The following is a 120162-nucleotide window of genomic DNA, read 5'->3' as shown; positions in this document are numbered from 1 at the left end:
ATAAGATGAAAGATATATAATTTTTACACTACTGATCTTTTTACATAGCACATAAATTCAAGTTAATGTAACTTTATTGTTAAACGGTGTTGGGACTAACGCGTTATTAAGTAACGCGTTACAGTAACTACGTTATTATTGTGGTAACGAGCACGGTAACTAGTTATTATGCCAAAACCAGGAACGCGTTACTCGTTACTGGGATTTAGATAGGCTCGTTACTCGTTACTTCGTGTGGTGGATATCGCGGAGCTTCCACAGATTCAGTAACATTAGCAAGTGGTGGAGGCCAGCAGGTGGATGAAGGAAAAGGGAGGCAAGAGGAGAGACCCGAAGCGGCCGCCGGTCCGCGTGTCAGGTGAACTGAACTTCAGGTAAGAAGTTATGACCTGCAGTCTATCTGAGTCAGATATAAACCAAGTTTAGGTGGAGTTTATTTTCGTTATGCTGACATTTTCGTACTGCGTGCTAGCTAGCATGACGGAGTTTCTATACAGCTGGGTGGGTGCTATGTTACTGATGTTGAACTTTATTTTGTTCATATGGTTAATTATTAGAGTTGCCAACCGTCCAGTAAAAAACAGAATCGTCTCGTATTCAGTGAAAATATTACGCTTTTCGTACTGAGGTGAAAAGGAACACAGTTTGTCCCGGACTTCAGCTACAATGAAAAAGACACAAAGCTGAAGCTGCACAGCTGCCTCTTCTTCTCTCATTCTCTCCTGTTTCTACTTCAATCACGAAACTGATCAGTGATCAGCTGATCGGCTTTTCTCTCTTGTTTATTTATCGCCCACTTTGCGCCAGAAAGAGGAAACCAGCGGATGTCGCGTTAAACAACAGCAACACGTTTAAGCTTGATCAGCTGTTGTTAGAATTTATTTAATATTAATTTCTAGTATCAGCTGATGTTTGCTGGAGCCACAGCTGTAAAGCTGCTGGTCATGATATCAGTTTGGTTATCTGGTGAGAGGGAAACATGCAGATGAAACCAGGAGATGTCCTTACTGAATCATCAGAGCTGAACAGGTGATGGAGAAACAGGTTTACCTTTTAGGTGACATGAATGAGTTGAAGGGAAGTTATGAACTGTTTCTGAGAGACAAATAACACCAGGATCCTTTTCTAAGTAGCTGACAGCTGGTAACTGTGCAGGGGCGGGTCTAGCAAAGTGTTGCTAGGGGGCCAGGTAGAGCATTAACAGGGAAAGGGGGGCACAAAGAAATACTTTTCTTTATTATTCTCATTTAAAATGTCTCGCTTTTAAAAAAATAATTATCTGAGTCTTACAACAAACAATTGATAGATTGATACATATATACCATCAGAACAGTGTACATCACTGTCACAACAGTGTTTATTTTCATTCAAAGGCTTTATGATTTTTCCTATAATGGTGGGCCGGTCTCTAGTCAAAATGCCCGGGACGATTTTTTTGTCCCAGTCCAGCTCTGTATGCAGCTCATCTGCAGTCTGGTGTTACCTACATCTTCCTATTCAGAAGGCAGAATTTCCAAGTTCTGAGTACAATCAAAAGCACCACGACTGCAGTTTTTGTGTTGGATGTAAAAAGCAGGCTAGAATCATGGCGGCGGTCAACGACGGTCCAGGCGTGGGATTTCTCTCGTGGAAATGTGCACATTATTTTTTCCTTTCTATTGGTGGGTGGCACAGTGCACTTGTGGCAAGCAAGCAAGCTAGAAGACTGGCAATCTTGCTGGGTATCCAGTTACGGAAGCAACACATTAACAAGAGAATTCTGAGTAAAACCAAAGTTACTTTCCCTAGTAACTAGTTACTCTGAAAGTAACGAGTAACTTGAAGTAACTGAGTTACTTTTTTAGAGAAGTAACTAGTAATGTAACTAAGTTACTAATTTAAAGTAACTTACCCAACACTGTTGTTAAATAAAAACATATCCTGTCAGAAACATGTCACAGCTCTTTAAGTGTTGTTACAAGATATATATGGCACACACACACACACACACACACACACACACACACACACACACACATATATATATATATTCTAAATGCTTATTTTCTGATTATATTGTTTTATGTATTTTAATAACAGAGGCCTTTAGAAACCAAGACGAGACAAAAACTAGGTCAGAGGGTGACAGGTCGCCCTGGCAACAGATTTTAGAAAGGGGAAGTAAAGAAAGAGGAAGTTTAGTGCAGAGCTGCACAGAAAACCAGACGCAAAAAAAGAGGAACTAAGTAAACTGTGTGTCGGTGTGACATAGTGCAGAAATATATATATGGATTTAGCTGCAGAGAATTCAGACCTGAGCTTGTGTGTTCATGTGGCGGGTCTCCATTTCCGGAAATGTAAAAATAAAGATTATTTTTCGAGCTTGACATCTCTGATTCCAGTCTTTCTCTGTCGCCAAAAGAATTCAAAAGAACGGAATTTAATACTGTGTATAATTAAAAATCAGTAATCATGTATCATTTTTGCTTCAGGCTGAATTTCTGTGCAATTTATTGCTTACAGTAGCACAGCACGTGAGATTTTTAGGGTAAAAAAAAAACAGTCACACTGATGATTTGGAGGTCTCAAAAACATCAAACATGATACACTTGGTGTTACAGAGTGAAGTTATGAACTTAAAGAGTTAAAATGTCTGGTTTATTAAAGAAAATGTTTTTGTTTTCAGATTATAAGATAAAATCAGTGTTATTGTGGACACAAAATACAACCTTCAAATAATCTCATAAAAGTTATATTATCACTTATCTCACAACTTGACTCAACAGATGTCAGGAACACACTGTGTGGAGGCAGATGAGGACCCAAACGCAAAACTCACAGAGACAGAAGTGGAACTCAAAAACGCTGCTTTATTGCAGGACTTACAAAGTAACAAAACTAAAGTGGGTAAACTAAACTGAGGACCGAGGGAACACAGAGAGACACACAGGTTCGGAAGGAGACATTGACGAAGCGACACTGAACTGAGAAAGACATGCACATAAATACACAGAGGGTTAACGAGGGAAGTGGGGACACACGGGGAACACAGCTGACACAGATAATCGTAACAAGACGTGGCAGGAGAAACACGACACTGACGGGAGACTGTCAAAATAAAACAGGAAGTACAGAGGTGCAGACAGGAGGGGAGAGAGAGACAGGAGAGCATGGGCACAGCGGGCTGGGGAAACATGGAATGAAACACAAGGAGGAGAGACGAGGGTTCACAGATACAGAAGGGCACACAGATACACAGAGGGGCACACAGGGGGTAAGAGTCACCAGGGGGAAAACACATAAGGAGCAACGTAACAGGGCAGGAACCATGGCCTAAATACAGAACAACATACCAAAAATACAAGAGAACCAAGAATGCTGGGCCATGTTGGCCCAGCATCATGACAACAGAATGAAATGTACATTATTTAAACTTTTGGCTGTTGTTTGTTTGTTTCCTAAACACAATATTAGTCTTGATTTTTTTTTAAAGGATTTGTGGTTGTTGTGGATCTCATGGAATACTGTTCCTCTTCTAATTTTTGTATGCACAGAATTTGGGTTGGAGTTAAAGAGTCAAATTTTATAAAATGCTCATTTGGAAAAGGAACCTACCTAAGTCTTGCGTGTCCTGTGTTGCAATCAGATCAAGATTCCTGTAACCAGAGACTTGCAAAAGCTCTGTCCACATATTAAAATACTGTCATTTTAAGCATCATAATTATACGTATTTTAAGTATTTTTATTTGCTGTATTCATATTTTTAGAGAAATAAAACTAATTGCATCTGGTCCAACTTCTCATCAAAAAATTGAGTGAATTTTATTAACTCTCTTATAGATAGAGTTCACCTATTGCCAAAATTTGATGATTTTAATTGTTTATTTGGCTTGACCTTGGAGCGTGTGTGTTAATGTCGGATGGGGGGTGGGAGTGAAGATGGTGTGATTTCAGAGAATCTTACTTTTAAAATGTATGATTTAATGAAGAAATTGTATCAAGTATATTGTGATCAGCAAGCACAGAGGTTTGAAGAGAAAAGGTAAAAGAAAGTATAATTCCGAATTAAAAATGAATTATACTAAAATTCACCTTATAGTACCATATCACCCTATTAGAGCACTCCGCTCTCACACTGCAGGCCTACTTGTTGTTCCTAGAGTATTTAAAAGTAGAATGGGAGGCAGAGCCTTCAGTTTTCAGGCCCCTCTTCTGTGGAACCAGCTTCCAGTTTGGATTCAGGAGACAGACACTATCTCTACTTTCAAGATTAGGCTTAAAACTTTCCTTTTTGCTAAAGCATATAGTTAGGGCTGGACCAGGTGACCCTGAATCCTCCCTTAGTTATGCTGCAATAGACGTGAGGCTGCCGGGATTCCCATGATGCATTGAGTTTTTCCTTTCCAGTCACCTTTCTCACTCACTATGTGTTAATAGACCTCTCTGCATTGAATCATATCTGTTATTAATCTCTGTCTCTCTTCCACAGCATGTCTTTATCCTGTTTTCCTTCTCTCACCCCAACCGGTCACAGCAGATGGCCCCGCCCCTCCCTGAGCCTGGTTCTGCCGGAGGTTTCTTCCTGTTAAAAGGGAGTTTTTCCTTCCCACTGTCACCAAAGTGCTCGCTCATAGGGGGTCATATGATTGTTGGGTTTTTCTCTGTATCTACTGTACAATATAAGGTGCCTTGAGGCGACTTTTGTTGTGATTTGGCGCTATAGAAATAAAATTGAATTGAATTGAATAAAAATGAAAAATCACCATGACCAGTCTTGCTAAGCTGACCTAACCCCACCTACTGGGCACCTGAAACACAAAACACACAGTTAAAAACAACCTGCCAGTTTAGCGGCCAACAGATGTCATCACATTTTACAATGTGGGATCATGCAAAGTCCATCGTTAGTTTGAGCGATGCCCATCATTATACCACATTTAGTAATACACGTGCACATAGACTTACACACTGCTGGCTGGTTACCAGTGAAGAGCAGCATGTGAATGTGGATCTGAAGGAAAATGACTTAAAATGAGAGCTACAATTGGTAAGGTGGACATCATTAGTATTTTTAACTGTATATTTTTTTATTTTTTTTTATCAGTACCTAACATCACCTCTACGTTTCATGTCTTGTATTTTTTCTTTAGTTAGTACCAGTTACACCTCACTCAGATCACCATACAAAGTATAGAAACATTTTTTGACATATTTCTCAGAGACATTAGTTATGTTGGTAAATATCTTTGCAGTTTCTAATATTTTTGGTAATAGTGACTTGTGTCAAAATTAAAAATATTCAAAATATAACTATTAGTATTATTATTGCTTTTAAGACGTATTGTGTCTAAAAATAAATAAGAAATCAATGTTAAATTGCAAAGGTAATATTATATATTTGATGTTCATAAGTCAAATATCATGAAGTAATGTGTTGTTTCCTGACCAACCTTTTTCCCTCTTTTTCTCCACACGAGCACCAAACAGCACGTTAAGCAGCATGTCAGATAACTCGTCTTCCTCTGCCTTTGACTGCTTGACCTCAAGCATTGGGATTTCAGTCACCATTTCTTTTCTCATCATCAAGATGTCTGTTATCCTTTTTCTCTCCATCCTCATCCTCTGCGTGGCTTACCAACGATGGCAGCGACAGTCCTTCTTGTCAACAACAAGTCACTCTGACATTTTCACCTATCATGTGACTGCCATTGAACTGACAAATGTACTGGGGGTCATTGCTTACTTATGTGGCACATACACTAATAACTCGCTGTTGCTTCTAATGGGGATATATTCAGCTTCTTTTGTCTATCCTGCAGGGATATTCTTTAACATTGTGACATGTGTCGAGCGCTACCTGGCTGTTGTTCACCCCATCACCTATATGGGGCTGAGACAGTCGGGTGGGGTCAGGATCAGAAACATCTGCATTGGGTGTGTGTGGTTGATGTGCTTTGGATTGCTTGGAGTAACAGCTCTATATTACCCTGATGTTCCCTATGTTCCATATTTCTGTCTCATGATGGCATCGTTAATTATCATCTCTTTTTGTAGCCTCTCTGTTCTCTGTGTTCTGATTCGTCCAGGTCCAGGAGAAATGGGAGCAAACAGGGAGAAGATTGAACATTCAAAACAGAAAGCTTTCTACACCATCACAGCAATAATGATAGTCCTGTTGGTGTGTTTTCTAGGAATGCTTGTTACAATGAGTCTGTATAATTCAAATCTGTTCCATAACACAGACAGATGTGTCATTTTCTTGTCTGTTGATTGGTTCACTCTGCCCATCAGTCTGATTTTACCTCTATTGCTTCTACAAAGAGCAGGAAAACAGTCCTGCAGCTGTTTCACCAAAAAGTAAAAAATAATTATTATTTAAAAACAAGGACAATTTAAACAGATTTGTAAAGTGTGCCTCTCAATTGTATGAACTTCAGCATTTCGTGCTGCTCTTCCTAAATGCTGTGTTATGTACTGGGATTCAGTTTGAATCAAAAATCTGTTTTACATTGTTCACAAACATTTGTACCAACAGATTTTAGTTAAAGTAGGGACATGGTGGAAAATTAAATGAAATAAAAGCAGACATAGACAAAAAGATTTGGAAAGAGCAGGTACTGAAGTCGGTGGAAAAAGATGAAAAAGCTCTGATGACAAAGCTGATGCTACTTAGCTCTGTGTATTTGTTTTCACTTAAATTATCCCATCACATGTCAAAATGAAAGATATATATTTTTTACACTACTGATCTTTTTACATAGCACATAAATTAAAGTTAGTGTAAGTTTTTCATTAAATAAAAACATATCCCGGGATGTGTCACCAACATGTCACTTTGATAGATTGAATGATTGAATGGGTCAGATGTACTGTGTAACCCCTGAGCTGGGAAAAAATTGCAATAAACTTAAGTCTTCATTGAACCTTTTATTGAACCAAATATGTATCATTTTTACCTTATCATGCATTTTTTAACAGTTTATCGCTCACACTAGCACTGCTTGTGTCTGACTGTATATATTAGGTTTTTAGGGTAAAAAAAAGTCACACTGATGATTTAGAGGTCTCAAAAACATGAAGTATGATACACTTAGAGTTACAGAGTGAAGTTACAGTTTGTCTTGATTGCTTTGACCTACCTAAAGAATCTGGCATCCACTCAGTTTTCAACATCACTATCTCAGCAGAGCAGAAAACACCTGTTGACATATTTTCTCCACCCTTTTGCAAAACAGTTAACATGGATGTCATTCAAGCAGTTCAAACCCCACTGTTTTAGCTATAGTAACCAAACAGAAATAACCTATTATAGAAACTTCCTAGACCAGTATGTAATCAATGAAGCACCTGTTTGACACTCCTTCACGCAAATCTTCACTTAGAAATCAGTCTGGTGACCTTCAAAGGTGCCACATCTGTGTTGTTCTTTACCAGCATGTATCGAGGAGGTCTAAGGCAGATGAGAGTGAGTATCACAAGTGGCAATTTCTTCTACTGTAATAGATTTTATTTTGGTTTACATGTATTTTCTCTCATATTTCCAGTCTTTCAGTTTTCAGTCACAGTTTTTAAAAAATCATGCAATCAATATTATTAACATCAAAGCATTTCTGAATTTGGATCCATCTCATTGCAAGAAGACAAATATGACACACTCTATATAGAAAGATCATATGAAATGGCACCATGAAGGGTGTGTAATAGTGTACACTGACAAGCAGTGGTTCACTGATTCACACTGACTGTGTTGTGTATTTTGTTGAGCATTGTGCAATGATTGGAAGAGGTCATACACTTTTTGCAAGTTGTTGTTTGAAGGCAAAATTGGCTTTTGTTTCATATTTTAAATGATTTGACAGAGTTAGAGCCTTTTACAGAAAAATGTGTCACTCTGACCACAAGTGTGTCTGTTTAGGCTTGTGTGCTGAAGTTTGTCATTTTCAGATTTCAATATAAAATCAGCGTAACTGTGTACACAAAACACAACAGTTTCAGTTATCACTTATCTCACAACTTGACTCAACAGATCACTACATCATTATGTCATTCATCTCGTTTTCTGTTCATTCTTTATTTTATTTGGATAAAAACCCTGTCTTTAAGTTAGTATGAAACTTTTCAGGTGCATCTTATCTGAAATAAGTTCCATAATATTCTTTATTATAATCATTTTGTTGCATTAAAAGTGGAAAAAATGATATCTTGTTGATGGTGTGAAACATGCTGCATATCTACAGCAGGAACAAAAATAATATCTCTACAGCAACTCTATGTACTCCTTCAGTTGTTTATAAAGGTTTTTGATGAAATTGAAGTTGGTGACCATTTGATTGTTAGTAACGCTTCATTTGCCTACAAAAGCAAAACCGTCACACCTTTCTGGGAAAGCACTTGAAGAAGATTTGCTTAATTCAGAGAACACTTTTATTTTCATACGTCCAGAGCCGAGAGAGAACACACATTATGGAAACATAGTCAAATTCTCCTATTGCTCGGTTTGATTCTGTCTGAACACCATTCACTGTTTAGAGGTCAATCTGCCAAACAGTAAGTCTGTTTAGATGGTGAAGAGTAGAGAGTTTGTCACGTTAGTAAAATCATTATGAAATTTACATTATATAAACTTTTACTTCATGTTTTCTTTCAAATTTGTGATACTTTGTTATTTAAATTATGTCAGACAAAAACATGTAAGACAGGTACAACTTAAAGTAAACAGTATTAATGACTATCAGCCATGTGTTTGATCAAACATTTGTTTCTTTGTTAGATTTAAAACATATAAATAAATAAGACCTTGAAGTAAAGAAAAATCATTGCAGAGCAGTCAGGGAATTTGGAGAAAGGGGGAAAAGTCAAAATGAAACACAGAGGAAGAGGACTGTCAATAAGTTATAAAGTGTTTCCCATTAATTAATGTATTTATTTTAACTCTTTGTTTAGGAAGAAAGATGCAATTTTATACATTTTTGTAAGTTTAAAGTCAACAATAGTCTTGATTAGAGTAAGAAAAAAAAAGAGGATTTATGGTTGTTGCGGATTTAATGGATTACTGTTTCTCTTGTTCTCCTGTCAGTTTTCAGGCCCCTCTTCTGTGGAACCAGCTTCCAGTTTGGATTTGGGAGACAGACACTATCTCTACTTTCAAGATTAGGCTTAAAACTTTCCTTTTTGCTAAAGCATATAGTTAGGGCTGGACCAGGTGACCCTGAATCCTCCCTTAGTTATGCTGCAATAGACGTAGGCTGCCGGGGATTCCCATGATGCATTGAGTTTTTCCTTTCCAGTCACCTTTCTCACTCACTATGTGTTAATAGACCTCTCTGCATCGAATCATATCTGTTATAAATCTCTGTCTCTCTTCCACAGCATGTCTTTCATCCTGTTTTCCTTCTCTCACCCCAACCAGTCGCAGCAGATGGCCCCACTCCTCCCTGAGCCTGGTTCTGCCGGAGGTTTCTTCCTGTTAAAAGGGAGTTAATTGTAAAATTAAGCACAAGTTTTGCAAACAACAAAGTTATATGGTACTATTCACCTAAAAATGCAGCCAAGGCCTCAGGCGTTTTTTATATAACCATTTAAATCTATTTACAGAACAATCAGGTGTTCTGAATCAAAAAAGAAGGCACACGAATTATTTATGCCACTCCAAAAAAATAAAGAATTTGTGTTCAGTATAAGACAGAGGAGAACACCAAAGGCCTCAACCCTGCAGGTCTGACAGCAGGAGGTGTATCAGTCCTGTTTTCCAGGTGGAGACAGCGTTTATGACAATAATAATAATAATAATAATAATAATAACAATAATAATAATAATAATAATAATAATAATAATATTAATAATAATAATAATAATGGATTCCATTTATATAGCACTTTTCGAGACCCTCACAGTGCTTTACAATTCCACTATTCATTCACTCTCACATTCACACACTGGTGGAGGCAAGCTACAGTTGTAGCCACTGCTGCCCTGGGGCAGACTGACAGAAGCGAGGCTGCCATATTGCGCCATCGGCCCCTCTGGCCAACACCAGTAGGCAGTAGGTGAAGTGTCTGGCCCAAGGACACAATGACCGAGACTGTCCTTCCGATTACAACTATAATCTCCAAACACGCTAAACATTGGTAATGTCTCACATGTGATAACTCTCTCTCTCTCTTTCTTTCGCTCGCCCGCTTTATGTCACAGGGGTCACTCCTAAAACTGCCCTTTAACCAAGTGCCACATGTTGCCACATTTTTTTTTTGATTGGTTGACATGGTAAACTTTAACACCAATAGGGAAGGGGTGTTTTTTCTTTTTCTTTTTTCACTCGCAAGCGGAGAGTGTTTGCTAGCGCTGTCTGTAGAAAAAGCCGTTTTTTTCTGTTCTTCCCGCTGCAAGGTTATTATCGTTAACTAAAACTAACGAAATAACGAAAACTAGAAGTGAAAAAACATTTTCGTTAACGGAAATAAAAATGAAAACAAAAAAAGGAAAACTAACTAAAACTGTAATGAGTGTTCACAAAACTAACTAAAATTAACTGAATTTATAGCAAAAATGCGTTTAGTTTTCGTTGATGTGTGCGTGTCATACAATAGTCAAGGGTAAAAAAGAAGTTTAGTTTCCAGGTTTTTTTCTTGCTGTGTCTCATTATGCCAGCAGGTGGCAGTACGTTAGTCGAGTCGTCTGTGTCGCTGCTCCGTCCCACGCAGCAGAATCATGTCAGGAAAAGTCTGGAGAAAGCGCCAGCTTCCAATTTGGGATTACTTTGAATATGACTGTGTTTTGGATAAAGCAAATGTCTTGTAGTGGAACGAGACAAATTATGAGGGACATTTCTAAAGGGAAAAAAAAGCCCACAAACCTTAAAGTGCACTTGAAAAGCTCACACAAGAAGGCTAACCTAGCTTACCTTGAGAAGGTAAGGGAGCACACTCAACCCTCATCCCCAGAAACAGACGCTAACCCCAGGCAAGGCAGCGTGATGCATCCCGAGACAACAGGACTGGGATATCTACATAACTGTGTGAGTCAATTGCCTTCAAAAGGTTTATCAATTCACTTGAACCAAAATTACGAACACCCGGTGCTGCAAGAGTTAATAGTCTCATTGCGGCCAAGATATACGTTTTATAGTTGCCTGGTATCAGTGGTTTTTCATCTCTCCTAATTTATTTATTTATTTATTTATTTATTTAAAGAACCCATAGGTGGGAATGTGAGTTGTCTGTCTCTGCATGTTAACCCTGTGACAGACAGGCGACATGTCCAGGGTGCAGGGTGTGGTAGCTGGAATAGCAACATACCCAAGGATAAGCAGAAGAGAATGACTGATATGATGAAACTGGGATTTTGTTACACTTAATTATTGCAAACACAACTAAAACTATAACTGAAACTAATCAAAACTAAACTGAAACTAAGGATTTTCAAAAAACTAAAAACTAAACTAAACTAGCAAACAATTGGTAAAAACTAATTAAAACTAATATAAAATTGAAAATCTGAAGTCAAAACTAAATAAAAATAAAAACTAATGAAAACTGCAAAACTATTAAAACCTTGTCCCGCTGTAAACACCACTGTTTTGTTCAGGAGAAAACATCACGTGTATTTTTTTTAATCATAACTCTGGTTTTATGTGGCATATGACACAATTTAAAAACTGGTATACAGTCTGAAATCTCATATCACTTTCAACACAAGTTGAAATGGAGACTATGGGATGCTGCATCTTGTTGCTGTGCCGTCCTAAATTGGCCAAATGATTCTGACGCGCTGGCGGGTCTGTCGACCCCAGAGAGTTGAAGGATTTTAAGTGCCCCTTATAGTGTTGAAAATACAGTTTTTCCTTTTAAGCATAATACCTGTAAGTATTTTTATTTGTTTTATTAATATTTTCAGACAAAAAATACAGTAATTACACCTGGTCCAAGTTCTCATCCAAAAGTTACCTGAATTTTGGGCTTGAAGTTATTCAACCACAGCTATTTAAAAATATGAATTAGTTAACTTTTAAGCTGTTACCTGTTAAAAGAAGTGTTCAAGAGAAAATGTATAATCTCTAAGTCTCTTATAGGTAAAGTTCACCTCTTGGCTTAAGTTTAGATGGCTTGACCTTGGAGTGTGTGTGTGTGTGTGTGTGTGTGTGTGTGTGTAGGATGGGGGGGTAATATGACACAAAAGAGTCACTGAACTCAGAGAATCTTACTCTTAAAATGTATGGTTTTATAAAAGAAATGGCATCAAGTATACTGTGATCAGCAAACAGAGTTTTGAAGAGAAAAAAAATCTAACAAAGTTTAATTCTGAATTAAAAGTGAATTATGTAGAAATGGATGTCCTCGTAAAAATGACCTGATGAGAAGTTTGATTGAAGATAAATAGCATAAAATGAATGAAATATTAAATAAAAGATATTCATATGTGACTGAAAATTCATATGTAATGGAACCTTTTATGTAATTTTTGTAATGTAATTTTTTTAGATTAAACTTTCTTTTAAATCATCTTTGTGGAAAAGCAACATACTGTAGCTAGAAAGAGGATAATAAGGTGTGGCTGGACATCGGTGATTTGTTGACAACATGGATGGATGGACAACATGGATGTCACAATGGGTGAGGCCAGCTTGTCATCTCTATCCCTATCCCTTTGTCTTTTTTTTTTTTTAATTAAGAGAATTAGACTTTTCCTGCTACATTAAAACTTCCAAGATTTTCCACTGTTTCCATGTGGTTTGTAATGTTGAGTAGCTTTGGATTTCCACATTCCTGGGGGAAGTTCCAAAGGATGCTGTGCTCCTAATGGATCGTTTTCATCAACATGGAACACCAAGATAAGTGCATCTTCAGGCCTGGATGTGCCTGTCTCTTTACAACATCTCTCCTCCCAAAGACAGAACAAAATCACTATTAGCTCAGAGTAGCTTAAGTAATAGTAATAGCTGCTGGGAACTTGTGTAGCTGGTAGAAATGGTTACTCGGGCCTGCTGTCTTTTCAGCAGATTATGTGGGGAAGACACCCGAAGAGAGGTAGTTACTGTAGAACTTGTGGAGTCCCCTCACCCACTGACATGCCTCATCCACCTGAACTCTGCATTGCCCACTGTGTAATACCCATATGATCAGCGATTAGGACTTTTTAAACAGATAGCCAATCCAGACATCCTCTATCCGGGCTTTAAGTCTGTCAACATTAGCCATGTCTGGGTCCAAACTCTGCTGCAGGTCCCAAAGTCAAACGATCACTGCAGCATTACTGAGAGTTGAAAAACTGTCTAAATTCTTTCATCTGTAATAAAATGATCAGTGTTGCTGCTCTACCAGGTGTAAAAGGTTTAACATCCAGGCATCCATGAAAACAGAATTTATAAAATTCAACAAAGCTAGAAGTTAGTAAGTATTTAGCAAGAAGTTAGTTCGCTAGATTCCACCTAAACATGATATAGCATGTTCTGACTGAGAGATTTCTGAAACAAATTAAGACGTACAGCTCTGTTATCACTTCCAACATAAATGAAGACAGGAAACTAAACAGCAGTGATGTTTGTAGGGTTACTGAAGTTTGGCTAGCTGGAATATAATGATGTGCTACATGATCGCTAGCAGCATAGTTATCTGAGCATAATATAAACAGTGAAGCTGGAGGATGAACCCTAACTTTTTTCCACTCGATAAAAGTTAACGTGAGGGTTTCTGATGGTTAGGGACAAATGCTATCGTATGGCAGGATGCTGTAAATGGACCAAATTTCAGTCAGGAGAACAACTGAGATAATACGAGGTTAGTCATTGCCGCATGGGCTGAGCTGTAGTTGCATAATAAGGTTTTAAAAACTGAGCTTTAAAATGAATAGCGACAATAAAAGCAGAGCGAGGCCGACAGTGATCACTGACTGTTTTTATGGGCTTGTTGAGATTAAATAGAACAAGATACAAAGCATTAAAATGTGTTAAAAATACAACAGCCTTATTAAACGCAGGGTAGTTCGGGCTCGGAAGCAGAGTTCATCACGTCATCACTTAAAGATGAAGAAGATTGGTAGGTGCTGGTTCCACAGATGGACAGCACAAAAGTGACGTTAGTCTTACTGAACTATGCAAGGCCTTCACAGAACTAATCATGACCAGAGTTTATCATCAGTGTTCCCTTTGCTGGGAAAACCGGGCCCAGGTCTTTTCTAATGACCTAAGTGCACCTACTGGGCACCTGAAACACAAAACACACAATCAAAAACAACCTGCCAGTCCAGCTGCCAAAGAGGTCGTCACATTTTAGTGTGTGGGATCATGCAAAGTCCATTATTAGTTTGACTGATGCCCATCATTTAACCAGTAATGCACTTGCACATAGACGTAAACGCTGCTGGCTGGATACCAGTGAAGAGCAGTGTGTGAATGTAGATCTAAGGAAAAAGTAATCAAGAGAGAAGAATGGTAAGGTGGAGAATATTTACGTGTGTATCACTTAATATTTTTTTGATTGTGTCTTCTATTAACTATTTATTTTTCACTTCTCATTAACCGAATTTGGTGGCAATAAATGTTTCAGGTATTATTGACCCGTTCTCCTTCAATTAATACAATTTTTGTCTTGTGCAGGTCATGCGATGTATAGACTCTCTTAAGTATTGACATGTTTAAGAGACATTGGTTGCTTTATTATATTTCCTAACTAGTCACTGTATATTGTAAAGTATTTGGTCATGCTGATTCTTTTTTTTTAATTTAATATTTTAAATTAAATTAAAATATTATTGCGAATATGAATATCATAGTGCCACAAGACTTTATAGAAGTCCACTGAAGTAAAATTGGATACCAGTAGAGTATTTTGTTATTATTATTATTATTGCTACTTGTAAAATTCCTTGTCTAAAATAATCCAATGAGACATTAAAAAAGTTTTAATTAGCTTTTTATCTGATATCTGATGAGCTTTATTTTATTTTATGTTTTACTTTTTATATCTATTGTAACACCGTAGTGTGGGCAGTATACTCTAAACTGTAATTGGTCCAGTAAAAATAAACATTAAACAACAGTTTATTGAAATATTGTTTCCTAACTTTTCCCCCTCTTTTTCTCCAAACTAGCTCACAATGAACAACATGTCAAATAACCCGGCTTCCTCTGCCTTTGACTGCTTTACCTCAAGCATCACTGGGATTTCAATAATGAGTTCTCTGCTCACCACCAAGACGTTCGCCATCCTTTTTCTTTCTATCCGCATCCTCTACATTGGTTACCAACGATGGCAGCGACAGTCCTTCTTGGGAACAACAAGTCACTCTGACATTTTCACCTATCATGTGACTGCCATTGAACTGATATATGTACTGGGGGCTACTTCTTACTTATCTGGCACATACACTAATACCCTAGGACTAATTATTATAGGGATGTATTTATTTTATTTCGTCTACCCTGGAGAGGTATTCTTTAACACTGTGACATGTGTTGAGCGTTACCTGGCTGTTGTTCACCCCATCACCTATATGGGGCTGAGACAGTCGGGTGGGGTCAGGATCAGAAACATCTGCATTGGGTGTGTGTGGTTGATGTGCTTTGGATGGATTGGTGTAGCAGTTCGGTCTCAGCCTGATTTTCCCTATGCTCTATACTTCTGTTGGATGGTGGTCTCCTTAATTATCGTCTCTTTTTGTAGCCTCTCTGTTCTCTGTGTTCTGATTCGTCCAGGTCCAGGAGAAATGGGAGCAAACAGGGAGAAGATTGATCATTCAAAACAGAAAGCTTTCTACACCATCACAGCAATAATGATAGTCCTGTTTGTGTCTTTTCTAGGAATGCTTGTTACAGTTGGGCTAAATAACTCATATCTGCTACGTAACACAGACAGGTGTGTCATTTTCTTGTCTGGAAGCTGGTTCACTCTTCCCAACAGTCTGGTTTTACCACTACTGTTTCTACACAGAGCAGGAAAACTGCCCTTGAGCTGTTTCAACAAAAAGTAAAAAATGAGAGAAAAAAAATCAGAATTCTGTCATATTTGTGAAAAGTATTCTTCTTCACAGATAAATCAGAATTCAGTCTCACAGTTTTTTGTGAGTCTGATTAGATATGATTAGATATTATTCCACACATTTCTTAAAGTGGTCATTTGCATAAAATCAAATCCTTCCAGCAGATTATGCTGTTCTTTTTAAATGCTATGTTGAGTCGTGAGATTCAATTTAAACAAACTTTAAAATGTGTGTTACATTGTTCACAAAGATTAGTACCAACCAGATGCTGACAAAAATATTTGGAAATAGTAGATATTGAAGTCCATGGAAAACAGTGATGTACAAAATAACAACAGCAGTTGTAATAGAGCTGTTGTTTTTCTTTCATTTCATGTCCAACTAAATTTAATGGATTTACCTTACATAAGATGCAACAATCAGCTAAAATCATAAAAGTTCAGTTATCAGTAATCTCATAGCTTGAGTCAACAGATGAAGGCATCATTATGTAATTCATTTTCATTTCAATCTTTATTCTGTGTTTGTTAGAGGGCCAGGCTGTGGGTGTGGACTCAAATGCAGACAGAGGGAGGCAAAACGGGCATGAACACAGTGCTTTATTTACAGTGCCTAGTTAATTTACAAAGCAGGAAACTATGAGTGCTATGACCGGAGAATGCTATGAACTGTGGAAGCTATGAACTGAGAACTATGAGGTCAAACTAACAACATGAAACTGAGTGCTATGACTAGGTCCTAGATTTCATGGACGGATCCCGGGAATGGAAAAAGGGGCAGCGGCTTGGATGGAGGTACGCAGTCAGTGTTGCAGGTTAAAGTGTCATGCGAGGAGGGGGTGTCCAAGGGGTTCCGGGTGAGGAGTGTCCAGAGACGGTCCAGAATATACTTGGAGCGAGGGACTTGGCAGGGAGGCAGGCAGGTGTAGTCCAATGATGGAAAGGAAGCAACCAGATGACAGAACCAGTGTCCAGGCGGAGATGTGAGTAGCTTAGCTTGGGAAGTGTGACTGCCAGGTGGGTCGTGAGTTAGCAGAAGACCTGGCAGAGGTCTGTTGTGAATGCTGGTCTGATATGCTGGTGACTTGATTGGAACCAGGTGTGGAGGCTGATTGGAGTCTCTGCCTGAAGGTGGAGCCCAGTGGAGTGGAAAAACCCCGCACTCACCCAGACCATGACAGTTTGGATGTAAAACAAACAAAAATATTCTGTTAAACCTTTCAGTTGTATTTTTAATTATTTTAAATCTCATGTTTGTGCACAACATTGTGTTTTATAATATCTGTGTTTGCATTGACCTCTTCTGTTAAGCAAACATATGTGGACCTTTAATCCATTTACTGTATACATACAGTGTACTGTATTTTCTGCAATATAAGGTGCACTTAAAATCCTTTAAATTTCTTAAAAAATCGACAGTGCGCTTTCTGGTTGTGCTTACTGACCTCGAATAGATTTTATTTAGTACACAGTGCTCAAAAGTCTGTCAAAAATGTTTTAGTACGACTTTGGTAAGCTACGAAGCCGCACTGCTTGATGGATTGTAGAAGCATTATAGCTACTGTAATCAGGAGTCTCGCTGAGTAATCCGGGACCAAATTCCATCTGCTTCAAGTCCCAAAAGTCAAACAAACACTGCGGCACACTGAGAGTTAAAAAACTGTCTAATTGCTTTCATCTGTAATAAAATTATCCACGTAAGTAAGTAAGTAAGTAAAGTAAAACAAAAAGAGACAAAAGTTAACAAAATTCAATTCTAAAAAGATGTGATTTTAGCTGTAAATAGAAATTGTACCTGCTCTATCAGGTAACAATTAAGCTTAACATCCAGGCATCCATGTAAACAGAAATTATTAAATTTAATGTAAGTAAGTAAGAAGTTAGCAGGAATTACACATTTAAATGGAAGACACAAATTTATCATTATGGACACAGAAGTTAGCTCACTAGTTTTCATGTAACACTTCTAACATAGATGAAGACAGAAAACTAAACAGCAGTGACTTTTGTAGGTTTACTGAAGTTGGACTAGCTGGTATATAATGATGCGTTACATGATTGCTAGCGGCACAGCTATCTTAGCATAACATAAACACAGTGTAGCTCAAGGATTAACTTTTTTCCACTCGATATAAGTTAACGTCAGGCTCCTTACGTGTTAACCTCTTCGACATGTCAATGGCTGTGAAACTTGTAAAACACTCATGAAAGAATAAAATTACGTTGAAACCAAGCACACCATTGTTTTTCTTGTGACATTACCAATAAGTTTGATGTGTCACATGGCCCTCTTCACAGCAAAACAAAAGTTGTGTCCAAGATGGCCGACTTCTAAATGGCCACCATGGTCACCACCCATCTTGAGGAGTTTGCCCCCTCACGTATATTAATGTGCCACAAACAGGACTTTAATATCACCAACCATTCCCATGTTATTACGGTGTATCCATATAAATGGCCCACCCTGTGGTCATGCTGGGCTCCTATGGGGGGACAGCATGAGAACAGAAATCAAGCAAACAAAAAAAAAACTACTCTGCACAAAGATCACATAAATGTCCACATCACAACATTATGAAGCATGTGGCAAGCAACAGGGGTAGGGGGTAAGGGGTGAGAAGTAAGCCGATCCAGACACAGCCATCCTACCCTGCAGCTATTCATCCAGCGCTGGGCCCAGACCCGCCATCCGACTCAACCTTGGAGATAAGCGTACGAGGGAGTTTGGAACGAAGAGTCTAAACACAGTTTGGTATCAGGAGAGAAATTGTTTGTTATGTTCAGCTCCAGCCTTAAGACCACAGCTGGCACCGAAATGGTAGCCGCATGAACTAATGTTGGTAATCTTGCTTTAGTGTGAACCACTGCATGTCAATTTTTACAGTTGATCTAATGTCCATCACTGGTTCCTCACCATTCCCACTGGAGAGCCCTGAGCCTCTCCACGATGTTATAAAGCTACACCGAGATGTTATCCAGTTTGCTCATAGAGTATGAGTGTTCACGACAGCTGTGAGCCTCTCCGAGATGTTGTCAGATGTTGTCAGAGTCTCAGCACTCACAGCAGCTGCAAGCTTCTCCAAGATCTTATCCGTGCTGCGTCTAATGAGCCCATTCTGAGAAGCCACGGCTCGCTCCATCGTTCCAATCAACATAGCGGGCAGCCTTGTGGGGATTTGAAAAGCCGTTTCTGCTTTCTTTATTCTTCGACAAGCCAGAGCCAAGCCAGCGCTGATCAGCAAGAACCCTGTTATCATGGTTCCAAAAAGATAGATGTCCTCAATGGGCTCTCCTGAACCCAGGCTTCTTGTTGAGAAGAGGGTGTCAATTGCATTCAGGGACCAGTTGATCAAATCCCTAATTCCTCTTTTAGGTTTTAGAGAACAGACTGTGAGTCTCTTCCAGGGTAGAGGGAGAGAAGCAGACAAGACAAGACAGAGACATGAGAAAGCCAAGCAGGAAAGATAAGGGAAGGGAAAGGGAGAAAGTGCGACCGCCTTTGTCAAGAGCCAAAAAATATTTTGGCTCTTGACGAGAGCTATCGTCAGAAAATGTGAAAAAACTGCCAATCAGACATTTGTGGAGTTTGCCTGTGAAAAGAGTGGTTTGTTTTAACGTTGGTTGCAAGCCAGTAAAGGATCTTGAAGGGCTGAAGGAGCTTATCCTGTTAGAGGAATTCAAGAAATGTTTGCCAGATCAAGTAATTATATATGTACATGAGCAAAAGGTGACATCACTTCCACATATAGCTTTGCAAAAACGGCATAAAAAGCACTTGCAGCAACAATAACATAATAATCCAGAAACACGCTTTGCCGATCCGATCAGCTGTTCGTAACACTTCCTTCTCCATCAGCGTGAACTATAGCATGTCCGCCGTGACCTGCCCGAAACCAGAGGTGACGTCATTTTGCGGAAATGTAGTTTTTTACGATCAGGGCTTATGAGCCTATACTTGTGTTTTTAAAAGTTATGTTTGACTTTATGACTTTCTGTGTTGTTTCTGGGATGCTTAGGAGTCATATTGCACTGCTGGAAATTGTTTATTTTGATGCATATGCTGATTTTTTGCAAATTTGCATTATAATATTTATTTTAGTTTTTCCTGCAGTATATGAAAATTGGTGTATTTCAAAAATAAAACTATGAAGACACTCAAAATAAATTTCCTGTGATGGGAAACTATTTTGTGCAACTTTTTTGTATTTACAGTTTTGAGGGATAAGCCTCTTAAATTTCTCTAACTAGAAATATATATTAAAAAAAACAAAAACAATTTTAATTTTTTTTGTAGTTTATTGCACTTTTTTGCAATTTATGTACTTACTATGCACTTAATGCATACATATTATTACAATTTGGGTTATAATGGTTGTATTGATGTATAGCAACTTGAAATGCTCCCAAAAATGGCACTACAACATGTAAAAATATAAGATAAGCTCTGGCGGACTTGGTTCTATGGTAGGTCTTAAAGGGTTAAAAGGCGGCTGGAGTGATGCCGCAGGAGAGGTTCTCCCATTTCTCCTCACGACCCAGTAGTATATCTGTGACAGCCACTGGCTGCAGTGTTTTTTGACAGTTGTGGAAGTGGAGTGGGTTGGGGTGAGCTGCTGTTTCTTTTGATCACCAGGTTTCTCCTGTTTTGAGTTAGTTAAGGAGGTCAGACTCTGTCTTTATGTTTGGCTTTGTTTTGGTAAGGTCAGGGGTGTGGGAATCAATTTAGATTTGTTTTGTTTATTATTTTGGCCTTGGCTCACCCTGAAGTGTTGACACTTCCCTTTTGTTGTCCCTCTTTTTAGCACATTGTAAATAAATCACATTATGAAGAACAAATTTGTTTCCTGTCACTGCATGGGTCTTGGGGGGAGCGAGTGCATCTTTCATGTTATTGCCCGGCCGTAGATGGGTCGTAACACTGGATAAAAATGTCACACCACAAAAAATCACAGGCTGGTTTCTTAAACATGATAACGAGTTCACCGTACTCAAACGTGCTCCACAGTCACAACAGAAGCACATTAATACAATATATGGACAGCATAGGATAATACAAAAAATGCACAATCAAAAACAACCTGCCAGTCCAGCAGCCAAAAGAGGTCATCATGTTGTTTAGTGTGGTATCATGCAAAGTCCATCATTTGCTTGACTGATGGGCGTCATCATAACCACATTCAGTAATACACTTTCACACAGACTTACAAACTATTGGGTGGATTAAAATAAGGACTACAAATAATAAAATGGGATTATTACTTTTATTATTTTATTAACTGTAACTGTTAATTTTAACTGATCATTAACAGAGGCTGTTGACACCTCTGGTTTTCATGTCACTTTTTTCTTCATTTAGCACCAGTTACAGCTCACGCAGGTCACTATGCAAAGAACAGACTGAATCTTTTAATGTTTTGTCAGCAACATTAGTTGCTTTGGTAAATATCTTAATGAATCATCTTTGTAGATAATATCATTATAATTTTATTATATTTCGTATCTATTTTGAAAAATTACTTAATAGCAAGTTTCTCATTGTGCTTTTGGTAGCTTCACTAAAACACTTTACAGAACTCCACCAAAGAAGAAACATTTTCTTTGAAAATTTTAAATGGACATATGTTGCCGGCTGCTTATCAGCCAATCATGTGTTAATGCCCTTTTTCATGTAGACATGGCCAAAATAACCCGTTGAAAGTTAAACTGAGCATCAGGATGGAGATGAATGCTGATTTAAGGGGCTTTGAACATGGCATGGTTGTTGGTGCCAGAGAGCAAGGTCTGAGTTTTCTCAGAAACTGCTGAGTTGATGGGATTTTCCCACACAAATATCTCTAGGCTTTGCTGAATCTGGGGTGAAAAAGTGAAAATGTTGAGTGAGTCACTGGATAGTTTGAGGTTAGTTTATGATCAGTTGTCCCTATTCTGGAAAAACTGGGCCCAGGTGTTTCCAGTCACTGATGATCTAACATGACATCTAACTAGCATGAACACAAAAACAGTCATAAATAACCTGCCAGTCTAGCAGCAAGTAGAGTTCATCACATTGTTCAGTGTGGGATCATGCAAAGCCCATCATTTGTTTGGCTGATGGCCGTCATTATAACCACATTCAGTAATACACTTTCACACAGACTTACAAACTGCAGGCTGAACACCAGTGAAGAGCAGTGTGTGCATTTGGATAAAAAAGGATTAGTAAATTAAAACGAGAGCCATACATGGTAGAGTGGAGACTTTTATTCTTATTCTTATTCTTATTCTTCTTCTTATTATTATTGTTGTTGTTGTTAGTATGTTAGTTTTCACTGGTCAGAGACACCTCTACATTTCATGCACATTTTTACTTTAGTTTACACCTCATGCAGGTCACCAAAGAAAAAGTAAAGACAGTATTTAACAATAAATTAATTAAAGTAATGGCAAATCTAATATATTTTAAATGTATTTTAACATGTATTTGCTATCACATTTATTATTATGTTTTCAATAGTTTCACTGCAACACTTTACCTCACCAAAGAAAGATAAAATCTGAATCCAATACCTGAGTGAAAGACTTTTACTTATTTATAGTTTTACTTATTTCAATACTTAACATGTCAAAAATATAATCAATGAAGACATTAAATTAGTAGTTATTGGATAAGCAATCAACCTTTAATATACCTTGTCTTTCAATATCATATGTATTTTCTATTCATATATCAAATATCATATCATCATCAGTATACTGTAAACTCTAATTGGTGCTGCAAAAATAAACATGACTAACTTGTTTCCCTTTTTGTTTCCAGACAAGCCCCAAACAGCACATTAAGCAGCATGTCAGATAACCTGTCTTCCTCTTCCTTTGACTGCTTGACCTCAAGCATTGGGATTTTAATCACCATGACTTTTCTCATCACCAAGATGTTTGTTACCCTTAGTCTCTCCATCCTCATCCTCTATGTGGCTTACCAACGATGGCAGCGGGAGTCTTTGGCAACAACAAGTAACTCTGACATTTTCACCTATAATGTGACTGTCTTTGAACTGATATTTGTATTGGGGGTCATTGCTTCCTTATTTGGCATATACACTAATAACTCAGTGTTAATTATTATGGGGATGTATTCAGCTTCTTTTGGATTGCTTGGAGTAATGGCTCTATATTACCCTGATGTTCCCTATGTTCTATATTTCTGTGTGATGATGGTATCGTTAATTATCATCTCTTTTTGTAGCCTCTCTGTTCTCTGTGTTCTGATTCGTCCAGGTCCAGGAGAAATGCGAGCACACAAGGAGAAGGTTGATCATTCAAAACAGAAAGCCTTCTACACCATCACAGCAATAATGATAGTGCTGTTGCTGTGTTTTCTAGGAATGCTTGTACCAGTTGGTCTGCATAACTCATACCTGCTAAGTAACACAGACAGATGTTTCCTTTTGTTCTCTGTTGACTGGTTCACTCTGCCCATGAGTCTGATTTTGCCTCTATTGTTTCTACACAGAGCAGGAAAACTGTCCTGCAGAAGTTTCATCAAAAAGTAAAAATAATTATTATTTAATAATACGGACAATTTAGGAGGAACTCAAATTTGTGATGTGTGCTTCTCCATTGCATGAACCTCGATCACTTCAGCATTTTGTACTGCTCTTCCTAAATGCTGTGTCATGTACTGGGATTCAGTTTAATCAAAAATGTGTTTAACATTATTCACAAACATTTGTACCAACCTAATTCAATTAAAGTAAGGACATGGTGGAAAATGAGAGTAAATGAAAACATATCCTGTGATATGTCAGCAACATGTCACTTTAAATGAGTCAGCTCTATAACTGTGTAATGCATGAACTGTGAAAAAAATTGCAATAAACTGAAGTCTTCATTGAACCTTTTTGTGGTTAAAAAAAACAATAAATTTCATTTTGCATCTGTGAGTTTTAATATGCATCAGTTTTGCTTCATCCTGCATTCTTGTGCAGTTTATCGCTCACAGTGCACTGTGCACTGTCGGAATGTATACATCAGTTTTTTAGGGTAAACAAAAACATACACTGATGATTTAGAGGTCTCAAAAACATCAAATATGATACACTTGGCGTTACATACTGAAGTAACAGTTAGTCCTGATTGCTTTGACCTGCGTTAATAATATGGGATCTACTCAGTTTTCAACATCACTATCTTAGCAGAGCAAAAGACACCTCTTGACCCATTTTCTCCATCCTTTTGCAAAACAGTTAACATGAATGTCATTCAACCAATCCCAACCCCACTTTTTAAAGCTATGGTAACCAAACAGAAATCCCCTATTTCTAACTATTACTGCCTAGATCAGTATGAAGTCAGTGAAGCACCTGTTTGACACTCCTTCACGCAAATCTTCACTTAGAAATCAGTCTGGTGATCTTCAAAGGTGCAACATCTGTATTGCTTTTTTTACCAGCATGTATGGAGAAGGTCTAAGGCAGATGAGAATGAGTGTCACAAGTGGCAATTTCGTACACTCTATTTTGGTTTACGTGTATTTTCTGTCATATTTCCAGTATTTTAGTTTTCAGTAACAGTTTTATAAAGCCATGAAGTCAATAACATTTGCATCAAAGCATTTCTGATTCTGGATCCATCTCATTGCAAGAAGACAAATATGACACTTTATATAGAAAGATAATAACTGGCACTGCCATGAAGGCTATGTGATGGGCTATGGTGACAAGCAATGGTGCACTGATTGCAAGTACAAGTTCTTTGAGTTGTACTTTGTTTAGCATTGTGTTATGATTGTTTAAAGGCAAAATTAGCTTTTTTTCATATTTTAAATGTTTTGGCATGGTTAGAGCTTTAGCAAATAAAATGTGTCACTTTGACCATGAGTGCCTTTGTTTAGGCCTGTGTGTTAAAGTTTGTCATATTCAAAATATGAAAATATGAAATATATGAAAAATCTGAAAATTGGTGATGTTAAATTCGATTCTTTTTGATCAATTTGAATGAGTCACTCACCAAAATGAATCGGGTTTTTAGTCATTTAGTCACCTAGTCAGTCAGAGAGTGCAAAAAATGTAAATTTTTACTTAAACTTAATTTTTTTTCTATTTTCATGTATATCCTACTGCTAAGATGAGTGATTGAAAAAGAAAAGCAACTATTTTTATAGAGCAAAAAATAGCAAAAAGATTAAGATTTTTAAAGGGAATATTTATTTTTTTATTTTATTTTATTTTATTTTATTTTACTCAAATGTGTCAAATATATATTTTCTCATCTAAATGTCCACTGAGCTGTAAGCCAGGGGGCGGTAATGCGCCTTAACATTAGTTGCCAACCAAGAAGAAGAAGAAGAAGAAGCTGTGAGCCAGGGGGGAGGGGGTGAGTGAGTGATTTGTTCGTGCATGTTTTTTCCTCCAGTTCATAGCAGAAATGTTTTTGTTAAGAAACTGGCTGTTGTTTTTTTCACCATAATTTTAATTATAAGCTAGATATATTTCTACTAATGAAATTAGTTTGCTAACAGCAACAGGGATGAGTCAGTGAGACAGTTGGGCTTGTGAATGATTCACGAGTCAGTAAAGGGATTCTCGAGTATTGAACGATTCGTTCATGAATCGCACATTACTAGTGCAAATGGCACCAAAGACTCAGTGATCTCAGAGAATCTTACTTTTAAAATGTATGATTTTATATAAAGGTATAAACGTTTTGTGAAGATGAGATAAGTTCTTCACCCCTTTTCTCATGCGAAATGAGGAGTTCAAAAGACTGCACCTATAGGGCAACAAAACTGTGGGAAATAAACTGGGCTCTGCCTGTGAATCACTCTTTGTCTCTCTTCCTCCTTCATCTCCTCATCTCATCTATCACTTTCCACTTGCTGTCCATCTGAGAACAAGGCACAATTTGCTATTGCATTGAGCTATTATTTAATTATCCACACTTAAAAAGTTAAACCCAAAGCAATATGAACATCATTTCATTTGAAATATGGTTTTTTAGGGTTTTTATTTCCTAAACTGTTTCTTGGCACTTAAACAGATGTTGAAGAGTTTGTTAAGGGGTTTATTGGTTGAAGCTCATTTAACTCATCTTGATAGAAAGTTCATCCTCCAGAAGGTGTCCTGCTACTGTTATTGGCTGTCTCTCTGAGGTATTCAACATAAGGTTGTGTATCATCAGGAGAGCTGCTGATAATCCCAGTACTAATCCAACAACAGAGGCCTGTCTGCACTTCATCAAAACAATCTGTAAAAGTCAATAAATTAATTAATAAATAAGATTTTAAAAAAGAACAGTCGACACAGTCGGTGTAACAGAAAAAAAAAAACTCAACTTACTAGTGATACAAAATTTATAGCTGGCAGAGGTGAAGCCATAATCAGTGTTCACCTCACACAGGTACAGACCTGAGTCATCAGTCCTGAGTCTGGACAGCTGGAGTCTGATTCGTCCTTCTCTGAGGGCATCTTTGTCACTCTGGACTCGTCCTGAAAACTCTTCATCCTGAGACTCTGACACTTCAACACCTTCATGAACATGATACAGGACTGAGGATTTATCACTGATGAAGAGTTCACAGAGGATGTTGAGAGTTTTGGTGGATCTGTCAGGGTTGGTGGTGAACGTCCACTCCAGTGTGATGTTGTGGTTCTCCTCTGCCTGATAGGAGGTCTGTGTCACATTGACTACAAATGATCCTGTTGAGGAGACAGAGAGGGAAAGAGAGGAGCAGACACACTGAGAACTGGAACAAATCTGTTGTTGAGCTTTATTTGGAGTTCATAAAGTGAAGCTGTAAACTAACCAGAGACACATGAGGTGAGGATGATGAGCAGCAGGATCCTGCAGATCATCTTCTCCCTGTGAGAGTAGACAGAGGTGAAGAGTCATCAACACATGAGGTCAAAGGTCAGTCAGTACAGCTAGAAGAAGGAAAATCTACAGATCAGTCAGATAATAACATTGACTGATAAAAACTACAAGAACTACAACCACAGCAATAGAAACAACCAGAAGAAAAACCTGCACTTTGATTTATTCTGAAAATAGTTCACATTTGAAAGTCTTCATAGCTGCAGAAATGATTGTTATCCACAAGGTGGCGCAATGTTTCACCTAATGAAGCAAATGAAACTATAAAAGTCTTTTTCTCTGGCTTTCAGTCCTTCACTGACTCATGATTAAGTACAGAAAAGTTGATCACTTTCACTGATATTAGTCGATATTATCTGAAAATGTTTCATTTTGACCTAAACAGTGTAACAGCAGTATAGAGGGCACCTGATAATTAGAAGCAAGACTGTGGCTACACATAAAATATGAGTAGTTTGATAATAATCACTTTCAGACATGTATGTAGACTATTTATCCTTTAAAAAACTGTTTTAATGCAAGGTATTTTTGTTAAATACATTTTTCTCCAAGCGCTTCTTAAACTGTCTGAATGTGTCAGTGTGGCTCTTATCTGCGCAAAGGTACAATACGCTATCAAAGCTGACAGCAACCACACTCACACCTCAATATTGTCATTATTCACACAATGTATTTATTTTTCATTGGTACAATGTGTGGCTAGCACAAATGATAACCATGAACTGAACGTAATAGGGAAAGCAGCTGCTTTGTTATAGTTCTTACAGTTTTAATACTACCTCAACTTTAAAGTTTAAGTTTTTGTACTGAAAGAGTTGAAAATATGCTGCTAATTAACTCTGGTGCTCATTGGAGCTCCTTCAGTTTTTTGTGAAGCTCTCTCGGTGCTCTTTCAGTGTTTTTTGTAGCAATAGCCAAACCCATCTGTTCTCTGATTGGATAGTTACATTTGTGATTGACATGACATTGGCCAATCAGATGAAAGGAACAATAGGGTCAAAATTCTTACTTGTGACTTGAAACTTGAGTGCAGTTTCACATGTATTTTTTGGCTAAGTCCACACACAAATTCTTTTTACACATACAAATGTTTTTTACACACACACAAATTGTTTTTACACAAACAAATCCTGATTTATAAGTACAAAATATTTATGACCACAATTTGAGCTCATACTCACCACCTTTGTTGGAATTTGGACACTGTGAGGGTGCACTGCAAAGTGGGCAGACTCTGAGGGCACTGACTTTTTGGCAGTATTTATGCTGATGTAGTCTTTTTCCCACATAGAGTGTTGGGATTTAGAGATTCTTTTATTGCTGCCATATAACCTGCCTTATGATGAATGCATTAATAACATGGTTTACAGTATTATTTTATCAGTAATATTTCTTATAGGGTTCATATTGCATTGAATATGTTTGTCATCACATTCATTCTATTCACAGGTTGAGTTCATTTTATACACAATGCATATCTGTGCTTGTTTAGAGTTGATGTTCCATCCAAGAGGGTTTTAAGCTTCACTGGTGAGAGTGTCCAGGTGATACATGTTGAGGGAAGATGAGAACATAGCAGGTTAATTGCATGCATGCTTACAATACACATATTAATCTAGTAGCAGGCCTGAGCAAAGGCCCAAGTGTCTTCTGCTTTTCTTTGAGACCTGCGCCAATTCTGTCTACTTAGTGATTGATGACGAGGGTCAATTATTAGCCCTTAGAGACCCTGAAGCTTGAAGTTTATTACCTTAAAAGGCAAGTGTTATAGAAAAGAGAAGTTACATGTCTGTTTATAGTTATTAGAGATGTACAAGATCTACCCTTGTCTGTAAACAATGACTGTACACAATGTATTTTTGACCTGTATTGACGTGTATGTGTGGGCGTTAATTTTCTATGCTATAAAACCAGAACCCAGTGTATTTTTGTCAGAGCAAAACAGGGCATATGCTGATGGTTGTTCTCGTGTGTTAATAAACTCATTGTTTGATTGCACTTTTCTGGAGCCTCCGTCGTTTGTTGTTCTGGTCTCCAATTGATTGATCTCGCACGATAATGGCAAGAATATCATGAGCATAGAGGAGGAGTTTGTGTTCCTGCTGCCCACTTATGACGCCTTTAATCTCCTTGTTTGATCTAATACTCACTGCCAATGTTTCTATAAAAATTAAGAACAAAAGGGGGCTTAAAGAACAACCCTGACGAGCTCCACGTGACAAACTAAAAAAAGGTGAAACCAGACCATTTGACATTACGACAGCCTTTGGTTCTTTGTATAGCACTTTAACCCAGTTTAAAAAGTGTGGACCAAACCCGAACCGCAACAAGGTTGAAAAAAGAAAGCTCCATTCAACTTTGTCAAAAGCCTTCTCCGCATCTAAGAAGAAAGCTGCTATTGGAGTATCTTTAGACTGGCTCAACCACATCAAATGGAGTAGCTTTCGAATGTTATCTGAGGAAGAGCGTGTTTTCATAAATCCAGTCTGGTTTGGATGTATGATAACACCCAAAACTTGCTGAAACCTTAAGGCTAGAACTTTTGTAAGTATTTTGCAGTCCAAATTCAATAGGCTTATTGGTCTGTAATTTGATGGATCTGTATTATCTTTATCTTTTTTTGGTATTAGTGAAATCAGTGCCTCATTAAATGTAGCTGGGATCTGCCCATTTTCAAAAGCTTCTTTATACACTTTTTGTAGCACCGGAGCAAGAATGTCAATAAATGTTTTATAATACTCAGCTGGTAGGCCGTCGTTACCCGGTGATTTCCCCGTTTTCATCAAAGTTATTGCCTTTCTGATTTCCGCCTCAGTAATCGGACCCTCGAGCCCTTCCATTTGATCCTGTTGCAGTGTGGGCAGGTCCAGTTTAGACAGAAAAAGGTCTTCACCTGTTTGATTTCCTAAAACAGTAGATGTATATAAACTTTTGTAGTAATTCATGAATATCCTATTTATTTCTCTAATTGATGTAACCAAATTATTTTCATGTTTAATAGCTGGAATGAAGTTTGAGAAATCCTGTTTTTTAACCTGTCTTGCTAATACTTTACCTGTCTTTTCACCACCTTCATAAAATGTAGTATTCAGGCGAAGCATAGAATATGCAACTTTTTTGTTGTATATCTCATTCAATTGAAATTTTAATCCACATATATCCCTATATAGTTGCTCTGTATAAACCCCTGAAAGCAGGTTTTCTTTATATTTGATTTCTTATTCCAATATTTGGATTTTATTCAAACTTTCTTTCTTCTTTTTAGAAGCATATGCTATTAGCTTCCCCCGAATGTATGCCTTAGAAGCTTCCCACACTGTTCCTATGTGTTTGGTGCTTCCAATATTGATTTGGAAGAAATATTTGAGGTCTTCCTCAAGTAAGGTCTGAAAAGACTTATCCAATAAAAGAGAGACATTCATTCTCCATCTAGATCCTACTCTGTTCTCTGTGCCTAATTTAATACACAATTCCACTGCTGCATGATCAGTTAGCCCAATACTCTTAATATCACAACTTTTTAGACAATTAAGCAGAGTATTTGAGATCAGAAAAAAATCCAATCTAGATTTGTGAGAATGGGAGTAGAAGTTGTATTCCCTTTTAGTTGGATTACTTAACCGCCATACATCTGTCAACCCCATGTTGTCTTTTAACATGTGGACTGCTTCTCTAGTTTTATTACCAACAGAACTCCCGAAACTACTCCTGTCAAGGGCACCATCCATTACTTCATTAAAATCTCCAGCTAAGATTATTTGTCCTTCCATCTCCCCCACGATTTTATTAACATTGTGATAAAAAAGTGGGTCTCCCTTATTTGGGCCATAGATATTGCAAAGAATCATCATCACACCTTCAATCTGTGCCTGGACACATATTATTCTTCCCTCTGCATCTTTCAGTTCCTTTACCAGTATAAAGTTAATATTTCTTCTGATGAGGATGATAACCCCATTGCGAGCACTTGAGAAGGAGCTGTAGAAAATATAATAATTTGTTGTTTTCTGTGTTTAGCATGATCGGGAACAAGATTGAGTCTCAGCATTTATTCAGTTTCATAGCAGAGGCGTTACGTACAGTGGCAATTTTCATTAATCATTTCTGCCCGGGAAGCGGTGTGTAGGGACGGTGCCTTGCTCAGGGGTACCTCAGGGTAGCAGTTCAGTGGATTCGATCTTCCGATTATGGGGCCACCACTCTACCTACTGAGGTACCTTTGCCCTACTTTCAACAGTGAAAAACTTGCACTGCACTGCAAATAGTCACACCTTGTTTCAGAAGTAAACAGTCAGTTCACATGTGTGCCACACACTGTAAATAAACCAGGTGTCAGTACCAGTAATTTGAGTCAGTCGAAGATTTAAACAGAGAAATAAAATAAAATAAAATAAAATAAAATAGGAGTCCCCTTCACATGATGCCCTCCTGGTTGTGTACATCTATTAGCCTGAAAGAATGGGCGAACTCAGAAAACTGCAACTACATGAAAAAAGAACAGCAGGAGAAAATTGTTTTTCACAACAGCACCCAATTTCATGAATTTCTTTAAACAGAATATTTTTTTACATTTACAATTATTTTAAAATGGTTTGTTAAAATGGATGTTTTTGTTGTGTGATGCACTTTTTGTTTATTCTTTGATCATTCTGTTTGTGTTTTGCAGCTATCTAAAACCTGCTTTTCTATAACTAATGAGCACTGTGGTGCAAACTCTGTCACTTCTGCTTGCATGACATGTTTCATCAAATAGAACAAATCAGCTGTTCCTCACATTACATATTGTCAAGAAGACTGAGATCCCTCGGCTCAGACAAAAGCTTGTATGTGTGTATCAGGATTTAGCCTAAACAGCAGGCACAGATATGCAGAAATGGAAAGGTTTTTGATTTTGATTATGTATATTAATTATTAACTGATTGAGCTGTTCCCTTTGCTGTTGCTAAATTGCTTATTAAAGTATCTTTTCTGCAAATAAAGTTAATTTTGTGCACATTCCCTTTTTTGGCGTAAAGGTTGAACTTGGGCATGAGTATTAACATCTACATTTTTAAGGTTCTTACAGGTTATTCTAGTGTTTGAAAACTAACAGATCCCTGGGGTCTGTTTTCCAGGCCACCTCTGGTAAATCTTAGCAAATTTCCAAGTGCCAAAGATCATTAGAGAGGAGCTACAGTTAATGAATGTGACTGTTGATCATACTTTACTCAGGGTTGCTAGTAAAGTATGCAGTTCGCTAAATGATTCTGAACTGTGGGGAGGCATTCAGACAGAGGTAGTGAGTGCTGACAGATAAATAAAATCTGTTAACCTATCGTGGTAATACCCCTGAGATCAGAGACTCTGATCCTTTCAACTAGTGATGGGCAGATGAAGCTTCATGAAGCACTGAAGCTTTTCATCCAATTGGTTCACCCCAGCGCAAAGCTTCTTGAAGCTTCATTTGCTCTAGTAGGACATCTACTGGACGTAAAAATATTAGTTGGCATGAATTTGAAGAGTGTGGCATTTTGCACACAGTCTGTAAATGTCAACAACAAAAGGAGTGTGTAAAACATGTATATTGTAGTGATGGCAGTATACTGTGTATATTTATACTGGCAGTATGGAAAATGATTATTTGGAAATGCTTAAAATGGAAATGATCATTTACTGTGAGGTGAGGTGTGGTTGGGGTGTGGACAGTGGTTGTGCTTTTGTAACGTTGAGGTATGGACAGCTACACACTGAGGATTTGAGCCTCAGTCCTGCCTGTTCACATTTTATTCTGTAAAAACTAAAGTTTCACTGCTTTTATGACCTTTTTAGTGGGGAGAACATAGCTAGGATTTAATGATTTAACAAATCTTTTAAATCCTTTGTCCTCCACAATGCTAAATGTCTGGGAGTCCTCAATCACCATGCTAACCAGGTCTTCATCTATTGGAGATTGTTCTCCTGAGGAAAGACAATAAAAACAAAGCACAAATATAAATATCACACACGTAATTTATTACAGTTGTATAATATTGTTATATCATTTAGTAACATTACAGCATGCTATATTATCATGGCATTTGATGGCTCACCTGGTCTTGCTCCACAATCGGTGTTCCCCTTTATTCTCATGCAAACCTCTGTAGTGCCTGAGCATGGATGAGGTGTTGTTGTTATATCCCAGCTCCCTGGCACATAGCAAACACTTCACCTCGTACAAAGGTAAAGACAGCTTAACATAAATTGTATTGCACCATCAGTATTATGAAAATACATCTTCTGTAGAAATTTACATACCTTGTTGGGAGGAATAAGATAAGATAAGTGTATAAGTGAATAAGATAAGTGTTCCCACACAGGGGAGGACGTCCTCCTCTTCTTAGCTGGCTCCATTCTTTCCTGACTTTCTCTCCTCACTCTCCTAAACCTCCAAACTTTCTCCAAACTGTCTCCAAACTCTCACTAACCGCAACTCTCCATCAAACACCCACATTTTGAATGAAGTCTGAGGGGTTTATATCGCTGTCATAGCTCGCGGCAAAGTTCGAACCACTTCCTGAACCAGTCACGTGGTACAGCCGGGCAGCGAAGCTTTGGACGTCATCATTTTCAGCTCCTCCCATAAATGAAGCAAGCCTCGTTACGCGCATCGCAGAAACGCCCCCTCAACTACTCGACACAAGCTTTGACGCCTCGATACAGAACGTCACATCACTACTTTCAACTAGAAAGCCAATTTTATGACTATGCTGCAGTTTCTTTTGGCTAGAACTGAACAATGAACCACCAGGTGGTGCAGTTGTACATTTTTATATTTGTGTTACATTTTGGGATATTTAGGCAGCATCTAGGAGAGTTTAATCTTTGGTTTCACCACATCTCAAATAAACATGATTTTTGGAGGCCAATGAAGTCTTTGGAAAGAAACCAGTTTGAGATAATCTGAGCTTGGTGAAATGACCCTTCTGAAAACAGCTGATAGAAATAATGCAAACTGTAATCATGAATGCACAGAAATGCTGTGGTATATAAATAATCCTCAGATGCCAACAAAGGGAGGAAAGTGTGCCAGACAACATTCTTCATACTATCACACCATCTACTTGAGTTGTTAGAACAAGGTAGAAGTGACAGTCGTTTACCACGTCTTGAAGATATCCTCAGTTGAGGTCAGAAGCGCTCCGTCTTCACTGGACTCAGTGCAAAACGAGATACAAACTATTAAAATAAGAGAAAACAAAGAAACATTTCACAAAGAGTGAAAATAATATCACCACCAAAACCTTCATCTTGTGAATGTTGCTACCTGTAAACTTCATGTATCCAGTGGTTTATACAGTATGAACATCACATTTCATTTTACTTTGTGTATGTTCATTTTTACTGCCATATTTAGAATAACCTTATATATTTTTAGATGATTTGTTATGTCTCCTACAGAAGTAAAGATTAAAAGATGGATTTATTCATTATTTCAATACATACAGTGATAAGTAGGATGTATTCCAGATGTTGTGGTAAAAACTACAATTACAGAAAAACAATTCTACATGCAGGGGCCACTTGATTAAGTACAACTGCACATTAAACTCATTGAAATGACCACATGAGAGATGATATTGCAAGTTAACTTCACACAATGGCAGTTATTTTAGTCGTGCAATATCTCCAATCACTGCTTGCCTTTAGTTTCTCTAGTGTGCATACAGATGTATTGTAGAATAATTTGGGGTTTAGATTCTTCCACTCAGACACTAACAGACATTAACAGGGAAAGTGTCATGGTCTGGGTGAATGCTGTTTTTTGTTTTTTTTTTCCACAGAGCTGGTGGTTACACCTCTGAGTGGAGTTGCTGCATTCCTGCCTGTTGGCAATTAAGGTGCTGGTAGTTAATACCAGTGCTCACCACTACTCATTGCCAGATCTTCAGCTAACCTCAGTTAGTGCAGATTATCATGCATATTGAAACCTGTCATAGTGATATTCTCTGCTTACCTTATGTTTCTTTGCTCACAGTCATCCAGCCGACCTTTAAGATCAAATTCCGACATCACTCACCTTCATTCTGATGCTGGTTGTTGTGGCTTTTCCACCTCAGCTCATGCTAGCTTCATCATCACTACCTGGAACCCTCATCCTCTCACCCGAGCCACTTACCCCTCCTATGCCAATAAGTAAGACATTTATAGTTCATGATTCATTCAAACCTGGTCTTCACTGAAACACATTATGAACTTTGTCTCCTCTCATTGCAGTGATTCAGAAACTTCTGGTTTTGTTCCCCGGCCTGAAAACTCCTTTTTCCCTCACGTCACAGAATCCCTGTGTTCATAGTTATTCTAGTGCCTTATGTTATTTTTTACAGTTCATGTTTTCTACTTGCATTCAAGTAAATCACACATCTCTCACAGGTCACGTCACACCATGGTTCACAGTTCACGGTCAAGCCATCTCTATTACACTCTGTAAATAAAGTCTTGTAAATCCCATTCACCAGTGCCTCTGTGTGTGATCTGCATTTGAGTCCTTTTGTCTGGTTCAGCTTTTGGACGTGACCGAAAACCGAAGGTAGCCAGTATGTAGTGATAGGCCGAGTGGAATGTGTAGCGCTCGTTGTTATCATAAATGGTCAATCACATAATTTGTATTCTATGCCATTTTTTTCATATCACTGTTATAATGAAGTACTTTGTCATGTAGTTTTCATCAATCATACATTTTTTTTGGTTTTTTATTATTGCTTTGTTGTGTAGTGTCATCATGCTTTTGTGAGAGTTTGCCCTTTTTGTAGGGCGGCTACAGTCCGGCTTTCCCCTACAACCGACTCAGATGAAATTCTCTTCATGTGCACCAGTGACTGTAAAAAAAAAAAACATGGACGACCTAATAGCTCCCAAAGATTGAAGCCAATCTATATCGTCACCCGGTGTCTCGCTGCAGCAAAGGTTAAAAACCCGCCTTCTTCATGATAGCAGATGGGACTGGGGCCAGACTAAAGTAAAAAATTCTCCTCAGATAAATTTTCCTAAAGATGTTTTCATTCATTATCAGCAGTTCTCATGATGCTGATTTGTCCTCAAGGGCTCTCCTTTATCATATGTTTGATTCTAATTACTACCATAATGCTGTTAAATTGGGCTGTGACGCCAGCTTTAACTGGCAGCTGCAGTCACAGAGAAACTTGAGTCTCTCTGTTTGGGAATAGCAGATCGAGCGGGGACGCTGAGAGGAGGTCCAGTGTTTATGTTACAAAACCACGACCGACTGTTTCAACCTGACAGCCTGAGGTGTTCTTCAGTAAACTGGACTGAATATGTGCAAACAGCAGCATCTTTTCTGTCTCTTGCCACATCTGTAAGGACAGTAACACCAATTTGTTTGTTGTTTTTTAAAAGCCTGCAGCAGTAACCCCTCATTAATCATTAACTATGGATTCAAATAGCAAAGCCCAATATTTATGTGCTGAAACCAATTACAGCCATTTGGCAGCTTAAATTAAAAGTTATGTTTAATTTTTCCACTGATGATTGTTTTTCGAACTGACTCTGTGTTTATTTATTTATTTATTTATTTTACTGAGTCTTTATTAAATACTCAGGTTAAAAAAAAAGGTCTATGAACAATACCTCATTAAGAATCATTCAAAGTTACATGTGCAGTACTCTGTACAGCTTACAGCCTTAGAGAGGAATGACTTCAAGGATTAACCCTTTGAGGTTCACACCAAGAAAACTGCAATTTAAGAAATATTTCTTTGCATTGTTTATTCCTTTAGAACAACAGCAACAAAGTTGGGTTTTTCCTTTAATAAGCACAGGTGCAGGTAATCACTCTATCTCTTGTGTGAACCTGGAGCTGTGCGAATGCCTCATACAGGGAGTGCAGAATTATTAGGCAAATGAGTATTTTGTCCACATCATCCTCTTCATGCATGTTGTCTTACTCCAAGCTGTATAGGCTTGAAAGCCTACTACCAATTAAGCATATTAGGTGATGTGCATCTCTGTAATGAGAAGGGGTGTGGTCTAATGACATCAACACCCTATATCAGGTGTGCATAATTATTAGGCAACTTCCTTTCCTTTGGCAAAATGGGTCAAAAGAAGGACTTGACAGGCTCAGAAAAGTCAAAAATAGTGAGATATCTTGCAGAGGGATGCAGCAGTCTTAAAATTGCAAAGCTTCTGAAGCGTGATCATCGAACAATCAAGCGTTTCATTCAAAATAGTCAACAGGGTCGCAAGAAGCGTGTGGAAAAACCAAGGCGCAAAATAACTGCCCATGAACTGAGAAAAGTCAAGCGTGCAGCTGCCAAGATGCCACTTGCCACCAGTTTGGCCATATTTCAGAGCTGCAACATCACTGGAGTGCCCAAAAGCACAAGGTGTGCAATACTCAGAGACATGGCCAAGGTAAGAAAGGCTGAAAGACGACCACCACTGAACAAGACACACAAGCTGAAACGTCAAGACTGGGCCAAGAAATATCTCAAGACTGATTTTTCTAAGGTTTTATGGACTGATGAAATGAGAGTGAGTCTTGATGGGCCAGATGGATGGGCCCGTGGCTGGATTGGTAAAGGGCAGAGAGCTCCAGTCCGACTCAGGCGCCAGCAAGGTGGAGGTGGAGTACTGGTTTGGGCTGGTATCATCAAAGATGAGCTTGTGGGGCCTTTTTCGGGTTGAGGATGGAGTCAAGCTCAACTCCCAGTCCTACTGCCAGTTTCTGGAGGACACCTTCTTCAAGCAGTGGTACAGGAAGAAGTCTGCATCCTTCAAGAAAAACATGATTTTCATGCAGGACAATGCTCCATCACACGCGTCCAAGTACTCCACAGCGTGGCTGGCAAGAAAGGGTATAAAAAGAAGAAAAACTAATGACATGGCCTCCTTGTTCACCTGATCTGAACCCCATTGAGAACCTGTGGTCCATCATCAAATGTGAGATTTACAAGGAGGAAAACAGTACACCTCTCTGAACAGTGTCTGGGAGGCTGTGGTTGCTGCTGCACGCAATGTTGATGGTGAACAGATCAAAACACTGACAGAATCCATGGATGGCAGGCTTTTGAGTGTCCTTGCAAAGAAAGGTGGCTATATTGGTCGCTGATTTGTTTTTGTTTTGTTTTTGAATGTCAGAAATGTATATTTGTGAATGTGGAGATGTTATATTGGTTTCACTGGTAAAAATAAATAATTGAAATGGGTATATATTTGTTTTTTGTTACGTTGCCTAATAATTATGCACAGTAATAGTCACCTGCACACACAGATATCCCCCTAAAATAGCTAAAACTAAAAACAAACTGAAAACTACTTCCAAAAACATTCAGCTTTGATATTAATGAGTTTTTTGGGTTCATTGAGAACATGGTTGTTGTTCAATAATAAAATTACTCCTCAAAAATACAACTTGCCTAATAATTCTGCACTCCCTGTATAAGCTGTGCTATTTGGCATCTTTTACTTTTCTATGACAGCTGTATGTGGGTCCCATAGCCTTCTATTGGAGCCGTAGGTCACAGAAAATGTTTCGCTTGCGTTTTGGTAATTTGGTAGAGGTTTAAATTTATTTGTACCCATGAAGGAAGAAAATCTTGCTTTATTCCTGCGGAGAAACTTGTAGTGGACTCCGCCTCCACTTGCCGATATTTATTAGGGTGTGACCCTAACCCTAGATATGAAGCAAGGTGGGAGGGATATTCCTGCTGAGGTCAGCTGTTCAGTGTAAGTGATGTCCTGCTTTAATTTAGAGATTGCCGAGCTGCTGCTTTGCCTGGGTGGATTTCTGGCTGCTGGGCCGAGGTCCTTATACACTGGTGGCTATTTTCATTTGTTTTTAAATTGGTTTAACTTGACAGGAGCTGAAGGCTATTATGGAGTAGATGACCTGCTCCACCTCCTGAGCTATAGTCACCTCAGTAGTGTTGCTAGCAGAAGTTGAAGTAAATTATGTAGAAATATTCATATTCATTCATTTTCTTTTCTACTCACAAAAAGCATGAATTCAGTCTCCTTGTTATTAAGGGTCAATTTATTGATATCAAACCACATCTTAAAAATTTCCAGTTCATTTTCAGTTGCATACAAGAGATTCTTTACATTTTATGTCCAGAACACAATAAATTTGTATCTTCTGTATAAACAACACAGTTTTCCATTTTCCAACCAGGAATAGGCCACACATCTTATTCCATATCTCTCTAGTTTCCTGAATAACTGATATGATCTACTGTATGAAAAGCTTTCTGTAGGTCAAGATAAAACCATCAGAGAATTCATCATTTTATTGATTTTAAAAGACTATGAAACTTAGATTGACTCTCATCAACACAGCGTCAAAGCAGTTTGAGAATTATTCACAACGTTAAATCTATCAGTTAATTTCTGCCACAAACTCCCATCGATCTTACTGAGTTCACGAGACATCACACACTGGACTGACTGAGAGACATGAACTACTTTTTGTGCAGGTTTTCTTGTATTAAAACAATATTTTCTTCTCTGTAAAGGAAGTAAATAAAGAACAGAAAGGAAGAGAAATCCTGTCAATTCAGAAAATAGAACAAACTACATAATATGGAGTTTGTTCTATTTAAACTACATGAGACTGGCCCCCAATAAAATCCAAATCTTTAAGAAATAAAAATAAATAAAGTTCCAGTGTTATTGTTGTTTAAGCAATGAAAAACTTGAGGCCCTAAAACTGTTGAATTATTGCTTGATTATGTTTATGATCATTACTTCTTTACTTACTTTGGGGTCCAGTGGAAACTGTTTTGAAATAAATTTCTCACATGTCACTCTGATCTGTTCACAAAGACTCAACAGAGAAAAAGTGTTGCATTGATTTGAATACAATTTCAGGTAAATTTACAGGTAACTACAGACAATCAATCAGAAGATGTCAAACTCGCAGCCATAAAGTGATCTCTGTGCAGAGAAGAAACAGCACAACAGTGAGCTCTCAACAGCAAAGATAGAGAAGAACAAAAAACTGGAAGCCAAAATTTCTATTTGACTTTAATCAACTCTGCAGTGACTCCATCTCCAGAAAGATAAAGTCCAGCATAGAGCGGCTGAGTGAATGTGGTCTGGACTCTGTGGAGGAGAGTCATGGTTTCAGAGACGCTGTAGAAAGACAGAATACCTGCTCTGTGATCCAGGTACACTCCTACTCTGGAGGACAGAGGACCTGAGAGGACAGTTTGGACTTTGTTGTGCCAAAATAAGTAACTGTTTGTGTCACAATGTAATGTCCAAGATTTGTCATTCCATCCAAATACACATTCATCTGACCACCCTGCTCTGCTGATATTCTTGTATGTGACTGCTACTAAAACTGCTCCCCCTCTCCACTCCACCTCCCAGTAACAACGTCCAGTCAGACTCTCTCTACTCAGGACCTGATAACACCATCCAGTGAATCTGTCTGGATGATCAGAATAAGACTGTTGTTGTTTCATAAATGTTGCTTTTCTGTTCCCCTCAGATAATAACAGACGTGTGTTTGCTGTGTTTGGATCCAGTGTGATTTCATGTGAATATTTTAAGAATCCAGCTCTGGTCTTTGGCTCTGGTGGTGACAGTAAAACATCCTCTTCAGTGACTGTCAGTGAGATGTTTGTCCATTCCTCTCTCAGAATGTCCTGTAGTTTATCTCTGGTCTCTGACACAGCTGCTGTCACATCCTCAAAGTAGCTCAGAGGACGAATATTGATGCTGGATGAGTGTGTAGACTCACTGAGTGCTGACAGTGAGGGGTAGTTGTGTAGAAACTGGTTGTGATCCTCTGTGTGTGAGAGCTGCTCCAGCTCGCCGTCTTTCCTCTTCAGCTCAGCGATCTCCTGCTCCAGCTTCTCCTGAAGCTCTTTGACTCGACTCACTTCAGTTTCCTGCTGGGATCTGACCTGCTGCTTCACATCAGAGCTTCTTTTCTGGATGAGACGGATCAGCTCAGTGAACATCTTCTCACTGTCCTCCACTGCTTTATCAGCAGAGCCATTGATGGCCTCCACCTCCTGTTGAAGCAGCTTCACATCTTTCTCTCGCTCCTGGATTCTCTGCTGGATGTTTAGTCGTCTCACCTCGAGCTCCTTCTGCTTCTCAGTCCTTTCTGCTGCAGCTGGGACTGTTTCATGGCCTTTATGTTCATCCACTGTGCAGAGATAACAGATACTCTGCTGATCAGTACGACAGAAAATCTTCATCACCTCATCATGACAAGAGCAGATGTTCTCCTGGAGCTTCTTGGAGGGGGCCACCAGCTTGTGTTTTGCAAAGGCAGGAGACTCAAAATGAAGCTGAATGTGTTTCTCACAGTAAGAGATCACACACACCAGACAGGACTTGATGGCTTTCAGCTTCCTCCCAGTGCAGACATCACAGGCCACATCTTCAGGTCCAGCATAGCAGTGATCAGCTGGAGCAGCTTGGAGTCCAGTCTTCTTCAGCTGCTCCACTAAAGCTGCTAACATGATGTTTTTCTCCAGGACAGGCCTCGGTGTGAAAGTCTTCCTGCACTGAGGGCAGCTGTGGATTCCCTTCCTGTCCTCTTCATCCCAGAAACTTTTAATACAGTTCATGCAGTAGCTGTGTCCACAGGGAATAGTCACCGGATCCTTCAGTAGATCCAAACAGATGGAACAAGAAATAGTTTCTCGGTCCAGCTGAACTCCTTTCTGTGCCATTTCTCCTCTCAGTTTCTCTTTGGCAGAAACGAAAGCATTCTGACCTCTGATGTCATAACATACTTTTCTGTAGTGAATGGAGCCTGTCGGCTCTGAAACGTTACAACATGTTTGTTATACCCATCTTCAAACTGCAGATCTAAAGGGGAGGGAACAAGGAAATACATTCACAGTGTTTCAGGAAGAAGAGGGAGGAGTTATCAGGCTTTGACACAGTCCAGGAAGTGGAGCAGTTTGACGTAGACGCTGTTTGTTTAACACTTTGAACATGAACAAAGGAGGCGGATCAGTTTTTACATTTATAATATATGAATGACAAGTAAATAAAAAGCTGTCACACTGTCACACCATGGCACATATTATACCATGAATTGTTTTTTATTTCAAAAATGTTCACATTCAGACACAAAAATTATTAAATATTACACAGTTATTAATCCTTCAAATATGAGACATTTGGCTTTCAGACACAGAGCCAGTGTCTTTATCTTTACTGCAAGTATTTTTGTGTTTTACATGGTTGAATATCAAGTTAAATATGCTGCAAAATGTGAACATTTACAGAATAAAAGGTCAGAATGTGTAGAACAGGTTTTTTTTTCACTTATATTGATATTGATATTTTCACAAATATATTGAGAGCTGCAGATTTCCAATTCAAATTTTACTCTTATTTATTATTTTTACTACTTGGAACCACAACTCTGTGACTCCAGCCTCAGATCAGTGAATACAAGTGCTCGTGTCATGATTCGGGGTGTCGGTGGTGTTTTGGGGAATGTTTTCTTACTCAAAGCTCAGGTCCTGCCTCCAGGTGAAGTTCTGGGTCTACATCTGCCTCCACATGCGGCTCATTGTCTGCAATCAGCAATGAAGTTTTATGGTCCACCTCAGAGCTCCAGTATTTTTCAGATTGTCATCTAAACAGTAGTTTTAAATCAGCCTCCATGTTCTGCTTGCTCCAAGTGTTCCTCTGTTTAATTTCACCTTCTGTGTGTCTCCAGTTTCCTGCACCTCCAGATCATTATCCACTCACCTCCACTCTTATCTGGATTCCTTCTGTCACTGGTCCTTCCCTCCAACCAGCTTCCTGCCTGAATCTTACCTGCCAGGAGCCGTCGCTCTGTTTCACCCAACTTCCTGTGGAGAATCTGGAAACCTGCCTGCCTGCTTTCCTGCTCACTGTAACCATCCATCAGTCCAGAAAAGAAGGTCTCCCTCCCTCCAAAACCCAGATTCACCAGCCTGCCAAGGAAGCAACCTTCTTTACTCTCCTTGCAGTACAACTCACCTGCACTGGAAATAATACCGCTCTCCTCTGTTACAGTGGATCCAGCCTCTCAGAAGTTTCCACCTTGTAACACTTTACAGCTCTCTATCTCTCTATTTAATGAAATCAGTTTGAGGTTGAAACAGCCGTGACTTGAGTCTGCTTGTGGGTCCACTTTCACGCTGGCCTCTTGGCCCTGAAAGCTTGACTGCTCCCTCTCAAGTCACAAATTCACACATTGTGAGCACTTCTTAAGAGAGATCTGGTACAAAACTTGTACTTGTAGCTGAAGGGGGACAGGGGGTGGTGAGGGGGTTTGTGTGACTGAATGCAGAGACAATAGGAATGGAGGTCAGCCAATCAGAATATTGATAACTGGTACGTATTGCGGCTCTTTGTGTTCTGTCTTTCTGGGGGTGTCGATCAGAACAAGCAGCAGCCAATCAAATGCAGTCCAGTCATTTATTTAGTTGTCTCAGATATTTACACAGCACAGTAATGAAGGGCACAGTACAGGTTTTACAGTCTTTGTAATCTGTGAGTGTGCACAGGTTTGCTCTGAAGAGGAAATAAACAACAAGAAATAACATTTAGATTCATGTCACGTCTGTAGGTTTATATAACAGTTATAATTACTTAAACTAAAACTCGTACACATATTTCTGTGTTAAACTAAGTAGATCCTAACTCTGACGTTACAGCGTTCACAAAGACAAACACAGTCCAACAGCACCATCTACTGACTACACAGGTTTACAGCAGCGTGATCATGTGACTCTACATTTGCACAAACATGAGTATCAAGCTAGCTGCAAATTGTCTGTATCAGTGTTTCCATTCTGAAAGACGTGGAGAGGTTGTACAAAATAAAACACATATGAAATAAAATAAACTAATAAATCACAACACTTTTAGATTCAAATATTTAATGAATTAAGCAATTCCAGATTCCCAACTTATGAGGACAACATAAAGTCTATTCATCTATTTTAATGACACAGTAAGTATGTTATATTACTGTGAACATTTAGAATCATCAATACTTAAAGACATGATTAAAAACATCATCAAGAAATCACTATTGAACCTCTTATAAATGTAAAAATGCTGCAGATGTTTGCTAAAAATAGATCCACAACGGCTGCATCTGTTTCCTTCCTGGTAATAATTAAAGTAAAAATAATGATGATACAGTTAACAATAAATAAATAACAATAAATGAAACAATAAAAACAAAACAAAAAAACAATAAAAACAGAAGTGCTACTCAAAACATAAACCCGCTTAACAGATGCTGATCAGTACGACAGAAAATCTTCATCACCTCATCATGACGAGAGCAGATGTTCTCTGTGATCCAGGTTCACTCCTACTCTGGAGGACCGAGGACCTGACACATTAGTGTGACTTTTGTTGGAGAAAAAGTGTAATTATTTGTGTCACAACATAGTGACCAAGATTTGTCATTGTATCCAAACACGCATTCATCACGGCTCCCTGCTCTGCTGACAATCTTTTATGCAACTGCTACTTCAACCTCTCTCCACTCCACCTCCCAGTAACAACGTCCAGTCAGACTCTCTCTACTCAGGACCTGATGAAATCCAGTGAATCTGTTTGGATGATCAGAATAAGACTGTTGTTGTTCCATAAATGTTGCTTTTCTGTTCCCCTCAGATAATAACAGATGTCTGTTTGCTGTGTTTGGATCCAGTGTGATTTCACATGAATATTTTAAGAATCCAGCTCTGGTCTTTGGCTCTGGTGGTGACAGTAAAAAATCCACTTCAGTGACTTTCAGCTTCATGGCTTTCAGCTTCCTCCCAGTGCAGACATCACAGGCCACATCTTCAGGTCCAGCATAGCAGTGATCAGCTGGAGCAGCTTGGAGTCCAGTCTTCTTCAGCTGCTCCACTAAAGCTGCTAACATGATGTTTTAAGGACAGGCCTCGGTGTGAAAGTCTTCCTGTGCTGTGGATTCCCTTCCTGTCCCCTGCATCAAAATATATTTTAATACAATTCATGCAGTAGGTGCGTCCACAGCAAATAATCACCGGATGATTCAGTAGATCCAAACAGATCAAACAAGAGAAGATTTCTTCTTCCAGCTGAGCTACTTTTTCTGCCTTTTGTCCTGGCAGTAACAAATGAATGTGTTACTCGGTGTGTGTCTGTGAGTTTCTCTTTTGTCGAAGTGAAACTAAACTTAACAACCTGTGTCTGTGCAGTGAGTGGGGGCTGCCAGCTGTCAGATATATGTGTACAGAGTGTATCTGGTGTGTTTATAGAAGAGTAGGGAAGCGATATCAAGCTTTGACTTATTCCGGGATGTTCTGACTATTGTCAAATTTGTACATGTTTGTTTGGTTAGTGCACTGGCCCTTTAAGAGAAAGGCATTGTCTGTGTGCGGACAGGGGAAGTGTAAAAGACTCAGACAATCGACTGATTAATGTGATCTATGCTGTGAAAGGCTGATAAAAAGGCATTCCCTGTGAGTATGCATTATTGTTTGGCACTTTATGTTGATTAATAGCAGTTACTTAGATGCTGTATTATGTGTGCTAATTTATGGTTGTAGACAGTTGTTTGGTGTTAGCATTAGCACTTGGTCACGCAGCTCCTCAAGTAATTATTTTAATTTGATACTCATATTCACTGTATTTGTTGTTACAGTTTCACACCTGCCATATAAAGCAAAGTCTAAACCCACTCTGGCGTCAGTGGCTTTTGTGTGGAGGTGTTTAACTCCTGGATAGTAGAAAGTGGTTCTACGAGGCCAGTACACGGGAAGAGAAGTGGTTTGAAGACCCTTTAACGTTTTTTAAAAGAACATCCCATCTTTAAAATGTTTGTAGGCTCAGTTTTAGGTGATAAATTTCAATCAGTTCCAATCAGAAAAATAAAAAATCAGTAAAATCATGTGCTTAAAGAAGAGACTGTCTATGAATCAGTCACTGCAGTACCTGAAAATAAATGAGTTCTGCAACCAAAAAAACAATGCAACTAAACACTCAACATAATAACTACTACACTAACACTTATAACTAAACATAACTCCCACTTCTAAATCAACCATCAACATCTACAACTAAGCTAACCAGTGAAACTAACGCAATAGCTTCAAGTGCTCACATTGCACCTGCACTAAACAGCTACAGCAAACCAAACTCAGCGGCATAAAAGAAACATATCACTTCTTTAGCCAAACAACTGGCTTTCTTCTGATTCTTTGTAGCTCTGATGTGTGCGTTAGTGTAATCGGTATAACAGGAAATCGTGCATTGAGAAAGGTTCCCCTTTGCTTGGAGTGCAAAGTGCATTCTGTCCCTTTTCTTCTCCTTCTTCTTCTGTGTTTTGCTAAACAAGAAAGTGAGTCGCTACCTTGTTGTCCCCTGTTAGGGTCTCCCATGGCAAATTGATACCGGGTGAGGGAGCAGAGAAAGAGTGGCTGAAATGGTTCACCGTGTCCATTTCAATTGCTCAAAACGTGAAATTGACACGTATGCAGAAATTACATTACCAGAAAGGTCATGTAAAAGCAAGAAGACGATAGTGAGCAAAACAAAACAAGTAAGCTAGCTGGATAATTTACATGTAAATGTGTTAATAATGACTGTTTAAACGCTTTCTCATGAATATTAAAATGCTGGCTTGAAATCAAATATCTGTCATGATCCTGGGTCTTATGACCCGGTGTTTTGGAGTTTTAGTTCATTTTGATGTTTATAGTGTATGTTTAAGCTCATTAGGTTTCCTTTGTTCATTTGCTTGTTAGTTCCACCTTGTGTTTTCAACCCCTGTGAAGTCTCCGTTGCCCTTCATGTTGTCATGTCTGCGTCTCATTATGTTTCCTGTTTTATTTTGAAGGGGTCCTGTGTTCCTATGTTCAGTGTTTTTAGTTTTACTCTCCCCTTGTGACGTTGTTATGTTCATGTGTTTCAGCTGTTTTCCATGTGTTTTCCATTTCCCTCATATTATCCTCCTGTGTGTATTTAGTCCGTGTGCTTTCAGTCATTCCTTGTCAGGTCGTCTGCTCTTCCACGTCATGACTTCAGGTATCCATGTCAGTTCACCATGTTTAAGGTTTTTTCATGTTTTAGTTTCAGTTCACCCAGTTTAGGTTATTGTTTAGTTTCACCCATGCCCTTTGTTTGTACCTTGTTTCCTAGCCTTAATAAACGGCTTGTTTTTTGTTAATCCACGTCACGTTCTGTTTTTGGTCTGCGTTTGAGTCCTCTATTGCAAACACATACAGTCTGCCTCAGCCAGACTGTGACAATATCTCCCTCTGTTGTTACTGCAGATTACTGTAACTTCTGTCCAGTCCACGGCGGACTGGCATGTCTATTATACATTTTGCCATGATATCGTATTGGTTGAAGTAAACAGTCAAGCCTGATTGGTTTAGTTTTATCACTGTTTTTCTAATGCCCTTTATTTTATCCATTTTTTTTAATTTACTATTATAATAAAGTTAACAACAAAGTTCTTTTTTTATAGAAGTTTCATCCATCATACATTTATGATATTGTTGCTTTGTTGTGCAGGTGTTAGTGACCAAGAAATTAATTTCTTTTTTACTTTTTAACATCAGTTCAGTCAGTGCTCTCAACTGCTTTTGATTAGTTAAAAAGGGCTGTTTGAATAAAGCTTGACTGACAACTGATTATTGTGTGCAACAGACCAAACACAGGAAGAGATGGACTACTTTTTGTAAATCTTGTGTGTGTGTGTGTGTGTGTGTGTGTGTGTGTGTGTGTGTGTGTGTGTGTGTGTGTGTGTGTGTGTGTGTGTGTGTGTGTGTGTCAAAAATGAAAGCACATGATGAGTTTTCAGTTGAGCACAAAAATGGTTTGGAAGCTGAAGATGAACCTGTTTGTTCCTGATTAATGGTTCAGGATTTAGATTGAGGTCATTGTTCCCTCTACATCAACCAGAAGGTTTTTTGGGTCATTTACCCTTTATCTTAATATGTTCTTTTAGTATATGCTACATAAATAAAAGTGACATAGATTCCTTTAGATCTACCATATAAAATAATATTTCTGTAATCAATAAAACATCTATAAACACATATCTAAATGAACATGTTTAACTCTATTAATGTTTTGCTTTCATTTGTAGTGCTGTTGCTCCATTAATGCTGCTGCTGTGGTTCCTCTCTCCTACAGTTTCGGTGCCCATGTAAACTCCACCTCCCAGAGTTTGATTTCATTACACTGATATTTGCAGTTTCAGTAATGAAATGTGCAATAAAATATGCACTTTTTAAAATAATTATTATTATTTTTTAATAGTACATTTTTAAAAAGATAAATATGTTAATGTATTTAAAAATCAAAGATTTATTGCTGATATTTAAAATGGTGATGATGGAAGGGTAATGCATTTTCCTTTCCTTTTAGCTCACAGATTAGCTATTATATTGACAAATGAATTATCTTTGGAATTAACTATGGGATTAGCTCCTATATTAGCTAACAGAGCATGGATATATCATGGATATATTAAGAATATGAAGGGACTCTGCAAGGAAATGTAGAGCTGAACGTCCGAGTGTGTGCCTGTGGGCAGCCTGACCACCTGTTGAAGCTAACATGCTAACATGACTGTCTGATCATCTTTGCTTAAAAATTATTACGTCCCAACAGTATTAGCTAGCTACTGTTTTTAGTAAGCTAATGTGCTCTTCAGAAATAAAGCTTGAAGCAGCTCAAACTGTAAGAAGCAGCACTGAGCCCTGTTATATGCATACATAGTGTTAGAGCAATGACTGCAATCTACAGCCATTAATTTGTGATTAAAATGCTGACAGTAAACATATCAGCGTGATCCCCATCAGGACCAGCTCCTTCATTCAATCATCCTTTTCTGGAAGAACTTCAACATTTCAAGGCCTGAAGTGTCAGACATGACATTTTAAATCGTTATGCATTTGCCATTTTCATTAGTTCAAGTCGAAGGAACTTGGAAGCGTCTGGATGACTGAGAACCTTCACAGACATACATATGTTCAACAACTCATTAAAATAAATATTTGTAGACATGGCAAAGACAACCTGTTGAAAGTCAGACTGAGAATCAGGGGGAAGATTAAATCTGATTTAAGTGACTTTGGACACTGCTGGTCTGCCCTGCTGATGTCAGAGGAGTGGACACTCTTTCAATGATGAGGATCTACAAATGCTGACCAGGGAGGAACGCTGAGTGTTGAGTCAAGGAGGACATTTATGTGAAAAGGGAAAGACGATCGCTGAATCAAGGAGGGGGCCTCTTTCACCTGTGTGAACGCTGAGACTGCAATGATCAAATAATATTGACAATTTATCAATACTGCTAAATCTAGAATTGAATTAATAACTGCTCATAGAGGGTCATCGGATTGTTGGGGTTTCTTTGTATTATCTCAGCGTCTTTACCTTATAATATAAAGCGTGTTGAGGCAACTGTTAAGCTGCATTGATTCATTCACAGACACTCACAATTTTATACTCTTCGTACTGTCTGATATTCATTTGTGTGTGCATATATGATTTAATAAATGCATTTATTTCAAACAGACACACTTTAAAATGAGGAAGAAGGTCCTGAGAATTGTGAAGGTTAGAAAATAGTTGGCACAAGCAATGTTGGGATACCACATTAAACTGAATATTGTCTTACTTTATATACATTTTTTAAATATATTTTTATAATTAGGCAAAATAAAAACAGTAATTGCAAGTTTTATTTATTCAAATAATTATTGAGGAAAATATCCTTGTTGTAAACCAGGGGTGTCAAACTCATTTTAGTTCAGGGGCCACATGGAGAAAAGTCTATTCTCATGTGGGCCGGACTGGTAAAATCATTGTATATATAACTTAAAAACAACTACTTCAGATTATTTTCTTTGTTTTAATAGGATCAACACAAAAAACAAAGCTAGAGCCTGAGGACTGTATGTTCAAAATAGTACAAGCACAACATAGCTATTACTTACAAACCACCTCAGGTTATTTGAAAATTCTGAGGACAACGAACACACAACCACACAGTACCTCAGTGATTTACAGAAGTATATCACAGATCACAGAACTCTATCAGTGTCTCATGCAGCACGTTCAGTGGGGTTGCGGAGTTTATTTGACTCCTGATACTTGGGATCTTTTAACTTTCACCAGCTCATCAATATCAGGCTTCACATCCTGAGTGGCAGCCAACTTCAGGATGTGATTCAAGTGCTTGTGCGTGAGCCTTGAGCGCAGTTTTGTTTTATTTATGCTCATTACAGAGAAAACTTGCTCACAAAGATATGTGGTTCCTAACATGCACAACAGTTTTGCAGCAAGGGCTGTCAAGTTGGGGCAACCTGGCAAGAGATTCTGAGAAAATGTGTTCAAGCCAGCTGCGGCAAATTTGCTCTTCAAATCCGAGTCACACTGCAAGTCTATTATTTCAAGTTGATTGCTGACGGGCAGATCAGAGGGATTCACGGTGAACGGCGAGCAAAAAACTTTGAAGTCTTTCTCCAGTTCACCAAAAATCTGAAATCGTTGCTCAAACTCTAGTAACAGTCCCGTTATTTTATCTTTGAACTGCTTCATGTCTGTCACACTTTGGGTCGTGCACACATTTTCAGACAGGGGAAGTGAGCTGCATCACCACCAGCCAGCTGTGTCTCCACAATGACGGCTTCAACTTGAAAGACCGTATGCTGTCATAATACTGCGTGACAACTTTATTGTGTCCTTGAAGTAAAATGGTAAATGGCCTGTATTTGTAAAGCGCTTTTCTAGTCCCTAAGGACCCCAAAGCGCTTTACACGTTCAGTCATCCACCCATTCACACACTGGTGATGGCAAGCTACATTGTAGCCACAGCCACCCTGGGGCGCACTGACAGAAGCTGTTTGTTCACGTTATTCAGGTGCTCTGTAACATCCACCATAAATGCAAGTTCCTACATCAATTCTGCGGAATGAAATTCTAACACAGGTTTGCCCTTTTCTTCCATGAACTGTTCAATTTCTTCTCGTAAATCAAAGAAACGCCTCAGCACAGCACCTCGGCTCAACCATCTTACCTCAGTGTGGTATGGCAGGCCACAGATGTGGTCTTTCTCTCTGAGAAGATTATCAAACCGACGGTGAGGCTTCTGGATCGGATGAAATGAACAGTTTGGATGACCACCTTCATGACGTTATCCATTTTTAATGACTTGCAACACAAAGCCTCCTGGTGCAAAATACAGTGAAAAGTCCAAAAATCACGTCATGGTGCACCTCACTAAATGGTTTTGATGCTAGTGCAATTTCGTTAGCAATGAGGTAGCTAGCTTTCACTGCAGCGTCACTGATGCCTCGGCTGTGAGTAAACACAGTGCTGTTTTTTCAGACCCGCCAACAGTTCATTCACCTTCTCTCTTCTCCGCTGTCCTTGAAAGTTGTCATATTTGTCAGCATGAAGACTCACATAGCGGCGACAGAGGTTTTATTGTTTCAGCACTGCAACATGCTGGGAACACACCAAACATACAGCTTTCCCATTCACTTCCGTGACCATTTTTCTTGGAACACTCTGCACTCTGCGTCCACTTTTCTCTTTTTTGACAGAGACATATTGGGGCAGTGAGGGTGCCAAAGCACATCAGGTTTAAATTTTGTGGGCAAAACAAAGTAGCTCACAATTGCTATTGCGCCATCCAATGGACGCAAATGGAACAGCAGCTTCTTTTTTGAAAATTTGCAGCTCATTTTTAGACTTTACAAAATCATCTTGTGGGCCGGATTAAACCCGTTTGCGAGCCTGATCCGACCTGCGGGCCGTAAGTTTGACACCCCTGTTATAAACTGAATGTATTCCAGTAAAGTAAATATATTTAAACAGAAACCACAAATATATATTTATATATATTTCATTTTATCTGATTCCATGAAGTATTATTTTGTGATCATTATAAGGTAACTAATAAAAAGTATTCAAATGTGCTAACCTGCAACGCAGTGAGTGTGTTACTTCACTGCGTTGGCTGTAGCTCAGGTGGTAGAGCGGGTCACCTACCTCCAGTCTACATGCCAAATATCCTTGGGCAAGATACTAACCCCATGTTTGCCTACTGGTGGTGGTCAGAGGGCCCGGTGGCACCAGTGTCGGGCAGTCTCGCCTCTGTCAGTGCGCCCCAGGGCAGCTGTGACTACAATGTAACTTGACGTCAACAGTGTGTGAATGAGTGGATGATTGAATGTAGTGTAAAGCTCTTTGGGGTCCTTAAGGACTAAGTAAAGCGCTATACAAATACAGGCCATTTAGCATTAAAACGAGTACAAACTAAAATGTATCGTCTTCCTTGTTGTTGTAAGGTAATATTGAGCTTTTGGCTCAATGATATTTTTAGCTTTTCAGGTTAATTTCTCATATTTAATCGTGCCATAAATGATTATGTTTAAGTTTTCTGTTCATTCAAAATAACAAACTACTGTCCTCTACTGTTCTCAGAGAGTCACCTATAAACTGTCCATGCATAACTTTTGACACACCGTGTGTGTGTGTGTGTGTGTGTGTCTTTCTGTCTGTTTGGAAAGAAAAGCCTTCAAACACTGTTATTATTATAACATGAACACATACAAATAAAAAAAACCTTTTCCTCTGGTGGACAAACTCTGTAACTACAACATGTTTCTAAAAGGCTTCAAGCCTACTTTGATATTTTTGCAGTTCCTCATTATGTCTGTTTGGAGATGTTGTGATGAGTGAATGAAGTCAGACTGTAGATTTTCTTTCTTCTAGCTGTACTGACTGACCTTTGACCTCATGTGTTGATGACTCTTCACCTCTGTCTCCTCTCACAGGGAGAAGATGATCTGCAGGATCCTGCTGCTCATCATCCTCACCTCATGTGTCTCTGGTTAGTTTACAGCTTCACTTTATGAACTCCAAATAAAACTCAACAACAGATTTGTTCCAGTTCTCAGTGTGTCTGCTCCTCTCTTTCCCTCTCTGTCTCCTCAACAGGATCATTTGTAGTCAATGTGACACAGACCTGCTATCAGGCAGAGGAGAACCACAACAAAAGGAAGAATATTAATGTATTTCTTTATAAATCACCATATTCTTTTGATGTTGCATTTTGAAATTATATATTAAATACTTATAATAAATGGCACAGTTGGCCAAATGGTGCCAAGTGTAAAATGGATTTAAAGAATTTCTTGAATGCGAACCAGTTTGTAATGTCTGACAAGGAAAACACATATCATGTCTGTCAGCGAGGGCAGCAGTCTAAACACAGATACCCAGAGATAATGTTTTTCTCTACATGATACCATATAAAATATAAAATTAAAAATATCTGATCAAATCATTTCATGCAGGAATCTTACAAAATGAATTTATAAGCAACAACAACCTCTCACCAGCTTGGAAGATCAAATAAATTACATTGAAGGTAAAAATAAACAGTTCTGTTGTCTCCTTCCTGGTGGTTTGGGAGTTGTTTTTGTCACGGACCCGGTTCCAGGGACTCAGGGTTATTATTATTATTATTGTTATGGTTGTTGTTTGAGGGTTGTGTCTTCTGCACTGCTGCTGTCCTGTGTTTGTGTACTGTCAGGTGTGTATGGGTGTGTGCGTGTGTGAGGGTGTGGTAGTGGCAGGCACCTTCAGGCCTGGTGGGTGTGGCCCTGCCAGCTGACCGGTCACACCCAGGAATCTCCACACACACCTGGTGCCGATGAAGCCTCGTCAGAGGAGCTTCAAAACAGTGTGGCTGAGAGCTCCTCGACGCTGGATCGTTGAGTGACTTCCCGTCAGTCTCAGTTTAATGTGCAAGGTTCGTGCAAGTCTGCCGTTGGGTTTTGTACTCATGGCTGCCTTTTGTATGCGTGTTTCCCCAGGAGGAATTGTGGCGACCAGGAGGCAGCACACGGACAGTACACAGGGAACGGAGACAGAGCATAGAGCACGGGATAAGGGAGAAGACACGGAACGGGAGTTGGGATCGCACTGGGGATTTATTGTTGTTTGGATTTACACCACTGTAAATAAACGCACTGCCTTCGTCATCAAGTCCTGCATTTTGGGTACTTATTCCTCTCATCCCCACGGTCTGCAGACCGTGACAGTTTTGGACTTCTGAAATGTACCAGTTATTAAAGTAGGTACAAGCTGCCAGTTATGTTCGCTCTTAGACTGTTTGTGAACTCAAGAAAAGCGTTCACAAAACCTCTCTTTAGGCTGGAGTGAGTTTGTCTTACTGTCACTAACTCTCACTAACTCACTGTCAGACTGAGTTTGAAAACAACTTTTTCCAAAATGATGGACATATAAGAGAGTTTAGAAGTTGGCCTGTAGTTAGAAATCACATTTGGATCAAGATTTTTCTTTTTATTAATTGGTTGCACAACAGTATGTTTGAAAGCAGCTAGTACACAATCTGATGACAAGGAAGCGTTTAATAAAAGTAGAATACTAGGTCCAATGACAAGAAGAGATTCCTTGAAAAGGCAAGAAGGAAGAATACACTGAGCAGAATTAGGAGGTCCTAAGTGATAGTTTACTTCCTTTAACGGTGCGTTCACACCGAACGCGATAGAGGCGGCCAGAGCGTCAGGTTTACATGTAAAGTCAATGGAAAAGCGCGATGACACGCGATTGCGCGTCCGGCGAAAATTCGGAAGCAGATTTGCGTCGCGAAAACGCCAAAACGCCTGAAACGCGCGTCAGTGTAGCGCGTGGGGCGCGTTTGACTCGCGAAGAAAACCACGCGCGTGAGTTTCTGTGTTGCATTTTGTGCATACACGTGTTTCGCCTCTACCGCTCGAGTTGGAAAATCTGAACTCCGGCGTCAATTCGCGCCGCGACAACCAATCAGGAGGCTGGTGACGTGGCTCTGACCTAGGTACTGACGCGTACTGTCCCGCTATTTTCCCACTGATGTACAAATACCTTTCCGCTAACAAGATAATGTGTTTATTCAGAGGACATCTGCAGGAGAAAGTGGAAGAGCCTCAGGGACACATATAATAAGGAGAAGAGGACAGAGAAGGAGAAGAGGAGTGGGTCTGCAGCGGGATCGGGGAAGAGATGGAAGTTCTTCGCGGTCATGGGGTTTCTGGACCCCTTCCTCACCCCGCGGGAGACTAGTGGCAATATGGTGCGGACCGTGGAGAACTTCCCCCCCGAGGACCAGGGACAGCCCGGAGAGGCAGGAGGGGAGTGTCAGTCAGAAGGACAAGGTTTACAGTGAATTAATGTAGGCAGTTAATTTATGCGTGTTGTCATATAGGAATATATTTTGGTTATTAATAAAACAGTATACAGTGGTCCCGCTGTTCACCCGTCACATTTCGCTGATTTTTGTTATTGCACCGTACAGCTTTCAACAATGCGCACTGCATTCTGCAGCCTGATTGACAAATCTGCTCCGTGTCGTGTCTCCTGCGCTTGCCAAACTTATCATGTTTGGTTTTGATAACCATCACGTCCAATAGAAAAAACAGCACAAAAACACTCATAACTATGACCCTCATTCGAGATACACACCTGCACCGCGAGGGAAAAAGGCGCCGCGAAAGTGGCGCGCAGAGCGGAGAAAAAGCACGCATAATAAAACTTCCTCCCACATTCCTCCCACATTTCCGGTTCACGCGCGTCAAAATATGCAATTTTGACGCGCGATGGATTTTTCTTGGACACGCGTTGAGGTGCGAATGTGCACGCGTCAAATTAGGGGCGTTTGGGGTGTTTTCGCGCGCGCCTTTCGCGTTCGGTGTGAACACACCGTAAGACAGAAAAAGTCACAGGCTCAAACTGCTGAAAAACAGTAGAGCACTTACGTCTAACACTCCCTGTGAATGTTGAGACCTTAAAGCTGAGATTTTTTCAATTAAGTGTTTCAAAAAGTTTTCACAAAGTGCAAAGGAAGCCTCCATAGCAACAGTGGCACAGGGGTTAATCACAGAGTTAAAAATATTAAAAAGAACTCGGCACCTTGTGTGCCAACCACATTATAACACACCCATAATGCAACTTATTGCACAATACTCTTGTATGTATGAGATCCCCAAGTTGGTTATTTTACACACGGTTCCATACAATCTGAATATAAGAGAGAAACCATACAAAGAACCAATAAGCTCCATTATTATTATCATTATCATTATTATAGAAGCCTCTGTCTGTGGACATGGATCAGTTGACTCTAATTAAAAGTTGTGGACAAAGTAATTGAAACAGACCAATCAGCAGACACAGACTGATAACCGGCTGAAGGCTGTTTGTGGGTCTCATTTTGATTCTGAGTGAAGCTAAAACATTGATTTGACTGTGGAATTAATTTTTAATGTTGCTCAAAGTATTATTATAGCTCAGACAAATATAAGGTGTAAAAAATATAAACACTGTGACGTGATGACAGTATGAGGACTTTCATCTAGTACAGACCATCATACTGTCTCTCTCCAGGTACATATTATATGCATTTAGTGACAGCAGTAAAAGAAAGAGGTAATCGTAAAAGCGCTCCTACCTTGTGACTGAAAACCTTTCTGCAACACTTTCATGATATGAGGTAATAAGACACAGTTTCTTCAGCACCAACAGCCACTCTGATGCCACTCGGGAACATATCGGCCACTCTGCCTGCTGTGTAAAGTCAAACGGCTCCGGAGGTCCAAATTTAGCCATCTCTTCCTCAGCGTGAAGTTCTTAATTCTGACACCATGTATTGAACTGTAGCAGCAGTGTACGTGGCTACATCAATGCTCAGTAACAAACACACATAGGTGAAAATTTAGAGACTGCATCCTCCTCAGGCCACAAATGGCAGAAAAATGCGTCTCTTTTTTCCCAGAAATTGAAGGATGGGTTGAGTGTATCCTTCGTGAATAAATGAATTCTTAATTTGTATAATTTAATGAAGTTTACTGAAGGCAAAGCCGGAGCTAAGGCTAAGACCCGCTCATCCCATGCAGGGCTTCAGTTCCCCAAGGAAAAAAAAAGCAGGATAAGTGTTGACAAGAAGCTATCAGCTCTCTCAGTTAACTCAGGGTTTTTCCAGAGCGTTCTTGTGAAAGTGTTGGCAGCATCAAACTAATCTAACTGTCATCTATGAATCTAATTCACGGGTCATATCTGTTCTCCCACAGAAAATGAACCTTATTACTGCCAACTCTTCCAGAGATGTGAAAATCGACAATACAGAGATCATTAAAATCTACCAGTCAAACACAACACTGTTGTAAAAAGGAAGATGAGAGACGGGCGCTTGAGTTTGTGCAAATCAAAGTGGAATGAATGTGATTGGCTGAACAGGTGTTCTTGCTGTGTGTTCTGTGTTATCCATCAGCATCAAAGAGACTCAGCAGCAGATTAAAATGAAACAGAACAGCATTTATATATTAGAATAAATCACCAAATGAATACTTTTGCCCATGTTCCTGTGGAAATGCAGCACACTGTTTGCTCTCCCTCTCTCTTTCTCTCTTCAGTCTAAGTTCAGTCTAATATGTGCGCTCCAGTGAGACATATTAGACTTCAGTAAAACTATGCAGTTACCTAATTATGCCTAGTGTTTAATCTCCACTCAGAGCTAAAACTCAGCGAAGTTTTAAAGCTGTGTGCTGGTGACGGTAAACTGTGACTATCACCAGGTTACATGGGCGCTACAGAAACACAGAGACACGAAACCAGGTGGAATTGTTATTCAAATGATTTCATTGTTGGCTGAAGATAATACTGATACTAACACATCCATATCTGCCACACAGAGCTCTACATTTACTGCTCATTTAGAACAAATGACAGTCTCAGCAAACGAGGACACAATCACACAGTCCACTGTCTTTGTTAGATGCGCGCCTGTTTCAGCAAAATTCATAAATTCCCTCCAACACAACGTCCGGCCCACTGTGCGGCTCCACCAATGAGCTCCGAGGGCCTGCGCAGTGGTATTAGCATACAGCCTGTATAAAAAGCGCTGCTCGCAGTCACGGAGCTCATTCGTCGAGTATCGAGGAGAGAAAATGCCTGAACCCGCAAAGTCCGCGCCCAAGAAGGGCTCCAAGAAAGCCGTGACCAAGACCGCCGGCAAGGGCGGCAAGAAGAAGAGAAAGACCAGGAAGGAGAGCTACGCCATCTACGTGTACAAGGTGCTGAAGCAGGTGCACCCCGACACCGGGATCTCCTCCAAAGCCATGAGCATCATGAACTCGTTTGTCAACGACATCTTCGAGCGCATCGCTGCTGAGGCATCTCGCCTGGCCCACTACAACAAACGCTCCACCATCACCTCCAGGGAGATCCAGACCGCAGTGCGCCTGCTCCTCCCCGGTGAGTTGGCCAAGCACGCCGTGTCTGAGGGCACCAAGGCCGTCACAAAGTACACCAGCTCCAAATAAACGGACTGGCCGTCAGACGTCAACATAACGGCTCTTTTCAGAGCCACACACTAAACTAACGAGCATAATTCCTACAGTCAATCATCCTACTTACTGTGTCGTCAGCTACTAGAATCGCGGATGTGCACCTTGGTGTCACTGGGTGATATTAATCCGCTGTACTGAACCCAGCCTACAGAAATGTGTTCCTGCTTTTTACGTTGTGCAAAGACAAACTCACTACAAACATACAATTAATGTGACTTTGTATTTGACACTTGGTTTTAGTTCCAAGTAGAATTGTTCTTTAATTCCTGATATGCAAAGTTCAGTTAGTCATTAGATTAAAATGCTTTGGTGCAGAAAACTAGTATCAACATTCATGTTGCAGCTTTTTATTGCACAGTCGTGTCTGTATAGTTTTAGTAGTCTGTATTGTTGCAGTTTCTCCATACATACATTCATGTGGTCCTGTCTGTTATATGCAGCACTATGCTCTTGCTTCACTGTGTACTGTACTGCATCGGTCCCCAACCTTTTTTGCATCACGGACCGGTTTATGCCCGACAATATTTTCACGGACCGGCCTTTAAGGTGTCGCAGATAAATACAAACTAGTACTGAAAAAGATTTATTCATAACACACGTGAAAAGACCCAGGAAATCCGAGTTAACGATAAAAACGATAACACGCTGAAAACCGATTTAAAAACCCTGAAAAACATACATTTCACATCTGAGCCTCAACTCTCGCGGCCCGGTACCGGTCTGAGGCCCGGGGGTTGGGGACCGCTGCTGTACTGCACATAGTTGAAATGACAAACCCACCTGACTTGATGTGCACTTTAACACACAACTAGACTAACTAGGATACAAAGGGCTCGTTTGTTGGACTATTAGAGGGCAAAAATTGGCAAATTAGATGCCAAAATGTATATAAAGAAAAATATGAATTGGTATCTTTTTTTTTGTGTTTTTTCCTCACTTGTGGTGCCCCTGGATGGATGACACTGTAGGAATTTGCCTATACTGCCTATGCCACAGGCAGGCCCTGCTGTGTCCTTCACATCCAGCTTTCCTAGCAATGCCCAGAGGAATTTCCATCAAAGCTTTCTTCAATCTAATTTGGTGGCTCCGTGGCCACCTTTCTATCTGCCTTTATATAATGCAACTATTGTAGTAAGTGCTGTACAGGAGGCAGGAATGATTTCCTGTGGTGGTCAGAGGGGAATTTTGGTTCTCAGTCTCTCACTAAACCCACTCCTGTGACTGGTCAGCACGTGATGGAGTGGGTCAGAGCTGTTGTGCAGCATTTTACTTATCTTGCACAAAAAATTGTGGTCACATATTTTTCAGTAGGTGGGAGAATTACAGAATCCTCCAGAAAGAGGAGCAGAGACATACTGGGCATAATTAAAAATACTATACTAGATTAAACTGAGGTCACTATCCAGGACACGAGATAAGCTTTATTAGTGCCAGAGCTGGGAAATGCACCGACATGGGCAGAGCAGGATAAAATAAATAGCAAATAATAACAACAAAAATATTATATTACAATAATAATGATGAAATTTCCCCTTGTGGGATTAAAGGTATATCAAATCAAATCAAATCAAATAATAAATCAAATAGATACAAGGATAAAATGTTCGACTAGTAGTGACAAAAAGAGTGATTAACAGTGAGATGGTGGATGTTTTTAGCAGGTATTGAGTATTACACATTGAGATACTTAGTGATCAGTTTGTGGATGTGTGTATTCACGTGTTCATTGACTGCTGTTGTTTATTGTAGAGTCAGTAACTGTAGAAGGAAACAGAGTCAATGCAGACTAAGAGATCAGAGCCAAAGTGTGGAAGCGAGCTGCTGTGAGGTCACTAATGAAGCTTCTGATGTGCAACAATGTGAGTGAAACTGTGCTTTGGTTAGAAGTGAGCAGCTGTCACAGAAGTGTCGCTGCTCCGTGGGCCTCCAGCAGCATCGGTGTGTTTGCTGGGAGCTCGCGGCGTCACTTTGTCCCACAGCTGCGCTCACCAGATGCTGCTTTTAACTCGGAGTGCGTGAACAAACATGTGTATCACCTGGAAAAGGCTTTTTACGGAGCTCTGCTGCGGCTCCATCGGTTTTAGCAGAGAAAAGAGTGCAAGAAGCCGCCGAGCAGCGCTGAGCTCCGCACAGAGTCGCTGAGCTTTGGGAGCTCCACGAACCGAGAGCAGGGAGCACGAGAGCCCGACACGAGGCCTGCACGACGAGACACAAGCCCGCTGTGGACTGCTCCACTGTCGGCCTGCAGTGCTGCTCACACACTCACTTTGAGCTCTTTGATCCCGAGACACGAAACACAAAATGAAGCATTGCGGGGCACACGCGAGAGCTGCGCGCGCTGCCTTCACTCTCCACGGTTCTCATGGTGCGTTTAAGTGCAGCGTGGCGCTTCCGACTTGCCATCACTGTACCGTGAATCTCGCTGAATCTCGATCAGACTCGAAAGAAGAAAAATGTCCGAGGAAGCTCCCGCACCTGCTCCCGCCCCGGCCAAGGCGGCCAAGAAGAAGAAGACGACGGCTTCCAAGCCCAAGAAGGTCGGCCCCAGCGTGGGCGAGCTGATTGTGAAAGCCGTGGCCGCTTCCAAGGAGCGCAGCGGCGTGTCCGCAGCCGCTCTCAAGAAGGCTCTGGCTGCCGGAGGCTACGATGTGGACAAGAACAAGGCCCGCGTCAAGACCGCCATCAAGAGCCTGGTGGCGAAGGGCACACTGGTGCAGACCAAGGGCACCGGGGCCTCCGGATCCTTCAAGATGAACAAGAAGGCTACTGACAGCAAAGCCAAGAAGCCCGCAAAGAAAGCAGCTCCTAAAGCCAAGAAGCCCGCCGCTGCCAAAGCCAAGAAACCGGCAGCAGCCGCTAAGAAGTCGCCCAAAAAGGCAGCAGCAGCCAAGAAGCCCGCCCAAGAAGGCCAAGAAGCCCGCGGCGACGGCCAAGAAAGCGCCCAAAAGCCCCAAGAAGGCGGCCAAGAGCCCCAAGAAGGTGCTGAAGAAGGTTCCCGCAGCAAAGAAGTCCCCCGCCAAGAAGGCCGCCAAGCCCAAAGTCAAGAAGGCAGCCACAGCAGCCAAGAAGAAGTGAGCTGCCACCACTCTCACACTCAACAACGGCTCTTCTCAGAGCCACCACAGCAACACACAAGAGCTCCTTCCTCACACTCACTCACCACTCTGTTATTCACAATAGTGTCATTATTGTTAAAGCACACTTTTCCTCATTACATTTACAACTTTTATTAGTATCATGATGCACATTAGTGCTGTCTGCAGAAGTCAAAAACAACACAAATAGTAACAATTCATTCTTTACAATCATACCTTTATAGTACAAGACATCACACCACTTCTTGTCTTTCTATGAAACACTATCATACAAGAAATACACTGTTAAAAGTTATCACCTACGTTTTTAAATATTCTATTAAAATAACGTGACAGAAAATATTACATTTATAGTTGCATGTTATTATTTTTGAAAAGCCTACACTGGCTGTTGTAGTGGAAGTACACTGTATATTTTAATGATACTTAGCCAAAATATAACACTTGAAATGCTCTACTCTACAACCTTACCTGACTAAATCTAGGCCAGCTGAATTGATATTGGGTGATTTCAGGGACACACATTTTACTCCAGGCTGAACCCATGCAGCTATTTATTTTAGCATGTATTTATTTCATTACTCATTTCATAACCATTTTGATTCATGTACATTTGAACTAATGGAGTTCTGTAGCGTTAAGAATGCGGGCAATTCTTTTATTTCAAAATATAGTCTTGAGGTTTACTTCTATTGTTCAGTCTGGGGGCCTGTCCTCTCCCCAGGGTAGTAACTGTGTAACTCTCATTTTATTGAGTAAATTCTTCCCACTATACAGTTACACACCAAAGTTTATAGCTAAACCAACTGATTTGGCACATCAGAGGTCAGGGTTCAGCAACTTAATCTCAGTCTTGAGAGCTTTAAGGTCGCATGAAATGCTTTCAGAACTCAAATCCTCTATTGTCCTTAGAATGACTTTGTCAACCCCTGTTTTAACAAAACCCAGACTTATCAATAATTTCCTGTTCTTCTGATCTCCAGCTGCCCCCTATTACATAAGCACATTCTATTGTAATCGTTGTTTTATTCTACTCACAATAGACACAAAAACCTAAGTGTAGATGTAAGTGACTTTGCAAAATGTCCTAAATTCAGCAGCAGTGCTGAACATGTTGCTAACAGCTCCACATTTTCCTCCCTCTGTACCTGGATAGTTCCTGCAGCACCAAAGAACTCCACCTGTCCCTCTCCTCCTCTTCATCTTCTGTGTTATGATTTGCTATTGCGTTTGACAAGATTTGTGGTCTTACCACACGTGTCATGAACCATGTGGTCTGTTTCCATGAGCTTAGGATCTGCTTTTATTATCAAGCGAGTGAACCATGATGCCATGATTTTTGGATGTAATGTTAAAATTTTTGAGTTAGAATTTCTACTCTTGCCTGATGACAAAATAAAGTAATGCTAGTAATTTCTTTAAGGTGCATTTGAATCCCCTACTATGAAAAATGACATGAATGAATGTACATTTTAAAATAAATTTAAGATGCATCCCCACTAAATTTCCTAGTACACAAGTTGTTAAAGTCACATTAATGTCAAGAAGGATGTTTGCTCAGAGAGAAGTGTGTGGCTCTTAAAAGAGCCTTTGTTGTTGGTGAAGCCGAGCGCTTTGCATTTACTTGGCCTTGACGGGCTTCTCGGTCTTCTTGGGCAGCAGCACAGCCTGGATGTTGGGCAGCACACCACCCTGAGCGATAGTGACTCCCCCAAGGAGCTTGTTGAGCTCCTCGTCGTTGCGCACAGCCAGCTGCAGGTGACGTGGGATGATGCGAGTCTTCTTGTTGTCGCGGGCTGCGTTGCCAGCCAGCTCCAGAATCTCAGCGGTCAGGTACTCGAGCACAGCTGCCAGGTAAACGGGGGCGCCGGCTCCCACACGCTCCGCATAGTTGCCTTTGCGCAGCAGTCTGTGGACACGACCCACGGGGAACTGAAGCCCGGCACGGGATGAGCGAGTCTTAGCCTTTGCTCTGGCTTTGCCTCCGGTCTTGCCACGCCCACTCATTTTGACAGGTTCTTTTCTTCGTAGTATCGACACTAAGAGAAAATGTGGCCCGATCTGCTCAAAGCCTCGCTTATATTTCCGCAGAGCGCGCGCAGCTTCGTCACGCACCAATCGCAGAGAGGCTTGCGGCAGCGCGCAAATTCAATGCACTTTTCTTCAATGAGCAGCACACACCGAGGCGGGGCGGTGCTCCTCTGAACGGTGCTGCGCACCACGTGCAGCCCCTCACCAATCACGAGCCGGAGCGGCACCGCGTCACAGCCAGTCACAGACTTTAAGAGCAGCGAGTCTCCTCTGTTTGCTACATTTTATGCTGTTAGCAGTAAAAAGCAAAGAGAGAAAGAATGGCAAGAACCAAGCAGACCGCTCGCAAGTCTACTGGCGGCAAAGCCCCCAGGAAGCAGCTGGCCACCAAGGCCGCTCGTAAGAGCGCCCCGGCCACCGGAGGCGTCAAGAAGCCCCATCGTTATAGGCCCGGTACCGTGGCTCTGCGCGAGATCCGCCGTTACCAGAAATCCACCGAGCTGCTCATCCGCAAGCTGCCCTTCCAGCGCCTGGTCCGCGAGATCGCTCAGGACTTCAAGACCGACCTGCGTTTCCAGAGCTCTGCCGTCATGGCTCTGCAGGAGGCCAGCGAGGCTTACCTGGTCGGACTCTTCGAGGACACCAACCTGTGCGCCATCCACGCCAAGAGGGTCACCATCATGCCCAAAGACATCCAGCTGGCTCGCCGCATCCGCGGAGAGAGAGCTTAAGCTACACGCTCTCCTACAAACAACGGCTCTTTTCAGAGCCACCTCACTCCCACCAAGAGCTCGCTCCATTCTTACAGTTAGATCAATATTATACTCAAACTCCAATTTTCATGCTTTCTATAGTAGAAACTACAGTCGGCATGAAGGTGGAATTCACTGACTTCAGTTACAAAAATTCTAAATTAATGTTTAGCATGAATTGTTGTATGCTAAAATTTCCTTTACTTATTGACTTATTATTTTTTTTTTTTTTCCCAAGCTCATCACATTGGAGTGCTTTATGCTAGGCAGCATGATAAACCCTGTGCTCTCAAGTACCTTTGGTAAATTCCTGTTGTTTTAATGTGATATGAAATACTATAGACATGACAGTAAGCTTAACATGAATCTGATTTTTTTTTTTTTTTTTTCCTTCCCCAAAAATATATTACTTAAAATATTTACACAATTCTTTAAAGTAACTGTAAGGGTGGAAACACAGTATCAGTCCTGCTCTGCTGGTAATGATCCAGTACATATAACAGTGCTGCTGTCTATACTGTCGATAGCTGGATTGACCTTCTCACCTCTACCACTAAGAACCCCATGTGACAAATATGGCCAATGTGATTGGCTGTGCCTTTCAGGGAGCTCTGTTTAGTTTTAGCAGCAGCAAGCCTGCGCTGCGAGGACCTGCAAGGAGGAGAGGAGGATGGCAGCAAAAAGGAAGAACCTGGATATAAGAAAGTATTTTTCAAAGGAACCTGTAAGTCAATTAAAGCCAAATTAACTCATGAAATGCGTCCGTCTTAATAACTTTACAGGCTATGCTAGGCTTTGGCCCACATCAGTCTAAAATTGTATGTAACCATGAATAACGTGTTAGTTAGCACTATTACTTATCTCAGTCTCCCAGAGTAGCATTTCTAATTTTGATTGAAACTGTCAGAGAAAACGGAGCCTCGAGCAAGCCAGGATATTAGTTTACAGAGGCTGTTAAAATTATGTCTACAATAAAATGTTGGTGACACAATAATTTCATTCTTTTAAAAATGCACTCACCCTACAAACATTACTGATGAGTCAAGATCTGCACAGACTGACAGAAACACTGAAACAGCTACACATTTTATTCTTATTGTCCTATGTTCGTATGTCCTATTTGTCAGGTGACAGAAGAACCAACACAAAGCTCAGAAAGTAATGGTGACACAAGATCACAGGTGAATCCAGTTCCAATCCAATCCAGTTTTATTTATAAAGCACTTTAAAATACCCAGCACAGGAACAAAGTGCTGTACAGAAAATACATTAGAACAACAGAAAACAGCAAAGATAAATGACTTGATGGTTCATGAGTGTATTTGAAGCACATGTGTGACTGCATGTATTTGGAATGTCTCACTGTTATTATCAGGTGACAGAGGCAGCTCTGCCATGTTGTAGCTCAGAGGTGAAGAGGCGAGGTCACAGGTGACTGACTGATGATTTGGTGCTGTAGATTAACTAGTAATTATTATCATGACAATTGTCAGGCTACTTTTAGTCATCCCAGTATCCTCAGCTGAGGCTGAAAGAAGCTTCAGTGCTCTCACAAGACTAAAAACATGGCTCAGCTCAACAATGACACAATGAGATTAAACAATGTTGCTGTGTGCCATGTCCACCAGGAGAGACTGGACAGTATGGATTTAAAACAAATATGCCAGCAGTTTACCTCAGTTAACAAGAGAAGGCATGTGATTGACTTAAATTGTAAAGTTATTACCCAGACTTTTTGTTATAAACTTGCTGTAAAAACAGAAATCTGTGTAGTAAGAGCATAAACATTGTTTGTTCCTTAAAGTACTTGCACTAAAAGTTAAAAAAAAGACAGCTGAGTAGATTAAAGAGGTTCACACTTACAATAAGTATAAATCACTGCAAACTCATTTAGGTCTGAGATTCATTTAGACCGACAGCGAGCCACAGCTGTGTGCTACATGCAAACACGCTTTGTGTATGGTGTATTTTCTGTAATTCTGATCTGCTCCCTCAAAGGAGCTTTTTTATTTTTTTTTTTTTACCTGGAAGCATGTCAATTAAACGTAGACAACCTGACGAAACTTCTTGTTTGCGATGTGCGTCGTTTCATCAGAGCATTTACAGTTGCCGTTGATACTTTGTTTGCAGTTTAAACAGACATGTTGCATTTCAAGTGCATAAAATCTGGGTACTAAAAACATCTTTAATAATGTTCCTTGTATGAAGGTTATGTCGGGATTGTAAGACTGAGTAAGCCTGTCAGAAGGAAGATCACACATCAAAACTGTTACATTGATATGATTGGTGAAAATGATATTTCAGGCACACATCAGGAAGAGGTTTCAAAAGCTTCTCAGGGCTTCATCTACTCATGTCCACTCTCTACTAGATCAAAGGTGGGTTGGTTATCTTAAAAAATAAATAAGCACTGCTGCTTCAAGCGGATTTCTCAAGAAGGCATTTACAAATAAACTGATAGATCAGTGAAATCTGTCTTTCAGTGTATGACTGTTCACACTCCTGCTATAGGTGAGTTTTAATAAACAGTGGTATTGAATAGGTCTGTAACCTCAGAAGTTCAGTTTGTTATTGTAATTTTGTTAAGAAAAGCACACGTTACAAACACCTTAATTTTATAGCGAAACGAAGAGTCATATGTTGGGAATCTCAGTCTGTAATTGTTTGTGAAGTTATAACGCACTAGTACTTCAAAAGTCGGTGGGGATACACGGGCAGGTATTTTACTTACATTTCCAAGACTTTCCTCCAAAACATGACCAAATCAACAAGACCGCAGAACAAAGCTCTTATAGTGAAGTGTGTGGCTCTTAAAAGAGCCGTTTGATGGATTAGAGTGAATAAGTTTAACCGCCGAAGCCGTACAGAGTGCGGCCCTGCCTCTTCAGAGCGTACACCACATCCATGGCGGTCACAGTCTTCCTCTTGGCGTGCTCAGTGTAGGTGACGGCGTCACGGATGACGTTCTCCAGGAACACCTTCAGCACTCCGCGAGTCTCCTCATAGATCAGACCGGAGATACGCTTCACTCCGCCACGGCGAGCCAGACGGCGGATGGCGGGTTTGGTGATGCCCTGGATGTTATCACGGAGAACTTTACGGTGACGTTTGGCGCCTCCTTTGCCGAGTCCCTTGCCACCTTTGCCCCTTCCACTCATGGTTATAGTTTCTTCCTTGAACGAACAAAGTCGAATAAACCTCAAGCCCACGGAGCCGTGTTATTATGTGTGCTCGGCGGACGTAAAAGAAAACAGACGGTTCACTAGACTGCTCGAAGCTCAGTGGCTCCGCCCACTCTTCTATTCTCTGAATGTGGAAATATTGTCTTTTGTTAATGACAAAGTCTAACCGAAGGGTATGGGCTCAAAATGTGGTCATAAATATTTTGTACTTGTAAATCAGGAAAAATTATTTTTACACATACAAATCCTGATTTACAAGTACAAAATATTTATGACCACATTTTGAGCCCATAAATGAAGTCTTTGGAAAGAAACCAGTTTGACATAATCTGAGCTTAGTGAAATGACCCTTCTGAAAACAGCTGATAGAAACAATGCAAACTGTAATCATGAATGCACAGAAATGATGTGGTATATAAATAATCCTCAGATGCCAACAAAGGGAGGAAAGTGTGCCAGACAACATTCTTCGTACTATCACACCATCTACTTGAGTTGTTAAAACATGGTAGAAGTGACAGTCGTTTACCACGTCTTGAAGATATCCTCAGTTGAGGTCAGAAGCTTCACTGGACTCAGTGCAAAAAGAGATACAAACTATTAAAATAATAGAAAACAAAGAAACATTTCACAAAGAGTGAAAATAATATCACAACCAAAACCTTCATCTTGTGAATGTTGCTACCTGTAAACTTCATGTATCCAGTGGTTTATACAGTATGAACATCACATTTAATTTTACTTTGTGTATGTTCATTTTTATTGCCATATTGAAATTAACCTTGTGTTTTTTTAGATGAATCGTTATGTCTCCAGATCAGAAGTAAAGATTAAAAGATGAATTTATTCATAATTTCAACACATGCAGTGATAAGTAGGATGTATTCTAGATGTCGTGGTAAAAACTACAATTATAGAAAAACAATTCTAAATGCAGCATGCATTTCTAATGCATTATTTTTGATTGATTTGTATCTCACTGTTATCTGGATTCACTTAATGTAACATCAGCAATCAGGACATGAGGTTACATGAAGATGGTTATAAACTCGATCAATAACCCAGGGTTTCCCAACTAGTTAGTAGCACATTCATGTGAAGGGGATGGAGCTGGTAGCACCTGACCAATGACAAACAGTGAGGCCTCTGGGTGACATGGACAAGCTAACCTGCTGAAGGTCAAACCAATCATCAAGATCAAGATTAAAACTGATTTAATTAACTGTTGGAGTGATTTTGATAAAAAGTTTTCATTGTTGTGCTTAAAATTGTAAACCTTGTCTTAAACTCCAGGTACACTTGCATGTAAGATTCTGGTTTCCTTATTTGGTAAGGAATGTTCACTTCCTGGCCTTTATGGGCTCACCTGTGCTTGTATATGATGGACCATTAAAGGGGTTAAGCCATATACGGGGTGAGGGGAGATGACCCTTTTATGACTAGAGATGTTGTTAAAACGGTTGTAATCATATGACTAGCAGGAAGTCACGTATACAGAGACACACACACACACATTCACTCACGTGCTCACACATGCATGCACACACACGCACACACACACACGCGCACACACACACACACACACACACACACACAGACACACACACAGTGCCTTAGCTTTTATGACACACCATATGGGTTTTACAATGGGGTGCTTATGTTTTCACTAAATAAAAAGCTGCGAGGAAGGCTGGAGTTGAAGTTGACTGAGATCAGGTGAGGAGCTTGGAGCTCTGGATCCTGACCAGACCGGCTTCCCTGCAAGTTAAAATGGACTGAGCTCTGAGTGTCTTGCTTCGTTCACAGGATAAGTCTCTGAGTTAGCGAGGCCTGCAAGTGCAGACCTAACAGTGACTTTGGACATGGCATGGCTGTTAGTCTGAGTATTTCATAAACTGCTGATGTGCTGAGATTTTACCCCACAAACATCTGTAGCTCCTAAAGTAAGGAAATCCCAAAAAGTTGATTCTGTTCTCTGTGTGAAAATGCTTTGCTGATGTCAGAGGTCAGAGGGGAATTGCCAGACTGCTTCCAGCTGATAGGAAGGCAATATAAATTCAGATGACTACATGTTACAATCGAGGTATCCAGAAGAGCATCTCTGAACTCACAGTACCTAAAACGTTGAGGCAAATGCACCACAGCAGCAGAAGACCACACTCCTATCAGTTTAGAACTGGAAAGTGAGGCTACAATTTGAACAAACTCATGAAAACTGAACAACAGAAGAGACATTGTCTGGTCTCATTAGTGTCAGCTTTTACTGCAACGTTCAGATGGTATAGTCTGAATTTAGTCTAAATCATGAATCCATTCTGATTTGCATCCATGGTACAGGCTGCTGGTGTCATGGTGTGGGGGCATTTTTCTCGCCACACTTTGGGCTTCTTAGTACAAACTGAGCACCATTCAAACACCACATAACACTACAATATTGTTGCTGACCATGTCAGCAAAAATGTTACAGCTTGCATTAAAACGATGGGCAAAAAATTATTAAGCAAATGATTCAAATTGAGATTTGATTGGTAAAATGTCAGATTAGGTTCCATAATGAAAAAAATATGTGTGTGTATAATTGATTGACTTTCAGTTATAATAAATAAAAGTCAAAGTTAGTCAAATCATGAAGCACCAAAGTGATAATGACTGTACCACCTAATTTTCTTTATTTATTTATAAAAAAAACACTGAAAAAAGAATCGCGAGTGCCTCTCGGAGATTGCATTTTGTTTTTTCTTTGTCTTTCTGTCTTCTCATCACTTAGGCTACATTCACACCGCAGGCGAAAGCACATCAATCGTCTCTCTTTCGTCTCTCTTTCGTCTCTCTTTGTTACTGTTTGTTTATACTGGAGCACTGTAACCAAAAATAATTTCCCCTAGGGATCAATAAGGTATTCTGATTCTGATCAAATCTAACTTTTTTGACCCCATATCCAATCTAGGTATGACAATTTGAACAGCACAAATCTGATATTTTCAAATCTGATCTGGGTCACTTTCGTATGTGGTACTGAATCCGATACATATCTGATGTTTTAGAAAGCGACTGCTGTTTGAACGGTCATGTCGCATTAAATCCATCTTTTACGTCACTGACACAAGACAGACGCCAATTATAAGCACCAGAGAAGACAAACCTCTGCACGGAGGTAGCAACCACTGCTCGAAACAAGGACATTGTTAAAGCACGGGCTCTCTTTTTTTCAGTGTCCTTTTTTCTCTAATTAATTTGTCAAAATTCTGTCGGTTACGACTGTGCAGAAGTTGATAGACAGCTGCAACAACACCTACTAGCTCTGTAGCCGCCATTTTTACTTCCGTAAACAGAGCGCGTTGTTTGTGACGTCTTCTTTTGCGCATGCAGGCCGCTTTGATTGCCGTGAACCGTTCACACTAGAGCGCATTTGCTGTCACATTTTATCTGTAGTGTGAACAACCACACAAAAAAATTGGATTTGATCAAAAAATTGTAATTAAGCATTAAGACCTGCAGTATGAATGTAGCCTCAGTCTCTTTGCTTTCTCACTTATCACAACAGGACGTTATCCCATTTTAAAGTGTGGGATCATGCAAAGTCCATCATTAGCTTGAGTGGTGCCGATCATTTAACGACAGTAATACACTTGCCCATAGACTTGCACACTGCTGGCTTGATACCAGTGAAGAGCAGTGTGTGCGTTTGGATCTGAAATAAAAGGACATTAAAATGAGCTCCACAACTGGTAAGGTTGAGATCGTTAATTTTTTTAATTGCATGTTAATTTTTTACTGGTCATTAGCAGCGCATCTACATTTCACGTCAGTTTTTGCTTCAATTCGTACCAGTTACACCTCACGCAGGTATTTTTTCATGTATTTGTATGAGACATTGACTACTTGGGTAAATATATTTGTACTTTCCAAAGTTTTTGTGATGCTAAATTGTTTCAAATGTAATATTATTTAAAATGTGTCTAATATTATTATTAATATTATTATTACTTTTAAGATTATTGTCTCAAAAACAAAAAGACATTAAATCAACTTGTTTTCTGATAAAACTAATTGCATCATCAGTACACTGTAAACTTTAATTGCTCCAGCAAAAATAGACATGATGGTGGATTTTAATGAAATGTTGTTTCCAGTCTAACTTTTGTCCCCCTCAAACAACACTTTAAGCAGCATGTCAGATAACTCTTCATCCTCTGCCTTTGACTGCGTTATGTCAAGCATTGGGATTTCCATAATCATTGCTTTTCTCATCACCAAGATATTTGTTACCCTTTGTCTCTCCATCCTCATCCTCTACGTGGCTTACCAAAGATGGCAGTGGGAGTCTTTGGCAACAACAAGTCACTCTGACATTTTCACCTATAATGTGACTGCCATTGAACTGATATTTGTGTTGGGGGCTGCTGCTTTCTTATGTGGCACATACACTAATAGCTCAGTGTTGCTTCAGTTTGGGATGTATTCAATTTCTATTGTCTTCCCAGGAGAGATATTCTTTAACACTGTTACATGTGTGGAGCGCTACCTGGCTGTTGTTCACCCCATCACCTATATGGGGCTGAGACAGTCGGGTGGGGTCAGGATCAGAAACATCTGCACTGGGTGTGTGTGGTTGATGTGCTTTACTTGGATTGGAGTAACAGCTCTATATTACCCTAATGTTCCCTATGTTCTATATTTCTCTGTGATGGCGGCCTCATTAATTATCATCTCTTTTTGTAGCCTCTCTGTTCTCTTTGTTCTGATTCGTCCAGGTCCAGGAGAAATGCGAGCACACAAGGAGAAGGTTGATCATTCAAAACAGAAAGCCTTCTACACCATCACAGCAATAATGATAGTCCTGTTGGTGTGTTTTCTAGGAATGCTTGTTACAGTTGGCCTGAATAACTCAAATCTGTTACATAACACAGACCGATATGTCATTTTCTTGTCTTATAACTGGTTCAATTTGCCCATGAGTCTGATTTTACCTCTATTATTTCTACACAGAGCAGGAAAACTGTCCTGTAGCTGTTTCAGCAAGAATTAAAAATAAACAAAATAGGCAATGACAAAAATAATAATAGGTGGAATTTAAGTAGAAGTGTTGGATTTGTGAAAAGTGTGCTTTTCCTGTGTCAGTTTGTGCGGCTCTTCCTAAATACTGTGTTATGTAGCAGGATTCAATTTGAATCAAACTTTGGAATCTGTTTTACATTGTTCACAAAAATGTGCACCAACCTAATTCAATTAAAGTATGGACAGCACTGAAATGAAATGAAATAAAAGCAGGTATAGAAAAAAAAACTGTAATGCCTGGACTGTGAAATAATTGTAGGAAACTGAAGTGTTCACTGAACCTTCTGACAAAAAAATAAATGTATTAAATTAAATTAAGTTAAATTAAATATCAACTGCATATGACTTTTAATTTGTATGATTTTTGCCACATTTGGCATTTTGTGCAGTTTCTTGCTCATGGCAGTACTGCATGTGTCTGATTGTATACAACAGGTTTTTCGGGAAAAAGTCACACCAGTGATCTGGAGATCTCAAAACTTGATGTATCACACATGATACACTTGGCTTTACAGTGAAGTTATAAGTTAAATAACGAGTAGCACATCTGTTTAATTAAAGGATAAGTTTTTAACTTTCAGATTTCAATATAAATTCAGAGTTACTGTGTGCACAGAAAAACAAATACAACAATCAGAAAATCTCATAAAAATCATTATTGAATTAATCTCTTTTTGTGGTCAGTCTTTATTTCATGTTTATTTGAAAAAAACATTGTCTTTAAGCTTGTATGAAACCTTTCAGTTGCATTTGATCTATTATCTATTTTGCATGTCTTGTCATCACAGCATATTCTGTATAATAATTGTGTTGCATTAAACTTGAGAAGTAAACTTATAACGCATTAACTTCTTCTGTCAAATGCATAAATGCAGACTTTTAATCCAACATCCATAAACTGTATATATAATGAATCTGTATATATGATCATAAATGTGAGAAAGAAATGTCCAAAACGATAATATTGTGTCTTTAATATATATGTGGCTTGTATCCTATTGATGGTGTAAGACATACTGTATTCCTAGTGACAAAAAAAACCTCTCTATGGCAACTGTATGCAGCCCCTCAGTTGTTTTTAATGTCAGGTTTTTGATTAGCAGTAGCACTGCAGGTTGAAGTCGAAGTAGTGGCCATTTGATTCACAGTAACCTTTATTTGCTTAAACAAACAAAACCATCACACCTGGCTGGGAATGAACGTGGAGAAAATTTGCTTAATTCAGAGAACACTTGATTTTACACGTTCACAGTCAGCAAAGAGCACACATTATGGAAACATAGTCAAATTCTGTAAATGCTTGGTTTAAGTCAATATGAACAAACACCAGGCTTTATTTAGAGGTCATTTAGAGGGGATCCTGCCAAACAGCAAGTCTGTTTAGATAGTCTAGAATTGGCTTTCCAGTAACGATGACTGTTCATGTTCATTATCAAATGTACATTATGTAAACTCCATTTATGTTTGCCATGTTTTCATTCAAATTTGCCAGTCTTTGGTATTTAAATTACGCCAGACAAAATAAATGTAAGACAGGTACAACCTAATGTAAAATAGGAAACACTGTAACACCATTAGTAATGTTCACACTGATCACACTTTGTTCGTTTGTGTAAAATAATTACAAAAATAAAAGCATAAAATAAAGAAAAGAATCACTGCAGAGCAGTAAGGGAATTTGGAGAAGGGGCAAAGGTCAAACTGAAACAGAGGAAGACATGAGTATCATTAAGTTATTAAGTGTTTCCCATTCATTTAGTTATTCAAAGGTAATTATCCAACTCTGTGTTTAGGGGAAAAGATGCATTAAGAAATAGTAAACCTATTCCTGTAACCAGTCAGACTGTACAGTCCTACGACCTGCAAAACTCCTTAGTTAGGCACTAACATAGGAGACTACAAAATAAGTGTCCTATAGATATACAATCTGATATTATTACATCGAAAAATAAGCAGGTAGTGGGGGTATCTTTAGCTCAGAGGCTAAAACCTATAACTACTAAACTTCATAGAAGGTGCAAAATTATGTCACAAAACACACTATTATTAATTGCTAGATATAAAAGGAACTGACAGAACTTACATCTATTGTTTTCTGAAGGACTCCTCTGAAGGAGTGTTTTCAGATTCAACACAAATGATCTCAAAGACGTAGGTCATTGTCCAAATTCATGGACTGCATCTTCCTGAGGCCACATTTGAAGGCCGATTACGTCACAGCGACGCGACGAAGGCTGTCCAAATTCATAGACTCCTCCGAATGCAGCCAACAAATGCGTCCTCCTTTTCCCCAAATTTGAAGGATGGGTTGAGTGTGTCCTTCGTGGCCCACCATATCTCAGAATTCATAGCGCCACCCAGCCAATTCAAGTTTTTAACAATGGCCGCTACTAAGTTTTGATATTACTCTTATTACTCTTTCTGGGTCACAAAATAAACTTTTAACATATTTTCAGGCGAGAATGTAGCTGTGTACACTTCAAATGTCTGCTTGGTTTATCAAGACATCGCATATTTGCAAAAGTGCTTCGACGTTTTCGGAGACGTCTGTTATCCACCCGCTCTATAGCTAGCCGGGAGCTTGAGGGTCACTGGAGACACTGAGAACGGCACAACTCCGGGCACATCATTTTCAGATCACCGCGGACTTTCGCTACTCAGGTTAAACGTATTATACTTAGATAACCTAAAAATGTTATTGTTTGGCTTTTTTCAGTGTTTTATTTGTTCGTGAGAAAATCAGTTTGGCTGAGATTAAAGTTATTAGATTAGATTAGATAAAATAAAACTTTATTAATCCCCCGGGTGGGTTCCTTGGGGGTTTTCACACAGCTGAATAAACGTGAAACAGAAAACTGATAAAACAGAAGTGTGAGATGGTCGAGAATTTACACCAGTGTCCTGTTATATTTTAGATAGCAAGGAGCAGACGGCTGAGTTTATTAAACTCCACCGATACAGCGGTGACGCTAATCTGAAGGCTAGACCGTCCAATTTCACAGCCGTTTACTTCCAGCCTACCCGACCTTCTAAGGACCCGGCCCATGTAGACCGCGAAGGCCGGGTCCTTAGGAGGATGCAGCCCATGAATTTGGACACGACCGTAGCCATGCTTTTCCCACTGTTCTCTGCACTTCCTGCTTCCTGTCTTTCCAAATGTCAAAATAAAAGCTTCACACATTTCTGATGTACAACAATAGAAATAACATTTCCATGGGTACTTATTTGTCTCATTAGAATATAAAACAATTTCAAGACAGAAGACTGAATTACAAATGCTCCGTCTCCAAATTAAAATACTGTTTACTTCTTCAAGAGCATATAAATTTAGTATACAAGTATTTTTACTTGTTGTACTCATATTTTTAGAGAAAAAAAATGGTAATTGCATTAATTAAACGTCTCATAAAAAAAGTTAGGTGAATGTTGGACTCAAGCTTATTTAACAACAGCAAATTAAGAATAGGAATTTGTTGCTTTTTCGAAAAGATGCGTTCAAAAGAAAATGTATCCTACTTAAGTTTGTTTTAAGTAAAGTTCACATTTAAGCTACATTTGATGTTTTTAATCTTTCAGATGAATCTCTTGTGTTTAATCATCCTATAAATGAAGATGTATTTAAAAGTATGTACTTTTGGTAAAAGGAAATCATCTTTATTCTTGGTCAAAGAAATATTGGAAATATAAATCTAATTAATATAGTGAATGAGAAATACAGTTTGAGTAATGAAAAGGCTTGTTCTAATGTCAGGATTTTTTGTGGGTGGACATGATCCAGCTTTGACCTTGTCGGATTAATGTTTGTGTGTGTGACTGCAGGAATCATGCCAAACCATCATACAAAATTCTGAGTAAAAGAAATGGTATTACTGGGTAAACACAGAATCATAATTCATATATGATTTTGCTGATAGTCATTCCTTTTTGCTTAATACTGATTGGAATATGATCACAATATGAAGTTTAACAAACATACCTGTATGGAAGAGGACTCCCTTACTAGGATTATTTACATTATAACTTGTATAGCATGCTAGGAGCACTGTTGCACTTTTTAAAAAGCACCTTATCTAGCACTTTATTTAGCATTGCACCTTGAACATAGATTGGCACATGAAGAACATTTGCACAGAAGTTTAATTATTTATTGAATATTTATTGTGTATTTTAAAATCAGTATGTAGCCTTTTGGTTCCAGGTCCTGCACAGCTGCTCCTCACTAGGAAGTGTGGCGGCTGTCTGTGAGGAGGAAAGGTTGTTACTGAGAGCAAATAAGGTTAACCATTGAGGAGAGCTGGGGCAAATGTGTTTGAAATTCTAGAAATAAAGGTGGTGCAAAGAAGTGACTATGAGATGTGATTACTCATCCTTTTTTTCCTGTGTCACCATTTAAAAGGTTCAGGGAGAGGCCATTGGTTAGGGGAGTGTGGGGAATCTTTGTGCTTGGGGCTTTTGGTGTTTTTATAATAATGGTAAAATGTAAAATATTTATTTACATAAAATGTATGTATATATTTATTTAATACAAATGTTGTATTATAGAATGTGGTGGAAGATTAGAATTTGAAAACTCACCGCCAGTAAAATAATGGTTTAGCCCTTAACAGCTAAAAGTATTTACGGCTGCCACTTGTCATTAGACAGAGTGATTGTTGTGTTGTGAGGAAGCTTGACATGTGAGTCACTGTCATAGCAGTAGAGCTATATGGGCCTCTGGTTTCCACCATCTTATGTCTTGGTCTTCCGCATTCTAAATCCAGCCACAAAAAGTTGCCCTGTTACAATAACAGATAAGAGAATATAATAATGATTCTAATAACAGACATCACACTGAGACTCTGTGTGGGGTGGCTTGACCTTGGGGGAGTATCTAAGTGTGAATGTAGAATGGAAGGTAGGAGTGAAAATGACAAAAAGGAGTCAATGATGTCAGAGAATCCGATTTTGTCAGATAGTGAGAGTCAGATTTTGGCTTTTTCTCTGCTCCTTTTTGCCATGTTAGATTATTAATTCAGAAGGGTTTGTACTGATAGTTTTTATTCCAAGATTTTCCACTGTTTCCCTGTGGTTTGTAACTTTGAGAAGACTTGGATTTCCACTGTATTCCTGGGGAAATTTTACAAGGGCTGCTCCTTTCCTGTTGGATTATTTTGATCACCATGGAGCACCTCATCTTTAGGCCTTGCCATGTCCATCTCTTCTTGAACCTCTCTCCTCCTAAAGACTAGAACAAGATTAACATGAACTCAGAGTAGGTTAAATGGAGATGTATAATTCAAGTGGCTGGATTATGTCACTCCAGTGCTTTAAAAGTAACAGATCCTTTGAGCATAATTTCCAGGCCACTAAATTAAACCCAGTCCATTAACAAGTGCATCGATCTAGAGAGGCGCCCAACGGGTGTGGCTGGTAGAAGACAGGGCCTGCAAAGCTGCTCAGGCCAGATGTTCTTTGCTCTTGTGTTTTGTTTTGTTTTTTCAGTCAGATTAGGTAGGCTCGACACGTGAAAGAGAGAGGTAGTTAGAACTGGAAGACTGCTGTCATCAGACCAGCCCCACCTGAACTCTGCATTGCCCACTGGGCAATACCTATACGATAAGTGATTAGGACTTTTTAAAAAGAGAGTCAATCCAGACTTTCTCTATTGGAGTGCTGGTTCAACAGATGGACAGAACCAAAGTGATAATGACTTCACCACACAGTTTTTTCCTTAGTTTCTCCCTCCATGCATTTCTGTCTTACTGAACTATGCAAGGCCTTCACAGAACATAACATGACCAGATTTTATCATCAGTGTTCTCTCTGCTGGGAAGAGCTCAGGTATTTCCAGTCATTGATGACATAACTGCACCTACTAGGCACCTGAAGCACAAAACACACAATGAAAAACAACCTGCCACTCCAGCTGCCAAAAGAGGTCATCACATTTTACTGTGTCATGCAAAGTCCATTATCAGTTTGACTGATGCCCATCATTTAACCACATTCAGTAATACACTTGCACATAGACTTACACACTGCTGGCTGGATACCAGCGAAGAGCAGTGTGTGAATGTAGATCTGAAAGAAAAGTAGAGTAAAACGTGAGCCATGAATGGTAAGGTGGAGATTATTTAGCTACGTATCACTTAATATTTATTTTCATGTCTGACTGTTAATTTGTCGCTTGTCATTAACAGAGGTTGGCGGCACTAAAATGTTTCATATGTGACTGACTCTTTCAATTGACACAACTTTTGACTAATGGAGGTTATGTAAAGTACAGACTTTATTTAGTATTGACATATTTGTCTGAGACAGTGGTTGATTCATTATATATATTAATGAGTCATCTTTGCAGAGTAAAGTATTTGATATGGCTGCATTGTTTTTACATTTGATATTTTAAATGTATTTAAAACATTTTTTTCAAATATAAATATACAGAAGTCCACCAAAGAAAAACTTAAGCTAAAATTGATTATATTAGGATTATTATTGTTGTTGTTATTATTATTATTACTACTACTTTTTAAGATTTAGTGTCTAAAAATAATCAAATGAGACATTAAAATTTTCTTTTTATCTGATAACAGGAATCAAAATTGTAATACTACTTATATTCTTTTAGTTTAAAAGAGACTTTTTTTCTTGCTTTTTATTATTAATTTCCAAATATTATGGTGTGAGAAGTATACTCTGAACTGTAATTTATCTATAAAATAAACAAACAATATTTTAATGAAATATTGTTGCCTGCCTAACTTTTTTGTTGTTGTTTTGTTTCCCTCCTTTCCTCCACACAAACTTCACAACACCACATTAAGCAGCATGTCAGACAACTTGTCTTCCTCTGCCTTTGACTGCTTTACCTCAAACACTGGGATTGCGATTTTTTTCACATCACCAAGGCATTTGTTATCCTCTGTCTTTCCATCATCATCCTCTACATTGGTTACCAACGATGGCAGCGGCAGTCATTCTTGGTAGCAAACAAGTCTCTCTGACATTTTCACCTCGTCCCTGACCTGGAGTGGGCACTCCACCCTTTTCTGGCTGAGGACCATGGCCTCAGATTTGGAGGTGATGATTTTCATTCCCACCGCTTCACCCTTGGCTGCAAATTGTTCCAGTGCAAGCTGGAGGCAATCACCTGATGAAGCCAACAGAACCACATCATCCGTGAAAAACAGAGATGAGGAGTGTGATTCCCCCATAGCTGGAATTCTTAAAGATTCTTAAAGATGGGAACCACCACCCCGGTCTGCTAATCCAGAGGGACTGCCCCTGATCAACACTCAACATTGTAGAGGCGTGTCAACCAAGACAGCCCTATAACATCCAGAGCCTTCAGGAACTCAGGGCAGACCTCATCCACCTCAGGGGCTCTGCCACCAAGGAGTTGTTTAACTGCCTCAGTGACCTCACCCCCAGTTACCGGGGTCCCGCCCTGGAGCCAGGCCTGGGGAGGGTGCCCAAGGGCGAGTGTCTGGTGGCCGGGCCTTAGTCCATGGAGCCTGGCTGGGCACAACCCAAAAAAGGGACATGGGCCTATCCTCCTGCAGGCCCACCACCAGCAAGGGGTACCGTAGGGGTCGGGTGATATGTGAGCTGGGCGGCGAAGAGGGGCGGAGGCCCTGGCGGACTGATCCCCGGCTACCAAGACTGGCAATTGGTTTTATTTAGCATAAAAACAAATCCCACCAGCAGTTTATGCTTTTCTTCCTGAATGCTATGTTGAGTAGTAGGCTTCAATCTGAATCAAACTCTAAGGTTTTTGTTACATTGTTCACAAAAATTTGTACTGTTATTAAGAAATGATCAGACAAAAAAGTGCTTTCAGAAAATGTACAAGATCTAGAGCAGGGGTTCTTAACCTTTTTTACCTCGGGTCCAACTTTTCCACTACAAAGTGGCCCAGGGCCCATTCAGATATTAACACTGCGTTGAATAAATTGATGTTGCTTTTGGTTTGATTTATATTTAATAGCTAAATCAAGTCTAGTTAATTTTAACAGCTAAAACCTTGTCAAATAAGCACGATGATGACATGATACAATGTAATAATCACAAACTCATTTATTTATTATGTGTATGTGAACCTGCACATAAAATGCCAAACAGGTTAACAATTGATGAAAAAAATCAAACTCCAAGTAGAAATTCAAAGTTTTGCAGTTCCTGCTTTAAATGCATTCACTTTTAAGATTAAGAAATCTAAGTGATAAGAGGCCAGAAATGTTTGAACTCGCTTATGAACCTAAATCAATGAGGCAGTCTCTCTTGCATGAAGTCCAGGTGCTGGTTTTCCAGTGTGTGCGTCTGATGGCCCAAAGCTGACTCAGAGCTGTAACACCATCAATGGCTGCAGTATGGAACAGATGTGGGTGTGTCCTCATCTCCCAGAGGAGTCCAAATCGTCATCAAACAGCCCTACAGACACAAAAACATGTAAAAAATATAAACAACCAGACTATCAGCAGTGATTTAACTACTTTAAGACCTCTGTGAAAATCATTTACAGAATTTAAGGTCTTTATAATCACAGAGCATACAGAGAAAAGTACAAAACTGAATCAATTTCAGCTTTCGCTTTTCATGATGTATATTGTATTAATAATAAAATTTCATTATCTGTATCTTTACCACACATTTGCCACACAGGTGTAGATACTGTAGGTTCAGTGAATGCTTACATTGCACTGATTAGAATATACTGGACATTCAAAGCTAAGATTCAGCGCACTGTGTTAGAGGCTGGGATTTGATGAATTCATCATATATACAACCTTTGATCATCATTTATGTCCAGTTGAGAATGAATCTGTGCACTCACATATTAAATGAACTGAAATCAGTAGTGTGATCTCCAGTCTTCATATATTGAATGCAAGAACTGACAGCTGTTATTTTAATCAGCCTGTCTCAGTTGTTTTAACTCTTAAGTATCACAAAGTAATGTGGTAACATCTGGACTGACGAGTTTACTGTCAGTATTGTAATCGCTAGTTTAAAGGCTGTAGGTTGCAGCCATTGCTCTAACACTGTATAAATGTAACGGGCCTCAGTGCTGGTTCTAACAGTCTGAGCTGCTTCCAGCTTTATTTGTGAAGAGCACAGCAGCTTACAAAACACATACTTAGCTCGTACAGCTGCGACGTAAAACTTTCATAAGCTAAGATGACCTTAAAATAACGGGGCTACTTGCGGTGATGCTAGTGTTAGCCATGTTAGCACGTTACCTTCAACAGGGGGTCAAACTGCGTAAACAGGCACTCAGTCAGAGGTTGCGCTCTCCGTTTCGCTGCAGGGTCCCTTCATTCTTCACATATCCATGTCAAGCCCAGTGTAAATACCTAGGCTGAACGGCCTTTGTACAAGCACACACGCTTCGTAGCAGGGCGAAGCTATGAGCTAGAAAAATCCAAGCAGACAGCCTGTGTCTGTCCAACCAATCAGAGAGCTCCTTACATCCCACGGTGTGGCTAATTTGAATAGCCGCAGGATTTTTAAAATGAAGTTGTTAATCCAACTGCTAATCCAGCAGCTAATCCAGAAGTTAATCCCTGAACGAACAGAAAAGGGAAATGGATTTTGAAATGCAGTTTATTAAATTGGAATTCAAAAATGTTTTTTGAAATGAAGTTTTTAAAAAGCATTTTAAAAATCAGTTTATTAAACTGGAATTCAAAATGAATTTACAAATGGAGAATTTATTCTACAATTCATTATTTAAACACAGAATTCTTTATTTCGATGCGCGTGGCTCTTGTGGTCCTCCATAAGCATGAGCCTTTCAAATGAATTAAAATACTGTCTTGGTCTTTGGTTGAGAATGGTTAGACTGGTGTAAAAAATTGCTGCCACACCGCCCCCTCGGCCTGTGCTTCAAGGTTTCTGGTGGTTAGAATGACTCGGGGGTGTTGATTCATTTAAACTAACATAATCATCCTGCTGCAACCAGGTTTCTGTAAGGCAGAGTAGGTTGATTTGTTGATCAATTATTAAGTCATGCACTAATAGAGACCTAGGTGCAGATGTGGATACTGTATTGTTCTTTCTTTGTGATGTTTTTATATTTAAGTTTTTGTTTTTGCCGATTTTTAGTTTGTTTTTTCTCTGTGTAGAAGCTGACACAGTCTCTAAGGGAATGGGGTTTTGGGGGGATAACAGGGGGAGAAAAGCTGCAGAGAGGTGTATAAGACTGCAACTCTGCTTCCTGGTCCAAAACATGTCACTCCTGGTCTGATTGGGAAAGGGACCAGAGAAAACGACAGTATGGACCACATACTGGATAATGAACAATGTACACAATCAAAAACAACCTGCCAGTCCAGCAGCCAAATGAGGTCATCATGTTGTTTATTGTGGTATCATGCAAAGTTCATCATTTGTTTGCCTGATGCCCATCTTTATACCACATTCAGTAATACACTTGCACATCCTTACATACCGTCGGCTGGATGCCAGTGAAGAGCAACGTGTGTCTTTGGATTAAAACAAGACTAAAAGCAGAACAACAAATAGTAAGATGGGATTATTATTTTTATTATTTTTTTATTGCCATGTACATTTTCACTGGTCATTAAAAGATGTTGGGGACACCTCTATATTTCATGTGAGCTTTTGCTTCAGTTAGCACCAGTTACACCTCAGGCAGGTCACCATGTAAAGCATAGACTGTGTTTTTGATGTATTTATCTGAGACATTGTTTACTTTGGTAAATATCTTTAATTACATGTCCCGACTAACGTTTTTCCTTCTTTTTCTCCACACAAGCCCCAAACACCACATGAAGCAGCATGTCAGATAACTCGTCTTCCTCTGCCTTTGACTGTGTTACCTCAAGCATTGGGATTTCGATGATCACTTCTTTTCTCGTCACCAAGATATTTGTTGTTCTTTTTCTCTCTGTACTCATCCTCTATGTGGCTTACCAACGATGGCAGCAGCAGTCATTCTTGGCAGCAACAAGTCACTCTGACATTTTCACCTGTCATGTGACTGCCATTGAATTGATATATGTATTAGGGGCCATTGCTTACTTATGTGGCATATACACCAATAACTCAGTGTTGCTTCAAATGGGGATCCATTCACTTTCCATTATCTACCCTGGAGAGATATTCTTTAACACTGTGACATGTGTGGAGCGCTACCTGGCTGTTGTTCACCCCATCACCTATATGGGGCTGAGACAGTCGGGTGGGGTCAGGATCAGAAACATCTGCATTGGATGTGTGTGGTTGATGTGCTTTGGTTTGCTTGGAGCAACAGTTTTGTGTTACCCTAATGTTCCTTATGTTCTATATTTCTGTATGATTGTGGCCTCGTTAATTATCATCTCTTTTTGTAGTCTCTCTGTTCTCTGTGTTCTGATTCGTCCAGGTCCAGGAGAAATGAGAACAAACAGGGCAAAGGTTGATCATTCAAAACAGAAAGCTTTCTACACCATCACAGCAATAATGATAGTGCTGTTGGTGTGTTTTCTAGGAATGCTAGTACCATTTGGTCTGTATAATTCAAATCTGTTCAATAACACAGAGAGATGTTTCCTTTTATTGTCTGTTGATTGGTTCACTCTGCCTATCAGTCTGATTTTACCTCTATTGTTTCTACACAGAGCAGGAAAAGTGCCCTGCAGCTTTAATAACATCTAATAATGGTAAAAAGCAGGGAGCAGGGATAGCTCAGTAGGTAGAGTGGTTGCCCCATTAGAGAATGGTCGGCTGTTTGAATCCACCAAATGGCTACCCTGAGGTAACCTTGACCAAGGTACCATTTCTACACGCTGCTCCTCGGGTGCTGGATTGGTAACTGCCCACTGAGTGAATGGGTTAAATGCAAAGGACTAAAAATATTCTCACGTGTGAAACTATAAGGGGTTTAAAATATATACATAAAAGAGTAATGACAAAGCTGGAGGTTCTTAGCTCTATGCTTTCCTTTTCATTTAAATTATCCCATTGCATTTCCACACATAAGATGAAAGATATATTTTTTTTACACTACTGATCTTTTTACATAGCACATAAATTCAAGTTAATGTACCTTTATCGTTAAATAAAAACATATCCTGTCATGTGTCAGAAACATGTCACAGCTCTTTAAATGTGTAATGCCTGAACCATGAAATAAATGCAGTGGTCATTGAACCTTCTGAATATTACAGCAAAAATGTAATTAAAAATCAGTTTGCAAGTGTGAGTCTTAATATGTATCATTTTTGCTTCAGTCTGAATTTATGTGCAATTTATTGCTTACAGTAGCACAGCACGTGAGATTTTTAGGGTTAAAAAAAAAGTCACACTGATGATTTGGAGGTCTCAAAAACATGATACACTTGGTGTTACAGAGTGAAGTTATGAACTAAATAAAGAGTAAAGCATCTGGTTTATTAAAGAAAACGTTTTTTGTTTTCAGATTTTAAGATCAAATCAGCGTTATTGTGGACACAAAATACAACCTTCAAATAATCTCATAAAAGTTCTGGCTCAATACCCCTGATGAAGACTGGTTCCAAATTGAAGCAGCTTCTTACATCTCCACTTCTCTTAGAGCCTTGGTCACCTCCAGCCTTCCAATTTCCTCACGGCAGCACACCACCAGTCTTATAGTTAATAACACCCTCAAAATATGGGCTCAATTTCGAAAGAACTTTGGGTTTGAAAATCTTCTATACACAATAATCACCTTTTCCTTCCCGCCAGATTAGACTCTGAATTTGCTCTGTGGCAGAGACGAGGCCTCCATAACTTTTCTGACATGTATATAGACGGTGTCTTGGCAAGTTTTCAGGATTTGTCGCACAAATTTGACCTCCCTCGGTCCAGCTTATTTAGATACTTTCAAGTTCGCCATTTCCTTCAGCATCATAACCCCGACTTTCCAAATATAATTCCATCTACTGCTGTAGATGATCTGTTGAAACTGACATTTAAGCCTAAAGGCCTTATCTCAAGAATTAATAATTGTATAGCCTCCTTTAAGAATATAACAATGCCAGAGATTAAAGCGGACTGGGAGAATGAGCTGGGGGTGGACTTAGAGGAGGAGATTTGGGAGACCGCTCTTTTCAGAGTAAACAACAGCACTTTTTGTGCTAAATTAAACATCATACAGTTCAAGATTCTACACCGCATTCACTACTCCAAGGCAAGATTGGCCAGAATGTTTCCAAACATAGATGCAAGCGGTGAGAGATGTAGAACTCCCTCTGCAGATCTAACACATATGTTTTGGTCATGTCCTACTTTAAAAGCCTACTGGTCAACAATTTTCAATACACTGTCCGAAGCATTGAATGTTGAGCTTCAACCCAATGCAGTTATGGGTATATTTGGTGTCACAGAGAGAGAAAGGTTTTTAACTGCTTTTTAAAAGAATCCACAGAGCAACTAAGGTGTGTTGCTTATGAAATCCATGAAGTGCTACAGAGAAAATTACATTTTATTTATGTAATTAACACATTTTGAACTCTTAAAGAAATATAACAAAAGGAAAGAAACCCAGCTGAACTAAAATGATCCATATAGCAAACAAAAACAGTTGTGAGCCGCCTCCCTTATATCTCCTTTGGGCTGTTGGAGCCTTGACCTGACTTTTAAAAAGTAATTGGAAAAAAAGCTCTATGCTGCTAAAAAAAAAAATAGATATTTGCAAAATTCTGCCTAAATATCTATTTTACCTGGTTAATGCGTGCGGCGGGGCGTGGTGTGCAGTGCTGCTGCATGGGAGTCAGACACACCTGAGCGGCACCCGCAATCGCGCCTCGCTGCGCTATCTGTGCTGTTGTGTTGTTGGTGGTGTATGTCGGGCTGTGAGCTGAAAAGCTACAGCCGGCTGTATGCGTACAGCAACCGTGTGTGAAAAGTGGTCAATAAAGAGATGCTGAAAAGCATGTCCATGCAAACATCGTCGGGTCTGCCGTGATATGTTTACAATGAGACTTCTGGTCCCGAACCTCTCCGCACAGCGTCTGCAAATCGGGGCTTTCATCTTTACGCAGGACTGTAAGCTGTCATCTGTGAGGCGGGAGCGGTGTTTGTTTTTAACATAGTTCACGGTGGAGAACAGCTGCCAACATAATGTGGATCCGAAGATCCATAATTGGCCTACCTGGGGTTGAAAGTCTCGATAAATGCACGGCGTTTCAGCGGGTACACCGGCTTCTGCGAGTGTGACGCTTATTTTGAGCGATGAAAAAAATAGTAAGATATAATTTTATTTTTATATTTCAAAATCACAATAATCTTCCAATTTAGAACTACAAGTTAAAAAAAGAACTAAACACAAATAAAATGCACTTCAGCGAAATATTTCTTCTATTTTCCCAAACCACCCGGAGCCGCAAAATAAGGACTAAAGAGTCGGTTGCCGACCCCTGGTCTAAGGACACTACCTTGTGACGTAGGTAGGTAGTGTCCTTATGAGCATCCTTCCCCTGAATTCGGACACAGCCAGGGTTTCTAGTTTTGCTTCCCTTGGTGTCATCAGGTTTGATTGCTCCCAGCTGTGCGCTCCTCCTGTGTCTCATTCCCTCATCTTCCATCAGTGTATTTCAGTCCTGTGTTTCTCTTTGTCAGTGTCCCTCACCAAGCTGTGTTTTCTAGCTGCCGTTCCTGTCTGGTTTGTTTCTGTATTCATCAGTTTAGTGAGTTTTCCCCGGGTCCAGCAATAAAGCTGTTTTTGAGTTCACCTTCTGCCTCCTGGAGTCTGCATTTGGGTCCTCCATTCCTGCCTACTGCACACAGACATGACAGGTCCAGCTCCTTCACCCAATCATCCTTTTCTATAAAAACTTCAACATTTCAAGGCCTGAAGAGTCAGACATGACTCTTTTAAACCTATAATCCATTTTCCATTTTCATTGGCTACATATGTTCAACTGTTCATTAAAATAAATATCTGTAGATATGGCCAAGATAACCTGTTGAAAGTCAGACAGAGAATCGTGGTGAAGATTAAAGCTGATTTAAGTGACTTTGGACATGGCATGGCTGCTGGCCCGCCTTGCTGATGTCAGAGCCTAAACTTATTTTTCAACTCAAACACTTTCAGATAATTGGACACAATTTGCAAAACTCGTCCATTCTTTTTTCAAAACCTGAAACACATTCTCACTCACTAAACACATTCACACTTGTATTGCAAAACTGTAAACACTGGCAGCAAAATGTGAATACAACAATCTTTTACACACAGCATCTCAGCAGCAATGCTTCCAGTACAATTCTATGCCCATAGGCCTACTGTTACTGTAGGCTAGTAGTTGCAGTTGGTACTCTTGCAGTACTGCAGACTACATTGTAATATATATAAATCTGGACTGCATATACTGTAAATAAACAATTTCATAAGTCTGTCTTTCTGTATCATTTACAGCACACTACTTATCCATTTTTATAGAGAGTGTTTGAGCTGGATTTCATGGAAAGGCCCCATGAATATATTTTCATAGATGAAGCAGGGTTCAATCTGTCAAAAAGGAGGTGGAGAGGCGGGAACATTATTGGTCAACGTGCAATTGTAGAAGTCCGTGGCGAGCATGATGGCAATGTCACCCTTTGTGCAGCCGTAGGTAACTGGGGGGTTCGAAACCATCATGCAAACCTGGTGTCATTTAACACTGCACATCCCTTTACATTGCTGGGTGGCTACAGGACATTATGGCTTCATGTGAACAGCTGGATCAGCAAGCAGTACATGCTGTATATGTTGTAGTTTTAGTAAAATGTAAAGTTTCACTCTGCTGTCCTGATACATAGCGGTTCGCAAACAACCAGTGCTTCATAAATGTTTTGTTAAATACAGTTACAATAGGTATTTCCTGTTAACTACATGTCCTGGATGCTGTGTCTTCAATTATTTCCTGTAGTGTCTAACGAATGTTCTGTGGTCAATATATTTTTACTTGCTGTGTTGATGTGAACACATTGTTTGGTTTTGAGGTGTGGTCTTATTTTGAGGTGACAGTTTGATTTTGACAGAAAAGTCTGGGGTTTTGTGAAGGTAGTTAAGATTTTTGGATTTGTGTTAAAGGTTTTGAGAAAATGTGTGGAGGAGTGAGTGACACCTCTGGGTGAGTCTAAATCTAATAAAACTTTATTAAAATCCATCTTACAGTGAGCAGCTCGTTAAATCTCATGGTCATCTGGAGATGATGTAGGTAAACAAAAAGGAAATCACAAAAATAACTTTAGAGGTTATTTAGATGAATAAAATGGGCCAATATATTACATAGCATCATGAAAGGGAATGACATTTAACAACTTTTTATCCTTTTTTAATATCATTTTTTTAACACATTTCAATCATTTCATCAGTCTGCAAGTGAATATAACAACTGTTTGGGGGTTCAAAATCAATGCAGAAAACAGTAAATACTGAATTGTGTTTAATACAACTAATTTCTTGAAGTTTCACTTAATAGATTTGTTGTTCTTTTAATTTTCTGTGTGCAAGATTTTCGAAAATGAAAACACATGATGAGTTTTAGGTGCAGAGCTGAAAAATGGTTCTAAAGCTGAAGATGAACCAGCAGTTCTTGATTGATGGTTCAGGATTTGTAATTTTTTTTTTTAATTATTATTAGTCCTTTATTTATCTAGGTAAAAAATCTCATTGAGATTAAAAATCTCATTTCCAAGAGAGACCTGGCATCATGGCAACAAAAGTCAGAATACAAATGGACAAGCTAACCTGTCCTAGCTCAAATTCCCCCCCATAAACATCTGTAGGTCCTAAAGCATGCTCAATCATCCAAGTAAGGAAATCCCCAAAAGATCCCAAGTCAACTTTTTGCGACTACATATGTAGGGTTTACCAATTCTGGTCAAAAAAGAGAAAATATCCAATGAGCTGCAGTTCTCTGTGTAAAGAAATGCCTCGCTGATATAAGAGGTCAGAGGAGAATGGACAGACTGCTTCAAGCCGATAAGAAGGCAACATTAATTCAGATAACTACATGTTACAATTGAGGTAAGTAAAAGAGCATCTCTGAACTCACAGTACATAAAATTTGAGGCAGCAGCACAAGACCACACATTAGTTAAGAAAAGAATAGTGAGGCTACGATTTGAACAAACTCATAGAATAGAATAGAATAGAATGCCTTTATTGTCACTATACAGTTGTACAATGAGATACAGAGCATCTCCTACTCAGTGTAAACATGCTGGGGGGGGGTACAGTTCTGCAGCGCTATATACATATGGACAGTATTAACATATGGAAGAAGATGTGTATATATATATAAAATGTACAATTTACAATCCGTAAGTAATATGTAATAAATAGTGTTATGTATATACAGTTATTGCACATAGAATTGGTATAAATAGTGGTGGTCCATAGAGGAAGTGGGAAGTGGGGGGCTGTGTTATCAGTGCATGTGTGAGTTCAGGGTGGTTATGGCTTTGGGGAAGAAACTGTTTTTGAGTCTGTGGGTTTTTGTGCTGATGCACCTGTAGCAGGTTGAACATGTTGAAACCAGGGTGGGAGCTGTCCTTGATAATGTTTGCTGCTCTGCTGAGGCAGCGGGAGGAATAAATGTCCATCAGGGAGGGGAGAGGGCAGCCGATGATCTTTTGTGCTGTCTTGACCACACTCTGAAGCCTCACTCTATCCGCCTTGGTGCAGCTGCCATACCATACCGTGATGCAGTAGGTTAGCAGGCTCTCAATGGACGAGCGGTAGAAGGTCTGCAGCAGGTTGGAGTTCAGCTTGTACTTCCTGAGGACTCTCAGGAAGTGCAGCCGCTGTTGGGCCTTCTTGATGACCGCTGAGATGTTTTCCGTCCAGGAGATGTCAGCAGAGATGAGGACACCAAGGAACCGGAAAGTGTGGACCCTCTCCACACACTCCCCGTTGATGTAGAGGGGGGCTAAGTCAGTGCTGTGTCTCCTGAAGTCAACAATGAGCTCTTTGGTTTTCTTAGTGTTCAGTGCCAGGTTGTTTTCTGAACACCAGGCTGCCAGCTTCAGGACTTCCTCTCTGTACTCTGCCTCGTCTCCCTTTGAGATGAGTCCGACTACCGTGGTGTCATCAGCAAACTTGATGATGAGAGTGTTGTTGTGGGTCGGACTGCAGTCGTGGGTGTAGAGAGAATACAGGAGGGGGCTCAGCACACAGCCCTGTGGGGAGCCGGTGCTCAGTGTGCGAGTGGAGGAGAGATGAGGGCCGAGTCTCACAGTCTGGGGCCGGTTTGTGAGGAAATCCTTTATCCAGGTACATGTGAGAGGAGGGAGGCCAAGAGTGACCAGTTTGTTGATGAGGATGCCCGGGATGATAGTATTAAAGGCTGAACTGTAGTCCACGAAGAGCATTCGGACGTAGCTCTGCCGCTGCTCTCGGTGACTCAGCACAGCATGGAGGGCTGTGGCGATGGCGTCTTCTGTGGATCTGTTTGGGCGGTATGCAAACTGGTGGGGGTCGAATTCTGGGGGGAGGTAATCCTTGATGTGCTGAAGGACTAGTCTCTCAAAGCATTTCATGATTACCGGTGTGAGAGCCACAGGGCGGTAATCATTCAGGCTGGAGATGGGAGACTTCTTCGGCACTGGGTGGGATGGCTGATCCAGTGAGAGGTTGAAGAGTCTGGTGAAGATGAGGGTGAGCTGGTGTGCGCATGCTCTTAGTACCTTGCCAGGTACTCCGTCTGGACCGGCCGCCTTCCTGGGGTTCACTGCTAGGAGCACATGTCTGACATCGTGCTGCGTTACAGTGAGTGGAGCGGTACAGGAACCAGGTGAGGATGAGGATGGGAGCAGGGCTGAAGCAGATGAGTGTTGCTGTTGTGGTGTTTCAAAGCGGGCGAAGAAGCTGTTTATTTCCTCTGCCAGCTGCACACTCGGATTTTCTGTTTTCGCAGTGCTGCCTCTGTGGTTGATGATGTCTTGCATTCCCTGCCACACCTCCCGTGTGTTGTTGCTGGACAGGTGGGACTCGATGTTTCTTTTGTGGTCTGACTTGGCTTTTCTAATCCCCCATTTCAGGTCAGCTCGAGCAGCCCTGTACAGAGCTCTGTCACCTGATCTGAAGGCGGCATCACGGGCTTTGAGGAGTGAGCGGACCTCGCTGGTCATCCAGGGTTTTTGATTTGGGAAAACCCGAATGCTTTTGTCCACAGTCACATTTGCAGTACAGAACTTGATGTAGTCCAGTACTGATCCTGTGAAAGTTTCTAGGTCCTGGTGTTCAAATATGTCCCAGTCTGTCTCTGTGAAGCAGTCTTGTAGTTTGTGGAGAGCATGAAAACTGGACAACAGAAGAAAAGAAAAAGAAAAGAAATATTGTGTCTTCTGATGAGTCTCAGTTTTTACTGCAACATTCAGATGGTAGAGTCTGAATTTAGTATAAACAGCATGAAATCATGGATCCATCCAACCTCGCATCAATGGTTCAGGCTGCTGGTGTCATACTGCCAGTGGGGGATTTTTTGGGGGACACTTTGGGCCTCTTAGTACAAACTGAGTATCATTTAAACACCACAGTCTACTTGAATATTGTTGCTGAACATGCCCATGCCTTTACAGCTTGCACTTTCTTCTCGTTCTTTAACAAGATGGGATTAACTAAGCAAAACATTAAAATTGGGATTAGATTGGTGAAATGTCAGATTAGGTGAAAAAAAAAAGTGTATGTGTTTAATTGATTCACTTTCAATAATAAATAAAAGACAAAGGTATATAAATAAACATTTAAAAAAAAAAACGTGAAGCACCAAACTGATAATGATTGCACCACCTAATCTTTTTCATTCATTTATAAAAAAAATACACTGAAAAAATAATCTCAAGCATCTCTACAAAATCACATTTTGTTTTTCCTTTATGTTTCTGTCTTTCAGACATTTAATTACAGTTGCTGATGCTAAACAGTGCTGAATATGGCACCAAGTTCTTTGTGAGCTGATAAATTCAACATGAGCTCATTTGTATGTTTATTTGTTTATTTAAATATAACCAATTTAATTAAAATTACCAAAGAAAATGCAGTCAATAAGTCAGTGATGTTTGCATGAGAGCTAGCATCATGTGTTTTTTGGTAGAAAGAAATTAACAAAATTTATAATCAGTGTTCCCGGCCATAGGTGTTTCCAGTCACCATCAACCTAACCACACCTACTGGGCACCTGAAACACAAAACACACTGTTAAAAACAACCTGCCAGTTTAGCGGCCAACAGATGTCGTCACATTTTACAGTGTGGGATCATGCAAAGTCCATCATTAGTTTGAGCGATGCCCATCATTATACCACATTTAGTAATACACGTGCACATAGACTTACACACTGCTGGCTGGATACCAGTGAAGAGCAGTGTGTGAATGTGGGAGCTACAACTGGTAAGGTGGAGATCATTAGTATTATTAACTGTATGTTATTTTTTTATCAGTAACTAACATCACCTCTATGTTTCATGTCAGTTTTTCTTCAGTTCGTAGCAGTTACACCTCACACAGGTCAACATACAAAGTATAAAAAGATTTTTTGACATATTTCTCAGAGACATTAGTTATGTTGGTAAATATCTTTGCAGTTTCTTATATTTTTGGTAATAGTGACTTGTTTCAAAATTAAAAATATTCAAAATATATCTATTAGTATTATTATTACTTTTTAGTTGTTATGTTGTTTCCTGACCAACCTTTTTCCCTCTTTTTCTCCACATGAGCCCCAAACAGCACGTTAACCAGCATGTCAGATAACTCGTCTTCCTCTGCCTTTCACTGCTTGACCTCAAGCATTGGAATTTCAGTCACCATTTCTTTTCTCATCATCAAGATGTCTGTTATCCTTTTTCTCTCCATCTTCATCCTCTATGTGGCTTACCAACGATGGCAGCGACAGTCCTTCTTGTCAACAACAAGTCACTCTGACATTTTCACCTATAATCTGACTGCCATTGAACTGACAAATGTACTGGGGGTCATTGCTTACTTATGTGGCACATACACTAATAACTCAGTGTTGCTTCTAATGGGGATGTATTCAGCTTCTTTTGCCTATCCTGCAGAGATATTCTTTAACATTGTGACATGTGTTGAGCGCTACCTGGCTGTTGTTCACCCCATCACCTATATGGGGCTGAGACAGTCGGGTGGGGTCAGGATCAGAAACATCTGCATTGGGTGTGTGTGGTTGATGTGCTTTGGTTTCCTTGGATTAACAGCTCTATATTACCCTGATGTTCCCTATGTTCCATATTTCTGTATGATTGTGGCCTCATTAATTGTCATCTCTTTTTGTAGCCTCTCTGTTCTCTGTGTTCTGATTCGTCCAGGTCCAGGAGAAATGGGAGCAAACATGGAGAAGATTGATCATTCAAAACAGAAAGCTTTCTACACCATCACAGCAATAATGATAGTGCTGTTGGTGGCCTTTCTAGGAATGCTTTTTACAATCGGTCTGTATAATTCAAATCTGTTCCATAACACAGACAGATGTGTCATTTTCTTGTCTGTTGATTGGTTCACTCTGCCCATCAGTCTAATTTTACCTCTATTGTTTCTACACAGAGCAGGAAAACTGTCCTTGAGCTGTTTCACCAAAAAGTAAAAAATGATTATTATTTAATAATAAGGACAATTTAAACAGAAGTCAATTAGATTTGTAAAGTGTGCCTCTCAATTGTATGAACTTCAGCATTTCGTGCTGCTCTTCCTAAATGCTGTGTTATGTACTGGGATTCAGTTTGAATCAAAAATCTGTTTTACATTGTTCACAAACATTTTTACCAACGGATTTCAGTTAAAGTAGGGACATGGTGGAAAATTAAATGAAATAAAAGCAGACATAGACAAAAAGATTTGGAAAGAGCAGGTACTGAAGTCGGTGGAAAAAGATGAAAAAGCTCTTATGACAAAGCTGATGCTACTTAGCTCTGTGTATTTGTTTTCACTTAAATTATCCCATCGCATGTCAAAATGAAAGATAAATATTTTTTACACTACTGATCTTTTTACGTGGCACATAAATTCAAGTTAATGTAAGTTTTTCATTAAATACAAACATATCCTGGGATGTGTCACCAACATGTCACTTTGATAGATTGAATGATAGAATGAGTCAGCTCTATAACTGTGTAACCCCTCAGCTGTGAAAAAATTGCAATAAACTTAAGTCTTCATTGAACCTTTTATTGAGCCTAATATGTATCATTTTTGCCTTATCCTGCATTTTTTTAACAGTTTATCGCTCACACTAGCACTGCATGTGTCTGACTGTATATATTAGGTTTGTAGGGTAAAAAAAAAGTCACACTGATGATTTAGAGGTCTCAAAAACATGAAGTATGATACACTTAGAGTTACAGAGTGAAGTTACAGTTTGTTTTGATTGCTTTGACCTACCTAAAGAATCTGGCATCCACCCAGTTTTCAACATCACTATCTCAGCAGAGCAGAAAACACCTCTTGACATATTTTCTCCACCCTTTTGCAAAACAGTTAACATGGATGTCATTCAAGCAGTTCAAACCCCACTGTTTTAGCTATGGTTACCAAACAGAAACAACCTATTTATAACTATTAGAAACTGCGTAGATCAGTATGAAATCAATGAAGCACCTGTTTGACACTCCTTCACACAAATCTTCACTTAGCAAACAGTCTGGTGGCCTTCAAAGGTGCCACATCTGTGTTGTTCTTTACCAGCATGTATCGAGGAGGTCTAAGGCAGATAAGATTGAGTGTCAAAAGTGGCAATTTCTTCTACTGTAATAGATTTTATTTTGATTTACATGTATTTTCTCTCATATTTCCAATCTTTCAGTTTTCAGTCACAGTTTTTAAAAAGTCATGCAATCAATAACGTTTACATCAAAGCATTTCTGAATTTGGATCCATTTCATTGCAAGAAGACAAATATGACACACTTTATATATAAGATAATATGAAATGGCACCATGAAGGGTGTGTAATAGGCTACACTGACAAGCAGTGGTGCACTGATTCACAATGATTGTGTTTTATATTTTGTTGAGCATTGTGCAATGATTGGAAGAGGTCACTTTTTCGCAAGTTGTTGTTGTTTGAAGGCAAAATTGGCTTTTGTTTCATATTTTAAACGATTTTATACAGTTAGAACCTTTTACAGAAAAATGTGTCACTCTGACCACGACTGCGTCTGTTTAGGCCTGTGTGCTGAAGTTTGTCATTTTCAGATTTCAATATAAAATCAGCGTAACTGTGTACACAAAACACAACAGGTTCAGTTATCACTTATCTCACAACTTGACTCAACAGATCACTACATCATTATGTCATTCATCTCGTTTTCTGTTCATTCTTTATTTTATTTGGATAAAAACACTGTCTTTAAGTTAGTATGAAACCTTCCAGGTGCATCTTATCTGAATTATGTTCCATCTCCTGTCATTACAGAATATTTTTTATTATACTCATTTTGTTGCATTAAAAGTGGAAAAATGTCTCTTGTATCCTGTTGATGGTGTGAAACATGCTGCTTATCTACAGCAGTAAGAAAAATAATATCTCTATAGCAACTGTATGTAGTCCTTCAGTTGTTTATAAAAGTTTTTGATCAGCAGTAGCACCGCAAATTGAAGTTTGGTGACTATTTGATTGTTAGTAATGCTTCATTTGCCTACAAAAGCAAAACCATCACACCTGGCTGGGAAAGCACTTGAAGAAGATTTGCTTAATTCAGAGAACACTTTTATTTTCATAAGTTCAGAGTCGACAGAGAACACACATTATGGAAACATAATCAAATTCTCCTATTCCTTGGTTTGATTCTGTCTGAACAACATTCATTGTTTAGAGGTCAATGTGCCAAACAGCAAGTCTGTTTAGATGGTGAAGAGTAGAGAGTTGTCACTTTAGTAAAATCATTATGGAATTTGCATTATGTAATCTTTTTTCTTCATGTTTTCTTTCAAATTTGTGATTCTCTGTTATTTGAATTATGTCAGACAAAAAAAATGTAAGACAGTCTGGCTAGCTGGAATAATGATGTATTAATAGCTGACCTCGTATTGTGGATGGATTATCTCAGTTGTTCTCCTGACTATGCTAACATAGCTGTGATGCTATCGATCACGTATCATTATATACCAGCTAGTCCAACTTCAGTAACCCTACAAAAGTCACTGCTGTTTTCTGTCTTCATTCATGTTGGAAGTGATAGCAGAGCTGTACGTCTTAATTTTTTCAGAAATCCCTCAGTCAGAACATGCTATGTTTACATGAAAACTAGCGAGCTAACTTCTGTGTCGATAATGATAAATTTGTGTCTTCCATTTAAATGTGTCATTCCTGCAAAACTTCTAACTCCGTTAAATTTCAGAAAATCTGTTTTCATGGATGCCTGGATGTTAAACTTAATTGTTACACCTGGTAAAGCAGCAACACTGATCATTTTATTAAAGATGAAAGAATTTAAACATTTTTTAACTCTCAGTGATGCCGCAGTGTTTGTTTGACTTTGGGACCTGAAGCGGATGGAGTTTTGGACGCAGATTACTATGAGTCTGTGTTCGCGAGGCTCCTGACTACGGTAGCCCTAATGATCCATCAAGCGGTGCGGCTTCGTAGCTTACCAAAGTCATACTAAAACATTTTTTGACAGATTTTTGAGCGCCGTGTACCACATAAAATCGGTTTGAGGTCAGTAAGCACAACCAGAATTCATACATAAGGTGCACCGGATTATAAAGTGCACTGTCGATTTTTGAGAAAATTAACCCTCTGGGGTCCAGGATATAATTGGTCGTTTTTGACTACTTTTGATTTTACCTCTATATTTCACCTTTAAAAACTGTTTATCTTGCCTTGTTTGGTATCATTATTTTCCACACAACCTCAAATATCTGAAATTTGAGTTATTTTTTCACTTTGACATACTATATTAGCACAATTGATCTAAATTCAGACAAAAAAATTTGAACTCTGAGTAGAAAAAAGTTACATTTTTTACTGTAAAAACCACAAACATTTCATATAATATGTGGATTGATAAAGTAAGAGAAATTTACCAGATGGAGGAAATAACACATGTTCTGCGGATTCAGAGAGAATTGTTTACTGAGCGTTGGCGACCCATACATGCTTTACTATTTCAATAATTTAGCATAGGTCTGTTTCGTTTTGTTCATTTTTGGCTAAGATTGTCAAATGTTATTTAATATTACATAAAGTTTTTGTTTTATTTTTGTATTGCTTTTGTTGTTGTTTGTTTGTTTGCTTGCTTGGGTTTTGTTTTGCTTCCCAGTTTTGTTTTGTGTTTCCTAATTGCAGCTGTTACTGTAATCTGTATTTCTGTATTGCGGTTCCTGTAACTGTCCTACTTGTGATCATTGCCAAGTACGAGTTGCAATGTTGTAAATTATAATAAAAAATGAGTTAAAAAAAAAAAACCACAAACATGTTTAACAAATCATTTTCATAACTTGAAATGCAAACAGAAATTGTACATTTCTAAAAATTATGCACAAGTTTTGCAAACAACAAAGTTATATGGTACTATTTACCTAAAAACTGCAGCCAAGGCCTCAGGCGTTTTTTATATAACCATTTAAATCTATTTACAGAACAATCAGGTGTTCTGAATCAAATAAGAAGGCACACAAATTATTTGCGCCAGACCAAAAAAATAATTTGTGTTCAGTATAAGACAGAGCAGAACACCACAGGCCTAAACCCTGCAGGTCTGACAGCAGGTGTATCAGTCCGGTTTTCCAGGTGGAGAGAGCATGTAGACTGCAATCTGCCTTTGGTGGCTTTTTTGGAGCAAATGTGACATTCACTTGTATAACTGACACCAAGCACGTGCAGAGGGGGGGGGGGCGGAAGGGGCTTGAGCACCCGCCCCTTTCCTGATGGGTGCCCAAAGTACCCTTTTGTTGAGGCATTTTTTTTTTTAATTTTTAATTATTTTTTTTTAAATGTGTGTGTGCGTGTGGAGTCCTGTCTGTGCCCCTCAACAATAATATTTAACTATTAATCACATTTTTGCTAAATAAAAGGATCTGGCTTGCATCAGTCACATGATCACCATTAACCAATGATCGCCCTTGACGGCAGAACGCGCTGGTTACGAGCCGGGAACGAGCTCACAAAGTGCACGTGCATTTTTTGCGGTCCGGAGCTGTAGGAGAAACACAAATTAACTCAGAGACACAGACTGATGCGACAAAACCAGTAAGTAGGTGTACAGCGCACACTGTAGTCTAAAGGACACAGGAGCTTATTACGTACACGTTGGTAAGCTGTCTTGTGGCAACTGACGAACTGAAACAAACGAGCGTGCTGTGTGTGCAACAGCGCGACAAACTTTACCTGTCCTTTTATTAACTGCACAGGTAGTGCTGGTCATAGCTGCTGGCTCACTGGGTAAGGCTGTCATGGGTCTGTAGCTCGGTCACCGTTTTAGGGAACATATTTAGTTTTAAAGTAAGTTACAGGGCTTTTCCTGCCTTTCTGCAGGGATTATATTTCACTTAAAACGATCTAATATGCATGTCCACATAATAATGGATTATTAGAATTATAATATTTAAAAAAACACGTTGTATTTTAAAGAACATACATTAAGAAACAGATTGTATTAGATTTATATTTTAAATAAGACAAAATGCTGATTTTACAGCAGTAAAATTATTGTATCTCTGCAGTTTAAAAATGTAATAAGCTTTCTGCCTGCACAGAGTGGATAGTGAAACAAATGGAATCATAAATACATTATTTCATATTTATTACTTTTTTCCCCTCATTGCTTTATTATTGTAGCTCTAGTAATAAATAATAAGGGAAGGATTCTGGATCAGCACCATGATGGAAACTTGTGCCCACAGTATATACAGTATTCTGAAGAAGGTCTAAAATGTCACTGTGTGTGCGTGCATGTGTGTGTTTTATGTGTATAGATTTTTAAATTATTACTCATAATATAACATTGTCCAGACATGGCTGGTAAGGACATGAGGAGGAAACAGTAGGAGCTGTGTGAGGCTACTAAAGGCAGTGGATCCCTCAGCAGCTGGATTACAAAGAGCACAGGTAACATTAACACATGTACCAGTTGTTGGAGAGGTATTCCAGTATAAAAATAATAATAAGCACAACTGGAATGTTTTGCTTCTATAACATTTTTCTGTCATCATTTTATTATAGATTAAGTGTAAGAGTTGTTAAGTGTGGATAATTAAATAATAGTTTATTGCAATAGCAAGTTGTGCCTTGTTCTCAGATGGACAGCAAGTGGAGAGTCATAGATGAGATGAGGGGATGGAAGGAGGAAGAGAGGCAAAGAGTGATTCACAGGCAGGGTCTAGTTTATTTCTCAGTTTTTTGTTGCCTTATGGTTCCATGCGCTGTCACCAATCTTTGCATTTTGTTGTTATCTCATGACACGTGTTTAATCAGCTACCATCTCTCCTATGGACTTTTTAATGTCTACAGCAGGGGTCTGCAACCTTTAACACCCAAAGAGCCATTTGGACCCGGTTTCCACGCAAAAGAAAACACTGGGAGCCTCAAATACTTTTTGACATCTAAAATGAAGATAACACTGTATATATTGTTTTTTACCTTTGTGTGAACAACTAAGGTGCGCTGCTTATGAAATCCATGAAGTGCTACAGAGAAAATTACATTTTATTTATGTAATCAACACATTTTGAACTCTTAGAGAAATATAACAAAAGGAAAGACACCCAGCTGAACTAAAATGATCCATGTAGCAAACAAAAACTGTTGTGAGCCGCCTCCCTTATATCTCCTTTGGGCTTTTGGAGCCTTGACCTGACTTTTAAAAAATAATTGGTAAAAAAGCTCTGTGTACTACGGTGGCCCCTAGAGACAAAGCACGTACAAACTCCAAAACACATGCAAACTCCAAAACACTTGCAAACTCCAAAACACTTGCAAAATCCAAAACACTTGCAAACTCCAAAACACTTGCAAACTCCAAAACACTTGCAAAATCCAAAACACTTGCAAACTCCAAAACACTTGCAAAATCCAAAACACTTGCAAACTCCAAAACACTTGCAAACTCCAAAACACTTGCAAAATCCAAAACACATGCAAACTCCAAAACACTTGCAAACTCCAAAACACTTGCAAACTCCAAAACACATGCAAACTCCAAATCACAACGGAAGTGCTCCAGGACGCTAGGGGCAGTGTTGAGCTCAATTTGCAAAATAAACGGCAAGTTTGTCTGTATGGTTCGGTCTAGTCTCCGTCGCGCTTCCCAGGTTGCCTAGCAACCATGATACTAACCGCTGGAAACGTGTCATACAACTTTGTTTGACAGAAATGAAGGATAACATATTTTGTTCATTTGTTTGTTTGTTTCTACAAGAGCTTTGTGTGATTTGATAAGTATCTGAGGCTGAGACCACAGGACTGTAAAACATGATTTTTGGGCTTCATTTCTGTAATGAACAATCATTTAAGATTAGTTAGTAAATAACAATTAGCTAATGTTGTTCATGAGACTAAAGTCATATCACTTTGGTAATGTAAATATAATATGGCCAATATTATAGTTATTATATTAATCATCATAAGTTATTACAGCAGTGAACATGAACTCTGTGTCAAATACTGAGCCTCAGTACAGATTCAAGTTGCAGTTATCTATATGTCTTATCACCTTAAATCTTCACTCAAAGAGAAGTATCTTTGACAGTGCATATATAGGTGTATCATATATAAGAGACAAATGTTGTTCCTTCAGTATGTTGGCATTGCTAAATTTGGCTCATTGCTTACATATATTTATAAAAAGAAAATGTACAAACTGTGATAACTGTGTCTGATAGAATGAAGATCAGACTGATATATTAAATATTCCTTTATTGGGTGAGAAAATCAGAGCATGTCATAACTGCTTTAAGTCATACAGAATAGATATCAGAGCCTTAAACAGGCTGACTTCTGCTAAATGGGTCAAACTGGGCAGAAAGTATACAAACACATAACATCCTTATAGAATATGATGTAACACTATAGATCAACTTACCTCAGAATATATAAAGCATATAAACAATTACAGCAATATGATGCAACAAACACAGCAGTGCTACTAATCCAAAATACTCAAAGCTTCATAGAACTGAAACAAACATTTATTTTTAGCTCCATTCTGCTGCTGATACATACTTTAGGTTTCTGAATATTAAACTTGTTGCTGCCTTTCATAGTGTGTAACTTGAAGGCCCTGAGTACTTTCTCCCACACTGAAAACACTGGGATGATAACATTATTTGAACATTACCTAATAAGACTGATTCAGGACAGACAATTAGTTATGTTAAACTTTCCTAGCAGTCCTTCACAAACAGGGAACAGTCTGTCTATTCTCTCCATCTGTCAGCTGCTGCTGGCTCTTCCTCCTCCTCTTCCTCACACACTGCTGAGTTTGTCCTGGTGGATCATCAGGGGTACAAAGCCTCACAGATGATGTGCAGCAGTGGGTCCCTCAGTCTGTCCTCACTCTGGACACTTGCAGTTGTCACACATGGAAATCAAATGTGTGATAAGCTGCAGGATTCAAACACAAGTGTAACTTATAAATACATGTTCATACTTTTATTCCACAATCAGAGAGAAAGAAACAGAGAGAGAGTGCAGGACAGACAGACAGGTGACAGTCTCAGGTGTACACACTGCTACAAAACAGCACAAGAGAAGGAGGATTTAGTGTTTGTGTTATTACGAGAGCTAAACAAGAAGAGTTCCAGATGGTCCAGTGGACACATGTGTGACTCCTGTGATTAAAGCATCTTTCTTTCAGCTTAACGAGTGAACCGTCAGCTCGTTCAAACACACGTTAAAGTCCGTTTGGCTCGACACCACCGAACAGAGGCAGCAATATAACATAGCTAACATTAACAGTGCAGTGAATCCTGCTTGTGCCGTGATATTCAGGACTGCAAACCGAGCAGCATCACTGACTTTCAGCTTGTTGTGTTTGTGGATATATGACTGACTTTAATTATCCATAAAATCATCACATTCTCTTTAAGATTAAAGTCAACTATTGAACGGCATATATTTTGAAGTAAAGGCTTTAAAACCAAGTTAGTACAAACATCGCTAATGTCACTTAACTTTGCTGACATGTGGCCAACAGTAATGTTTTAATGTTCTTCATTATAAAAACATTTGCGCATAAATAAGTGACATAATATTCAGTACTTCTGAAAGTTTACTCTTTGGCGGCTCCGCTTCCGCCGTTTTTTTCGGCAAAATTATCCACACCACGGCCGCGCTATGAAATCTGGGATATGTTGGGCCATGAAGGCTACACCGACCCATCCTTAAAATTCAGGGAAATTAAGGACGCATTTGAGGGCCGCATTTCGAGCAGCCTTTGAATTGGGACAGCCTTCGTCGTGTCGCTGTGACATAATCGTCCTTAAAATGTGGCCTTTAAGGCTGCAGACCCTGAATTGGGATAGAGCCCAAATCCGGTCATTGGTACTTCCTGGCTTGTGTAGTTACTAGGTAACAAAAGCTCAACACTGCCCCTAGCGTCCTGGAGCACTTCCGTTGTGTTTTGGAATTTGCAAGTGTTTTGGAGTTTGCAAGTGTTTTGAATTTTGCAAGTGTTTTGGATTTTGCAAGTGTTTTGGAGTTTGCATATGTTTTGGAGTTTGCAAGTGTTTTGGATTTTGCAAGTGTTTTGGAGTTTGCATGTGTTTTGGATTTTGCAAGTGTTTTGGAGTTTGCATGTGTTTGGGGGTTTGCATGTGCTTTGGAGTTTGTACGTGCTTTGTCTCTAGGGACTATGCTGCTGAAAAATTGAAAATAGATATTTGCAAAATTCTGCCTAAATATGTATTTTACCTGGTTAATGCGTGCGGCGGGGGCGTGGTCTGCAGCGCCGCTGCAGGGGAGGCGGACGCACCTGAGCGACACCCGCAATCACGCCTCGCCGCCTTAAAGTCTGTGCTCTCTCTGCTGTTGTTGGTGGTGGTGTGTGTCGGGCTGTATGCGTACAGCAACCGTGTGTGAAAAGTGGTCAATAAAGAGATGCTGAAAAGCGCGTTCATGCAAACATCGTCGGGTCTGCCGTGATATGTTTACAATGAGACTTCTGCTCCTGAACCTCTGCTCACAGCGTCTGGTAATCGGTGCTGTGCGAAGTCAGTTTACGCAGGACTGTAAGTTGTCATCTGTCGTCTGTGAGGCGTGAGCAGTGTTTGTCTTTAACATAGTTGGAGAGCTGCTGACATAATTGGCCTACCTGGGGTTGAAAGTCTCGATAAATGCACGGTGTTTCGGCGGGTATACCGGCTTCCGCGAGTGTGACGCTTATATTGAGCGAGGAAAAAATAATAGAATATAATTTTATATTTATATTTCAATATCACAATAATCTTCCAATTTAGAACTACAAGTTTAAAAGAACTAACATAAATCAAATACACTTCAGCGAAATACTTCTAATTTATTTTCCCAAACCACGCGGAGCCGCACTATAAGGACTAAAGAGCCGCATGCGGCTCCGGAGCCGCGGGTTGCCGACCCCTGGTCTACAGTCTCAGATCAACACAGCCCTGCCCTCCAGCACTATCAGCAGCAGGAGCAGCAGCAACCCCTCAACAGCAACATTGTACCCATCAGGTAAAACATAGGCTACGTTTGCTTTGCCTCACAACAGTGATATAGTATGATGCGATCCCATATTAGATTCTTGATGAATGTGTGTTGTTGTTATTCAGCCTGGTTCAATGTGCCCCTTTTTAGCTTTGAGCACCCGCCCCTATAAACGTCTCTGCACGGCCCTGACTGACACACAAAACAAAACACTGACTACACAACACAATAACTATAGCCTCCAAACACGTGTCTGTCGACCCCAGACAGTTGAAGGATTTTAAGTGCCCCTTATAGTGTGGAAAATACAGTATTTCCCTTTAAGCATAATACTTATAAGTATTTTTATTTGCTGTATTAATATTTTTAGATACAAAAATACAGTAATTACACCTGGTCCAAGTCGTCATCCAAAAGTTACGTGAATTTTGGGCTTGAAGTTGTTCAACCACAGCTATTTAAAAATATGAATTAGTTACCTTTTAAACTGTTACCTGTTAAAAGAAGTGTTCAAGAGAAAATGTATAATCTCTAAGTCTCTTATAGGCAAAGTTCACCTTTTGGCTAAATTTTATGTTTTTAACATTTTAGATGGCTTGACCTTGGACTGTGTGTGTGTGTGTGTGTGTGTGTGTGTGTGTGTGTCTTCCTGATCACAACTGTTTCTACAACATCCTGGTCATAAAGAAGGTAATCTCCCCCACACCCAATGTATGGTTCACCATGGATAACACAGTGAAGCCATACAAAGGGCAGGAAGCTTACCAAACATCAAACAGACCTTCACAAGGATGTGCTTGTGATAAAACACTACAGTTTGATAAAGTGAGTAAATGGGAAATCTAATCTTACATCAAAACAAAATTGTCCAGAATGTCTAGCACCTATACATAGAAATGTTTCTGATGCTAGATGGATTAAAAACCAGTTTTCTTTCGTTTCAACTTCAATACAACAGAAACACACAGCAAGCAAACAACCACTAAAGCAGGAATGATACAGTGAACAGTGGATATGGTATCCATGGTTATGTTGTCTGACCAGATTAAAAAGTTAAAAAAAAAAAAAAATCTAAAACCAGTCACAAATTATTTCAAAGTAGTAAAAAAAACAGGCAACACAGGGATTTTTTTTTTCTTACATGTGAGTCATTATTACCTGGAACGTGTTTGTGTGTCTCTCTGCTCTGGTTGGTGTTCCTCTGTTGGACTCTGCAGGTGATGTTGTTGCTGTGTCTCTTCTCCACAGTCACTCTGCTGCTGACAGTATAGAGGTCATCAGGACCTCTGAGGGTCTCTGTAGGTCTAGCAGAGAGGAGGTTTCCCTCACCGTCCAACCACAGCAGCTCAGGCTCTGGATACCAGCCTGCAGACTCACACTGTAACACCACCCTGCTGCTGACAACTGACATCACCTTTATGATGGGTGTAGATGCTGACCCTGATAAGGGGAAGGAAGGCATTGTAAACTCTTTCCACTGATCATACAGCTTCTTTATATTTTAAATCAGGTTTGTTTAAATGTTTTGACTCACCAACAGTGAGAACAATGGAAGCTTCTTCACGTATCCAGGGAATGGAGCATCTGTACGTTCCTTCATCAGAGAGTTTCACTTTGAATATTTTAAGGGAGACGTTCCCTTTGATCAGTTCATCCTCAAAGACTCGAGTACGAAAGTGATAAGATGGATGTTGGTTCTCAAACACCAGCTGTCCATCAAAATGAAGGTGGACAACATTTGGGTCCAGACCAGGTTTGATCCAGTTCACAGTCTCAGAGTTAGTATCAACAGCAAGTTTAAGCTGACATGGAAGAACAACATCATCACCCATCATGGCTACAACCTGAGATGGACACACCAGATGAGATTTTCCTGCAGGAAACATAAGAAACAGTAGAAGTAGATGATATTGTTGCATGAATATTCTTTGTTCCAAAACAACAAAAACAAAAGTTGCTGTTGTTGTTTTGCTTCAAACTGCACATGATGAGGGTGAAATAATTAAATAGTTTGTTTTTGAATGTGAGTCATTATTACCTGGAACATGTTTGTGTGTCTCTCTGCTCTGGTTGGTGTTCCTCTGTTGGACTCTGCAGGTGATGTTGTTGCTGTGTCTCTTCTCCACAGTCACTCTGCTGCTGACAGTATAGAGGTCATCAGGACCTCTGAGGGTCTCTGTAGGTCCAGCAGAGAGGAGCTTTCCCTCACCGTCCAACCACAGCAGCTCAGGCTCTGGATACCAGCCTGCAGACTCACACTGTAACACCACCCTGCTGCTGACAATTGACATCACCTTTATGACGGGTGTAGATGCTGACCCTGATAAGGGGAAGGAAGGCATTGTAAACTCTTTCCACTGATCATACAGCTTCTTTATATTTTAAATCAGGTTAGTTTAAATGTTTTGACTCACCAACAGTGAGAACAATGGAAGCTTCTTCACGTATCCAGGGAATGGAGCATCTGTACGTTCCTTCATCAGAGAGTTTCACTTTGAATATTTTAAGGGAGACGTTCCCTTTGATCAGTTCATCCTCAAAGACTCGAGTACGAAAGTGATAAGATGGATGTTGGTTCTCAAACACCAGCTGTCCATCAAAATGAAGGTGGACAACATTTGGGTCCAGACCAGGTTTGATCCAGTTCACAGTCTCAGAGTTAGTATCAACAGCAAGTTTAAGCTGACATGGAAGAACAACATCATCACCCATCATGGCTACAACCTGAGATGGACACACCAGATGAGATTTTCCTGCAAGGAAAAATAAAAAAAGAAACAGTAGAAATAGATGATATTGTTGTGTAAATATTTTTTTTGCTCCAGCTGTTTGTTAAAGTCTTGTTCACATGGACAACATGATTTTTCAACACAAAGCCGGTTGAAGCTGTCTTAATCTTACCGGGAGCTAATGAGGCGAAACAATCACACAAGTGCTGCTGATTGGCTGAGGAAGAATAGCCATGGGAAACCAATCACATTCAATTCAATTTTCAATTCAATTCAATTCAATTCAATTTATATAGCGCCAAATCACAACAAAAGTCGCGTCAAGGCGCTTCATAGGTACAGAGAAAAACCCAACAATCATATGACCCCCTATGAGCAAGCACTTTGGCGACAGTGAGAAGGAAAAACTCCCTTTTAACAGGAAGAAACCTCCGGCCGAACCAGGCTCAGGGAGGGGCGGGGCCATCTGCTTGAGAGAAATGACCAATTTCAGATGAAATAGCAACAAGATGCTTCCCAAGACAACCCTGAGTCTCCACTTTTGTGTTAAAAGTATGAACTTCAAGCTATATCCCAGATAGCAAGACGACATTGAATCTATGTTGATTTTTCATCCGAACCGTCGTATATGGTCGGGGTTGAAATGCCAATGTTGTAACAACATTGAAATACTGTGGTAAACCGACGGTCTTACTATAGAGACGTTGTAACGATGTTGATTCACCGTTGTTTTTTTGTCATTGATATTTGATCTATTTATAGTCGACCAGGTGACAACAACAACGTCGAGAAAACGATCTATTTATAGTTGACGATCATTCGCTCCGGTCACCATCAAAACCATCGATTTATAGTTGAGCATTAAATTGCACTGCAACTGATCGGGTATAAAGTACCAGAGAAAGTAGATTTATTGTTCATTTGTTATCAATGACTTGGTCTAGTTCACCAGCTTTAAAAATCGTGTCTCGTGCAATTTATGTATAGTTGACCGGGAAATTAAAGCAGCGATCACTTGGACTATTCCGCAGCACCCTCTCACATTGGTACATCCCCCCAGGTATTCATTGTCTTCTACAGTAGAGCGGGACATTTGATTTACACTCAGCGGAATTGACCGGAGAAGGCATCAGTTCACGCACTGCACTGGCCTGCACCACGATTAGTATAAGGTAAGAATGAATGATTTTTTTTTCCTACTTGTTATTTCCATGTTTGCATTTGAATAACAGTAAAAAACTCCTTAATGTTGTACACTAACGAGTTTTTTTTACTGTTATTTACGTTGCTCCCACAAAATGTGGGAGCCCGAAATTGTGTCTACTTCTTACAATCCGGCAACAAATAAATTGCACTGCGAACAAAGTATATCAACAAAGAAAACATTTTCGTTTCATAATTTCTTCGTTATATTCCCTTACAAAGCTAGCTTTAACGCTTCGAGGTTTCCTTTGTTCTTGGAACAAAGGCGCTTGACCCAGACGTTCGCTCAGTAGTTGCTTAGTACTACAAAAAATTCTAAATCTGTGATATATGATTGATAAACGTAAAGTTAACTGTATAAACGTGTTCAATGACTTTGTTACTTTTGATGATTGGAGAGCACTCGCTTCAATTCGCACACGAAAACTTTAGACTCAGTTTGAATGCCCACGTGACTGTACGTTGCACGCGTACGTGACTTTCCGTTTGTGCCTTGAATAATGAATAACGCTACGTCCACACGTACCAGCGTATTTTTGAAACCGCTGATTTTTCTATGCGCTTGCACCTTTTGTCCACACGTAATGTATGTCTGGCCGTACATTGTGTTTGTATTTCCAGGCACATTTCACGAAGCAGAACGCAGTCTTCAGAGATATCCACGTGAACGCTGTGATACGTCTGATCTTCAGTCCGAAGAAGAAACCCTGACCAGTCTTAAAAGAAAGCACAAGTAAAACCTTTTTATTTACAAACATATCTTTGATTGTTTAGAATTTATGATCTTGTCTTTTATACATATCTGTGGTGCTTGCATACTGCAATATCACCACATAATATAGTCCAAAAAGTGGAAGTTTGTAAACTTTTTAAAAATGCAAAGCAGTGTACACTTGTGCACTTCAAAAATTCATTGTATACTGTACCTTCTTGCACGTCTCTGTTTCCTGTGTGTGTTGTTAGAAATCAAACTAACTTTAGGAAACAATATGCCAAAAGCATATTTACAATTACTTAAGACTGTTTTTAATTTCTTTTCTTTAGACCAAATCCCTGTACACATATCACGGACTCAGAGGATGAGCAGCCTACAAAAAACGGTTTCCCCAGGCCCCTCGAGTGAAAATACCAGGTAATAAAATACTGTCTAGTGTCTGTGTACATATCTGTGTCTGACACGAGGAAACTTTTTGACAAGTTGTCTGTATTCTTAAATACTTAAAAATTATCTTTTTCTAAACAGCCCTCATCACTCCGCAGTCTGCCCCCCAGCCCACTGATAGCAACCATCATAATGCCCCACCCAGCTTCCGGCACCTTTCGCCACTCCAGCACAAAGCGACACAGCTTTGCGATCTCGCCAGCATGCAGAGTCTGATGTCTTCCCTATAGATGGTATGCTTTTAAAAAAGCTTTAAAGCTGCATCACAATGTCATTGCACTCTTATCTAAAAAAAAAACCCAATTTATACTCCTGAATGTCATCTTGTTGTGATTTTTTTTCCTGTAGATTCCAGAGACTCTGTGAGGCCACTATTACAAGGCAAGTTTGAAAATCTTGGAATTTCACAGTTTACATGGTATAACAAATATATGTGACAGGCAAAAACTAGTAAACACTTTTAGCAGTTACAAGAACTAACAAATGAATATCCAACAAAGGGAATAGAAATACATTGTACTGCCAATGCTTTGGTTTATTCTTTGTATGACTTGAAAATCAGGCTTTAGGGAAAACTAAATGACATGTTTCTATCATCAATTACATGAAGTAAACACACAAGCACTTGCATACACATTTAAGACATGAGACACGCTAATCCCATCTCATAAAATGTGTCTATAGGTGAGACGCTTTGCGTTGATTGGTGCTGCTGGACCACACTGGAGGTGCGAGTCCGCCGTGTAATGGTTTATGCCATTACAAAGGAGCTGGCCTCTGTACTCAACTGGGCAGGGGAAAAAAACCAAGGACCAGACAAAGCAAAAAGGGCATTTAAAGAGACAGCGCTGTGCAGATGCATATTTGGTAAGTTTTAACATTTATTGTAGTTTTATGAGCCTAAAGTGATCAATAAAGGGATCAATTGATGTGCTGGGTGCGTTTCACATTTCCTATGTCTGTTTTTTGCTATATTACTTTGTCTTTCTTAATAACAAGACTTTCATGTCCGGTTAATCTGGAGATAGAGTCTTTGGTCTTCGGCTTGTTTTGTCCTCGGGTTGTACACTTTGTACAGCCCGAGGACCCCATGTTTTCTTTTTTTTTTTAAAGGATACACGGCACACCATGCTAAGACATATCACATTTTCAGCTTATAGCTCTTTGGGAATCAAATGCGGCAGTTTGCTGATTTCCGCCTGGTGACTTTCATGTTTATCAGCCTAGGAGTTTACATACTTTCTCCCTGCTGAAGACAATTAACAAGAGCTTATTCATGTGCTCTAATTCCCTTTTTTTTGTCTTTGTTTTTTTGTGTGTGTGTCTATTTTTGTCCTAGATGGCCTGGCGCATCAGGTAGGGGCGAACTCTATGTCTGAGTTGGTCTTTGCTCAAGCAGTCCAGAAATGGCTCAGATATGCTCCAGATCGTATGGGTGGCGCGCAGGACGCACATCATCCATCCCCATCCGGAGTAAATAATAAAAAGTGACGTGAAACATAGAAATGTAAATAGGAAACTTTGTCTTTTAATAAAGTATTTTGCAAATGATACATGTCTATTGACCTTTTTTGTTTTTTTGTTTTTTTTTTTCAATAAAAAGCAACTGTGCGAAAGAGGTGGAAAATCAATACCATAGCTCAACAGTGTTTCAATATCAGAACCTGACATTGTTTCAATGTCAACAGTATTAGAAAATGTAACGTAGAATCAATGTCAGGTTTCAACATTGATTCAACATCAAAACCTGACGTTGTTTCAACGTTAAAAATGGGTGCAAGAGTGATGTTGGGTCAACGTCACACTTCAACGTTGCTTCAATGACGTTGCCTGATATTGACTCAACATTGTTTCAATGTTTCCTTGCTATCTGGGATACCAGTTTTTAAATTGTGTTGATAGGCGACGTAAAACCAGAGGGAGATATGGTAAAAACTGTGTTTGTCCGAATACATTCAAAAGCAAAAACAAAAACAAATTGGTGGAAAAATGTACCATGTTGACTGCAGAGAGTGTGGCGGGGGGGACCAGTGTTGGGGAGTAACGGAATACATGTACCGCCGTTACGTATTCAGAATACAAAATATGAGTAACTGTATTCCGTTACAGTTACCGTTTAAAAAGGTGGTATTCAGAATACAGTTACTTTGTTGAAATAAATGGAATACACGGCGGTACTTCCCTGTTTCATATTGTCGCGGGTCAGGACTGTTTGGGTTTGTTTGACAGCTACGTTCTGTTGTTCGAGGCGGCAGCGTTACGGTTGCCATGGTTACAGGGTGACGCGCTCTCTCTCTGCGTGTTTCCTGGGTGAGAGAGCGCTTTTTTGTTGTTGTTGTTGTGCTAAGCTAAAAGGCAGAATGCTACAGGCATAGCTCTAAAGCATGTAGCCTGATGGGCAGTGTAGTCCGTGCTGCAGGGAGAATGGACTACCATACCCGTTATGTGTCTGTGAGCGAGGGAGGGAGAGAAAGGAAAAGTCCGAGCTGTCACGGAGCAAAAACGGGAGCTGGAAGCATGTAAATATAATAATAACCACTGCAGCCAAGAAGAGTGCCTGACGAGCCCAGCTGTAAGTAAGCTATTAAGACTCAACTGTACACTGTGTTCGTGTTTTCCTCCGAAAAATAAGTTCCGTTGGAAAAGCCTTTTCAACGCCTCTCTGTCTCCCCGCAAGCAAAGTTGACCCAGACAACAAAGTAAAGCTAGTTTTCGGCTACCAGCCCGACACGAACCCGACGTATTAGCCAGAGGTCCCTTTACTACGTTTGAGCCGCGGACCTTCAGTAACAGTAATAAATCACAGCAATAGGACATTCATGTAGTTGTAAACAGCATGATAATATATTAAGTATTCCAAAGTATTCAGAATACGTTACTCTCATTGAGTAACGTAACGGAATACGTTACAGAATACATTTTGGGGCATGTATTCAGTATTCTGTAATGGAATACATTTTAAAAGTAACCTTCCCAACACTGGGGGGGACACAGAGAGATGCGAAATGTGAGAGATCTGTGGTGTTTGGATGTTTGTTTGGAGTGTGTAGTTAGTGTGATGTGTAGTCAGTAGTTTTGTTTTGTGTATCAGAACAATGAGGCAACTACTGAATGTCATAGGTGCTGCCAAAAAGCCACGAAAGGCAGGTGGAAAACAGGAGGAGTGATACACCTCCTGATGTCAGGCCTGCAGGTGTCAGGCTTGTGATGTTCTCTTTTATCGTAGAGTAGACAGAAATTATATTTTATATTTCATATATTCTTAATTGATGCAGTTTGAAATAGTTATTAAAAAAACGCCTGGGCTGCATTTTTAGGTAAGTAGTTGCATATAACTTTGTTGTTTCCAAAACTTGTGCATAGGTTTTTAAAATTTACCATTTCTGTTTGCTTTGCACATTATGAAAATGATTCGTTAACCATGTTTGTGGTTGTTACAGTAAAAAATGTAACATTTTTTCTACTCGGATTTAATGTTTTTTGTCTGATTTCAGACCAGTTGTGTTAATTGTGTTAATACAGTATGTCAAAATGAAAGCATAACTGTAAATTCAGATGTGAGGTTGTGCTGACAAAAAATGATACCAAACACGGCAAAGTAAATAGTTTTTAAAGGTGAATTTTAGAGGTCAAATCAAAGGTATTCAGAAAAAGCCAGTTATACCCTGGACCCTAGAGGATTAAACATTTATTAAAAGTAGCACAATAGTTACCTTTCCTACTAATTAGTTACTTTTATAATATTGTAACTCAGTTACTGAAGAAGTAACTAGTAACTATAACTAATTACTTTTTCAAAGTGACTTGCCCAACACTGCAGATGACACTGTGTCAGTGTCGAAGTACAGACACTTTTATTACATTATAGGAGCTCTGTGTCACATCCACTACAAATGATCCTGTTGAGGAGACAGAGGAGCAGACACACTCACAGCTTTATACAACATCAGAACTGCTTTCACAGTGAGGCAGAGACAACACTGTCAAAAATCACTGCTTTGTTGGTGGATTTGTTCAAAAAGATCAAACACACATCTACAAACTAAAAAACTAAACAACAACAATCTCATGAAGTTCTGCTGTGACAAACATGGAAACAATGATCTTTTTCTTAACATACCGTGCCCAGCTATCTTACTGATCTCCTCAGCTTTTATACCCCTGGGAGAACGCTTACATCAGCAGGCCAAATGCTCCTGGTGCGACCGAGATCATGGCTTAAGACCAGAGGTGACCTCTCATTCACCTCTGTTGCACCCTACCTCTGGAAATATCTCCCTCAAGCTATTCGTGTGTCAGATTCAATGCAATCTTTTAAATCTTGTTAAAAAACGTATTTATTTAGCCTAGCCTTCCCGGCTACCTAGAGCCCACATTTGTAAGTGTACTGTGTTTATCTTTTTTACTCTGATTAATGTTTATAATTATTTAACCTTAAGCCTTTTGGCTTGTGCCTCCTATGCCTTGTGTATATGTGAATTTTTCATGAATCTATTCAGTATCCCTACAATCAGCACAGTTAAGCAGCCACAGTTTGACCATCCACCAAAATCTAAAGTCAATTTAAACAGCTCACAGAAAACTTGATTCACTGAGAGGTTTTGAAATCATGAAGAAGAAACTGGATGGTTGTAATTTACATGTCAGCACTGAAGACATGTCACATTAGAAGGATTTCAGCCTGTAAACATCCACAGCAAACATCCACTCCCACTGAGATCTGCTACATGATAAATGAACACTGATGACATTTTAACTGTGTCCCTCCTGCAGATGGAGCTTAACATCAACTAATAACACAGATGTTACTTTAAACATTTATCAGCTCAGTTTGGAAACACAGAGACTCTGAAACAGTTTCAGGATTGTCCTGCTGGAGAAACAAAGCAAAACTCTTCACTGTGAACCTGAAAAATGATGAAACAGAAATTACTGTTTATGGTTTGAGCAGGATTTTCCCTTCTGCTGTGTGCATAATGAGGGAGATCACAGCTTTAAATCTTCCCTATAGAATGACGTGTTTGCCCATATCTAGAGTCTCATTCCTCAATTGCAGTGTACAAGACTGACAGACAACATTTCAAGGGAGTTCATCATGAGTTCATCAGGAGTTACAGCAGCTTTTGTACTCAGGAGTACAAAAGCTGCTGTAACCTGAGCTCAGTGAAACAGAGCAAAACGACTCCATGCAGGTAAACAGCAAATTATCTGGTTCTTATGTAGCATTTTTTTTACCCTTCCTGGTAGAAGGAAGGGTAGAAAAACTTTAAAGACCGGCAGGTATCTGTGTCTTTGGGGACCTGAACAAATGTGATGAGAACAGAAATATTTCTCACCATTGAATCAAAGTCTAACTTCAGATCTGACACCATTTCCAATAAAAATGCACAGAGACCTGATATTAATATCACAATTTTCCTTTATTTGACTCACAGTTTTGAATCTAAAATCAATAGATAAAACGTCAAATTTGACCCAGAACAGCCTCAGTGTAAAAAACAAACAAACTGTAGCACGTGTAGAATAGTATAAAATTTTAATATTTCTATTTGTGCATATTTTATATTTCTTTGTGAAATAAATTTAAGGCTAAAAAAGTAAAATTTCTGGAATTTTTACTGCTTCAGATATCAAAGCAGGTTAATTATTTTCTTTATCTTGTTTTATATTTCACTGTTAATTTTGTTGTTTTATTTTTGTATTCATCATGAGAGCAAGCATTAACAAGCTGCAAATAACCAAAGATTACTACACAGACCTACAACAATGAAGGATTTGTTCTCTTTATTTTTTAAAGATGAAGGAGGAGGAACAACATGCAAAATAAATTATTATTTTAATTACTGTCTTTTTGCTCTTTCTGTGTGAGTCCAGGACTCCTCTGCCTCAGAATCCATCCAATCATAATCAGTTTCTCCAAAGTGTGACTCTGCTAAACATCTGTATGCTCACCTCTGCAGAGGACGAGTGTTAGAAGCAGCACAGCAGCAGAGAAGGCCGAGGGTCTGTGTGTGAAGATCTCACTGATCTCCTGAAGAGCCATCACTCATTACTCTGAAAATCAACAAGCAAAACAAGCTTCCTGTTACTCTCTGAAGGAAGCAGCCCAGCAGTCCAATATAACATCATGTGTTTTATTCTAAATGTTTCTTTAATAACAAAAAAGAAATCTTACCTCAAAGAAGTATTTTAGTGAGCACTGGAAAAGAGTGCTACTTTCATAAATACTTTCAATTACAAACAAAAGAGAAAATCTCTTCGAGGATTTCAAGTTCAGAGCTTCTCTGTGGTGCGTTTAAGATCTGTCAACTCTGAACAACATCTCCAGACTGCAGATCCTGTACTGTTGATCAACCAGTTCCTCCACTCTGTAACAATAGCAGAAAAACAGGTTCAGTCCCTGTACGTTTTTTTACTAAGCTAACTACCTTTAATTTAGTAAACTCCCACCGTAAGTGTGTGTTTTAACTGATGAAACTGTGTCGTACTCAGGCTCGGACATCTGATTGCTGCCTTTTACAAGCTTTATTGCACAAGCATAAGCTAACACCAGTACAGTAACCATGCCTTAACAAAGCAACCCTATTAATTACAGTACAGTTTGGTAATAGTCATATTTATAGCCTTAACACGTTATTTAGTCAACACAGAAACTCACCAGCTCGGCTTCATCAGTCATAACAGCAATATCAATGAAAAGAAGATCCGTCAGGTAGGATCTATGAGCGGCTGTTAACACATACCACCCCAGACTTCCATAAATCACTCCGTCTTAAATAAAGTCGTCATTTAAAGCAAATACGGGTCTGGTTGATAATAAATCACAACAAAATAGATTGGCATGTTAGAAATATGGGAAAAAAACACAGTCCCAGTGAAGTCAAATTCAAGAAGTTGTTTCAGTGTTGATGTCATTTAGGAATTAAGCAGTTATAGTTACTGTGATAAGAGACCCTATCTGTTCCCCTCAAACACACATACATCAGATAGTTCCCTTTCAAATTTGTTCATACTTCCTATGTTCTGTTATTTTGTATTTATTGTTGAAGTTTTCAGTGTGTTCCACTACAGAAAGAAAATCTGAGAAACCTGCTGCTGCAGTCAGCTCTGTGTTTTATCTGTATTTGGCAAATACATTAAAGAAAAGCATAGAAGGTTTGCCAACGCTGGAAGTGACCCATCAAACACTCACCAGGAACATCAATCACAGCTGATACAGAACTAAACACTCACATCTAAAATAATTAGGTCACACTTATTTTTCTAAAGAAGCATCAGATACAATGTTTACTCTCTTTTTTTTAAATGATCATCTTTAACTGAGATTAGTCAGCAGGGTTGGGGTTAGGTTATGATCTTTTATTTTGAAATGAACCTGCTCCATAGCAGTGGAACCTAAGCACATAACCTAAACTGAAAGCTCAGAGTTTTTTTAAGTCACCTCAATGAGACAAAGTCCTGCTTTAAGTGCAGGTCTCTGCACAATTGCAAGAACAGTTCTTTATAAACATAAATACAGCTTTTCTCACACTTTGCTGCTACATTTGGAGCTTTGTGGGAGCTTTTAACAACTGACAGACACATTTGTCATATTGTATGTGCTCACAGTTTGACAGAGAAAAAACAGCCTGATTTTAATCAGAGTTTATTCAGTAAAATGTAGAAAAAAATCCCTTTGTTTTTTTACCAAAAAGTTTTGTTATAAGGTTCTTGTTGTTTGTTCTTTGACCCAAAAACAACCCCAAAAAGAAAACAAACAAACAAATAAAAAGAAGACTTACCACAGATAAAGATCCCAGACTCAGACACAGTGATCCAAACTGTTGCTGTCAAAGTGAAATGAGTTTGTTGGAGCCAATTAGGTAACAGGAACTTAGACAATGATAAATGTGCCTCTGCAAACCAGACACTCAGGTCGGATCAGTTTCCAACATTCCTTGATGCAAGACCTATACATTAGATAAACAGTGAGCATAACGAACACAGGGACGGTTTCACTTGATCACATACTGCATCAGATCAGTATAGATCATGTGTAAACCAAAGAGGAGCTCAAATGGTTTCAGCAGTTCCTTGTTACCTTCAACAAGGAGCTCACATTTTTGGTAGCATTTGCATTTCATTCTGTCTGTAAACACAACAGCTCTAAAATTTTTGAATGTATTCTGATAAAACTCTGTAGGCTGTAGAGCAGGATCATGTTATATAATCCAATCAAATTTGATTCACATTCACTGAGGTCTTTAAGGTAACTTTGTGAGGTATTGGTGGAAAATTAACAAAAAGCCTTAAAACTTTGAAACTACGATTCTTAATAGTGTGTCAACATCTCTAAATTATCAAGATTTGAAATATCATGTCACATTCGACCTCTAAGTAATGATAATGCTATATAGAGCTATTTATTGAAAACTATATCATTTCTAGTAAAACATACAGGCACATAGGAACTGATCTATGAGAGCTGTAAATATCAGGTTACTTTGGAACTCTGACCTCTTCTTTAAATGGTAAATGGCCTGTATTTGTATAGCGCTTTACTAGTCCCTAAGGACCCCAAAGCACTTTACATATCCAGTCATCCACCCATTCACACACACTGGTTATGGCAAGCTACATTGTAGCCACAGCCGCCCTCGGGCGCACTGACAGAGGCGAGGCTGCCGGACACTGGCGCCACCGGGCCCTCTGACCACCACCAGTAGGCAACGGGTGAAGTGTCTTGCCCAAGGACACAACGACCGAGACTGTCCAAGCCGGGGCTCAAACCGGCAACCTTCTTTACAGGGCAAACTCCCAACTCTTGAGCCACAATCGCCCAGTCAAACTATCTTAAATATATTTCATATGTGCTTTAAATTCTGCTGCCTTTACACACAGACATGTTTCATGACTTTGTTTATGCATTACAGCCAATTTTAGCCCAAATGAGAATTCAGGAGTAAGTGGTCATAATTCCCATGGACTTAAAAGCAACAATCAAAAAGGTGTTCACAGTTAAGCCCATGTGATGTAAATGTAATCTGAATGTAATGTACATATTTGTAATATGTAACAAAAGTAAATGTAGTTAAGTAGAGCAACAAAACTAATATGTGAATCATAAAGTATGATTTCCTACAAACAATAAAAATGAGAACAAAGAAAAACAGAGTTTCCATTCTGATGTCACAGTTTGAGAGCTGTGATGGTCGAGCCTCAATAATGAACCAAAGCAAAGTCTCCAGAATACGAGAGCTTCATGTTCAAAAATCAGAAAACTAGTATTTATTTCATTGAGCCAGGTCTTTTTTAGAAATGTTTTTGCTGCTTTAAATAATTTCAGTCACTTCAGGCTTTTGTTTATGCCGTTGAAGAACTGACATTTTTTGTTCACTGGGTTAAAGAAAGAAAGAAAAAAACACAGACTGAGCATGGAAACCAAAAACACAATAGTTAGAAGATAAAAGCAAACATACAGGTATACTAAAAAATACACAAATTCTTAAAAAGAGTGAATAAAACAAATACATGACCTAAAATGTTTCATATCCGAAGCCTGATGCTGTGTGTTGTATTTCTCTTGCTGCCTGCAGGCAGCAACACTGTAACATCAGTTGTCACCAGCGGTGATTTTGACCTATGAAAGTTCATAAATGTGAGTGTAGACAGACAGGATGACAGCAGTGGTGGTGCAGGAGTAGTTCCACCTTTAAGCACTCGAGCAGAGCTTTCCACAGACATTAGAGGTCTTTATAAAAAGGCAGCAGTACAATAAATAGTTTACATGTGCCTCACTCTTTTCTTCACTGAAATATCTATTAAAATAAATACCCCTATTGCCCCTCTGTGCAGTGTATCTTCCAAGCTCGGGTCCTCTACCAGAGGCCTGGGAGCTTGAGGGTCCTGCGCAGTATCTTAGCTGTTCCCAGGACTGCGCTCTTCTGGACAGAGATCTCCGATGTTGTTCCCGGGATCTGCTGGAGCCACTCGGCTAGTTTGGAAGTCATTGCTCCGAGTGCTCTGATTACCACTGGGACCACCGTTACCTTCACCCTCCACATCTTCTTGAGCCCTTGGTATTTCTCCAGCTTCTCGTGTTCCTTCTTTCTGATATTGCTGTCATTTGGGACCGCTACATCGATCACTACGGCCGTCTTCTTCTGTTTGTCTACCACCACTATGTCCGGTTGGTTAGCCACCACCATTTTGTCCGTTTAGCTCGGTCATTCTCCACCACCCTAGGGGGCGTCTCCCATATTGACCTCGGGACTTTCAGGCCATACTCGGCACAAATATTCCTGTTTAATAGGCCAGTTATGGCGTTCCATGTATGCCCTGCCTGCTAGCATCTTACACCCTGCTGTTATGTGCTGGATTGTCTCAGGGACATCTTTCCTCCTCTTTCTCCTCTTTCTTGGGTTTTTGCTACCTGAAATATTCACTGAGGATGCGATCGGTCGGGGCCATCTTACTGATGTATTCATGGATGGCACACGTGCAAATAAAAGTACAGAAACCATTTTACTGTGAATGAAAATGATAACAAGAGTTTATTAAACAAGACATGAAGCTCCATCCTGTTAATACTGTTTTGCCTTTACCTGTAATTAAAATCCTTCTGTTTTTATTTTAATATCTCATGATATTTATAGTTCAAATGAGTTGAAGGAAATCAATATTGGACTGAAGCCCTGAATTCAAATCTTTTCTCTTTTGGTTATGTTGTTGTTTTTTTCCCCCTCTGTTAGTTTTTGGCACCAACTTACTGAACAGCATCAAACTGAAAACTTCAAATCTGGTTTATTGTCATGATGTTATAAATAGTTTCTATTCAGTCTGAGATCTGCAGCTTCCAGCTGTTGTTGTTTTCATGAAAGGTCCACCTGCTGAGAGCTTCTTCATCAATAGCTTCCTGGTTCTGCGTGAGGAAGTCTTCCTCTGTTTAAAAGTGAAAGACAACTCAGAGATTCGCTGAGTTATACTGAACATGACAAGTTTAAGAAATTTTAAACTGTGATGGAGCAAATGATATTCTGACAAAAACTGTAAAAATTTGTTTTGATTATTTTATCTACAACACTTAAAAAAAAATACTTTTTTTTTTTCTGACAGAGTTACAGGTTCTATACAATTCTGATAAACAATAAATCCCCATGAGATCAGAGAGATACAGATATATACAGCCCCGACGATTGCTAACCAGAGTGCCAGAAAAAATTCTAAGGTACAAAAACAGGAAAAACACAAATCAGTGTTAATGATGTAAATGA

General features: G+C 39.4%; 7 protein-coding genes, 1 long non-coding RNA gene and 1 pseudogene across 8 annotated transcripts; 4 read left to right on the top strand and 5 right to left on the bottom strand.

The window, feature by feature from the left end:
• Window positions 1-18935: 18935 nt before the first annotated feature.
• Window positions 18936-26872, bottom strand: LOC120433880. Its single transcript, XM_039600844.1, has 3 exons — window positions 26735-26872; window positions 26268-26627; window positions 18936-19198 (listed from the first exon to the last, which is right to left on the bottom strand). Exons 1-3 carry the CDS (start codon window positions 26781-26783, stop codon window positions 18936-18938), a joined length of 672 nt encoding a protein of 223 aa, XP_039456778.1. The 5' UTR covers window positions 26784-26872.
• A 12742-nt stretch (window positions 26873-39614) lies between these two features.
• On the bottom strand, window positions 39615-41747 carry LOC120439465 (tripartite motif-containing protein 16-like). The gene has a single exon (XM_039610479.1). The coding sequence runs from the start codon at window positions 41466-41468 to the stop codon at window positions 39792-39794; it is 1677 nt and encodes a 558-aa protein (XP_039466413.1). The 5' UTR covers window positions 41469-41747; the 3' UTR covers window positions 39615-39791.
• A 3242-nt stretch (window positions 41748-44989) lies between these two features.
• On the top strand, window positions 44990-53784 carry LOC120439499. The gene is made up of 4 exons (XR_005612666.1): window positions 44990-45230; window positions 52569-52624; window positions 52732-53524; window positions 53613-53784. It is a non-coding gene; the product is annotated as an uncharacterized LOC120439499 (long non-coding RNA).
• A 3941-nt stretch (window positions 53785-57725) lies between these two features.
• LOC120439489 (histone H2B 1/2) lies at window positions 57726-58130 on the top strand. The gene has a single exon (XM_039610544.1). The coding sequence runs from the start codon at window positions 57741-57743 to the stop codon at window positions 58113-58115; it is 375 nt and encodes a 124-aa protein (XP_039466478.1). The 5' UTR covers window positions 57726-57740; the 3' UTR covers window positions 58116-58130.
• Window positions 58131-60566: 2436 nt separating this feature from the next.
• On the top strand, window positions 60567-61306 carry LOC120439477 (annotated as a pseudogene).
• A 1537-nt stretch (window positions 61307-62843) lies between these two features.
• Window positions 62844-63287, bottom strand: LOC120439484 (histone H2A). The gene has a single exon (XM_039610540.1). The coding sequence runs from the start codon at window positions 63242-63244 to the stop codon at window positions 62858-62860; it is 387 nt and encodes a 128-aa protein (XP_039466474.1). The 5' UTR covers window positions 63245-63287; the 3' UTR covers window positions 62844-62857.
• A 268-nt stretch (window positions 63288-63555) lies between these two features.
• LOC120439479 (histone H3) lies at window positions 63556-64085 on the top strand. Its single transcript, XM_039610535.1, has one exon. The coding sequence runs from the start codon at window positions 63589-63591 to the stop codon at window positions 63997-63999; it is 411 nt and encodes a 136-aa protein (XP_039466469.1). The 5' UTR covers window positions 63556-63588; the 3' UTR covers window positions 64000-64085.
• Window positions 64086-65264: 1179 nt separating this feature from the next.
• On the bottom strand, window positions 65265-67186 carry LOC120439490 (histone H4). Its single transcript, XM_039610546.1, has one exon. It carries the CDS (start codon window positions 67176-67178, stop codon window positions 66867-66869), a length of 312 nt encoding a protein of 103 aa, XP_039466480.1. The 5' UTR covers window positions 67179-67186; the 3' UTR covers window positions 65265-66866.
• A 37657-nt stretch (window positions 67187-104843) lies between these two features.
• On the bottom strand, window positions 104844-116749 carry LOC116327350 (butyrophilin-like protein 2). The gene is made up of 8 exons (XM_039600835.1): window positions 116692-116749; window positions 115086-115278; window positions 114863-114964; window positions 106231-106569; window positions 105855-106136; window positions 105351-105689; window positions 104958-105256; window positions 104844-104852 (listed from the first exon to the last, which is right to left on the bottom strand). The coding sequence occupies exons 3-8, from the start codon at window positions 114951-114953 to the stop codon at window positions 104844-104846; spliced, it is 1359 nt and encodes a 452-aa protein (XP_039456769.1). The 5' UTR covers window positions 114954-114964; window positions 115086-115278; window positions 116692-116749.
• Window positions 116750-120162: the final 3413 nt, after the last annotated feature.

The sequence above is a fragment of the Oreochromis aureus genome, linkage group 3 (assembly GCF_013358895.1).
Source record: "Oreochromis aureus strain Israel breed Guangdong linkage group 3, ZZ_aureus, whole genome shotgun sequence".
Taxonomy (NCBI): Eukaryota; Metazoa; Chordata; class Actinopteri; order Cichliformes; family Cichlidae; genus Oreochromis; species Oreochromis aureus.
This window is presented reverse-complemented; position numbering and strand designations above follow the sequence as displayed.

What these genes read in the sequence shown, in the direction of transcription:
- LOC120433880 (XM_039600844.1), bottom strand. Translation starts at nt 26,783, where the DNA reads ATGATCTGCAGGATCCTGCTGCTCATCATCCTCACCTCATGTGTCTCT. An exon ending in CCTCACCTCATGTGTCTCTG is followed by an intron (nt 26,628 to 26,734) that starts GTTAGTTTACAG and finishes TCTCCTCAACAG; the next exon opens with GATCATTTGTAGTCAATGTG. An exon ending in CTATAAATTTTGTATCACTA is followed by an intron (nt 19,199 to 26,267) that starts GTAAGTTGAGTT and finishes CCATGATAACAG; the next exon opens with GGTTCTTGCTGATCAGCGCT.
- LOC120439465 (XM_039610479.1), bottom strand. Translation starts at nt 41,468, where the DNA reads ATGGCACAGAAAGGAGTTCAGCTGGACCGAGAAACTATTTCTTGTTCC.
- LOC120439489 (XM_039610544.1), top strand. Translation starts at nt 57,741, where the DNA reads ATGCCTGAACCCGCAAAGTCCGCGCCCAAGAAGGGCTCCAAGAAAGCC.
- LOC120439484 (XM_039610540.1), bottom strand. Translation starts at nt 63,244, where the DNA reads ATGAGTGGGCGTGGCAAGACCGGAGGCAAAGCCAGAGCAAAGGCTAAG.
- LOC120439479 (XM_039610535.1), top strand. Translation starts at nt 63,589, where the DNA reads ATGGCAAGAACCAAGCAGACCGCTCGCAAGTCTACTGGCGGCAAAGCC.
- LOC120439490 (XM_039610546.1), bottom strand. Translation starts at nt 67,178, where the DNA reads ATGAGTGGAAGGGGCAAAGGTGGCAAGGGACTCGGCAAAGGAGGCGCC.
- LOC116327350 (XM_039600835.1), bottom strand. Translation starts at nt 114,953, where the DNA reads ATGGCTCTTCAGGAGATCAGTGAGATCTTCACACACAGACCCTCGGCC. An exon ending in TTCCATTGTTCTCACTGTTG is followed by an intron (nt 106,137 to 106,230) that starts GTGAGTCAAAAC and finishes TCCCCTTATCAG; the next exon opens with GGTCAGCATCTACACCCGTC. An exon ending in TTCCATTGTTCTCACTGTTG is followed by an intron (nt 105,257 to 105,350) that starts GTGAGTCAAAAC and finishes TCCCCTTATCAG; the next exon opens with GGTCAGCATCTACACCCATC.